At 36.4% G+C, this 144,179-nt stretch overlaps 9 protein-coding genes, 1 non-coding gene and 1 pseudogene across 10 annotated transcripts in view; 6 read left to right on the forward strand and 5 right to left on the reverse strand.

Moving 5' to 3' along the window:
* The first annotated feature begins 2,748 nt into the window (after positions 1 to 2,748).
* Positions 2,749 to 3,527, forward strand: LOC120346970 (zinc finger BED domain-containing protein 5-like; annotated as a pseudogene).
* A 120-nt stretch (positions 3,528 to 3,647) lies between these two features.
* On the forward strand, positions 3,648 to 4,334 carry LOC144420923 (zinc finger BED domain-containing protein 5-like). The gene has a single exon (XM_078110773.1). It carries the CDS (start codon positions 3,648 to 3,650, stop codon positions 4,332 to 4,334), a length of 687 nt encoding a protein of 228 aa, XP_077966899.1.
* Positions 4,335 to 16,023: 11,689 nt separating this feature from the next.
* LOC144420924 (uncharacterized) lies at positions 16,024 to 18,540 on the forward strand. Its single transcript, XM_078110774.1, has one exon. It carries the CDS (start codon positions 16,024 to 16,026, stop codon positions 18,538 to 18,540), a length of 2,517 nt encoding a protein of 838 aa, XP_077966900.1.
* Positions 18,541 to 18,614: 74 nt separating this feature from the next.
* On the forward strand, positions 18,615 to 19,577 carry LOC144420925 (uncharacterized). The gene has a single exon (XM_078110775.1). It carries the CDS (start codon positions 18,615 to 18,617, stop codon positions 19,575 to 19,577), a length of 963 nt encoding a protein of 320 aa, XP_077966901.1.
* Positions 19,578 to 39,050: 19,473 nt separating this feature from the next.
* LOC120341874 (ribonuclease inhibitor-like) lies at positions 39,051 to 42,022 on the reverse strand. The gene is made up of 4 exons (XM_039410432.2): positions 41,868 to 42,022; positions 40,298 to 40,462; positions 39,831 to 39,995; positions 39,051 to 39,406 (listed from the first exon to the last, which is right to left on the reverse strand). Exons 1-4 carry the CDS (start codon positions 41,997 to 41,999, stop codon positions 39,224 to 39,226), a joined length of 645 nt encoding a protein of 214 aa, XP_039266366.2. The 5' UTR covers positions 42,000 to 42,022; the 3' UTR covers positions 39,051 to 39,223.
* Positions 42,023 to 43,973: 1,951 nt separating this feature from the next.
* Positions 43,974 to 46,278, reverse strand: LOC144420926 (protein NLRC5-like). The gene is made up of 3 exons (XM_078110776.1): positions 45,219 to 46,278; positions 44,538 to 44,848; positions 43,974 to 44,135 (listed from the first exon to the last, which is right to left on the reverse strand). The coding sequence occupies exons 1-3, from the start codon at positions 46,138 to 46,140 to the stop codon at positions 43,974 to 43,976; spliced, it is 1,395 nt and encodes a 464-aa protein (XP_077966902.1). The 5' UTR covers positions 46,141 to 46,278.
* A 1-nt stretch (position 46,279) lies between these two features.
* LOC120342998 (uncharacterized) lies at positions 46,280 to 54,891 on the reverse strand. Its single transcript, XM_078110777.1, has 6 exons — positions 54,681 to 54,891; positions 53,576 to 53,785; positions 53,138 to 53,239; positions 52,566 to 52,715; positions 51,700 to 51,732; positions 46,280 to 46,598 (listed from the first exon to the last, which is right to left on the reverse strand). The coding sequence occupies exons 1-6, from the start codon at positions 54,889 to 54,891 to the stop codon at positions 46,420 to 46,422; spliced, it is 885 nt and encodes a 294-aa protein (XP_077966903.1). The 3' UTR covers positions 46,280 to 46,419.
* Positions 54,892 to 65,326: 10,435 nt separating this feature from the next.
* On the reverse strand, positions 65,327 to 77,360 carry LOC120342120 (uncharacterized). Its single transcript, XM_039410811.2, has 7 exons — positions 77,091 to 77,360; positions 74,760 to 75,656; positions 73,631 to 73,896; positions 72,447 to 72,889; positions 69,634 to 69,764; positions 68,727 to 68,859; positions 65,327 to 67,635 (listed from the first exon to the last, which is right to left on the reverse strand). The coding sequence occupies exons 1-7, from the start codon at positions 77,281 to 77,283 to the stop codon at positions 67,422 to 67,424; spliced, it is 2,277 nt and encodes a 758-aa protein (XP_039266745.2). The 5' UTR covers positions 77,284 to 77,360; the 3' UTR covers positions 65,327 to 67,421.
* Positions 77,361 to 89,648: 12,288 nt separating this feature from the next.
* On the forward strand, positions 89,649 to 89,720 carry Trnaa-ugc (transfer RNA alanine (anticodon UGC)). Its single transcript has one exon. It is a non-coding gene; the product is annotated as a tRNA-Ala (tRNA).
* A 32,201-nt stretch (positions 89,721 to 121,921) lies between these two features.
* LOC120342628 (centrosomal protein of 76 kDa-like) lies at positions 121,922 to 126,945 on the forward strand. The gene is made up of 2 exons (XM_039411539.2): positions 121,922 to 122,145; positions 124,040 to 126,945. The coding sequence occupies exons 1-2, from the start codon at positions 121,959 to 121,961 to the stop codon at positions 125,869 to 125,871; spliced, it is 2,019 nt and encodes a 672-aa protein (XP_039267473.2). The 5' UTR covers positions 121,922 to 121,958; the 3' UTR covers positions 125,872 to 126,945.
* An 859-nt stretch (positions 126,946 to 127,804) lies between these two features.
* The window catches only part of LOC120342199 (inositol polyphosphate 5-phosphatase K-like), a 17,596-nt gene continuing 1,221 nt past the window's right edge, over positions 127,805 to 144,179 (reverse strand). Inside the window, exons 2-11 of the mRNA XM_039410928.2 lie at positions 143,652 to 143,756; positions 143,172 to 143,280; positions 142,060 to 142,176; positions 139,614 to 139,783; positions 138,880 to 138,991; positions 136,407 to 136,484; positions 134,780 to 134,882; positions 133,502 to 133,602; positions 132,088 to 132,228; positions 127,805 to 131,809 (exon numbers count right to left, since the gene is read on the reverse strand). Of these exons, the coding sequence (XP_039266862.2) occupies positions 131,540 to 131,809; positions 132,088 to 132,228; positions 133,502 to 133,602; positions 134,780 to 134,882; positions 136,407 to 136,484; positions 138,880 to 138,991; positions 139,614 to 139,783; positions 142,060 to 142,176; positions 143,172 to 143,280; positions 143,652 to 143,756 (1,306 nt within the window). The 3' untranslated portion in view covers positions 127,805 to 131,539. The remainder of the gene's footprint in view (positions 131,810 to 132,087; positions 132,229 to 133,501; positions 133,603 to 134,779; positions 134,883 to 136,406; positions 136,485 to 138,879; positions 138,992 to 139,613; positions 139,784 to 142,059; positions 142,177 to 143,171; positions 143,281 to 143,651; positions 143,757 to 144,179) is intronic.

Consider the following 144,179-nt stretch of genomic DNA (forward strand, 5'->3'; position numbering starts at 1 on the left):
CAATGACATAAAACCAGACAGTGCCTTTGCGTTATTATATCATATCCTTGCTGGTTTTACCATATGGCACAGAGCTTATTACTTTAAGTATGGTTTTTTTCCTATGGATCATTATGTAGTCATACGTATCCATTAACGTCATAATTATATCTCCAAATCCCTCAAATCTGATTGGCAATCGACAAAAAGTTGATCAATTACTGTCGGTAAATTTAACGTCAATTGTTCAATGATTGTAAGTTGATATTCAGTTAAACCTAGCTAGTTACCTTTCTGCTTCTCGTTAGCCCTTGATTTGTGACGTGTTTAGCCCCTGATGTGTTTACTTTGCGATAATCTAGTGTGACTTCCAGCATGAAACAAAAAGAATTTTGATTTAACATTTCTAGCCTAACTGAATCAAATTAATTTTTATGCATGCCAGAAATATGGAAAATAGATTATTATTTTTCAGGCAATCTAAAGTTTGAAAATTTAAATTAAAAATATTTGTCTTTCATATTGGAGAATGTGATAAATGAATCGACGATTAAAACATCAGCGACGCACTATATTATGCTTTTTCCAAGGACCATAAGAAAGCAACGTAGAGTCACCAACTTGCGACGTTGTTAGGATGACCATGTCTAGAGCAAAATATGTATTGGCTATAAAATACTCTATAATATGAGTCGGACCGAGATACGTTGAATATACATATATAAATATTCTTTATAAAAAAATGTAATGTTGTAAGTTTAATTTAAACATTAAAATGCTTTCAAAATATTATTCAATTTTACATATTTTTGCTGATAGCACATCTTCTAGATTCTGGATCTTTCAAATGTCGAAATTCTGAAATATGGATAAAATGTATGAAAAAAATGTGAAATTTGATTGAAAAAAAAGAGAAAACATTTACTTACTTTAAAACACAATTTATCTCTTTGTTTCATCAACTTGTACCTCAGTGGAAAAATAGTATTTACATCAAAGAAATTTTTGCAGCAGCGCCCCATGAACAGTTTAGAAAAGAATGTTTTGAAAAAATACAGCAATTTAAAAATGTAAAAATCCATGTTAAAAAAGCAGGGAGTTGCACCAATATTATCAATGATAGTAGTTTTCAATGTTTTCTTGCAATTCTTTCGATTAATTGTTTCTAAAGAGATACATTTGAATGAAGATATATAGTTGCGTGCTTTTTAGTGGACATTAATCAAAGAGAGCGTGCATTGATATTATACGAAACAGAAATTCAATATATACCATATATTGTACTAACCATATTGATAAATTCTTGTTGTAGAGCCGCAGCATAATCTTTCCACGTCGTTGAACCCAACGCACGAAGGTGTGAGACGCTTTTCGTGATCTTTGGGCACAATATCCATCTGAAATAAAACAGTTTATCCAGATATATACATACTTTATTTAGCATATGTAACAAAATGTGTCTAAAACTATGGCCGCTATTACCAAGCTTAATAGTGTTCATATATATATTTGCTTAGAACTAAACATTAAATATATAATACCTCGAAATTATAGAATTTTAGAACTACATTCCACCAGAATGCACACACGCATACATCCATGCGTAACTCTCTCAAACTAGACGCTGTTAAACAGCTACTTTAAATTATCACATTAATTTATAACTTTACTCCATTTCCATCCCAATAAGCAGCCACGGATATATAAGATGTGCCAAATGAATTCCCAGGTCAATCATGGTTTAAAAATATTGAAGAATGAACGAGTTGATCTTGATCTCGATAATTTATTTGAATTTCACAGAGACAAACCATGACGTTTTTTAAATAACAAATTCTAAAATCATCGCTGTAAAATGACCAGTTCACATACAGCAAATAAATTCATGAAATTTTTCAAGTATAATATTTGAAGGCGGAATTGTTATATATATTTATATACAAATACTTTAATGAAATAATCTTACGGCAATAATTTCTATTCAAAAAAATAAGAACAGAAGTAGTCCAATAATCCGGATTTTTTAGAATCTATTTACAATGTATTAATCTATTGATTCAATATTGATTAAAAGTTACAGACTATTGGTATATGTTACAATTTCATCAGTTTACGTCAAAAGGTTTAGTCATTATGGCACAAAAATCTAATCAATCTTGAATATGATACAATGCTAATCATCTCCAGCAATACCGATTTGAATACAATCTAAAATTTTTAGTGCATTACATATTGACAAAATTAGCATAAAAAGAACATCAATATTGAAAAACTTTACACTACTTCATTTGAATATTTCATATTCATGTAGAACGGTAGTTCTCAACCTATGGTACGCGTACCACTAGTGGTACGCGGAAGCTTACCAAGTGGTACGCGAGCAGCTTTGAATAATTGCAACAATTAAATTTCGCGTTCGCTAAAATATGCCGTCAAAGCTTTCTATTTATCTTCCATACTGTATGTATTCACGGAATGGCGTTTATAGTGCTACCAGTACTTTTATTTAGAGATCGCCCTGCCCGCCTTAAACGAAACGAGACGGGAATGTTCTTGCACTTAAGTTCTGAAACGAAACGAGAAGGGAACGTTCTTGCACATTTCTCGTGTAGTGACACAATGCGTCTGCATCGAGAAAAATCGGACAAGGCGAGTCGAAAATCGAGATACGGATGTTACAAGTGCTACCTGCAGGACGTTTTGGTTGATCGACATACTCTTAAATTTTAAGGCTAATTCATCAGTATTTTCTTGATTACTTATTTAATCATGTCGAAGCGAAAGTATACCTCCGAATACATCAAATATGGATGGGTTCATTGCTATCGAGCATAATGGAGAAAGTTTACCGCAGTGCGTAATCTGCATGAAAACCCTTTCAAATTCAGTAATGAAACCGAGTTTGCTTAAACGACATCTAGAATCCAATCACGCATATAAGAAGAACCGCGATAAAAGTTATTTTGAGCGACTCGGGAACATGTGAAACGACAGCGCATGGACCAGAGACGTCAGTTTCACCAAACGAATGCCGGGATTGTGAAGGCATCTTATGAAGTATCGCTTCTCTTGGCTCAAAACAAGAAAGCTCATACCATCGCGGAATCGCTTGTTTTACCAGCGGCAAGAATATTAGTCAGAAACCTGATTGGCAAAGAGTCCCTGGCAAAGTTAGATCGTGTATCGCTTTCTAACGATACTTTGAAATGACGGATCAAAGAAATGTCCATTGAAATTGAAGATCAAGTGATTGCTGGAGTGAAGGGTCGATGTTTGGTTTTGCTATACAATATATACATTGCTATATATATGAATCGACTGATGTCACCAAGTGTTCTCAATTACTCGTTCATGTCCGCTTTATTCAGAATAATTCTGTGCGAACAGAATTATTTCTGAGCACGGATCTGTCAGCTACAACAAAGGGAATCGATGTCTTCAACGTTTTGGCCGAATTCTTCACCCAAAATTACCAGGATTGGGGAAAGTTGGTTGGATGCACAACAGATGGTGCTCCATCCATGCTTGGTCGAATTTCAGGGTTCTAATCGCATCTTAAAACCTTATCCCCACGCGCCACATTTGTTCACTGCTTCATCCACAGGTTTGCTCTTTGTGCCAAGGTGCTCCCTCCGGACCTACTGTCATGCTTGGATCGAATAATAAAAATGGTGAATTACGTCAAAACATCTGCTCTTAACACTCGACTGTTTGCAAGATTGTGTGAAGATTTGAATTCAGATCACATGTGTCTTCTTTACCACACAGAGGTGCGTTGGCTCTCTCGCGGAAATATCACTAAAAGAGTCTTTGAACTTCGACAAGAACTGCTCACATTTTTTCAGGATAAGAGACAAGATTTCAAAAAGAATTTGGAAAATGAGGCGTTTATATTACAGTTGGCTTACTTATCGGATATTTTTCAAGCTCTTAACGATGTGAATCGTTCGTTCCAAGGGCCAGACAGATCAATCCAAGACTTTGTCTCTAAGCTTGAAGCGTTCGTTCGGAAGCTGGACCTTTGGATGAAAAAGGTGGAGAGCAAACGTTACGGAATGTTCGAATTCCTCACCACCGTTTCGTGGGAACCAAATGAAAAATTGTCTCAGGAAATTGCGGAACATCTAAGATTGCTAAGAACGGAACTGATGCATTACTTTCCGGATACAATATGCCGCCCATATATGGTTAATTCGTTTTTTGTCGATCCCGCACTTCTACCTGTTAAAACTAGTGAACAAGAAGAGATAATTGATATCCAAGCTGATGAAACTGCAAACAATGAGCACAGAGAATGCTCTCCGTCAGCAATCAATTTCTTGCTAAAATTGTCTTCTAGTTACACTGGCCCGTAATGCTGTTTCTCAACTATAGCTTTTCCCCTCCACTTGGGAGTGCGAGCAAGGTTTCTCAGCCATGATGACAATTAAAACCAAGAGCCGAAATTGCCCAAATGAGCCTGGACATGATTTCCGATGTGCTGTGAATGGAGTCAAACCCCACATAGACCAGCTTGTATAAAAAAAATTGCAACCCTCGCATTAAACTATAACGCTTTTTATAAATTCGATTTTTTTTTTTTGCAATAATACATACATTTCAGCAAATTAATTCAGAGACTAGGTTCGGCAGTTCGTGATAGCGGCTAGCGCCGATCAATGTGTATTCGCCCGAGGTTTGCAATAATTTAGTAGCGGCGATATTCAAAGCTTTTCAGCTCTGACGGTAGACGACGTTAATCCTCTTGCGATTTTGCACGCAATCAATACGCTGTTGCGGCGTATAACTGATATGGAATCTTTGCATGAAGCTTTAAAAAAATCGATGTAGTGTAATGCCACATCATGAAATACTTCCATAGTGCGTTTCTTGTGCCATTTTCCCAGTCCGAAAAAGGTGACTTCGTCGGTGGTACGCGGCCGGACTAAAAAACACTGAAGTGTTATGCAGTCAGTAAAAGGTTGAGAACCACTGATGTAGAATATATATTCAAATATGAACTTGAATCTTAAACAAATTTGTTAACAGATGAATTTTAAGGTCCAATGTTTGGAAAAGCATGAAAACAGATGGTAATATTTAGCAAACGATGTAACCTTCTAAAATAGAAAAATTTTTAAGACGAGTTCAACAAATTATGGCATATTTTTTGCCTTTTTTTTGTTTCAAACATATATGTAAATCTTTGGGCAAAATAATCGACAGTATATGTGGAAGAGTAATCCAAACCTAATCCCGACTTCAGTTTATTTATTTTATCAGATTACAGATACATTCTTATTTTCTTTATACTGTTCAGTTGATAACAAATGATAAAAAGATATACACATGATGACATGACAAATTATGATATGATTCAAAATTCTAAAATATATGTTGCTGTTATTCAAAAGTTTTCTAAAAGTTGTTATGGAAGTTGTTATTGGATTTTACGCGATCGACTCCTTGAATGTAAATGCATGCAGGTTTTAATATATTCAAACAAGTTTTTAGGAAAATAAAATTTTCTATATATTAGTCTTATATATATATATAATAAAAATGCTATTATATTTACATAAAGTTTATATATATATACAATAGTTTTTATATACCATATACAGGGAGTCCTCGACTTACGACGTTGTTCCGTTCTCGAGACGCGGTGTAACCCAAATTTCAGTGTAAGTCGGAACATTATACTGTACAGTAGTACATGAATTACTCATGAATTATATACATATCGTACTGTATTGTATGGTACTGTCATAAAATGTACAAGTATTGCAAAAAAGTACTTTATTAAGTAAACAATTCCATATCACATGAATAAAAGCAAATACTGTACAGTACAGTATTTATCTTTTATATTTTTTATGGAGGGCGTTCGTAACGTCGAAACAGCGTTAAGGAGTGCGCGTTCGTAACCTCGAAACAGCGTAAGTCGCGACCGTCGTAACCCGAGGACTCCCTGTATATATTAACTATTAGAAATGCTTTTCACAATAAATACAAACTTTTATAATTAAAAATAGTCACATATCGTATGGATTTCCAAACAGTCGAGTACGTCACTGTTTTTTTAACATTTACTTTGCTTTCTGAGAATATCTTTCTTTGAATAGTGGGCTATCAGTAAATTTTTTGATCGCGTATATATATATTCCACAAGTTTGTACCTGGCTTTACTTTGAACTTCCCGCTTTTCGTCAGTTTTTATGAATACTTCTGCTTTTTAAAAAATAAATCAATGTTAGAATAAAATATGATATAATATGAATAAAAAGCTGAAAATGAAATAGATTCAACAAGTTTTTGATATTCCGGAACAAAGTTTTTAGAATAAAAAGTGCCATACTTGTAAGAACATGGAGAAACTAATATTTCTATATTTATTTATGTGTAACAAACTTGTTTATAACTATTGTGATATAGAATAGATTACCATACGCCCAAACATGCTGTTTTGAACACCAGTACTTCACCGATAAGCGTGAACAGTCAATATCCCACTTGCGTCAATATCAAAGCTGATGGAACACCACGCGGTTCCGGTAAAATATTAAACTAATAACACTATAGAGAAGATTATTTGGTTTCTGCGAGACTAACTACTTATCCTTCTTCTATGCTTTTGAATCACTTACTATAGAAAAGGATATTGTTTTTTGTTTCCGTGCGTTCTCCGCCTCCCTATTACTGTGTATTAGAATTTACCACTGATTGTATATGTGTTTAACAATTGCCTATTTATGTTATCCCGTTTATTTTGAGTGTTTCAAAAGCAAAGTAAAAGAACGTCATTATAAAGAAACAATAAACTTTTTTTTTTTTGCATATTCACAATTTTCGTGTAAGTTTATTTTCTATCCAACAAGAAATGATTTTTATGAATAAACTATAGGTAGTTAAGGTGTATCGCTTGTATGCAACTTGGGCGGCAATAATATTGCACAACAAATACTGAGTGAGAGTCTTTATGGAAGGAGAGAAAAAAATGAGCGTTTGCGGGAGAATAAATCACGACAAAAATGGCATTGTATAATCAATATACTATACTTATACATTATACTAGAATGTTTTGAAAATTCTTCATATTTTTGCAACCGATCAGGAGATTTTTCCCTCCGTCTCTAGTAGTAATGTAAATAGAGCTTAATTTAACTTATTAAAAGCTACTTGTATACTATGCTTTGACAAAAACCAGAAAAATTAAATATACACCTTAATACGCATAGTTTTTTAATTGTCAGCTGTGGTAGTCCATTTGACTTGATGCACACGAGTAACTATTTTTGTATTCCATGGTATGAAAGTCACCATATCTCTACCATATGCTTCTATGCCCAAAGATACCGGAGCCAAATCCCGTATAGTGAATTGCTCAATCTAAAATGGTATTGATACATTTTGAATATTAAGACCATAAGACGTTATGAATCTTTTTTTAATAATCTACAAAGGTACCATCGTAAATTTAAGGAAACTGGATCTGTAGTTGACGCACAAAAATCAAAAAGACCAAAGAGCGGACTCTCTGAGATAAATTATATATTTTTTTTTCTGTTACATTACCCTAAAAATGCTATTGAATAAATAAAGCAGTAATAATAACAGAAAGCAAAGCGCCCCCAAGTGGAAATTTGAATTTGGGCAAAAAAAATGGTAAAAAATTGTACTCGCAATCTGAAAAAGAAAGGGTTAATAATAGCTCCAATGTTTGTCTAGTTTTTTCGATTCTTCAGTGCTAAAAATGTGAAATCGATTAGTCAATCAGTGCAGAGCAATATTCTATAATTGTGTTTGTACAGGAACAACAATAATGTAGCAAAACTTTATGGCTCCTTTGTGTCCAATTACATAATTCATATGAAAAAATTTTACCTGACGGTTTTGCAAAATATTTCATCATACTTTTCGACACTTTAAAATTAACAAAAACAGAATTGAATATGTAATATTGTATAACGATTTTTCGTTTTGACATTGGACATTAAGACATGCGAATTGATATATTTCTTGTGTATGAATATTTAATGGTAAAATTCGATAACCTTAAACAGTACCCAAATATTATATATAATATAAAGATACAATAGACCCAAGTTATCTAAGTACTAGTATATTTAGGTGCAAGTAACAGAAATGAATAATAGGAGAAAACATAGCGTATTGTACAACCTTATGGATGAAATAAACAAGTTAATTACAAACGTAACATTACATACATTTACATTATTAGGTTAATAAAAGTTAATCGATTTTTATTTTTTTTGTTATATCATACATATTTGAGGCCCAGATATGACGAAGCATTTTGTACACGTAATCATCAGTCTATAGAATCAAGGTCATTAATTAATTGAATGGACATATTAGTATTTCCTTCCCAACATGCATGCCAATGTAATGATTATCGTGTGTCATGATTTTGTGGATATTTCGGAACGTTCAGTTAAATTAAAACTCTAAGATCGAACAAAAAAGGTTTTATTTAGATCATTACTCTTAATAATTGAATTTGAATAAATAAGAAGGTTTTCATTAGAATCTCTTTTTTATACATCAAACACCAATATCTGCTATACATAGAATGCTCAAGTAAAAAGTGTAAATATACCTGTATATAAATACCGGGTTTAATGCAACAGATACCGGCGATTTACTTTGATTTTGTTTGAGCAGTTTTTCTTACTGTTTTATATATTATTTTTGGACCTCCAGAAGTATGCGCACCAAGATGAGGCACAACCTGAATATAGTATGTGTGTACCGGTTAGGTTCAGGCTGTGCGACATGTTTGGTGCGCATACTTCTGGAGCACCTTATTTTTTAAATCTAAAATAATTTTTCAATCATAAATTTTAAATTAAAAAAAACTGTATATCTGAATTCAGGTTACTATTCAATCCACAGACAAAAATCCTAATACGCGCAATGATGAAATAAAGTACTCAATACAATAAATGTAAATACTAAACTGTCAATTCGAAATCAAAAAAATATGCAAAATAATTTTGATAAGGTATCGTATTGCCTAAAAACTGTCTGCAATGAAGTAAATATATATACTATACTATATTTTCATAAAATCTCCTACAATAAACTGTACATAAAATAAACTTGGGAAGAAAAATGAAAACTCACAAGCTTATCCAAGCCGTAAGCATTGGCAGCCGCGGTTGGTGCGTTCATTGATTCCAAAACTTGGAGACCTGCGATCTCAGTTGCGTCGTTGTTGTTCTCCGCTGTGCATCGTTAAAATATACAGGTACAGTAATAACGGCTTCCTCTATTTGTTGTCCAATAAAGGCTTCGGCAGTTTCTTGCATTGATTTGAGAACCATTGACCCAGTTTGCTCGGTGCAAACCTTTTTGTTTCGTTTTTCTATTGTACTTATAATAATATGATATATATAATGTACTGTTAAGAGCTTATCAGAACGCGGGAACGTATAAGGACGTTAAACATTTAAAAAGTCAAGGTAGTGAATCTGAAGTCTTTGTATATTGTTTCATTTTCCTTGAACGGTGTAATATGTTCGCTTGTCATAATGAAACCTAGACACACCAAATATGCCGCAGCAATGGAAAATTTATACCTTGAAATAGATATTATATAATTTGGCGTATAATACCTTAAAAAAAGGGTTTACGTTCTTTGTCAATTACTTGGAATGACAATTGCTTGATGTTTGACAAAACAGTATCATCGCAATATTTATGGCCCATCAGATGTTTGGCTTCTAAATATAACGCTACAGTAGTGTTCTTGAGTTGAAAGCATTCAATCGTAATTAGCAAAATCACTGCAGTTTGACTGAAAAGAATAAAAAAATATCTTGCAAAAAATAGTTTAAAACCTTTGCCCAAACCATTTTCATGCCCTTCATTCCCTAATAATACGTCTCTAAAATCTGAAATGGGCAAAAATCACTTGAGCATGACAGACTACGAAAAACGATTAAAACCGATTGCTGCCGGTACATCTAAGCCCAATTTTTTTTTTTTTTTAATTTATAATTTCTCGTTAACCAATAACGCCTGACATATCACTCAGGGCTCGTTGGAAGCTATGTTTTGTTTTCTACACGCTAGATGTCGCTCCTGGACCATTATTCGTACGACGTCACGCTTATGCTTGGGTAAGCATCAGCTTGTAAACAAACAATCAACCTTTTTCAATTCCTGCCGAAGGCGTCATTCTTTATCATAACAGCACTCTCGCATGTTTGGTATCGTTGATTTCCAAGTTGTTATAGCAACAGAATGAGACCGTAAGAGGTCTTATAGCTTACGCCGTCGCATAGTGAAGACGTGTTATGTTTGGGTAGGTCATGTCTTCGCGTCAGGTTGTGCGACATAAAAAATGTCCGATTCCACTGAATCATTTGCATCTGAATGGTTAGGAACAAATTTTTTGTTCTCTATTTGCCAGAGGACACTCTCTAACGAATAACTGCGACTGCTGACGATACGTAATGTGATAGTATATCTTCCTACTACTGCATAGCACATTTCGTAATGTGGTAGTATATATTCTTGGAGTATTTGGTTGTATTAAGGTAGATTTTCCTATTGTGACGCATGAATCGATATGACTCGCTCGAGTACAATCCCGTCATATTTATATAACTAGCCAATTCCCACGCGGAAATAATCCACGCAGATATAATACTATTTTTTTTTTTTTTAATTATGTTTTTTTCTCAAGATAATAAATAAACTAAAATAACTAATTATAATTACTAAATATATGCCATCCGGCTGTAATGGGATTTATATTAAATTTTTTAATGGTCTTGAACCCTGCTGGCCGGTTTACCGGCCCGCCCGAGTTTGCTCTCTCACCCTGCTGACCGGTTTACCGGCCAGTTTATCGCGAGAAAATCAATCAACTTTATTCTCTCATATCTCAAGAACCACAATAGGTATTTAGGTAAGTCTTCTACTGGATGAAAGCTGGCCCTTAGAACTATCTACAGTTCAGTACAGTTCAGTTCGTGGAAAAAAAGACTTTTTAAGTGAATAATGGCCTTTTCTGTCGTACAATATTCAATCCACAACAATGACGACAATTTAAAATGTCTTTCTATTTTAATTTAATTGTGTTCATGGTAACTCGCGGTTGCGGCGTCGAATTATGGACAGTTTGGCATATTTCAGCCCTTTGGATTACGTTATAGTCGCTTCATGACTGAAATAAGCTGAACTATTTTCTTGTTGTGAATAAGTGTATCATCTGAGTCGTTTTAAGGTGTTTTAACCAAGTTCTCGTGATCTAAAATGACTGTGTTTATCAAGCATGGTAAGGAGGGCATATGTGTATAGCACTAGTTTTTTATTTCGTTTGAAGTCTGATCTCTGTGTGACTTTAGTATTTGAGTCTTAGTATTTTTTAATATTTTGTGTGTACAGCATGACCAGGAGGTCATGACATTTTAAGGAAGGGACTGTGTGATAATAAAAATTCCGCGTGTTTTTGATGCTTTTGTTTTCTTGTTTTTGTAATTTGTTTTGATTATTGCTGTGTTACATAATGATGTTTATGATCATTTTAATCTGCAGTTGTGTTGACGAAATAGAAGCAATACTACTAAGAAAATATCATGACAATCCGTGGGCACAAAAATGGGTGGTAAAGTGCGCGATTATATTTTATTTCGATTCGTATTTTTGTGAATTAGACAAATCTGAGCTGTTCGTACAACACTTACGGCGCTCCAGTACTGTACGTACCAATGTGGAGACAGTAAAGCAAAGAATCCTGAGGGAAAATGCCCTGGTACGTAAACTACAGTAGCACCCGAAATTTTGCGATTTGAAATGTCAAATAAAGCATTTTTAATCTGTCGCGAACCATCATAAAACAAAACTTATGATGTTCTCCGTTTTATTTTCAACATTTTGTATTGCCGCTTTACGATTTGAAAAATTTGGAATTCCACCATTGACATCTACCAGAAAAAAAAATCGTTCGAAACACCACCTATCGAAGCGTGTGCAGACTCGTGTGTTTTCGTCTGAAATCCTTAAGTTTGATTGAGCGACGCACAAGTGACCTGTCGCGTCAATGTTACCAAATTTTCGAATAGTAAATTGCTATTCTAATGGTTGAATATTCGAATATATGGCCAGCCCTACTCAGTATCCAGTAATTAACGACTCGATTAATGTTACGGAATAAACTTGCTTTTTATTTGTTATGTAAATTCCAACGCAAATTTTAACTTGGCTGCTAGTTAAGTTAAGTTTAGTTAAAAACGTTTGCGGCCCGCTGCAGTGAATTTCTGGCTCGTTGCGGACTCATTTAAACGCTTCCATGATTTTAACAAACATCAATCCCTACATCGGGATTACGAAAAGGACTATTCCCGTTGAAATAGTTTAAAAATACCACTAACATTTTCTGCCAATAAATACGAATATCTGCCAATGGTGTAGTGTACGCTAAAATTGTCCCGCGGGCCGCAGTTTAGACCACCCTGATCTAATATAGATGGTCATGCTATCCGTGTCCCGCCCAAAAATTCCGACTGGCCTACGCGTATTTGTCGAAATTGATTATAGTAAATGACACAAATCTGAACCACTATTGACACCTTCCACAATAAGAATATTCATCGTTGTTCAAAGGCACGACGAACATCATTTAGATATATATCGAAAGGTTTTTAGGGTAAGGTATGTTCTTCAACATTTGTTCTTTTTTGTTTGTATTTTTCTATTGTGTCTGTGTTAAGTTTGCGTTAAATAAAACTTTCATGACGGACCTATAAATGTTACCGCCAATATCTTGAAGTAAAATCATTTCTCCCGCAAGTTGGCGCCATGGACCAGCTTATCGAATGCTTGGTTATTGCACCACAATGACTTTGTGGAAGTGACGTCAGGGGACCGCGCGCGCTGCAGGATTCTGGAAGTTTCTGGCTGATGGCTCTTTTGACGTCGGTCTGAGAGTGTTATTTTAGGGTTTATAATTGATTAATTAGTGAACGACTTAGGCTTGTAGTGTTAGTAAAATGTACGGTATTTATTTGTACTGCTAATAATAGTGTATTATTGCTAAGTAATTCAGTCAAGTTATCGTGATTTAATGTTCAAGTTACTGCTTGACGACCCTTGAGGACACAACGTCAAGTAAGTTTATACATATAGTTTTGTATTCTAAGTTTTCCTGTCAGGCCTTGAAAGTGCAGGCAGAGGTAATTTGTGTGTTTATTTATTATAACCGTTAGTGATGCCATAGTTGGTCATTAGGTGATTGTGTGACGTAACAAAGATATTTAGGGTTTGTTTACAATAGTATAGGCCTACTGATACGATACTACCCCGATCTTGTTATTATTTGTGTATTTATTATTTTTATGTTATTGCAGAAAACCGTACTTCTTTGTATTGTGCATCTGTTCGTACTGACGTACTGAAGTATTGTTGTTCGTACTTCTTTGTACTGCATCTGTTCGTATTGTTTTACACTGTTTGCAACACATCACAAGAAAATAAAACATCTTATGCTGATACAGTGATAGTACGCGTCTTTTTGGGAGTGCAACCTGGTCGTCGAGAGTATTGGTATTGGCCATCCGTACAACCTATGTGGGCAGAGTCCGCGCTCCACAATTAAGATTTAATCAAGGCTCTGCGCCAACATAAAGTTTTTTGACGCTCCTACAAAATAGTGACAATTGTAAAATTTAAAGGCCTTTACTAGTGGACATAAAATTATGGCTGAGTCAAATCCAGTTCAATACACTGAAGAAGCTGTACAAAGTTTTCAAAATGCACAAGAAATGGTGCTAGAACAAGAATCTGATGATTTAGAACCTTACCAAGTTCCAATAACACTGTCATCACAAATGAAAGAGCCTGCAGTTGACCCTGAAGTTGTCGCTGCTGAAAAAATATTATCTCCTGTCGGTTCCGGTAGTGGCTCGATTCATGACCTTTTCCGAAGATCGTCTGTCTGATGTGGATTCGGTTTCCCAAATAGAAAATGAAACAAATAAACAAGGGAAGTCCGTAGCATCTTTCATAGCCGAAGACAAGCAAATGAATGTTCACAAAATGACCACAAGAGCGAAATCAAAATATAGTGCTCAATCACGTGACAGTGTTTCACAAAAATCAAAAGTTTTCAGTGTTGGGGGTTCGTTACGATCTCGAAGTATCCGAACTGCGTCATCGGTAATGTCACGGGTATCCACTTACAGTGACTCTCAAATCCAAGTTATTTACAAAGCAAGAAAAATAAATTTACAAAAAAAGATTGAGCTGGAAAAGATTCAGCTACAAGACTCCATTTCTCCAGAAGAAGCAGATTGGAGCGAGAAAGTGAGAATGGAAAATGAAGAAATAAGACGAAAACGTCAAATTGAAGAAGAAAAGTTAATACGAGAAAACGAAGAAATCAAACGAAAACGTCAAATTCAGGAGGAAAAGATTCGAATGGAAGAAGAAGAGCTAAGGAGAAAGCGCCAAATCGAAAAGGAAAGTTTACAAAAACGCAAAGACAGAGAACTAAATGAACTAAAACGTAGAGATCAGCGCACCCAGTTAGAATTGGATGCTGACTTTACGGAAGCTATGGCAGAGAGGGGGTTATCTTTTGACCTTCCTGCTATTTCCGATACAAATGGAAGTGAACTGTTACTTGGCACCTGTACAAATGTGTCAAATAGTAACGAGATACAGAATGTATCTCCACTTGAAATAAGATCTCATTCTCCTGCTACAATTGGAAATAATATTCAATCTACTGTGCCATCTCAGACCATGTTAACAACTGCAAATCAGCCAAGTTACACGTTGAGGGATGTTTCGCTTTCCGTGCCTGCTATTGGTGTGGATCAAGGTATGTCGGTTTATTCATCCTCCCCAGGTTTTGAAATTTGTTGTCCACATACTACCAGTGTGCTTGGTGTGAATGAATGTATGGTTGTGACTAGTACTGCATCTCATAATGCTAATAATTCAATAACAATTCCTAAACAAATAAATTCTGCTGTGAATCCAGTAAATGTGCTTGCAAATCAAATTCAGCCTATTCGTATGAGTTCATATGCTGCATGTCCTACCTGTACTGCTAGCTCAAGTTATTTTGCTGCTTCTACTACCAGTGATAATGCGCCTACCAGTAATTGCATGACTTATTCTTGCACTGATTTTGCTAGCAATTTTAGTTCAAATACAGGTACAATTCCAATTTATAACTTGTCACAAGCAGCCAATGGTGACATCAATAGACTGACAATGCCAATTATTAATGAAGAAGCTACTCAAATTAATATACCCCAGCCAAGCCAGGTACCAAAACAATTAACACCACAAGTGATTTATGTGCCCCAGCAAGCAAATTTACCTCCAACAGAACCTCCAGTTTTTTCTGGTGATCCTGGTGAATACCACGACTTTATTGACATTTTTGATACCGTTATTGCTGCAAAGGTGCAGAATGCAAAGCAAAGATTTGTTTATCTGTTACAATACACAAGAGGCACTGCTCGTGCTCTAGTAAAAGGATGCCAACATAAAGGTTCGGCATGCTATGATGAAGCGTTGAAATTACTCGCAGAAACTTATGGCCATAAATTGCAAATTGAACAGACATGTTTGAATTCTATTATAGAGGGCCCGCAACTTAGAACCAATGACCTGGAAGCTTTAACAATGTTTGCTGCTGGATTAATTGCATGTGAAAATACATTAAAAGGTATTAAAAATAAAGGTCTGTCTTTGATGATCATTGATAAAATATCGTGGAGAATGCCATCAGTTTGGAGGCCAGGTTGGCGAACTTTGGTGGATGATACTCTTCATGTGAAAGAAAAGGACTTGACCTTAGCACATCTTGTGTCATATGTGCGTAAGAAAACGAGGGAATTGTCAAACCTTTCTAATCCTGAAACAAATAATGTCTAAAAACCCAGAGAAATTGCAAATAAACCAATGAAGCAACACAAGTCATATTTTACTACAACTGTCTCCGCTGCTGACAAACCAATTCCTAAATGTTTTAAATGCAGTGGCACTCATTTCCTGAATCAATGTCAAGAGTTTAGGAACATGAAACATGCGGACAGAGAAAGATTTGTGAGGGATTTGAAATTATGTTTTTTTTGTCTACAAAATGGGCACTGGTCAAGGCAGTGCAGACGCGAAAACCCATGCAAAGTTCCAAATTGTAAGCGAAAGCATACTACGCTTTTGCACCCCCCAGATAATATAAATGCGGATGATCAATCTGAACATCATAAGCCTGCTGATGATGCTTCTGTATCGAAAAATACTAATGAAAACAGAGAAGCAAATAAATTTAGTGCGTTTGTGAATTCTGCCAGTGAAGCAAGAGTGTTATTAAACGTAATTCCAGTCAAGGTACGTGTGAAGGGACAGAATGATGTTGTGTTAACAAATGCCTTTTTCGACACTGGCTCAACATGTTCTTTTATAAGTGAAGCGCTCATGCAAAGATTGAATGCCACTGGTCAGGAAACAAATTTAAATATTCGTACTATTTCAAATGTGACTGAACAAAAGAAAAGCTCTGTTATTAACGACATTGAGCTATCCCATTTTGATGAATCTGATTTTATTGCATTGGGTCAACTGTTTTCTAATAAATGTATCGATATTGATGTTTCAAATATTCCAACACAGAAGGATGTGGATCAGTTTCGGGAATTCAAGGATGTGGTAATTCCCAGGCTAAATCAAAAAGTTGGCTTGCTGATAGGAAAAGATAATTTTGCTCTACATAAGCCATTGGAAATTGTACACGGGCCAGATGAATATTTTGCTGTGAGATGCCCTGCTGGATGGATGATTAGCTGTCCTCCCAAAACTAAGAAAGTTGAAAGATCAAATTCTAATTTTTTTGTCAAATCTAGTGTGCACCCACTTTGTAAAATGTGCACTGAAGTGGTCAATTCGATACAAAATGAAAAACCAGAATTTTCCCCTAATCAAGAAATTTTCATGGAAAGAGTGAACAAGTCTATTCATTTGACAACGGATAGACATTATGAAATTGATCTTCCATTTAAAAATCCTAATGTGATTTTGCCAAAAAACAAAAGTCATGCAGAACAAAGATTAGAATATCTCAGAAGACGATTTTTAAAAGAACCGGATTTCTACAATGAATACAAAAGTTTTGTAAAAGATATGATTGATAATGGTTATGCAGAGAAGGTCAACAATTCAAGGGAATGTGATGGTAAAACTTGGTATCTTAGTCACCACGGAGTGCGACACCCAGAAAAGAAAAGACTTCGTGTTGTATTTGATTGTTCAGCTAAATTTTCTGGACTGTGTTTGAATGACGTTCTGTTACAGGGGCCAGACCTTGCAAATAATTTGGTTGGTGTTCTGGCTCGTTTTCGAAAACAATCCGTTGCAATTCAAGGAGACATCCGAGCAATGTTTCACCAAGTGAAAGTTTCCGAACCTCATAGAGATTTTTTGAGATTTCCTTGGTGGCGCAATGGTGATGTCTCACAACCTGTGGCCTGCTTTAGAATGACTTCATTTCTTTTTGGTACAATCTGCTCACCCAGTTGTGCCAATTTTGCCTTGAAAAGGACTGCTGAAGATAATAAAGAAGATTTTAGTGAAAGCACTGTGAATGCTGTTTATGATGCTTTATACGTTGATGATTTTTTGGATTCAAAACCCAATGCTGAGGAAGCTATAGATCATGTCAAGAATGTAAGAAATTTAGTATCCAAAGGTGGATTTGAAATAACAAAATGGGTCAGTAATGATCGAGCTGTTTTGCTGTCAATTCCGGAAGAGCATCGTGCGAAAGATGTCAAAGGATTGGATCTCTCAGTGGATGACCTGCCAGTGGAAAAGGCGCTTGGCATGATTTCGGATGTAGAACAAGATACTTTGTGCTTTCGTGTCAAACATAAGGATAAACCTGCTACAAAAAGAGGATTGTTGTCAACTATTAATTCTATTTTTGATCCTCTTGGTTTCGGTCAGCCAGTTCTTCAACCTATGAAAGTTTGGATTCAAGATGATTTATGTAGGAAGAAATTTGATTGGGACGATCCTATTCCACCAGAATTGAAGAAAGAATGGTCAAAATGGCTTTCTGATTTACCAAAATTAAAGAATTTCAATGTATCGAGATGCTATACACCAAAAGATTTTGGTAAAATAATCGATATACAACTTCATCATTTTTCAGATGCGTCTGAAAAGTCATATGGTGTTGTGTCTTACATTAGAATTACAAATACGTATGAACAAGTTCATTGTGCTATTATAAGTGGAAAAACCAGACTTGTCCCTTTAAATGGTTCAACAATACCGCGACTCGAACTTTGTGCAGCAACAATTTCTGCTAAAAATGATGCATTTCTAAAAAAGGAACTCAAACTTCCAATTTCGGCTTCATATTTTTGGACCGACAGTACAACTGTTCTTCGATACCTGGCAAATACAGATAAAGTATTTAAAACTTTTGTGGTCAATAGAGTAAACTTGATAAAAGAAACCTCTGAAATTGAACAATGGCGTTATGTGCCTTCACAACTGAACCCAGCAGATGTTGCCTCAAGGGGGCGTTTTTGAATTGCCAATACTGGAAATCTGGTCCTGATTTTTTGTGGCAAGCTGCTGAGGAATGGCCTTTACAGCCTGATTTTATGAACAATTGCTCTACGGATAATCTTGAGGTGAAAAAAGAATCGATACAATGTTTTTCAAACACAGCAAGTGAAAAATCGGTCCTAGATCGTATAATTTCAAAATATTCAGACTGGTTTCGTCTGAAGAAAGCTTTTGCCTGGATATTACGAGGTAAAAATATGTTGTTTTCAAAACTTAATGCAAATGAATTGCCTTCTAACCTGCCAAAAGAAAATCGTATTCAACCACTTTCTGTTACTGAACTACGAAATGCGGAATTTGAGATAATCAAATATGAACAATCAAAATATTTCTGCGAAGAAATACGTTTGCTGTCAAATAATCAAGAAATTCCAAAATCAAGCACTTTGATTTCGCTGCGTCCTTTCTTGAAAAATGATATTCTTCGTGTTGGAGGCAGAATCAAAGATGCTCCAATTAGTTATGATGCTAAGCATCCAATTGTTATACCAAAAGACAGTCTTATTGCATCCCTGATGGTTGATTATATTCATAGGACAACTGGACACAATGGAAGAGAATATGTTCTTGAAGAAATTAGGCAGAACTATTGGATTGTAAAGGGGACTTCATTAGTGAGGAAAATTATCAACAATTGTGTCTTGTGCAGAAGAAAGCAGCGTAAACCCGAATATCGAGAAATGTCGGATTTGCCTGTTGATGGAGTAACTCCTGATAAACCACCATTTTCATATGTGGCTTTGGACTGTTTTGGGCCTTTCTTCAGTCGTCAAGGAAGAAGTGATGTTAAGCGATATGGGGTTCTTTTCACATGTCTAACTACCCGTGCAGTACATGTGGAAATAGCTCAAAATTTGGACATGAACTCATTTATAATGGCTTTAAGAAGATTTGTTTTTCGTAGAGGTCAAGTGTTGGAAATTCGAAGTGACAATGGTTCAAATTTTGTGGCCGCTGAACATGAACTTCGTCAAGCAATACAATGTTGGAATCAGTAGCAAGTTCATGATTATCTGCTTCAGAAAAATATAAAATGGATATTTCAAACACCTTCCGCTTAACATCATGGTGGTGTTTTTGAAAGACAAATTCGGACTGTCAGAAAGGTATTTAATTCAATTTGTCGGGAACAAACTTTAAGCGATGAGGCTCTATCCACTTTAATGTGTGAATGTGAATCTATTATAAATGGACGTCCAATTACAACAGTTTCAAGTGATCCGAATGACTTGACACCACTGTCTCCAAATTTATTATTGTTATTAAAACAAGAACCTGTTCTTCCACCAGGTTTGTTTGAACAAAAGGATGTGTATTCGAGGAAACGCTGGAAACAGGTCCAGTATTTGGCAGATATTTTCTGGCAAAGATGGAGAAAGGAATATCTACCTCTTTTACAACAAAGATAAAAGTGGAACAAACCTCAACGTAATATGTGTGTGAACGATATCGTTCTCATTGTGGATCATAACTTGCCACGAAACACCTGGCTGTTGGGTAGAGTTATCAAGACTTTCCCCGGAAAGGAGGGCCTTGTTCGATCTGTTAGTGTCCAGACCCAATATTCTGTTCTTCAAAGACCTGTTACAAAGCTTATTTTATTGCATGCTTGTAATTAGAAAGTTAGCTTTTGCATGAAATTTCATTTGCATGACACAATTTCGTTATATTTTGTGTGTTTGGTATTTGTTTGAATGTGTGTGTGGAAATCTGTAAATTGGTGTATGTGGACACAAATTTTCAATTTCCAAGGGGCCAGGGTGTTACCGCCAATATTTTGAAGTAAAATCATTTCTCCCGCAAGTTGGCGCCATGGACCAGCTTATCGAATGCTTGGTTATTGCACCACAATGACTTTGTGGAAGTGACGTCAGGGGACCGCGCGCGCTGCAGGATTCTGGAAGTTTCTGGCTGATGGCTCTTTTGACGTCGGTCTGAGAGTGTTATTTTAGGGTTTATAATTGATTAATTAGTGAACGACTTAGGCTTGTAGTGTTAGTAAAATGTACGGTATTTATTTGTACTGCTAATAATAGTGTATTATTGATATTCCTCAGTTTTTATTGTAATATTGCTAAGTAATTCAGTCAAGTTATCGTGATTTAATGTTCAAGTTACTGCTTGACGACCCTTGAGGACACAACGTCAAGTAAGTTTATACATATAGTTTTGTATTCTAAGTTTTCCTGTCAGGCCTTGAAAGTGCAGGCAGAGGTAATTTGTGTGTTTATTTATTATAACCGTTAGTGATGCCATAGTTGGTCATTAGGTGATTGTGTGACGTAACAAAGATATTTAGGGTTTGTTTACAACAGTATAGGCCTACTGATACGATACTACCCCGATCTTGTTATTATTTGTGTATTTATTATTTTTATGTTATTTCAGAAAACCGTACTTCTTTGTATTGTGCATCTGTTCGTACTGACGTACTGAAGTATTGTTGTTCGTACTTCTTTGTACTGCATCTGTTCGTATTGTTTTACACTGTTTGCAACACATCACAAGAAAATAAAACATCTTATGCTGATACAGTGATAGTACGCGTCTTTTTGGGAGTGCAACCTGGTCGTCGAGAGAATTGGTATTGGCCATCCGTACACCCTATGTGGGCAGAGTCCGCGCTCCACAATTAAGATTTAATCAAGGCTCTGCGCCAACAATAAATTACATGTGTACAATTTCCCTTAATTGCGCTATAACTGTCGAGTCGAGTGAAATGTTGAATCGAAATCACATTGGATATATCGACTCTAAATTTTGCCGAGACTGTTGGCTTAGTGGGATTTTCCCTGAGATCTATTGCGTCATACGTCATATATCTTGGTATATGGTTCCATTACATTTGAACCCACGTACATTTGAACCCATGACAATTGTACCTGTATGCTATTGCACCTATGGAATTTTTTTTGTTTCACGGATAGTTAAACCCATACTAACCCTAACCCATGGGTTTTAGCACCCGCATATAGATTGAACCCGTGGATATACGCATGGGTTCAAATGTACATATGTTCAAATGTACGGTCACCTTGGTATATAAATAGATAGTAAAATGAAATGTTCACTTATCCAAATTATCCGTTAAATTATCTAAATCGGTTGGAATACTATACAAGCTTGGAAGATTTACATCACCAACAACACTACGGATGGTGTACTACTCCTCTATTCCAGAGCTATATCCAATACGGCATAATTGCTTGGGGTTCAGCCGATAAAACCCTATTGCATCGCATTGAAATTATGCAGAACCAAGCAATTCGTGCAATAGCTGCTGCTAGTTATTTTTCACGACTCAGTCCTATTTATTATACCCTTCCAATTATTAAATTGGCAGATATTTAAACATAGAAGTTTCGAAACTGATGCACCAACACCACTGCAAAAACTCCCTCCTGCATTCACAAACTATTTTTCAGGACAAAGCAATGTTCACTCATATGGAACGCGGTCCTTTATTAGCAGTTCTTATCATGTAATTCGTTTTAGCACCAAACTCACCCAAAACTCGGTTCCATTACATTTGAACCCACGTACATTTGAACCCATGACAATTGCACCTGTATGCTATTGCACCTATGGAATTTTTTTTGTTTCACGGATAGTTAAACCCATACTAACCCTAACCCATGGGTTTTAGCACCCGCATATAGATTGAACCCGTGGATATACGCATGGGTTCAAATGTACATGGGTTCAAATGTACGGTCACCCCAAAACTCAATCAAGTTTGTCGGTGTAAAATTGTGGAATAAGCTCCCCAATAGCATTCGAAACAGTACTTATAACTTGTATAAACATGCACTGAAAAGCCTATACCTAGATGCTTATAGGCCTAGTTGCAATTAGTCTTGAAATATTATATTTGTATATGTATATAACCTTGTGGTGCTGCTTTTCCCATCCATGTTCGTCAAATACGCAACAGGTAGCAGTCTGACAATAGTTATTTGCTTTTGTGTGCTCGCTGTGTTCTGTTCTTGTTTCAATATTTTCCGCCCAGGCTATATGCCACGAATACTGCAGAACTCATAATTATTCTGCATTACTTTAATCGTAAATACAGGGAGTCCTCGGGTTACGACGGTCGCGACTTACGGTGTTTCGAGGTTACAAACGCGCACTCCATAACGCTTTTTCGAGGTTGCGAACGCACTTTACGAACATATACATTTATAAAAGATAATACTGTACTGTAATATCTAAGCCTATAAACTGGATCATTGTGATCAAGATAATCAGTGCTCTGGGCTCATTGGTTTTCGTTATTTACATCGTAAATGACGTGACCAATTGAGAACTATTACGATTATGAACGAATAATCACTAAGCTTCAGTCACATGGTTGTTATGGACTCAAAGCATAAAAAAGATGTTAGATACTGTACAGTGTTTGCTTTTATTTCACGTGATGTGGAATTGTTTTCTGTTTTTCTAATAAAGTTTTTATTTGCATTATTTGTCCATTTTATCAGTGTACAGTACCATACTTTACAATACAGTACGATGTGTATAGAGAAATTCATGCACTGTACCACTGTACTGTATAATGTTCCGACTTACACTAAAATTTGGGTTAAACCGAGTCTCAGGAACGGAACTGCGTCGTAAGTCGAGGACTCCCTGTATATACTACTACTAGATGTCCAACTCCGCTCGCCGTATAATAAACAAACAAAGGCGTTGTTGCACCTCCAAGTGGCGGGCGTCACGGTTGGTTTTGTTCAGACTAGATGCTTAACGACGACGACGACGCTCCTGCATCACAGCTCGAAAACTAGCCCTGTTCATTGATGACTGATCGAAATATTTGCAGAAGGACGAAGAAATTCGATAACAATGAACAAATACTAACTTGCGCTGATTATTTGGTTTCTGCGAGACTAACTACTTATCCTTCTTCTATGCTTTTGTGCCGGTGGATCCGTATGCATATATTGCAAGGATGCTGTAGCAAGAGTAGAGATAACAATCCTAAGTGATTCAAGAGCAAATGATTGTGAAAATGAAGACACAGTCTGTCTTGCAAATGACCAGAATGACGTGACAACTTCCTTGTCGAAAGAGAGCACGGCATCAAAAATGCGATGCATTGCAAAAATGTCAGTCATATGTAGGTAAAGTGGTGACGAAAATAAATACTTTGCACTTTATATAAAAAAGCTTAGTAGCACAGCATTTTGATCTCACTCCATCTCAAGCTTTCACAGAAGTTTTTTCTCCACTTGACCTATAATCAGGGCTGCCACAACGTCCTTATTTTTAGAACTTGTCCTTATTGGACACGTAGTGGACATAACGATCGTTTCAAAATTTTGTTGTTATTGTTATTATTATTTGTCTCCATCATTTTTTTTAATCTTTTTTTCTGTTTGACTACTGGACCAATTGCTTTGAAATTTTCAGTGAGTAAAGATTGATTTTTTTGCCAGAAGGCTAATACTTTTATTTATTTCTAAATTTCGCATGAAATCTGATATTTCGTCTAAAATTTTGCTGTATCATTTTATCCATGGGAACACTGGCTGTCCGGTTTGATTCTGTAAATTATTTCTACGCGAAACTCGGAATTTTTTGTGGGTACCGGTGGCGTCAAAGGTAATAAAGGTAAAAAGCTCTGTTGTTTCGAAGGTCTTCGTTTTAGGAAATGTTTTTGTCCTTATTTTTAAGAAACATCTTTATTTTGACGTGTGTCCTTATTTTTAACCTTATAAATGAATATACCAGTAAATTAAACTTTGAATTTGGTTTAGATCTGGAACTTCATAAGAGATAAAATGAGTAAACGTAAAAAATTTGCTGTGATGATTATGAGAAAGAATTCAACGGCGTTGAACGAAACGAAGGGCCAGTGATTTGCGCACTGCAGCTTTTGTGAATGTGACAACAATCTGGAATGCATAGGTAGAGCAGCAATTTCTGTTAATAATGCAACCCAGAAACACAAGGCTCTGCTCAAGAAATTAATCAAACCAATCCATAAATAACTCATTTAGGAGTCAATGATTATACAAAGGCTATCTCAACACATGCAAGCAGCTGAAATTTATTTCCATCATCACATCATTCAACATCCGACACTTGATATAAAAGAAAAATATTTTCAAATCATTCATGAGCGAATACCTATTAAACAATGTAACTGAATGTCAAGATGTAACAACACTACTTGAGAATATATTCAAAAAATTTGAGCAAATATATACGCAAAGTACTGCAGCCAAAATAATAACAACAAGATGGACAATAGGACTCATGGAATACGAAATCAATTGAAAAAAACAAAGCAGCTAGAACGAAGATTAAGATGTATGTGATTACAGTCAAGTTTCCGTACTCCTGAAGTATGCGTACCAAGAAAGGAGGACACCGGAACGTAGTATGTGTACCACGTTAGGGTTAGGCCAAAATGTTCTTATTTTAGTTCTATTACGAGTTCAGGGACTAACCAAGTGAGTTTTGTAGTATTTGTTCCTAAAAGTATGGCCTAACCTGGTACACATAGTATGTTCCGTTGTCCGTCATCTTGGTACACGTATTTCTGGAGTACCCAAGTTTTTTTCTCAATAATCCATAGGAATACAAATTATTATTTTAATTACTAATGTGAATAAACACTGAATATCGAGTTATATTAATAGGGGTATTGATGGTTTTAAGGCTTTGGCAAGGGTTCTTAGCTGGAGTAAAAAGGCAATTTATGTTCTATCACGTGGGCATTGCTACATATTTATTTTTCTTTGCTGCTTTCCAATCAACTGGAGCACCGATGGATTCCCAGCCCCGCGACCTGCAAAATATGCATCTTTTAAACTAAAATCTTTTGGCGATTCATTCAATATTTAGGGTGAGGCCCTACGGGCATAGCTGAAGATTTTGAATGGGGCAAGTTAGACCAAAACACCTAGCAGGTCTGATCGCAAATGTTAGTTTATAATAGTCCCGATGGTCTAACTCTAAAAATTGTTTCAAGCCACAAAAAATTGATATGTATGATATAGTAGAACAATTTAGAAGACTTTTATCTCACACTTAAAGGGGGTCTGACAGATATTTGGTCTAATATGGTATATCACATGTTGAAGGTACCAGTATTGGGAGCCCTTCACACGCTGGAGAAACAATGAAATATTGTTGTTTTTTAAATATGACAGAATGTGTTGCATGTAGCTGTATAGCATTTATTTTGTAAAAAATCCTTGAGCTAATCACGTGTTGTAGACTTCCAGTGTGTAAAATAATTTATGAAATTTTAGCTGATCTACTGCAATCTTTTGTCTCCAGATGTTTCAGAGAGTAGTAGTAGATTTCCGTTTTTGAGGGAAGCCACGTCAGTAGTGCTGTTGCATATATCAAAAAAGGTATTTTGCAGTTTGCAAAACTTGGCGTTGCTTCAAATTCAGACATTTCCGAAATCCTAGCAACAGATGCAGGAAGAACCTACAAAGAAAATTTTTCCCGGTTCATCTGTTATTAATGACCTGAATTCTTAATACTGTTGGTAATTTTAAAAATAATAGTCATGATCCAAGTATTTAAATGCTCAATAGAAGATAGAACTAATAGGAAAATACAAATGAAGTTATACCCAAAACAATTCTTTGTGCTATACCTGTGCCTAATATTTAACAGACATTTTTATCAAGCTATTGAGTTAAACATGTTGGTCTGTTAGTTTACATGGCTGTTTCAAATGTTTTTTAGACATATCTTCATAAATTCCCTCTAGATGTGTTTCCATGCCAAAACCCCATCTGGTGACAGCAAATCATTCTTCAAAAGTGGGTTTGAGACGTCTGCAAAAATTTATATTTTAGTTACGATATCTTGAAATAAATTGCCCACAACGATTGAACCTTGTCTACCATCTAAGCATGTATGTGTTTATATATAAGTATAACAGCCACTTTGACAAAGTAATATTTGAAACAAAAATGTGAATACCCCACAGAACAAATTGGAATTAATAAAATGTAACGGTTCCAGGAGAAATATTAATGCATTCAATAAATGTGGTGGATTTTGCAGTAGCAAAAAAGTTATTGCTATTGATCACCACTCCATAATTTAAAAACACTCCACAAAATAATTCAAAACATTTTGGCACATCTAAAATTATAAATATATAGATATGTTGAAGCCGTGTTTAGATAATAGCAAGAATAGGTATCCAATTTATGTGAAAAAGGTTATTAGTACCAGCCTGAAATCAAGCAAAATGGATTATCATGGCAAACGTAAAACACCTCTTATGTTGTAATATGCAGCTGGTGACTTCGTGTACAATGACAGAATGAGTCTGGGAAAAAATAATCAAGATCTGTAAACTTCATCATAAAACACTAATTAATTGAAGTTAAAATATGCGTGTTTAATTTATGTTTATCATACAGACATCACAATTTCAATCACCCGTCAGTCAATTTATATTCTTGCTTACTGCTTTGATCACACAGCATAAATCCTCACACTGCAACTTTTTTATGATTTGAAAATACACATATCTCTTATCAAAATTTACATTCCTTGTGTGGCGTACCAAAATTGATATCACCACTCAGGTTCTTTCTGCCAGCTTCTTGGACGCTGTAATGGCTATAGATGTCGAACACAAAATAATCTTCTTGCGGTTTCAAATACAGCAGAGTAACTAAGTTAACTAACTAGATTAATTATACACCTGTAAGAACTTAATACAACCACATACTCCAATCAGAAATACAATAAACAAATAAAAACATGAAAAACACAGTACAAATACCGTAGGATACATATGTGACACAAGATAGGGAATTGGTCTATGACGTCACAGTCATGAACTATTTACTTATAATGGGATACAAAAACCGGGTAAAACATACCTAGATATACATAAGAATAACTAGCATGACACTAAAGATACAACACAAATCCTACCTTATCAACAAACACGTAATATACATGGAAATATATTATATTATTTATTATTATTAAATACGCATAGAAATATGGAAATCACACAGGAAATAAACTGCGAAAATAGACTAGTTACGGAAGTGTTTAATACAAGCTAACTAGTGAACAGAGCTATGCCAAACTGGAGAAATAGTAAACCTGTACTTCTAATATCATTTTACAACAAGAATTACATAGATTTACGGCATTAAAACACTATAATAATAACCTAATACACAGAGGAAATATCTACACTGCCGGCAGTCTGACAAACCAGCTAAAAGAAAAAGTTACACAGTTGCTCTCTGGTGACTCAAGTGGTAAGAATTAATATGGGCAAACAAAATAAAACAGGGTTACAGACGTGGTCGTCTCATTACTCCCCCCTTTTTAAGATGAGAAATTACAACGAAATTTTCCATCTTCAAAATTGAAAAACCATAAAAATGTGAAGAAAATGCAAAGAACTGTACACTCAAATGAAATGCATATCTAAAATCAAAACAATCAATTGTTAAAAGCACTATCACAGTCAAATCATCTGTAATATCTAGGCCTTCGCCTAGTACGTTGGCCATTATCAGAGTTCGCATCAACTGTAACTTCTTCTGGTACAGTGTCTGGCCTTGAAGAGAAAGGTAATTCTACAAAAATATCATGAGCAACCTGCTCATTATTTTCCATAATAGGTTCCACATCAGGTAAAATGTCAAATCCAGTTAATTCAATATCATTGTCTTCTTTATCTTCATGAAGGTAAGGTCTCAGTTTGTCAACATGCACAATTCGAGAACGTGTTCCCGAATTCTTCTGAATCCTATACAAGTGATTAAATAAACAATCCACAATTCGATAAGGTCCAATCCAAGAAATACTCAGCTTGCGATGCTTTGGTGGATAATAATACCACACCAATTCATCTCTCTGGAAAGTAAGTGGTTTAACACCCAGATCAAAATTTTGCTTTTGTCTGGTTGCAGCAGCATTTAGATGTTGCCTAGCATGAAGAAAAGCCTTTTCAGTTACACAGGAAAACCATTCGACAAACTCAGTGTAACAAGGATGAGTTGATGACTCTGGTTTGCCAAACATAACATCAACAGGCATCTCGATTTCTCGTCCAAGCATTAACTTGTTCGGTGAATATCCTGTACTATCATGTACAGTGGAGCGATATGCCATACAAAGATATGGGAGATGGTCGTCCCAATCATTTCGATTCTCATTTACAAAAGCTTTCAACATCTGCTGTATGGTCCTGTTAAAACGTTCAACTTGTCCATCTGAACGAGGATGATATGGAGTTGTTCGAGTCTTTTGAATCCCGTACAATTGACACATTTCTGAAAATAATTTTGATTCAAAGTCTCTTCCTTGATCTGAGTGGAGAATTCTTGGTACCCCAAATCTCGAAAAGAATTGAGTAACCAATGCATCAGCAGTGGTGTCAGCTCGCTGATTTAGTAAAGCAAAACATTCCACCCAATTAGAGAAATAGTCCGACAAAACCAAAATGTGTTCATTTCCATTTTCAGTTACAGGCAATGGTCCAAGAAAATCAATGGCAATCCTTTCCATAGGAGCTCCAGATATAAGTTGTTTCAAATCTCCCTGTCTTCTTCCGTAAAGCATCTTGGTCGAAGCACAAGACTTGCAAAATTTGCACCATTTGAGAATGTCCCTTTTGAAACCAGGCCAATAAAATCTGCGCCTGATACTCTTGAAAGTTCGATTGGCACCAAGATGACCTGCAGTGCGCAAAGAATGAAGCTTATGGAACAAGTCCTGCCTCAAATTTAATGGAACAATCAATTGGATATGCGATTCCTCAGATTTACAATCAGGAATCCATCGGCGATAGAGAAGTCCATTATCTACAAAAATCAAATCCCACTGCGACATTAAACGTTTGGTCACTGTTGATTCAGGCATGTATTCTTGAATATCAGGTTTCTGAGCAGTAAGTTGTTTCCATTTCAAAACAGCAGAAATATCTGGATCTTCACTTTGCCAAGATTCAATTTGCTCATCTGTGTAGGTATCTAGCCAATTACAATCGGAACCGTCTGACGATGATTGACCGGGCTGTTTTGATATTGCACTTACAATAACATTACTCACAGCCACATCACCATTGGTACCACAATCAGAACAATCTTCTCGCTTGCATTTGCGAATTTGACGTGACAATCCATCAGCATTGCCATGTTTCACGCCAGGTCTGTGTTCAATCTTAAAGTCATAAGCGCCAAGTGTTAATATCCATCTTGCTAACATTCCTTGAAGTTCACGAAAATTGATCAACCATTTCAGAGCAGCATGATCTGTGCGAATTCTGAACGGGCTCCCGAGAAGAAAATGACTAAAGTGACGAACAGCCCACACCACAGCTAATAGTTCTCGGTGTGTAGCACAGTATTTACGTTGAGACTTGGACATGGTCTTGCTGGCATAAGTAAGTACACGTTCATGGTCGTCCTGAACTTGAGATAACACTGCACCAATTCCAAAACCACTGGCATCAGTATCCATTACAAATTCGCCGACTGTTCTAGGAAAGCTAAGAATTGGAGCTGATGTCAGACAATGTTTCAACGTCTCAAAAGCCTTTTGACATTCATTACTCCATACAAATGGAATATTCTTCCTGGTCAATCGAATAAGAGGTCCAGCAATTGTTGAATAATCCTAAACAAACTTCCGGTAGTAGTTCGCTGTACCAAGAAAACTACGAATATCACTAACAGTGTTGGGAGTTTTCCATTCTTTGATAGCCGCAACATTTCCAGGGTCGCAACAGACACCTTCAGATGAAATAAGATAACCAAGATAGGAGGTGCTTCGACGAAAAAGTTGACATTTAGAGGGCTTCAATCGTAAACCGGCACGGCGAAGTCTTATAAAAACTTCACGAAGATTGGAGAGTGCCATTGAGAAATCACTACCATGAGCCATAACATCATCAAGAAAATTGAAACACCCATTCCGCAGGAGATCACCAAGGATATTGTCCATCATCCGTTCGAATGTCGCGGGAGCATTCGCTAACCCGAATGGCATCATTACAAAGTGAAAATGTCCACGTCCAGGAATGCTGAATGCTGTCTTTTCACGGTCTGCAGGATCAACCTCCACTTGCCAATATCCGCTTGCGAGATCAAGAGTTGAGAACCATTGTGCACCGTTTAAGGACTCAATGATATCCTCAATACGCGGCAAGGGATATGCGTCCTTGTATGTGACGTCATTGAGTAATCTAAAGTCCACACAAAATCTAGTAGAACCATCCTTTTTAGGAACTAGGACAATGGGAGAAGAATATGGGGAATCGCTGGGCTCTATGACACCCTGAGTCAGCATATTATCAACAGCTTCTTCGGCTATCTTCCTACGCGCCCACCCCATTCGACGAGGAGCCTGCCGAATCGGCTGTGGTGTGGTTGTGATGATCCTATGCTTTGCTGCTGAAGTACGGCCAAGTTCACCATTTGGCCCTACAAATACATCATGGAATTCGGAAATCAAATTGACCAACTGTTCACGTTGATTCGGGGTTAGATCCTCAGAGGAATTGACCATGTCATGTAGATGTTCTGGTAATTCAGAAGCTATAACCCTATCGGATTCGTCAACTTGAATTTGTGCTACAAGGTGAGGGTGTGCAATACCAAGCAGAGATCCAGCCCTGATCTTAAGTTGTCTGCCTTTCTGGTTGATCGCTAGAATCGGAACAGTAGACTTTCCAGGATCCACCACAGAAGAAATCAGCTGAACGCCATCAGCGAGGAAAGAAGAATTCAGCGGTCCAACAAGAGCTGCAACATCAGACACAATGCTTTTCGGCCAAGAGCGACTAAGTTCTGCAGGGATGACAACCTTAGAATATGGCGGTATAGTAACATCTTCCCGAACGGTTACACGACAACATGGTACAGACTTTTCAGTAAACAGTTTGATTTCATGACCCCCTATCATCATGTGTCCCGATGATAAGTAAAGAATACAGTCATGTTCTCGGAGATAATCCATGCCTAAAATACCATTAGTCATGCCTAAGTTGGCAACAATCACAGTGCGTCGTGATACAAACGAATCAATCGATAAATCAACCTCCAATGTACCCAGTGGTGACAAATCATGCCCTCCCACTGCAACAAGAGATTCTTCGAGCGGTGCCAATTTTGCTTCCTTCCCACCTATAGCCTCAAAGATGGAAATGTCAATAATAGTAGTCATAGCACCACTATCTACAAGAAAATTGAACTGTTGATTGTTTACAAGTACCTTCGCATGCCAACTATTGTCATATTGTAAGGAACAAATATTCAGGTCTATATTCTGGTTTGTTGGTCCGTCATCAAGTAATAATTCAGCGGGCACTGAGGACCTCAAGTCCGCTGTGTGTCGTTTAAATTTGCGGTCGAAGAAGAAGCAGATGTTGCAGGATCAACAGGATTCTGGAGATGTGGACAATCCCGTTTAAGTTTCTGCTTGCAATTAAAACATGCCTTGCAATCCCTACCCCAATGACCATGTTTACCACATCGAGGACACGGGTTGCGTGGTGTACCAGCAAAGTTACGATTGTTGTTAGAGCGCGGCGCCACATGTCCTAGTATCTCATCCAGTTTTGCTAAAATGCGCTCGCCAATACTGCCTTCGAAAGATACGTCGTTTTGCTGGTTATTGCATTACCAGGATTACTCTGTTTCACTGCCGCAATACGCGGTTTGGAAACGTCTTTCCTTTCAGAGTGGTTAGTATCCACAGAGTAATACAGTGTTGCAAGAGACAAAGCACTTTCAAAATTATCAGGCTGTTGCATGATAACATGTTTGATCATGCTTTCATCGGTTAAACCGGCGAGAAACTGCGATTTCAAAATATCATCCTGACCAGCAATATCAAGATTTGGGTAAGCCAGTATAACAAGCTCTTTCAACTTGTTACCATAATCCTTTGGCGCTTCATTTGGTTTAATCCTACGACAGTGAAATGTAGTACGGTATGAACTCTCATTTCCGGCAGGTTTAAAGAAATGATTAAAATGAGCCACAATATCACGATAGCTAGTACGTTTCATTTCGGGTAAATCTTTCAACACATTAAGAGCCAGCCCTGTCATGCAAGTAGCCAATTCTAACCCTGCAGTGTCATCATTCCACTGATTTTAACTAGAAACCAATTGAAAATGACATAAATAACTAGGCCACGCCATGACAGTTGACCCATCGAAATACATAGGCCTTTTGGCATTTCTCACCATCATCGTAGCATTGGCTGTGTTATTGAGAACACTATTGCTAACGTTGGCATTTGCGACACTGCTAGAACTCACTGGAGGAGCTGATTGTGTAGCCACTGTAACCATTTTCGGATTAGCCCTGGGTTGTTTTTTGACAGTATTAGAGCCCTCTTTACCATTAGTACTCAGAAAAGGGACCACAGGTACAAAATTACTCACGTGAGCTTCCTCCGAAAATTTTACTTCCATTGTCTGTGAGAATGCGTTCCGCTTTCCTCCTGGCTGTCCATCTTCAGATCCAAAATCTGAAATTTCATCATCCTTGAGAATAGGTAGTAATTTAGGAACAACCGCTGCTGGTGTTGAAGTGATCAGACTGACATCTGGTTCATGTGACATGGGCTGGGTTTCCTCGGGATCAGCAACTTTTCCTGTTTCTATCTTGCCAGAAATATCTTGCAGCATGCTGAAAATTTGCGAGCCCATTTTTGAATTCTGGAGTTCAACCGATTCCAACTGAGTTCCAATCTGTTCTATACGACTGTCCATCAGCTGCAAACGGCTGTCCATATCCTCTTGCATTTCCTCTGAATCTTTAAGTTTCGCTTTCAATACCTGTATTTGCAGATGCAAAAGTTCATTCTCCTTTGCTTCCCTTGGTGCCGGTACAATCTTTCTTCTCTTAACCATTTTTCCAAAATATCAGGCAAACGCAGTAGAAAAAAAAATATCGGCAATTATCTGTCCAATATTATCCAAATATTATCCGTCACAGACTAGCCTACCTAATCGGCTTAGTCTTAATAGTCCCTGTTTCGAATAATATATCCTGGCGTGTGCTCGCCAAAAATTCGTATATGTGGCGTACCAAAATTGATATCACCACTCAGGTTCTTTCTGCCAGCTTCTTGGACGTTGTAATTGCTATAGATGTCGAACACAAAATAATCTTCTTGCGGTTTCAAATACAGCAGAGTAACTAAGTTAACTAACTAGATTAATTATACACCTGTAAGAACTTAATACAACCAAATACTCCAATCAGAAATACAATAAACAAATAAAAACATGAAAAACACAGTACAAATACCGTAGGATACATATGTGACACAAGATAGGGAATTGGTCTATGACGTCACAGTCATGAACTATTTACTTATAATGGGATACAAAAACCGGGTAAAACATACCTAGATATACATAAGAATGACTAGTATGACACTAAAGATACAACACAAATCCTACCTTATCAACAAACACGTAATATACATGGAAATACGCATAGAAATATGGAAATCACACGGGAAATAAACTGCGAAAATAGACTAGTTACGGAAGTGTTAAATACAAGCTAACTAGTGAACAGAGCTATGCCAAACTGGAGAAATAGTAAACCTGTACTACTAATATCATTTTACAACAAGAATTACATAGATTTACGGCATTAAAACACTATAATAATAACCTAATACACAGAGGAAATATCTACACTGCCGGCAGTCTGACAAACCAGCTAAAAGAGGAAGTTACACAGTTGCTCACTAGTGACTCTAGTGGTAAGAATTATTATTGGCAAACAAAATAAAACAGGGTTATAGACGAGGTCGTCTCACTTGACAAATCATTACTGTATTGGGTACCTATAAGAACATTTACAGCTTACTCTTTTTTATGCTGAACAATCGTAGCACAAAGCGGCTCTTTACTAGACTACATCTACTCATGGGAGCTTCAGAGTGAATTTAAAACCTTACTGTCAATGTGCTTTCGAGTGCTGAACCGGTCCTATGACCTTCCCACTCAATTGATTGTTCCTCTATTTTGTTTTGTAATTTGCATTCTATAGTCAAGTATATCGTGTAATATTCCATGTGCACAACTAGAATATTTATAAGTCACTCACTTAATCTTGACGCGAGCGCCGTCAGTACACAGAAAACGCAGGAAGTCGCACGATGATTTTCGAAGCAATAATATTCTGTCAGCACCAAGTCAAGCGTGTCGGCGAATTCAACACGGGACTAAATTTCCGGAGTTATGCGGGGTTGATTATACACTAAAAAGGTCGGCTCTTTTAACGGACGCGTAATTGCAGCGAATTTCTGATTATGAAATTCGTTCAAAATCCGTTGTGTTTGGTTTTATTGCTTCGTCACACAGAGTACGGTTGCAATAAGCGCACATTGAGTCCGCAAAGGTTTTCGCCAGTGAGAAATTAGTCCGCGAACAAAAAAGGTTGGGAAACGCTGCTCTATACAAATTGCTCACTGCAGACAAATCCATTTATTGCTCAATTTTCACCTCACCACCTCCCTATCAAATAGACCTTAGTCATTTAAAACCCATCCTACGCGCTAAAATAAAAGTGATGTAAAAAAAAAATTTTAACATTAGCTCTTATGGGAAATGTGATCACCAGAGTAGAAATTTGCATTTTTGGGGATTTTCTAGATATGTTTCATCGTATACGTGTGTAGTTTTAAAGATAAAATATCTTTTACATTATTTTTGATATTTTTATCATGATAAACATGGTCAAGATATTTGATAATCGTTCATTAAAATTTTAATGATCGCGGTGTTTCCGATGACGTCATTCTCACTAGACCATGAGATTCTGCCAACGCGCCGTGCTCTGTGGAAACTGCTTGTGATAACAGAATACTGGTACCGGGACCACAACGGACGTTCAACGAAAGACCTATTTTGATTTTTATTGGATGTTATATATTTCACGAATTCCATGCAACTATGTACATTTCTGGTACACCTTTTAAAATCCAATGGCCTAACTCAGTTCATATGTTGAGTCTTGTTAACACTATGTACCTAACTCAAAATTGGTGATGTTCAGGGCTGGATTTAGACCATGAGAGGCCCCTTCATCTTTTTGGGCTCAGAATTTCTCTCTAAACAACACCACATGTCATTGCTTAAAATTTAAAAATATGAGTGCATTAAATTTTTCATTCTTCCCATTCATGGGTGTGAATTTTTAATTAAAGGAATAAAAATTTACTTGAGGCAGTTTTGCTTTCAATTTCTTTGATCAAACAACCGCTACAGCCATACTTTAACATAGAAACTTCCTGCAGAAGGCGCAGAATAATAATTTCCCTCATTATGATGATGTGGTTGAAACCAGTTGTGTACAGAATTTTCTACTCTGAAAAGCTTGATATATATATATATATACGTTTCGTAGGATTTAAACTTGTCAAGTTTTCAAAAGAATTACAAACTTCGAAACCGAATTTCGAGGCCCCAGGTTTCAGCCTGCCTAGCCTATTGGTAAATCCAGCCCTGGTGATGGTCCCTACAGCAAATTTCTGGCCCTAATCACTCAGCAGCTTGAAATAAATGGTTTTCAGCATTTATTAGCAAAGATAGATATTTTAATTAAACATATAGTTCAACTTAAAGCCTGTATAATGATATTATAAATATATGTCCCATTATTATTGCATTGTGAGAAAGCTTTCCACACTATCAAGTCTACAAGGTTTTAGCGTCTTCCAATGTCTCCGATGGAAACTTCAGTCTTTATTTCGCATATTCTTTTCATTAATGCCATTAGCATTTGAAGCTTGACTGATTCCAATGTACCTATTCCATTGTTGTTTAATATGATAGCCTAAACGTGACTTCAATTTTTTTTCTCACTTCAATCATCACATGTTTGAATACCCGAGCTGACTTTTACTGATTTGTTATTAATTTATATTTTTTTTTATAAATTAACTGTCGTACTTGCTAAGTGTCCACTAAGTGAAAATCTACTAGAAAAAGCAGTGGTTTAATAATGGTCTACATGTTTAACCGAATCCAAAAATATTCCGGTCGACTTGAGAGTAGAACTCAATGGTACTCCCGTGTGGGTACCAGGTTAGGGATAGGCCATAATTTTATTCCGATTTTCCCTATTTAGTTCTAGTTCGGCGGCTGTCTGTGTTAGCCAAGTGAATAAACCCCCTGCCCATAGGTTTCAGTTCCTTTACACAACTTGATGTAAAGTAGTCGAACAAACTAAGTTACCTCAATATTGGTACACACACTTCTGGAACGCCAACTTAATTTTCTCAAGTGGCAATATCATATAGTTACCTTCAGTTAAAAATTTAATTAGCCTGAAATTAATGAACTGAAGATGAAAAAAATATATTACTTTAACATGTTTATTTGTAAATAATATACTTTAAAGAAATCCATATTAACCGATGAACTGATAGCAATTTCAATGCGACCGTGTTTAATGCGTCAAATGAATCTAGATACATTACCATTGACACAAAAGTGAACAGTATCTGAATTTTACATCATTCATTTCAAATAGGTATCATATTCTGGCCAATAGACGTTAATTTGTGAAAAATATATTAACTGCTGTTCAGAAACGAAAAAGATAAAAAATCATATATGCTGTATGATGAATAAGTCAAACAAGTCATTGAAAGGTAATAGGTCAGTAATGCCTTGTAAATATTTGAGTTAAAAACAGCAGCTTATGTGCTCGTCTGGAGCCTTGTTTATATAAAAGATTAAAGCAGGAATCGGCAATGTTGTTTACTGCTACGCAAATAATTAACTAAAATAAAGTTTAAGATAAAGTTATATGAGAAGTAATAAAAGTTACGCCTGAGTAAGTAATATGATATATCGTTTTTTCCAGTTAACTAATAAATGCATCATCATAGGAACACAATTTTGCTCTATTTACTTCGCAACGAACTTTCTCATATTCGGCTTCAAGGATCAAAATCTTCAATGCAGTCCAACTGTTATATTAACATGTCTGTTTTTCATCCAACCAAAGGCGCAATTTATGATAAAATAAACCTACAAAAAAAGGTGAACTCAGTCGATATTAACCAGAAACAACACATTCGTAGTAAAGTAAGAATAGCTGTCACTAACTGATTCTTCGGGAGTTTCAAAATTTGAGAAGTCAGAGTTTTACTTATTTTTGGTTCCAGTATTTGGTTCCAAGTGGCAATCAAAATTCAAAATTGATAGACAAGAACTTAAAACCAACTTAAAAACAGGAACCTCAGTCCAAAATCAAACTTGGTTATGATAGTTCAATGGCTTTCCATAAATTTCATATTTTGGTTTACATTAATCATTACTTTCATGCCATTGTTTCATTTAACGCCTCACGGGTCACTAGTATAAATGATGTTCATTTAGCTCAGGCCTGCACAACTCAAATTACTACGGGGGCCGCAAACTTTGCCACATATATATTTCACAAGATGAACTACGAATCAAAATAATATTGTGAAATAGTTAAATTTAATGCAACACTTTCATTACTGGGGAGCTTAAACCTTTAAAACCCATCCTTCATTTTCAATATTTCTTTTTCATTAGAATTAGGTATTGCGTGTTGCAGTATAAACTGACTGCAGAAAAATATTTTACTCGGGTTCAGTGTAAAATCGTCCCAAATATATTTATGACAATTTATTTAGTCATATCCACCATTATTGGATATTTTCATTGTAAGCTAGACAAACAAGCCGTTTAGTAGCAATTGATCTTCCTTTGTTGTACTTTTTCGACTTACTTATTACATTTTTCTACAAATCTGCTCCAATTTATTTAAAATTTTACAGTAAATAGCAATATCTTTTGTGCGAGAATTTCTGTAACATTCATAAATGAAGGAATTGTTTCATAAGTTCTAAATTTGAAAAGAATCAAAAAAGAAACTTCAGCTGCATATACTGCTAGTAAAAAATAATGGGGTTATTAATAGGTTGCTAATATGCACTAATGGGTGTGAGAAACTAGTTCGATATTTATTGAAACTAGTGCAAAACATAAATCTCACGATTTCGGAGAAGCGGCGCGCTTGCAGAACAATGCCGGTTTTGATTGTTAGACCCGAGAAGTGGCGTGTTTCCAAATCACCCGCGGGCCGCACAGAAGTATCTAGCGGGCCGCATGCGGCCCGCGGGTCATATGTTGTGCAGGCCCGATTTAGCTGTAAGATATTCTGTCCTTGGTGATATGTTGAGCCCGCGTGTTCCTGTTATTCACTTCAATAATAAATTTTTGTTTGACTCATCAGTCTAGAATTGTCGCCAAAGTTATCATTTAGATCAGTTCTCAAACGGCTTGGTAAATCCCACTAGGGATGCGGTGGATAATTTCTTTAGGGGGGTGAAGCAAATTAAAACTAAAAATATTTCATAGATTTTATCTTACCCGCCTCGTTTTGGATATTTACATTTCCTTATTTACGTTCTAGTTAGCTAGTTATTTTCGAAAAGGGGCGCGAGACTTGGCTAATTATAAAAAAGGGGCGCGGCTCAAAAAGTTTGAAAACCACTGACTTATATGGTTAAATTGGAATTGAACTTTAAAATAACAAAATTTTAGAAATCATTGTTTAGTCATTGTTTCAAGGAGTATAATCAATTTGAGTTGGTGATGGTGAAATGCCCCATCGTCACGTCAGTGTATAAACTTGACCCCGGTATCAGCGATCAATGCTTTGAATCTTTTTAACTGATCATCGTTGAAGTCGCAACCCCGCATCACCACTGTTTCAACGTGACATTGAAGAACAATTTCACTGATTGTAGATAATCCTTCATCTCCGAGTGTCATGTTCCAACTCAGATGCAGCAACTTAATCTATAACAAATAAAATCCCCATTTCAAATGCAAGTTTAGAAGAAAAAATAATGAACCATATTGTAAATATATTAATCCTGCCGAATTAGTTTGGTAAAGAAATAGGAGTCCTTGGTTATTTGTAATGATTTATTTCTGATGACCGTACTTAAATATACGCCAATGGGATATATATAATACATTTCAAAGGCAGACCAGACTTTAGATTTTCTAGAGTTCTGATGTTCTGGATTTACCTAATTCAGATTTGAACCTTTCGAAGTTCGGAATTAAATCAGAATAACTAAAATATTGTGAAGACTTTCACAGTTGAAGCTCAGATTTTTTTTTATATTATAATTACTATCCTAAAAAATACGTAACGTTAATCTTGCTCTTTAAACTTTAACAAAATTTGATTCCTGAATAAAATAATATTTTCTACCTTTGCATCCCTAGCATTTTCCTTGAATGCTTTCATTGATTCCGCAGTCAAACTGCATCCACGCATAAAAACCTCTTCTACTTCACTTTGTGACACAATGTAACCCAGTACACCCACACCTTCTACACCAAGTTTGATATTGAAACTGACATTTAGTTTTTTCAGCTGAAAAAAATAATAACATTAAAGATTATATTGTGTATAAATTATTTGCTGCTCAACACTTAAACTAAAGTGTTTACTTCATCCACGAATTCATTAGGATTTATATGAATAACCTCAATAATAATTGTAATAATGTACTGAATGTATAAGATATTCAAACTAAACAGTTTAGGATCTTGTCAGAAAATCTGAATTACCCAATTTTGATTAACACTTTGAAATTAACGATGCAAAACTTTTACACATGGATTTTTAAAGGAGCCAGGGCCTAAAATATTCAATATTTCATAGTAAACTTGTACCTTTGCACCCCGAGTGTTTTCCTTGAATGCTTTCATTGCTTCTGCTGTCAGATTGCAATCTGATATCACAACATTCTCTATCTCACATAGCGACACCATAGAACCGAGTACACTAACACCTTCTACCCCAAGCTTTGGGTTTGTGCTTACATTGATCGACTTCAACTGAATGCATTATAACATTGACGATAATAAAATACAACATACATTTCTAACTTATTTTGGTTTAGTGGACGCAGTAACATCTGGTTAATGTTAAAAATAACAATAGAGCAATGCTCAAATATATGGACACAAAGGCCACAACTGGGCAATATCAAATCTTTCACAATACCGGCAATCTGACTGACAGATGACCGAGTTGTCGGACGATCACGGAACTACGGCACGCAGTTTTAATTTTGACGACGTCATCAAAAATACTCAATGAAACACGAATCTCATAGCGCCTACAGATATTTTGGGGATATTTAAAAGAAATCTAGAGATAACAGCAAGCTTTAACCACTGAAAAGCTATTGGTCTGATAGTTGAAGAGAAAGGCGTTTTTTTCATAACGATTCATAAGTTCACTCCCTGCCCAACCCGACATTGCAAGATAAATATATCGAGTACAACATTAGCGGTCTGGCTTGAGGCAGGAGAGAGAACATGCCCTAAAAATACGTCAGTTAAGTACGATAATACATTCGTGAGCGACATCTAAAATAAATCACAATGTGTTGATATTTTTGTCAAATATAGTCCAAGATATCTAACATGCATAGTCAACATAAATGTTTTTCATGGAGCTGGTTGGATAATTTTGGTCAAATAACAATAAATATGGGATTTGAAAACATGGGAAGAACGGAAACATGCTGCATACAGATTTTGAAGGCGACGATCTCATGTTTCAGTTAAATGAAAAAAGGTGTTAAACTGTGAGCACTATTCACACAATTTACTGAGCATGGTATAGGAAAACACAACAATAATGACAACTAATATGGATTGTTCGTAGAACATCACACGAAGACGAATCACGATAATGTGGCATAAAAAAAGAATAGATTTAATGCCACGTTTCCTGAAAGGAAGTTCTCCCCAGGGAGTTTTTTGCCGTTCTTGGTATTTGCTGTAGGATTACTAATGTGCTTTAGTTCTTTATTGTTACCATAATACTTATTTATGCATACGCTATAACCTATTATACCGAACAAAAGCGGGAGCACGACTTTCGCATAACAATATTAAAGGACCCATTGAAATTGAATAAATAAAATACTTGCTTAGTGAAGAGGAATAAAAAGTTCCAAAATACGCGAAGGGAGTAATTTACCGAAAAATGTTGGGAGCCGCTGATTTAATATAACTAACAGCGGGTTAGTCCAAAATTACAGGTTCCGGTAATTTCGCTCTTCAATGTTTAGAAACTTCATGCAAGCAAAATGGTGACTTTCATAACCTAATTGATATACTTGAGTATGAGAATACTTGTCTTGTTTTACATATGGGCGATTCATATTAACCATGCGTTATTTTACATTCTTGCTTTGTAGAAACTACTTATACCAAATTATTCACTTACTTTACCATTTCCAATATGTTTAAAAATATTTCGAAGATGAGTCGCTCTCAAGTCAGCATTGCATATCCGCAACTTTTCAACATTATACTTGAAACACACGATCCCAATCTTAATGCTAAGTTGTACTGACATCTTCAATGTCCAGAGGTAGATCAGGTTGATAGACATCTAAAATTGTAAAATTTAGGAAGAAAAACAGGAAATTTGAAATCAGACGTAGGGCTTGGTAATTAGATTTTTCAGTTTGACAAAGCATTTCAATGGAATGTGTTCAAAAAATTAAAACAAAGGTAAATAATTCTAAAGGATTTAAGAGTTCAGCTCACCATGTAAAGAAAATCATATAAGGCATCCTGTAAAGCAGGGGTCACCAAACTACGGCCCGCGGGCCGGATCCGGCCCGCGACGTCATTTTATCCGGCCCGCGGCGTCATTTTATTCTTCCGCAATAACACGCAAAAATGGCTAAATTTTTTTCCAAGGAAGATTTTCACGAGCATCGTCGTCCTTGTTTATTTCGTAACATTGGCCAATCGGCAAGATGCAGAAAAGTGACGTAATAACACTTTTGTCACCCTAACAGATTTTCAGTCGTGGTTGTAAACAAAACTTCGTTTTTGCGACTTTGAATGCTACCAGTACGTAACGTTTTCTGCGATACACTTGTACACTCGTGGCGCTTGCTTTCGACGAAACTGTTTGTTTTTCGTGCTAAAATAAACGTCGAATGTGCATCTTGTGCTAACAGTACTGTAATCCCTCGCGTACTGCTCCAATTTCAAAAGCCACACTAACTTTTGTACTGCTTTAATGCGGATATTCATGTAGGTATGTTACAAAAAAATTGAAGTTCATCCGATTTAAATAAAAACTAACGGAGATATCGGAATTTTAGTACCGCCCGACAGCCAATTTTTTCCATAATGATTGTATTCATTTTTTGATAAGAACTGTACTAAATATGGAAAAATAACACATATCAATCACTAATCTTTCGATGTGCGTCACATCTATGGTATATTGAGATAATTTCAGGATTTTATTCTGGCAACGGTCATTGACACCGCCGAAAGATCGTCGCAAATAAACGCTGGAGTTGTGCATGATAGTTTGACAGTGGTTCATTGTGGGTAATAATTAACGATGTTCTGATTGTACGAACTTCATAAAAATTGGTACGTATCAAGTTAGACAAGAAATACACACGTCCATATAAATTTTATTGGTGTCCATAGACAATATCAATAATTTGCACTACGTATAACTGGAGCGTAATTTTTAAAAGCGTCGAATGTTGGGAGATTTATGCGCATGAAATTCAAATACCAGAGAATAGTTGTTTATTTTATCTAAATTATGTCAAAATTTCATAGAATTCCAAGCTACAGCAGGCAGTCGTTTTTATGAGCGATATTTCAACACGGCGTAACGGTACTTAGCAGACGTGATGCGTACATTTTTTGTCGCGGATTTTGTAACATTTCTAATTCATGACAGCAACGTTTTGATAACAGCTAAACTCCTAGGATGTTCTCGATCTATATTCTGCGATATTCCCAACATTTGTGAATTTATTGTATTGCATTGACAAAAATATTCATCCGGCCCGTTTCAACACAATTTGAGTCATACCCGGCCCGCGGTCAAAAAAGTTTGGTGACCCCTGCTGTAAAGGTTAAGTGAATAAAATGCGTATTTTTTACAGTGATAGTCAGCTGTATGCTACGCTACGGTACTGCCAAAAGAGTAGGATTTGTAGTTTATGATTGAATAGTATTTTCCCTAATTATTGAAAATCTGAATCTATTGAAACTTGAATTCTCAGGTTCGAACCATTTTACTTCGGCGACCGTCACATTGTGGAAGTATGCAGGGAAGTATGATGGACATCTTTTTTGTGGTGGGGTGGTTGCGTAACCGCTTCATTTGCCATTTAGGTACATGCACCTGAAGAACTTAACTAGTAAAAACCTATTTCCTGTCCTATTTCCTACTCAACTTTTAATCGTTCTATCTTTTGTACTATACAAGAACAGATCGTTTTGCCAAACCAGTCGGATTCCTTTTAAAAAATAGAAAATTCTGTATTGTCAGTGTTAGGTAACTTCAACTCACTTTCTTTGATACAACGGTTCGACTGATGATGGATAATTCCTCCATTCCCCTGCAATTCTGCAGCATCATTTCCTCGACGTAAGCGTCAGTGAATTGGATGACAGCGGAAAATAATTCAGCATCAAATTTGTCGTCCAGAACAAACTTCTTGATCTATAAATATATAACGACATAATCAATCTACAGATAACGGCAATATCTACTGCAGTGCAGATTTCATTTGCTATTGGTGCGTTGAAAAATGGTGTAGTATAATTGAAATAACCAACAGGTAGTGTTGTTACCTAGCCTGAGAAAAAGTTCCATCAAAACCATTAAACCTACTTTCGTTTTAAATCTGAGATAAAAGATATCAAATTCGAATAAACACATATGAATACGGCATTTTCACTCCAAAGTCATTTTTCACGTTTATGTGAATCTTTGAACTTCAATAAGACTTTCGACTTCGTGTTACTGTAAGAAATACATTTTGCAACAATGAAGAGTTAATGAAGTCATAAATACTATCCTTAGATTGCAGTAAAGTTATTGTAAATATTTAAATAAACAAACCTTCAACTGGGAACCTTTCAAATTTGAAATCATGATGCCAAATAACTCTGCAGTGAGATAACATTTGGCAAAACGCAGAAGATTCAGATTTCCACTTCGACGCATAACTGATGATATTGCCAACATTCTACTGGAGTTGATTGTTGTATATTCAAAATTTATGTTGTCGACGTGAGATTGAATTAAACTAGCGTCATTAGACTCGTACAAAGCCCCGTACAATTCCAGCAAAGCTGTAGAATCGTTTGTTTCTTTCAGCTGTTCATTCATGCTACGTTCCAATATTTCTTCTTTCTCTTTCTTGTCTTTAACTGAAACACAAGCATTAAGAATATTGTGCACCACGCAGCTTACGTTAAATTAGCATGAGTTAAAATTGTCGTTTATCAAAAATAACTGAATAATTCGAATACAATTAAAACGAAAAATGCAAGGGAAGAAATGCAGCAAAAAATACAATATAATGATCCAATCAAATAATATACAAACAGCCCCATTTCCGACTTGCATTTCAATTTGTATAGTCAAAAGTACAGCAGAAAATCTCAGAACAATATGACAACAACTTTTACCGTAAAATTTATAAAAATCCCATTAACGAAAATAGAGATTCATATTTATATAAAATGAAATCTAGTTTTGTGAACACGTTTATTTTACGTATAAAAAATGCTTTCTTACTTCGAAGCATTTGTGGAGGCCAGTCTATTGCCAAATCTGGATTGAGAAGAATTCCGCACACGAATTTGCGAACAACCGACCAATGATTTTGATGAATGAATTCTTTCACGAATTCTTCAAAATCATGAAGTCCCATTTCTGACACGAACATGGCGGCAAGGTTTTCTTCAATTACTTGGTGTGAAAAATATATTTGTTGGGTTCCTTCAAGCAGGCAATGACTCGCCCTTGTGCGGCCTGGCACTTTGATTACCAGGTCTTGAATCAAATCTGGATCTATTCCAAACTTCAATAATTCTTCTTTTGTAAAAACGACTCGACTTTCGCTCATTGCTCGAAAAGCCATTTCTTTCAACTTGTGCAGAACCTGCTTATCTCTAACATGCTGAGATCGCATAAGAACATCAAGGATCTCCAGCATAACTCCTGTCATTGTATCTGGAGGATTTTCTGAGTTGAACTTCTGAACAATGGCGTTGTATATTAAAAATACTGGAACTGAAGACAGTGGAATAATTGCAGGAGAGGTTGAACACATTCGATCCCATTGCTGCTGGCCGATATCACCCAAGAGTGCAATGAATAATCTCTTGACGTCATCTGGTGTCAGACCTACTAAACCGTAGATTAGCTGGGGTCGAAGTTCGGCGGTGAGAGAAGCTATGCAATGCTCGCGAGAGGTGATGACAATCTGAACTCTGGGGAAAAGATGAGCAGTGACAATGTTGTACATTACCGTTGCTGTACTGGCCCTTTCGTGGTGGTTTATCTTGCGATGACGTCTAATCAGAAACCAAGTTGCCTGATCCAATCCGTCGAAAATAAAAACAACTTTCTCCTGATTTTCAATGATCCATTCATAGCCACATAATAGGCTTTCTTCACTCAAATCAGTGACGACTTTTCCAAACAGCAATTCCATAGCACTAATTGAATCCGAATTAAGAAGGTCGCGAATGTTAACAAAAAAAATGAGGCCATAACTTTTTTTTAACCAGTTTTTGAAACTTTTTCTTGAGTCTTCGCACAAAGCACGAACCAAGCGTTTCGTAAATGTTGTTTTTCCGCTTCCTGCCTGTCCGACAATTGAAATGAACCGGTATTTTTTAGAATGAAGACTTTGAATCAATTGCTTTATGCTAACAATTTTTCCTTCGTTGATGTTTTCGGCCGAAGCACTAAATTTGGCATCTTTACGATATTATTTCATCTTTGGCGCCATCTCACCTCCGAAAAAATGTGTCAATTCTTGCAAACGTGGATTTACTTCAAAAGTTGGTTCAATTAGCCTTTGATCTTTGTACAATTCCGTAATAGACTCCTTGGATTTCCAATATGCATCGCGATTGATCACTTCTTTGAATTCGGCCACATATATCCCTAAAAATAGTTTAAATCAATATATTGAGATATATGTGATATCTGACTGTAATAATGTTTGATTCATAGTCATAGTCAAGTTTAATATTTTTTCAACCAGTAAAAAATAACGAACAAAATTGAGAAAAACATGAATAAAATTCAACGCACATTTTTATTTGAGAAGGGAAGCCGCGGGGAACCAAAATTGATTATCGAGCAGCAATATCTAATTAAATTTGTAAGGTCGGAAATTTAAGTTTTTAGCATACTGTTATCTTTGGTGAGTATGGCTTTGGCATCTGAACCACTAAAAATAATTTGTGGAGTACTATTTGAATGAACAGATAAACAAAGTTCAGAAATCCTGAATTGTGTAAATTTGTGGAGATGGCCTAGTTGATAACACTATCTCACAATTAGATCCAGAGGGTTGGAGACTGGACATTGAGAGACATGAAAAAATAATATAAATACTGGTAATATAATTCTTAAAGAATTGAATAAAAACACCATATCTGTACGGCACTGAATCAGATAGTTACAGAAGTGTCGGCAACAGTACTGTGTCGTAAGATTTCAGTTGTCTATGTCAGTGGTTCTCGTTTTTTTTTCTCTTTCGCGAGAAACATTGCCAAGTTTTCACACTTTTCTAGTTCCGGTCCGTCGCAAAAGCGTTCTGTTAATTATTAAAAACATATTTTGAAATATCGTGCGCGGATCGCTTTTGATCAAGTTATCACACGTAAGACGTGTGTTATTGCAAATCTTCCAGGTTTTTCCCGTTTTCCGACGATTGGCCAAAGTCGCAGATGCCGTAATAATGACGCTGATAAGCAATTGGTGGTGTAATTATCATTCTTTGTTAATTACGAGACGCTTGGAATTCACTTATAGAATTAGCATCTGATCTAGGCCAAATCAGTGGTTCCTACATAAAGTTGCGTATTATACGAAATCACAGTAGATTTCCACGCCAGACCCTGTATCGATTAGGTTGGCAATATGGTATTTGTATCACAAATGTCGACCTCAAGTCGCTAAATCTCCAAGTGGCCAGTTAATAGCAATTAATGGACATTTTAATTGCAACATTGTATTGCTCTTCGTCGCGACCAGAAGAAGTTTTTATAAAACATTGGGCTTCATCTTCTATTGTCAGTGTCTCAAAATCGATACGAAGAGATTCTTGTGAATGAAAAAAGCCGCTGTATGCCTTACATATTACAAATGCTGTAATACAGTAGTTCCCAAACTTTTTTCCGCGACCCCAATTTCGTAAAATTAAAAATTGCAGATATTCACTACCTCACAATAAGAAAAGTTCAGCATTTTCTAATTTCAGTATATTATTTTTTAATTATCTAAGTGATAACATTGCGCCTAAATCTCGTCTGTACCTTTTTGGTGCCTTGGTGCAATGTTGCTTGGGTATGTCATCTTCAATATTCAATCTATTCTGTGTTTCGAGGATAGAGATAATGTTCACGTTTTCAATTTTTTTTCTTTCATTCTGACATTTACACCCGTTTTCATTACTGTGGGATTTTTACTGCAGCTTTCTACGATTGGATGTGTTTTCTGTATGTGTATTGCTACTTTATGTGTTTTACTATTTCAAGCAATATAAGAAGAATAGACAGTAGATTTATTCGCAATAGTAAATACTTTCATGGTCAATGCTTGCGCTGATTGAACTTTCAATTCACATTTCTGGAAATAAATTTTCAATGTACCTGAAAGGCCAACACCGACAAAAATAATATGCAAGATGAATTTTGCAAATTACGATCCGTTTCACATATTATTAATAAACCACAGTTAATTGCAAACTTCAGAAATAAATTATTCTTGTTAAATAAACTGTGCTATTGATTTGTTTTATTAAATTGTAACGTGTGGTTGTATCAACTTACAAACGCAGATTATTTTGCATCGTTCTAGGCCAGGGGTCGGCAACCCCTGGCACGCGTGCCAATTGTGGCACTCGAGAGGATTTCTCATGGCAGTGATTTGAAGAAGATTCAGATATTTTTTTTCGTAGTGCCACAAACATTCTACATTTAAACAAAAACTAACAATTCGACAAATTGATTGGAAAAACATGCAATATTTAACTGCAATCGACGAGAGGCCGAAATCTGTACACGAAATCAGTGTAGTGACTATAATCACTTTGATGTAGATAAGCATGCGCGGTGCAGCGTTGCCATATTTGGCTACTTTCGGAAACGCTTTGCTATTAAAACTACCCGTTTAACGACCTACTACTACTACTGTTGGGTTATGTAATGGTCATTGATTTGCGAAGTGTATTATTGGCACACGTACCCGTGGGTTTATGTCCGATAGGTGTTGCGAGAGAGTAGTCACCTTCTGACTTCGGGATAGTACCACGTGCTGTTCACTTGTGTTTTCGACGTACTGCGCGTTAGGCTAATTGCCCCGTCTGCCGTTCTTAGTTAGTTCCGGCTCTCCCAACATGGACTTGTATTTGTAATTGATTCGTGTTTCTGTAGGTGTAACAATTATGTATTCTTACTGTTTAGAAATCTATTGGTACTGCATTTGTTTATACCCGAGTGACACTATAATTAATTACCGACTTTTTCGTACCTCACCAACTGTTGGCGAGTGTTATTGTGTTCGACCTGATTTTGCAATCCTTGATCGTCTGTTACACGTTTTCCAAGTTATAATACATTTGAATGTATCCAGTCAAGTAGACTGGTGTTTATGGGGATTTGAAGAGCACAGGCTGTAATATTCGTTCGTGAAAGTGCTGTCCCGTCAGAGCATAATAAGAAAAAGACCGCGTCCGCAAGTTAATTTTTAGTATCAACATCTGTGGCACACTGTGATCCAAGTGGACACTGTGTTAGAGTTGGCAAAGCGTGACCACCACTACAGGTTACTTTTTGCCCTTTAAAAATTGTGAAATATTGAATATTATTTTATCAATTCATACTTTTGGGCAATTCGTACAGCTTTTTGCTAGAAATCGCCGATTGTTTTCGTCAGCGTGACGTGTTTTTTAGGCCGTGAACACTCTACAGTTGGTATCTATTCTCCCTGAATCATAAAAATTATTTCACGACAACGATAATAATTACTTTCTTTTTGTAATTGCCCAGAATTGTGAGTTCCCTGAGAGTTATTATACAATCATCGGCGGCGAGATGCTGAAGTCAAATGAAAGATTGAATCGGAGACGCAAATTTTTTGATTGAAAAGCGACAATATAAAATACTAAAATATAAAACCGTAACCAATTTGTTGTGGAAGTTCCGCGACAGAAAAAAGTTTTTCTAGACATTTTAAATTGCAAAATTTCGTGCGCCTAGGACTCCAGGGCACACATAAGTTTGGACGGCGTTGAGGATCATAACGTCACTAGAATCGAAACACAATCAATTGTGCGCGGATTTTACCTTTTTATCCATTACTTTAAATTGCCGTCGGAAATTTTCATGTTAATAATATATGATTCATATTATAAGGTTCGTGGTGATATATAAATACATTTTACTCCGTGAGACTTTATAGCAGACTTGGGGATTTTTCTAACTGTTTCATCTTGAAAATAATCTGAGTGACAGCATTGCTATAGAGCGGTGTCATTGTTTCAAGTACAACTCAGATTTGTCGAATTCGCAAAATAGCAAAAATACGGATCAAAATTAGATATAACCGGGAAGTTTACCACACATTTTTATATCCGTGGATTGTCGTGGTCTTTTAAGGAGGCATTTATTTTGGTGACGAAGCCGCAGGTTAAATCGAAGACAAGTAAATTATAACAAATCAAGACAATTTAAATATGGCCGTATCGGTCATGGATTGGTTCCTTTGCACAACAGAAAAATCGTTGTTATCCGTCGAAAAAGTCGTTCCGCGGAGATTTCGAGGCGATAAAGATGCAATTTCGATTTACTGATATACTCCATATGTATTTAATTGTACCACATTTATATGAGATTTTTATTACAGATTTTGAGATTTCTCTAACGGCGACAACGAATTCGTAAGATCACAAAAAAGTATCGACACTAAATACAATTAGACATGTTTATCTCAGATTTTTACGTCAACAGATTAAGTGGTATTTTAGACTAGTAATGTTTATATTTTGACGAAAGAAGACACAACCGCGCGTTACGTTGGACACAATCATATCAATATAGGAGAAAATTTTATAGATTCTCGTAGCTGTCATGAATTGAATATTTTACGCGACAGAAAAGTCAGTAGTATACGCTGAAAAAGTCAGCTCTCCTTACGAGCGCGTAATCAAGGCGACTGTTTCAGAAAGAAATGGAAATTTCCCATTTTGTCCCCCCCCCCTCCTCCCCTTTTTGAAAATCCTGGTTGTGCGCTTGGCTGACTGGGTACCTACCTCACGGAAGCCACGATTTTTATCATTTTAGCGAGAGAATGATAAAATAAATTTTATCTTCTTTAGTGTAGTAGCGTTCACATTGTTACTGGCCATATATCTAATTGTGAGTGGCCTTCATATCTATTACTCCGTTAAAAGACAAGTCGAAGGTAGAAATGCCGTATGCCGAAATATCGCGTTAAGGTATAAGTTATCTCGCGTAAGCTAATTTCCATACTCGTTATTCTATATAATAACTTTGTTTTTTATTATTTTACTGTTCAAATCAGGTAGTTAACTATGTAAATCAAACACATAAGAATGTTTGGCACGCGAAGGTGTTCATAATTCATATACTGGCACGCTGAGTTCAAAAGGTTGCCGATGCTTGTTCTAGGCGTTAGGAATACGCTTGCCATCGCATCTTTGATTCCACTGCGCAGGTTGGAATCCCATGAAGAATAATGGCGTGCGAGATAATTTCTGAACTCCCCACCGCAGTAGAGGGATACCACAACCGCAGCCGTTATTTACATATTCCTTCTTCATTAAACTCATGCATCTGGAAACAAATAACTAGCAAACTAATCCCACACCCAACATGAACTGGTTATCGGACGAAAAACCGTGGTTCGTCATATGATAAAGCCTTTTCGTCTAATATACTATCCTCTCCCCCGGGATAAATAAGTAAATCCTATGACATTACCGATACGAATGCAAAATTAAAAAAAACAGACTCACGTGTTTGAGATGACTTGAGGAGTTTTCTGGAACCTAAATGCAGAAAGGATTTTCTTTTACTCAATGTATATGAAGTATTTCAGCGTGCAACTAGCTATCTTATAAACGGTCAATTATATCAACCCCCAGTTCCCTCAAAAATAAAGATGCCAGACAACAAGCTGAATAAACGAATGAAAATTATGGATAAATAACGTTCAAAAATAAGACTTTGCCGTCGTTGCCAACGTACTTGATTAGATACAAAAGCGAGTGAATGTACTGATTGGGGCAAAACTGCCCGAATTATATTCATTGGTCTCGTATAGTTTATTGCACACCCCAGAATTTGAAATATATAACCTAAAAGTTTTTCCCAAAAATCTCCATTTTGTTAAATATCTGACCACCTGATGAGTGGTGTGTCGAGTCTTCACCAGTGATGACTCAAATTATTTCAAGTGGCGAGTTCATCACAATCTACCGATATCTTGATTGCAGCATTGTATTGCTCTTTATACGTTATCAATCGCTTGCAATCTTATCCGCACTTGTTCAATTTAATTGGAGATCAGAGTCCTTATCTTGAGAGCTTATGTTGTTTATTTGTTATTTGTCAATTGATAATGAAGCAATGACATAACGTTTGTGTACCAAGTTCGGGTTGAGCCATAATTCTATGCCGATTTTCCTTATTTTAGTTCTATTACAAGTTCAGGGACTGTCTGTGTTACTCAAGTGAATATACACCCTGCCCATAGGGTTCAGTCCCTTTACACAAATTGATGTAAAATTGGCGAACAAAATAAGTTACCCTCCATATCGGTACACATACTTCTGAAGCGCCACGTTTACTATGTCAGGTACTGTAATCAAGTTTGATTCACCTGAATTATTTATTTCCTTCGGTATCGTTGTTGCGTGTCCGGCAGTATCTGCGTCTGTCATTGACGCAACCAGGGACTGTTGTGGTTTACCATTCCAACCTGCTTGCAATGCCGACGGCGCCAATAAACCAGCTGATGTTCCAGTTTTTCCTACAAAATCATTGAAATTATTTTTCACAATATTAATAAAAAATGATTCCCTTATCTTTGCACACACGTGCATGCAAATGTGAATGGGTACAAACCTACAAGGGTATAAATGTCCGCGGGTGCAATTCATATGCGGGCGCTAAAATCTATTGGTGAAAATGTATGTGTGCAAATGTCGGTGGGTGTAAATATATGCAAGTAAAATGTCCGTGGACGCAAATATGCTATCACCAAAATGTATATATACATATCCTGAAAATTAAAAACACCGCTGATTTAAAATAAATATGCAAATACCCGATCAACATATATTTTGAGCGCAATTTACATTCAGCTATTTATTACCATTCTTAATATTAACATTAGCAATATCACGAAATTCCTCGAAATGAATGGATCAAGTGCAAAGTAAATCAACATACCGTAATTTCCGGGGATATTATATATCACAACATTTTCGGCGTGTATATTTTGAATGTTTTCTGCTTTTATCTCTTCAACAATAGCATCGGTTATGTTTGTTTCTGAACAAAAGTTTCAATTCAAATGTGTTGCTATATGAAATTAGTGGCTTGAGATATTCAACACATAATCCAGCGCACCAGAAGTGTGTGTACCAATATGGAGGTAACTAATTTTGTTCGCCTATTTTATATCAAGCGTAAAGGAACTGAAACCTATAGGCAGGGGGCATCTATTCACTTGGCTAAAACAGACAGTCCCCGAACTCGTTCTAGAACTAGAATAAGGACAATCGGAATAAAATTATGGTCTAACCCTAACCAGGTACACACACTACGGGAGTACCGAATAATGCAATGAAATATTAATAAAGCACATCTTGGAAATGCTGTATATACCGTTGATGTTGGTTTGTTGAAGAACATTTGCAGAGATAATTGCCCCCCCCCCTGCCGTAACGATCGCTTGCTCAGTTGAAACAGAAACCTCCTCAGCTTGCACGTTTGTTTCATTACCCGCTGCTATATTTGCTTGTTCAGTAAGCACAGAAACATTTTCAGCTGTTTCAATATCCAAATCTTGCACTGTAGAACCAGTTATGTTGGTTTCTGAATCAGAAAGAAATATTACTGTGAATTGCCTAGTTGTTTTGCAATGTTTTATTACTATTAAAATTATGCCATACCGCCGAGCATATATGTCAATCAAAGAAAAACATGATTAGATGTAACTTGTGAGGAATACAAAGTTGAAGTAAAATGTCGCCCCCTGTATGAATAGACATGATCAGATTTTTATATCTCAGTCAGGTCTGGAATATTTGAGAAAAATTTCATTAGTCTCCTATTTCCATCTATTCAAAATTATTGAAATAATATATACTTGGAAAAGTTGAATATAAAACTAGTTGACATAATTGCGATTCAACTACAGGTGTCCACCCAGAGATAACAAATTCTTGCAAAAAAAATACTGAATTTGGTCATTTTCAGTAATTCAAGAATGAAATTGCAATTTTGAATCCCAACTCCGTAAAGCTCTAAAAAGTTGACTCCAGTTCGTTGTCGAGGGACTTGATATTACAACTTAGGGGTCAAATACTGAAAAAGATTCTGCAACAAAACACTTACGCTAAATCCGAATCTACAGATCTGATTATTTTAATAATACTGCCAACGGATAAAAATACTTTCAAATGAAACAGTCTAAATAAATGAGAGTAAAACCGACTTGTCAATTATTTAAATATTACATAAGACAACTGGAGGGAATCAGCCTCAGTTTTATTTAGTAATTTTTATTTCTGAAATAATAAAAAGCTTCAGCCGTAGCATGATTTTATCGAAGATTATAAGCCGGATGGTAGTTTATATCAATCCCACAATTCCACATAGACGAAGTGTATTGGACAGAATATGTCAAACCAAAAAATTTTCCTATTTTCTAGACTAACTCGTTCGATCAAACTGATGATCGAACTGACTGATCGAAAACTTCTCTTACCGATGTTGCATTGTTCAGCATTAATGACAGCATCGACCGCTGTCATTGTCGCCTGTTTTGCTATCACAGATGCTTCTTCCACATGCGCGATTTCTGAACGTTCTGCTATCACGCAGACTTCATCAGCGTTTTTCACACTCAAATCTAGCACAGTAGAATCGGTTATAAATGTCTCTAACTCCGACACAGCTGGCTCTTTCTCCATTACCATTCTATAAAACATCAAATTCAGTGTTGCCACATATTTTGAAATTGAATAAATAACAAAAGAGCAATGCTCAAATATTTGGACACGAAAGCCAGAACGACATGTCCAGGATAATAATGATAGCTTATCCCAATTCTAATGAAGTAGTACGAAAAGCTGTTGGTTGAGAAATTCGAAAAAAAAAGTTAAGAACATATTTCATCACATCCCAGACCCAAACGAACTTCTTCGCCCCAGAGGAAGGCAGAATCGATTGTAGTATATTGGCTACTGGCTGTAATCAACAATAATGTCGTTAAAATTAAAATAACTCGTTCCCACCAACTCAAAACGTATAACACTTCATAGAGAGATGCTCACACCTGCGGTTCCCAACCGCGGGCCAGTTCCACCTCAAGGGGACCACAGAGAAGTTGAAGGGGTGCCACAATGCTAGGCGCAAAACTGATTCTACTTTATCCTTGACAAGAAAACTCCACGTTCTTCCTGGAGGGGTGTTTCACTTTGTTGTGCATGGAGTGTTTGAACATAATGAGATTTGGAATATATCAATCATAATACCACTCTAAATACCACTGGAATTGTAAACAGGGGGGCCATGGGTGCTAAAAGCCTCCGGAAGGAGGTGCTAAAAGATTGGGAATCATTGTTTTACACAATGGTGCTCAGTGAGTAAACAAGTTCTGAATGTAGAAAACTCACCATTTATTGCGATGAAGTGAAACTTCAATACTCATCCAATACCTATTTTTGTGAATTTAGTTTATGTTTGACATTTACGGTAAGTGATTGAACTGTGAATGGAAAAGTTGATTTTATTCGAGGATGAACAAAAAGTTTAACAATTTGTACTTATAAATTTTAGCAAGACAAAATGACATTGTATACGTTAGAAATTGATGACTTCACAATTTTATTGCAATCTTACACCTTGTCACGGCGACTTAAATCTATTCAGACTGAGCAATTCATTTCTCACATTCACTCCTAGGAGAGGAGTTCCATTTCTAAATTTTCCATTCTAAACCAACTTCTCTTTTACAGAGTTTTGTTCCACCTAGCTTCAACCGGACAAAACCGGTCTCAACCTGTATTTACTAGATCTCGGATATTGAACTCTAACGTAGATACTGGGTCGTTCGTGACATTACTACCAGTAGCCGCCTTTTTTGTTACAAACTCTAATTTTCTATTTTTCAAAAAAAAAACAGAATGGAAAAGTGACACAGTCATTTAAAAATAACATTATCAGTGAAATTATTCCTTGTGCATTCTAATAAAGAATCAGTAAAATTCAGATTGAGTTAAAGATCTTCTACTTTAGCAAGGAATCTTCACCTAAGATTGGGGACAATTGCGTTTGCAAAAAAATATATAAATATTTGTTAACTAAGATTAATTAATATATTACGGTATATTAGTGTATTGAACTTCAGGTCCTTTCTACTTGTCAAATATCTGCTTCGCATCCATATGTGTCCGTTGCCACAAGAATGCTTGAACAAGATAGTATTATTATAAAAACAAGAGAGCTATGCTCAATTATATGGACACGTAGCGCCACATAAATTTGATGACGTCATAGCAAAAAATAAAAGTAATAGCCCTCTGGAGAAAAATTCCATCTTTAACCACTAAAAATTACAAAGCAATTGGTCCAGTAATCAAAGGGAGAAGCGATTTCTTCAAAACGTGTCAAAGAACAAGAACAACATACTATTGAAACGATCGTTATGTCCACTACGTGTCCAATAAACAAGAGAGCGATGCACAAATATATAGACACGAAACCAAAACGAATTAGTACAGGTGTGCAATCTGTCACAGTAGACAACCGGTATCGTAGTATTCACGACTTCGCTTGACCGCCAAATGTCAAATTACGCGAAAGCGGAACCGCCACAATGTGCGGAATTTCAAATTCAAATGACATCATTCCCCCCAAAATAACCAATCCCATACAGGTCACAGAGTAATAGCCTTCTAGTAAAAAATACAATTTTCAACCACGCTTAGTACACTTAGTGGAAGACTCAGATAAAACAAGAAATATCCTATTCGAAAGGGAATTTAATGAAAGAAATTAAATCAAATTCATATCTTGTCTTGTCTGAGGAAGTTGGACTATGATCTAACAAAAGCTTAGAAAGAGAATATGCTATTCTTAATGCTAGCTGAGTTAATTAATTGATAGCGCAATTGAAATTTTAATAATTTCCTTTATTGGTATCCGGTTTCACAACTTTATAATAAACTAATTGTTTGACATTATCTAATCCAGACATTCAGAGTCTGAATTGCCGAGTTCATTCTTTAACATCTACCCTGAAACGTATTCTCAGAAACATTATCAAGAATTTGAGAAACGAAAAATGCTGAAGAATCCGCCATAGCTGATCAGCTACGGGAATATACATAGAAAAATATGAATTTATACGTACTTCATATCTATGTTACGCTAACCATTCAACCTAATTATTTCTGAATTGTTTTTATGGACGATCATCGTTATTTATAAGAAACCAAATGCTTTGTTGTTGACTTCGAAGCAGTGTCGTATCAAGGGCATGAAGAACTCGTGCCAATGACATACCTACAACATGGCTACAGATGAGTTTGGTAACAAAATTCTTGTCGCATTTATTTGTAAAATTGGAATTCCAGATTCTACGAATATTAAAACTTCTAAAATACATTAAAAATACATTATACTACACATTAATATCTCACGATCTATGCTGAAAATACCGCGTTAGATAAAATTGCTAACTTTTCGAATCCTGAATTTGAGAACTCTGAAAGCCAATATTTATAATCGAAACCACCAATTGACAAGAAATAAACCCAGAAAAAAATTCACACAAAAAACTCAAGGTTGCCTAATTGATACAACACACTCAACTCATTCGGATCATCCCGAGAGTATATGTAATGAGGCTTGGTGTGATGATATTCTGAGTTGCAAAAATTATCTTAATTAATATCACTGGACTGTCTCTATCTATCGACTGACGCTATCTAATTATATAAAGCAGAGCTGGCCAACACGTCGATCGCCACGCCATCCCATAATCATATTGAACGAAACATAAACAAATGCGTTTTTTGTGGGTGATTCCATTGGCAGCGGCGTGATTACATGTATGCGTGTGCAGTTATCTACATATTCAGTACTCATTCGTTTTTGTGTAAGACCTTATTACGGATTAGTCGATCGCGAGCTATCTTGAAGATTTTTTAGCAGGTCGCGCGCACTCACTTGGCAGCAAAAAGACACATTTCAGCTGGATCAGTGTTACCGCATACCATCGAAATGACAATAGCTACTAAAAGTAAATAAAATACAGTACACTCACTCAAAAGTGAAGAAGACATATTCTATGAAAGTTACGCACGTGAAACTACTAAGATTCATTGTACTGATGGTAGTGTTATACGTGCACTCAAAAGTAATAATCACCTATTTTTAGTCATAGTCCATATGATTATTGTAGGAAACGGTATAGTTCAAACTTATGCAACTCTGTCACAAGCTAAAAATTTCTGGCTAATGTCTTTAAAAATATATCATCCTGAATAGTAAAATGATGCATATCTTCTAACTTCCATTTCACAAATATCTTGATATCTACCAAATGTTCAGTGTCTGTATTATTGTGCGTTCAAAATACGGCGCTGTAGAAGTATGTGTACCAATATAAAGGTAACTAATTTCGTTCGTCTACTTTACATCAAGTTGTGTGAAGGGATAGAAGCCTATGGACAGGGGGTATATTCACTTGGCTAACACAGACAGTTTCCGAACTCGTAAACTAACTAATATAAGAAAAATCGGAATAAAATTATGACCTAACTCTAACCTGGTATACATACTACGGGAGTACCCAAAATACTACATCGTTATACAGAAATATAATGAACATTAATTGCACGACATTTCCTTGTGTGTCATCTTTATTCCAGATTTATTGTAGTGATAAAACCTACGTGTCAGGAAGTTGAGTCAATGTCTTATATTTCTTGTGCAATCAAAATATCAGAAAAAATGATCTCATACAATGGCGTTTTAGAGTCATTAGTTTATTCAAATTTTAATCGAATTTAATTTAAATTTGATTTAATTTAGGTACAAATACATTTTCAAAGTTTTTTTCCTTTAAATTTTCATTATTCAAACTATATTTGTAGGCGGACTAACATTTTGAAATCAAAATCCGAACCTATTTTTAATTCATTATAGAACATTGAATATCTTGATCATCAGTCATCTCGTGACTATTTTGTCTTCCTAATTATCTCTTATCATTCTCACCTCCAAACTGTTGGTATCGGGTGCACAGCGCCATACATACATTATATCTAGGCTTACGATATATAAATATGGCACAAAAAACCGTGACAGTGTGGATTAGACAAGCCTTGGTTCGATCTCGAGATTTGTAATATTCAACTCATATAAATATTATTGACATTCAAATCATTGGACGTAATTTGAATAATTTAATTGCAGTACCGTCAATGTTAGATGCTAAATTGACGTATTTACATATGATAATTATAAAATACCAATATAGTGCTCTCTCTCACGAATATGTCTCATTGCTCTCACTGAACTAGTGAAGTGAGTCGCAAGTGAGTGATAAATGGACTGTCTATATTAAACAATAATCCTCCAACAACAAACAAATGTGTTGCATTAAACTGAAAAAAAAATATATTTATAACTACCATACAGCATGACCGGGACATTTAAGTCTACTGGGCGAAACAGCTTGTCAAAATTGTGATTGTCCCGACTAAACTGGGACGTATGGTAAGCCTAAGTATACTATGTTGTCAAACCACCTTTGTGAACGTCAAATATCGTGCGACTGGTCGAATTTTGGATTGAATTTCAGCCCACTGAAAGTCAGTAGTCGATTCAAACATAATAAGACTAAAAATTATAAATATGGTGCACGCAAACAATTTCTCTAGAATGCTTATCACGGCGTTGGACTTCGATATATGATCGGGGATAAGTGGCCACTGAAACCATTACGCCTTTACAACATTGCATGTTATCAGCCCCTACGGAACAAATTAGCTACATTGCATAGTATATACATATTTAAAGTTGTTCCTATCAGTCGAATGAATGCATGAACAGAGCGACTAAGAAATAGAATAAAAGTGCCAGAATGATACTGAATTATCACAGATTCATAGTTAGACAACTTCGGGAGTGAACAGAGTCAATAGATTTTGTCGTTTTGCACGTCTTTTCGTACATGTACTCCTATATACAATAAACCTAAATTTTCATAAATTTAATAATTTTTATTAAATTGTATCCCAATAGGAATCCCGTCGGGTGGATGGGATGTGCCGTATCTAGGGTATGGCAGCCGCGGCTGACGCCCTAGGCGTAATTTGATTAGGGGCGGGAAAAGGACAAAAAGTTTCAATCGTAAAATGTTTCTTCAAATTGGAAATGATTGAAACTCGTATTATTACTCAACTAGTGACGTACAAGCATTTCAATTAAGCAGCAGTCATTTAAAATCGCCAGTCAGCACCAAGCGGGAGCATCATGCATTGTCCCATGGACAAGCCTGCAAATACATGTACAATGCCTATATATATATATATATATAATGCGTAAATACCAACCGGACTTCTCACTCCGATAAATAAACATGATAGGTTCAGATGTTGTTTTCAAGATGTCGGTCTGCCCAGCCTACAAGTCCGGTTGGAATTACGCAATTTATTATTATTATATAAAAGCATTGTATTATATAGGCTTCCCATGGCTTACTTAATAGAACTATTTATTAACTTGTAATAGAACTAGAATAAGGAAAATTGGAATAAAATTATGGCCTTACCTCTTGTGTGTCATAATTATTCAAATTTATAGAATTGGAAGAAGTGAACCTACCTGCCAGGAAGTTGAGTCAATGTAGTATTATGTTTCTTGTGCAATCAAAATATCAGAAACAAAATGATCTCATTCAATGATGTTTGAGAGTTATTAGTTCATTCAAATTTTAACCGAATTATATTCAAATTTGATTTAATTTAGGTTCAAATACATTTTCAAAGCTTTTTTTCTTCAAATTTTCTTTATCCAAACTATAGTTGTAGGTGGACTAACATTTTGAAAGTAAAATCCGAACCTATTTTTAATTCATTATGAAACATCCAAATGACTGTTTATTTGAATAACTTGATCCTCAATCACCCGGTGACTATTTTAACTCTTCTTACATATCTCTTATTATTATCACCATGCTCAAATTAATCTCACCTTCAGATTGCTGGCATCGGGTGCACAACGCCATCCCAGGGTTGCCATATTGACTTTTTTAACGCCAAATTTGCCATTTTTGGCTTTTTTCAAACGCGTTTGGCGTCAGAATTTCCGTTTGGCTTTTTGGCGTTTTTTTGGCTTTTTTCAAGTCTATTCTAGTGTCTATTATTAAAATCAACTGAAATACAATATTTAGTGTGTAACAACTGAACAATAGCCTGTACTTAGCTTCTTAACATTAGGATACCCTGTAGTTTCCTGGAGCATTGATTTCCTTGTTTGTTACATCAACTCTTAACCATACCCAATAAGAAATAAGTGCAGTTTCTGCAGCTGCTCAGACAAATGTTCAAGCAGGGTTGTAAACATTGCCTCGTTTTTATAGTTTTGCGTGTTATATGTCAGTTTACGTTCTGTTTCCAAAAAATAGTTGTATAACTCAATTTTCATTATGCCTGATATGGTTTATGTGAGCTTTCAGCGTTAGTTTAGTTCTGCAATTGCAATTGCAGTAACGATGTGATTAACTACACTAAAATTACTGAATTAGATATCAGTGGTCCACCTGTGAGCGGCAGGGGGTCAGATAATTTTTTAATAAAATTGATGGTTTATGAATTTTAAAAGTGAAGAAATTTTCAATAGTAAAGTACGATATAGGGAGAATTTTTTAAGATGTAGCACAAGTTTAAGTAGAAACATATTGTAGGTATATTACATACTGACAGACTGAAGCGGCACCCTGTATTGTATATATTGAATGGTAAAATAATGCTGTCCGCTTGATATTTATTTTACTTTCTATTTGTGTGCCTCACTGAATGATCTGATGGCTCTACATCATCATCAGTACGTTGCCAAGGGCTTAAAATCTGACAAATCATGGGGCTTTTGTAAAATTGTTGGCTTTTTCTGGCTTTTTTTATGTCTTGATTTGGCTTTTTTTGATCGCTGGGGTCTGGCAACCCTGCGCCATCCATACATTATACCTAGGCTTACGATATACTGCTGTATGTTAAACAAAAAAAAAACAGGACAGTGTGGACTGGACGACATTTGGTTCGATCCCGAGATTTGTAATATTCGTCTCATATGAATATTATTGACATTCAAATATTTGGACGTATTTTGAATAATTTAACTGCAGTACAGTCAATGTTAGATGCTAAATTGATATGTCTCATTGCCCTCACTGAACTAGTGAAGTGAGTACTGTGATTTTGTAACTTTACATTTTCTGATTTTACTACATAGGCATACATTTAAAACTATCCCGGCTGTATCCATTGACTATATTGTCATCGAGAGTTCATATATTCTCTGTCCAAATATAGGTTTCAGTTCGAAAAATAGAAAGAAATTGACGTGAACGATACCGGTACAAATAATTCGAATTTGGACTAATTATTGGTTTTACATGCAATACGTTTTCTAACAATGTTAGCGGGAAACAACGAAACAAACGCATTTACCTTCAGTTAGTAGGCTAGCGCTGCGTTACACAGAAACAACAGTAACGAGAACATGTTCGGGTATTCTGCTGGATGGCTGAACGCCAAAGCGGGACTTTTGGCTGACTTGTCGGGACGGCGGGACAAGACGCTGAAAAGCGGGATTGTCCCGCCTAAAGCGGGAAGTATGATAAGCCTATATAAAAACGATGCTTTTATATAATAATGAAAAATTGCGTAATTCCAACCGGACATATAGCTGGGCAGACCGACATCTTCAAAACAAAATCGTAATGTATCATCAAATCATTATGTAACTAACATTCAAATAAATAATGGTTCATTCAAATATCATGATTATTTTTCATCCTGTGACTATTTTGTCATCTTATTTATTATTATTCAACATACAACCATACTCCGTAGGTCAATTATTTCATGCTGAACCATATCCTATTTGAATTATCCACCATACCCAGACTGCTAGTATAGCGTGCCCCAACGCCATACATACTAAACTACCCACATGTACGTGAAATATAGCGCGCGATTAGTCGAACTTCGGTTGGAAATATTAGAATTCTGAAAGTAAGTAGCACCTTCAGTTCAAACGTAACAAAATTCAAACTCATAAATACACGCTTCTCTGGATTGCTGCTTGTCATAGCGCCTGCCCTCGGCATATATTCGAGGGTGCCGACTAAACTAAAATTTAGCAATTTATGGTCAAAGCATTTGTCCAAAAAACTATCTTGACTTAGCTGGCCTAGTTATTAAAATATTGCAACACCGCATTTAACACCTCTAATTTTGAGTTTTTTATTGCAATTTCGCGGCATTTGCAGTGAGACATGAATTCTTACGCCGTTTCCAACACTATTTTACTCTATTCTTGAACGATTCACTGACAACTAACTTACTTACTGGCTTGCTATCAATAAACCTTCCACCCAATGAACCAACCGAGATTAATGAGTCTTTAAGATATTGCTAGATATCAGTGACAGATTTTATCTAGACTTGTTTGTAGAAAAAGACACGAGTAAGCGTCGTATTACGTCATTACACAGAAAATAAATTGCCCCCCCCCCCCAAATGGCGTTTCAGAAGTATGTGCACCAAAATGACGCACAATCTCATAACCTTAACCTGGTACACATACTATGTTCAGGCTGTGCGCCATCTTGGTGCACATACTTCGGTACCCCCAAAAAAAATAAGAGATGGCTATCTCTTGACAGTGCTCCCGTAATGTGTGTACCAGGTCGGAGTTAGGCCAAAATTTTATTTCGATTTTCCTTATTTTAGTTCTATTACAAGTTCGGAGACTGTGTGTGTTAGCCAAGTGAATATACCCCCTGCCCGTAGGTTTCAGTCCCTTTACGCAACTTGATGTGAAATAGGCGAACAAAAATAGTTACCTCCATATTGGTACACACACTTCTGGAGCGCCCTTTAGACCCATTTTCACGAGCGTCTATATTTTACCTACGTATCCATTCAGTGCCTGCATTACTGTGCATTCAAAACAGTGCACTAGAATAGATGCATGCAAGAAATTTCCTTGTGTGTCATGTTTATTAAAATTTATAGAATTGAAAGATGCGAACCTACGTGTTGAGGAAGTTGAGAATGTATTATTATGTTTCTTGTGCAATCAAAATATCAGAAACAAAATGATCTCATACTGTGATGATTCAGAGTTATTGTTTGATACAAATAATCCAAAATTAATCAGGTCTATTGCAAACTCTTTTGAAACCATAAACAAAATTGCCGTATCCTTATATACCGAGTGTCCATAAAGTCTCTTTACAGTTTCAATTTTGTTATGAAGTCAGTTCTCAATATATCTTAACCAGGTTTGTTGCTTTTTAATCAGTAATTGTTAAGTATATTACTTCATTCAATACATCAGTGAGGTCCAACGCAATATATGGTATCGATGAATTTTCTCTGCAATTTTAAATTTTTTTAAGACTTCATGGACACCTTTTATATACGTTTCTCGGCAATTCCTATGTATGCAAATTTGCACTCACGCGTATTAATTGCATAGAATAGCCACCCAGAAATTGCTGATTTCGAGAATTATGGGATAATTGGATTATTATTAACAAAAAACACGAAACAGTAATTTTCACATTGATTGAATATCTATGACTAACAGTCTCCTTTTCCACAATAAAAATATAATTTTTGGGATTTTAACTTTCAAATACCGCTTCCAGATATTTTGAAATTTTTGAATGCGATCTTCTAATCTAAATGTTTGCTTAGTTCTGTATTCAAATATACTAGTGGCCTGGTTTCATTGTAGAATCTACTGGTCAAAAAGTTAGTACGACGGATTAAACGTTCGTTTATTGGGTGCCCCAGAAGTATGTGCACCAATATGGAGGTAACTAATTTGGTTCATACACTATTTTACATCAAGTCGTGTAGAGGGACGGAAGCCTATGGGCAGGGGTATATTCGGGGGACGAGTCCCCGAACTCGTCCCCCAACCTGATACACATACTACGGGAGTACAGTTTTTTTTTCAGCGTCCATTACAATCAAACTGAGTAGATCTTGAATCCGATCAATTTGGCCGTGCTCAGATCTTTGCCCAATTCAATCTGAATTTGTAATTTGCTGTCCAACGTAGTTTTTCCTTTCATATATTCAAACCAACAAAACAAACAAGACATTACACTTCGGGTAGTTTTTATTAATTTATCAGTCGATTTATAAGTGAATAGCAATATACAAAATCACGTCCCTCGCCAGTCTTAATGCAGCGATTCAAAGAGCATTCAGATTATACCGTGCACTAGTTCAGAACAAATCACCTAAAAAAATAGCCTTTCGTGCGGACTACGTAGTTTATGATAAATATCGATCTTTACGCTTAAAATAGCAAGTTGTCAATTAGTTGAATTCAAACAAACACACTAAATTTTAGTTCAAAGCAACGCGCATCTCTTGCAAGGTTAACTTCGGAGTGGGTCAGTTTTTTCACGTTTTAAGAACATACATCAGCTGGTCACGCTAAGGATTTTTGCGCAACCGACTATAACTCTACTTCCCGTCATATTCAAAGAATCGCGACCAAATACAGTAAACGTTGTTGTTTAAGATAATTTAGTGTTTCGGCCAATTCAAGACTATGGCTTCGAATTCAGGGCATGTCTTATTCTTAGTATATCCTGGCTGTGCGAGGGACAAATAATCAAACTTGATTTTTTGGATTAGCGGATTAGGAACACGGAAACACACGATCACACTAAAAAAAATAATCGAAACGAAATATATTGCATTGAATGCATTATGCTGCATTAAACGCGCAGAGTTAAGAAAAAAAATTGTCGGATAAGGCAATTCCGACTACATTTTAGATTTAATTGTTTAAGATACAGAAATTTTTGAATGAATACGCCAAAATCTAAGTGACGTCATATAAAAAATTCATGACGTCATCAACAGCAAATCAAACAAAATATACACAAACAATAGCGTATAATCGAATTGAAGAGAAAAATTACATAGCAAACGCAAAAAAATCGAGAAAAAAGGAGAGATTCACACAAATATCTACACAACTTCCCCCTCGTGACAAAAATCAGTCAACAAGAGGCCCATTTCAGCGATCATTAGATAGTGGTAACGATAGCCACTTAGAGCCCCTCTGATTAAAGAGCATTATCGACACCAGTTCGAGTGATGTTTTTGGTTTATTGGTTTGGCTCTCAAGGCCGAACACATTACCCCACAATAATCGCATCATACAATAGGCCTTACCAACTAAAATAGACCCAATTTCCTTCAAGTTTTAAAAAAGTTCAAGCTGTAAACCTTATTTGGGCAAACCCACGACATTGCACATTTCCATCATAAGAAAGAAACAACATTCTAGCACAAAAAGCCCAACAAACAATACTTTACCATTAAAGATTATGGGAAGTAGAAAATGCATGAAATGAAATCTCCCTCGGTATGTTATATAAAAAGTTGGAGGGATGGGGGGAGGGGGAAAACGTGCAGCAATACTGAAAATACGAAAATATTGAGTAATTTATTGAAAATGGCATTGATTCTTATAAATCAATGCGACATTTCGACATATATTATTTAGGAAAAATCAGTTGCGCAGGATCTCTTGCTATTCAAGTATGCGGGTGTGGGCAAGACATATCCACGACCATTCAGATAAAGAAAAGGAGTCGCCAAAACTCGTGACGTCAAATGACGTTGTCACGAAAAAGCTGTAACGTGTACATGAAACTTATATGCGGAACAAAAAAGAAAATTGGTATTAACAACAATACTTCATCGAATGTGCTGATTTACGTGCAGTGCGTCTCAATATTAGAATAATAAGTAGAAATAAAAAAAACTGTGTGCGTCTTGATGACAGAAAAGTCGATCAGTAAATAATGAGTGGATCATTACATATACTTTCACCACAAAAAATCGTCTTGCTATCGTTTATTGCTAAAAAAAAATAATTTACGTTGGTTTAATTTGATTCTGAGAGATTAAATTTTTATACAAATCGATATACAGACTCTTTATTAACTTATGGCACCTCAAGCATCTTACCAAGGATGCCATTGAAATGCCAGGATGAAAAAGTTATGCTATACGACTCTGAACATATTTCAATAATAAGGGTGAATTTTCATTCCACTCCGAAGAATATTTGTTTAAATGTGTCACTTTTTGTGCAGTTGTTTTTACGTATATAAGGCATAGCAATATATTTTGAGCATAGGTTACGAAAACAATATCAGAAAGTTGATTCTTTATCCCACGAGAGCTTTACAAGCCATCCACATGGTGGTAATCTGGAGCAAAAACGAGTAGGAGATTTTTCCGGATCCGGAGGTGGTGGTCTCTGTCGTCGTTGGGGTGGTGGCAGGAGTCGTTGTCGTGGTGACCTTTGTAACTTCGTTTTGATCTTCGATATATTTATGGTCGTTGCATAGATCGGCCTCGCATGATCCAAACTTGCAGGTGCTGAAAATAAAAAAATTGCTTGAATTAGACAACAGATATAGCAATGGCCAAAATACAGGATATTTTTATAGGTCAGGTACGTGCTTACTAAGTTCGTTTTCGATTATTTTTATTTCCTAGTCATAGCCAATTTTATTTTTTCCATCCAGTAAAAAAATGACATACGAAATTGAAAAATAAATAAGATTCAACACGCATTTTTACTTGGAAAGGGAGGCCGCGCGAAACCAAAACTGGTTATCGAGCAGCAAAACCGAAGGATCAATATCTAATTTAATTTAATCTATTATCATTGGTGTGAGTGGCAGCTGGCAGCTTTAAGTTCTAAGTTTTAATTTTTTTTTTTTGGGGGGGGGGGGTGATACATTTTAAGTTCTATTAGGTGTTAAGACCACTACTTTGAAGTGCAAGGACGACATTTTGAGCATCTACTTGTGTAAAAAAAACATATGCCTTTAAAAAAAATTGCAAACGTTATTCTTTGTAAAAATAAATAGCTGTCTGTCAAATTTACCGCGTATATGAACAAGAAGACTAAATGACTATCACTGTCGAAAAAATTTAGCGAATGAATATCTTCAAGTCAGAGTCTGAATGGAAATTCTTTTCAACTTTACGAATTCACAAGTCAAATTTCGAATTAAATGGAGTTGTAAGTGCGAAATCGTAACTTCAAACATTCGTGAATTGATTATTTCCAACTGAACAAGAATACGATTTGTAAAAATTTTAAGTTTTCGTAGTGAAAGCTTGCTATTTTAGAGCTGATGTCGGATATAAAATATTTTACGTCCCTGGTGACGTTTTTTCCATGTCTATTGACTATGTCTTACTAAAAAAAATTACGATCAAGATCAGTTTCCTTTCATTTCTTATAAATTTTATTCTAATAATGAATTTGAATTAAACTCTTTTAGGCTGTTTTGAATTTGAAATAAATGCTAAAACTTTTTTTGAGTTTTAATGTGCTTAATTACACAATTTACCAACAACTTACTAGAGCCCGATCGCCAATTGGCTACCAAACGGGCAGTGCCAGAACCTCCAATTACCCAACTCCCCTGGTTGATGCTACAAATTGATTTACTTACTCGGGAGAAAACATATGCCTGAGCTCCTTCGTCACGTTGACCATTTTAGCGGTTATTTTCTGGAACGTAGGTTTGGTGGCGGCAACGAAACCTTGGGAGGTGAGAGACGTAGTCCCGGCAGTGGCAAGCCAGCCTGTAATGAATTTAAAAAAATAGTTAGGAATCGGGATATTGCAGAAAGTTTTTTATTTATCCCGAGAAAAATGCAAGTCTACCTCATCGTTTGTCGAACCACATTGTTATATCACTTCAACATTTACCCTAAACTAACATAACAAGCCAAGTCCAGGCCTCTGCTTTTATTTTCTTTATATTCTATGTAAGATTATTTAGGTCATTATTCTTTTTCTTTTCGGGGCCCGGGATGATGAACCACCGAGTCAAAACTCAACCATCAAGTAGCTCAACGGCCTCTAAGCGCTTTATGTGCAAAGCTCATAACTACTAAACTAAGACATAAGACTTCGGATAATTACCACGTTGATGATAGACCGAGCGTTTCCCTGTGGCCCATGAACGCCCAAAGGGAACACAGAGCAATTGGCGGGGGGCACGACGCATGATAGATTTTACTTTTTCCGTTACGAGGATGTTCTCAGTTCTTCCTACAGTTCTTTCGATAAGATTATTTCACAGGGTGTTTAAACATAATGGTATTTGGAATCAACCAATCAAAATACTATAAATGCCACTGGAATGATAAACAGGGCGACATGAGTGCTAAACGTCTCCGGAAGGGGCCACGAGCCATAAATGGTTGGGAACCACCGAGGTAACATTGATTGAATCTAAGACCCACATCCCACTGTACAGTGCTAAAAACATACGAAATATGGCCCATTCGTTAAAAAATTTCAACATTTCTTCGCTTGGCCACCACGTTCAAAAATATAACACAATTTCTCACCAACAAAATCTTTGATCAATTGTTTGATATCTACTGGGTCGAGAGCTTCCATAAGTCTGATGTATGTTCCGTACTGTGGGAAAGCAGCGATGATTGCCTGGTTTATTTGGTCGCTTGCAGGGTTGGTGAGCCTAAAATTAAAGTATAAAATGAGTCAAATGGAGTCCCACCAGTACTACCTGTGGTGGGTTTCTTTCAAGGAGATTGTGTGATCCCGTGTCGAATATCATGATAATTAGCAAACGATAATTAGACCAGGGGATGTGCAACAGGCGGCCCTACGTCAAGCCATTCAGTGTGGCCCTTGTCTAAACTCACATTTTTCCCCATCGAGAATAAAATCCTAATCCACAGATTACGCTTAAAAAGGCGCCCGGTGCCCTTGTAACTGTAATTCATTGTGTGCATAGAAGAACTAATTTTTTTTTTGAGTGGTCAAGCTAGACGTCTGAATTGGTTATATGGCCCGCCGACTAAAAATGTTGCACACCCCTGCTTTTGACGTTGTAAAAACGCAGCAAATGAGCTACGTGCACCGTAGCTGACGATTAGTTTTTAAAATATTATGTATTAGATTGATGTGTAGCGTGTCATGTTAATGAGGCACCGTGACCGGCATATACTTTCTGAAATCCTTTGTTGTTATCGAGTTCAATACAGAAGCGAATCAGTTCTTGAAATTTTGAAACCCCCACAGCCAATACCCCAGACTACATCAGTAACCCACCAACAAAGCTGAGCACAGAACTCAAAATCAAAGTAATATAGGTGTGGTTGGAGTCGAATTCCCTTACATCTGGTAATACCTGTATCCGAAATTAAAATTAGAATTCTCATTTTATATTAATTAATATAGAATTTTCAAAGGGCAATCAAATATTCTTATTTTGTGCGATGTATTCAGTATTCATATCTTTTTGAAAAAGGCTCTGTACGGGCTCCCACTTATATTTGGATTAAATTGATTAAATTTTAAAGATATAAAGCCTTTCAACAGAATATTTTAAATTTTAATTGCGCATATCAGTAATCGGATTTTTTGGACCTCCAGAAGTATGCACACCAAGATGGCGCACAATCTGAACATAGTATGTGTGTACCGGTTAGGATTCAGGTTGTGCGACATCTTGGAGCGCATACTTCTGGAGCACCGAATTTTGAGCAACAAACTTCCAGTTTTGTGACATTTTAAGGTCCAATTTAGTTTCTTGCTGAAATACAGATCGATTAATCGATAGCCTGACCTCTTAAATAACGTAGGCTCCAATTTTGTTTTAAAAGGCGCAAAAGAGTATTTACAAATACTTCAATCATGTAAATGGCCTGCCGTTTTTGATTCAGAACACGGGGCGAACCCAAAGAACAGAACCAAGTGCATTTGAAAGATATACTGATATACTTTTATGCAAAGTGTTCCGGAATACTAAAACTGTTAGGTACAATCATACCCAGACAGAAGTTAAGTAATATTTGACGTTTTATTTTGATAGAAGTAATTTTCCGTTTGTTACTTATCGATTTTTTTTTTGAGGTATTTGTCTGTTTGTCTGTCTGTTAGATGCACGCGATATCTCACGAAAGCGAGATTGAATCTGATCCAGATTTTGCATGTACATTTATCATATGTCGGACCGGAAGCCTATTGATTTTGGATGAATTATGTCGTATAATTAGCGAGTTATTAATTATTTAGTGAAGGGACACAAGGTGTCACTATGGGGTAAGAGCGCTGTTTTGGGGATCCCCTAACTTTCGATCAATAAGCCTTCGGTCTCTGACCGATATTCTCGTTTATTCAGTTGTTTAAGTTCAAAACTTCCGAATCAATAAAGTTTTGTCAAAACTTGAAACTTAAAAAACTTTAACAGAGTAATGGGTCGGGCTGTGAAGCCGAAAGTCGGGAGTTGTTCAGCATGTTGGCCACTGGAGTTGGTGTTACCGCGAGTTTTGCCGAAATTCTGAATTCACATTGCTAAGCGTTTCGGATTTACATCTTAGTCAAAATTTTTATAATCTGAGGGTCGTGTGTCTATGAAGTTCTCCTGATTTCTCATATCCCTCGTATTGAAAACGCTTTGTTAAAAATATCTAAATTTTTATGTGGCACTTGTGACTAGGGCTGGGCATTTCTAACCGAATATTCGAATCGAATAGTAAATTATTCGAATCGATTCAGAGCGATATTTCGAATCGCCGCCATCTTGTTTTTTTCTTTCCGCCAATTGTCGAGTTAAATTTCTCAATTTTTTTTTTGAAGTCATACTTTTTCAACGCAATTCTGACATATGACTCTTTTTCTGTAGTGAGTTATTGACGAAAACATGTTTTTTATTGGGTGTAAACGCTCAGCAATCTGTCTGAGTTATGTATATTACGTTTCCAGTAATTTATGTGTCTGGGGGACCAAATACAGAAAGAAAGTTACATACAATTATATATCTCCCAAGTATTCGAGATTCGATTCGAAAAAAACATTCGATTCGATTCTGAAATCATCAGGTATTCGAAAATGCCCAGCCCTACTCGTGACTTGGTAAAATGCCTTCCTACTCAAAAATATGCCACTTATTCTCAGGCAACGCTTTATAATAACAAAAAATAGCCAATGATTGTGGCACCGTGACTGCGTATGACATCTTTCTTTGCAAAAATGCCACATATTTCACGATGTGGCGTAGGGGGGAACTATTTTCTCTATTTACACTTTGCCAATTTCAAAAGTGGAGTAAACAATAATATTTGGAAACCAACAAAATACTGGGAAGGTACCGATTTAAAAATAAATAGTCAAGTGGAATAATTGTGGCACTAACTTGAACATAGCAAACTGGAAGTCGATTTGCCAGTAAATCAAACCCATCAAATACTCATTCATCTTGAGCGTGTTTTCGGCACTCAGATCGTTTATCGCGGTTTGATTGTACGGCCATGGGCTGCTGTAAATCTTGTTTATTTCAGCATAGTAGTAATTGGACCAGACGATGTTATTCTTTATCAGCATGTAGTACTGCTTAATGAGATCTGGCATTGGGGAGCTGGGAAAAGCGGTCTTGTATGCATTGACAATTGCATCGAAAGAACTTATCAGAGCATTTACATCGAACGTGGGTTGTGTTGCAGCGGTAATTACGCCCTGTAAATGCTCTAATAAGGGTGCGACTTCAGCTGGTACTGTCCCGCCCATTTCTGTAATGAGTTTTCCAATGATTTCGCCGGCGTTGATTGTAGGGAAGTTAACGAATCCGTCAATGAAAACCTGAAAATAGAAAAGATATATATTACTAAAGCAGTAGAATGTAAAACATTTAAGGGCAGACATTTAATCTAAAAAACAATGCAGCGATGCTCAAATTCACGGGCACGAATGTTTAATGACTGATATGGGCAAGAGATAAAAAGATACATCGGTAAAATATTTTCACTCCCAAAAATGACTGTTTAATTAACCACAACGTCCAAAGAAGGTACTATTTTCGATAAAAAGACAGGCGACCCAACCTCGGGTCGCGACCTATATGTTGGAAGACACCGATATAGAGAAATGAGCCACATCGCCTTCTTAACAGAATGCTAGACACATTCACCACGAGAAAGTCTCCATACAAGCGACCAATTATGCAGAAGTATCAACTACTTTTGTGAGAATTGGAATCTCTCTCAGTTTGGCATGGCGTACTCAATTTATTAATTAAACTGTGATTTCTAACCCTTTTTCAAGCGACCCAAATTTAAAAAAAATAAATTTCGTGAAACCACGCGACCCAAGAATATGCTCAAATACTTAACGAGTGCCACTACAACAGAACATTTAAATTACTGATAAAAAAGAATTATTTTCCTACTGTGGCATTTTTATTCGTTTGTTAAAAAACGAGCACGAGAAAAAAAGCCCTTGGGTCGCGACCTATACGTTGAGGAACATCGACATATGAAGCAATGAACTACGCCGCCTTATTAGCAAGGTTAGATAATTTTTTTCAACTAATTCATAACTTACCTGGAAAAATTTGTCCAACTCTGTGGTATAATCGGATAACAGGTTGTAAAACATTTTAGAGAAGTTGACAACCAAAGCTTTTTCCATTACACCCGCATCTTTAGTAGTGATTTTCTTGATCATACTGAGAATAAAATCGCTTAGTTTGGTTGTAGCCGCAGTGTCGCTAAGGTCGGTGAAATTGAAAGAGTTGAACCCGGCCGCCATCTTGTTGTAAACGTCTTCAATCTTGGACTTTTCGGCGGGAAAGAATTTGTAGAACAGACCTAGAAATAATTTTAAGAACATTAATGCGAATATAATTGAGATAGTCAAACACAAAATATACTGATCAGTGTTCACTATCAACAGTGAGTGCCTCATAATATTCTTATCCTTAGAGTGAACACTGCTGGTGATATATATTGTTAATATTCACACTTCAAACTGTTTTACACACGTATGTTTGTTAAAATACTAAAAACAAACCAAAAAAATTCTTAAAAGAGCTCAGTTATGTGGAATCCTAGCTCATAGCTCTCTTCCTGATTGTATCAATTCAAAGTGCTTTGAATCTCGCGTCTATTAGAAATAGGAATTAATAAACGCTCCCAATCGATATTTGAATGTCCGCCTCACTGTAGAAGGCAATTGGGCTTCCATATAGACAACAGGATGATACAGTGACGCAGCCAGGTGTTTGGGGATGAATATACGTTCCCACTCATGGTCTCATTTGAAGAGGGCTATTCGGCTGACATGCGAGCGTAGCAGCCATGGGAGACCTGAGGGGCCAAATTACCAATAGCTACTTTTTACTGGATTTGTTCGAAGTAAAGAGCACGACTGAGCGTTATATTACTTCATTACGCTAAAAAAGATGACCGTACATTCGAACCCACGTACATTTGAACCCATGTGTATATCCGCGGGTTCAATCTATATGCGGGTGCCGAAACCCATGGGTTTAGGTTAGTATGGGTTAAAATATCCGTAAAACAAAAAAAAATTCCATAGGTGCAATAGTATGCCGGTGCAATTGTCGTGGGTTCAAATGTAATGAAACCAATAAAAAATTGCCTTCCTAACTCCCCAACATTTTGGGCTGGCTACGGATCTACGGTCTAGGAACAGTGATTGCGTGACCTACCTGGAACCCATTGGATCATCGTCTTATACTCAGTTTCAAGAGTGGTAACGTTCGCAATTTTCTCAACGAAGGTGATCAATGCAGTGGCGAAGGCTTCAGTTGCGGCATTGGTTTCGCTGTATTGCTTCAGAAGCTCAAGAGACCAAGTTCCAGCGTAGTTGACATTTCCTTGGGCGAGTTTATCGACAAGATCTGGTATAGCATTGAAGAGAGGATCGAGAACCAATTTGACTTCGTCCGGTATGGTATAGTGGGCTCTGATAGTAGCAATGGCATCGGTTGCGCTCTGTTTCGGGTTTGTAATGTCAATGTCGCCTAAGAGTTTAAAAACGATGTCGTACCAAAGTGTGGAATTCCAATTTGTCGGGAGCATGGACTGAAATAAGCCTGGCACTTTTTCGATCAGACTTTTGAACATCGGGTTTGCCTTGATTTGGGAATCGATCATGGTCTGGTTGAGAAAGTTACCGATGAATTTGTAGATGTCGGCTGTAAATTCGGTGTTTTCAGTGTCCAGATTTCCGAGCGCTGTGAAAAACTCCCCCACCGCAACTCCCATTGCTTGCGGGTCGGACATATTAAACGCGGCCAAAAACATTTTTCCTATCGATGGTTGTAACGGTTTGAATTTTTCCATGTTGAAGCCCATATTTTCGTAAAATGTGACAATTCCAGATATAAATTCATCTACATTTTTGCCATTCGAGAATAGTTCTTGAAGCTGGCCGGTTGAGTCTTTGACGAAATCTTGGATCGCCGCTTCTATGGTTGTTTGGATATCAGGGATCAGGTCGAGAAGGGCAGCTGGGTCCAAGGTGCTATCGGGGCCGAACAATTTGTTGCAGTCAAGTAGGTCAGCGTAGCTGGTTGAAATGCAGGCTCCATATCTCGCTTTTACTGCAAATAAATAAAATAAAAAAAGTAGAAATTTAATGTTGTTCACACAGACAGGCTTGGCACAGAAGTTATGGTCTCTGTAGAATTCTAAATGCGAAGGTAAACCGAAACAACTAGCAGGTCGGATGTCTAGAATGCGGTTCGAGCTACCAAAAATCGCTTTACTACAATTTTAAAAGGGGGGGTCCTACTCTCACCCTGAAAATAATGGTTAGATTAGGAATAAGATGGGATAAATTGATTGTAAATACTGGTGGCTGCTTTTATTGAGTGAATAGCACGACAGCTTCGAATAAAAATCGTCGTCAGTATTTTTTCGTAAAGGCCACCATGAATGAAACCATGAATTCGCGAAGTCGATCGACTTCTAGTCCCGTAAGAAAAGCAGGCTGATTGTACAGAGCCTCGTCCAAAGCCAAAAGAACCCGTAAAACATCGTTTCAACCCACAGTCCATAGATTGTGTTTAAAAAATATATAAAATATGTTTTAGTCCCTCTTTTCCTTCTTCCAGTGATAGAAATAGTTTTCATTACTGAATGATTTCTATGTCCTAACAGAAGGCTTACAGAAATCAAGAATTCGAGCTCACTTGCTTCGTCTTACAAAACCAAGTTGTTTAACAGAGCACGATACTTATGTATCGTAAACACTGATTTCACGAGCGAGAAACCCCCGCTGTTGTTATTTTATTTGCACGTTCAGAACAGACACTGCAGTCAGTTTCGTAATACCGGTTATAAGATCATCTTACAATTTCCTGGTGATGATATGACAGCAGATGACGCCATTTGCTTTTAACTTTCCTTAAACACAATTCCCGGTACAGCGCATGCCACACATTTTATATAGTCTTCTAAAACGCCTTTTACTGCGCATAAAAATATGTCCGAGAGAACACTGATATGTTCGAAGGAAGATATTTGGCGCTCCAGAAGTGTGTGTACCAATATGAGATAACTAATTTTGTTAGCCTACATTACATCAAGTTGCGTAAAGGAACTGAAACCTATAGGCATATTAACTTGGTATTTTATTATAAAAGCATGAGGCCACAAGTGTTAATAGCCTTTGGGAAGAGGCCACAGATTATGAGAGTTTGATAAACACTGCCCTAGGCCTGTGGTTGCCAACATTTTTTCAAGCGAGCCAAATATTTAAAAAAAATTATTTATAAAATCTCGAGACTCGACGATGTCAGCGAGTTTTTGAAATCGACGCGTGCTGTGCAATAAAATTTATCAGAAAGTAAAATCGGTAACTTTTAGGTTTTTCTGATATGAACAAGCGACCCAAGAAGATACCTAGGCGACTCACAGGTTGGGGAAACACCGCCCTCGGCCATCATTTTTGACGATCTCGTCTTTCGCGATTAAACTTTACTACTTTACTACTAACAACTTTACTACTTTTACTAACTTTAAATTCAACTTACCCATAATTCCAGCTAGTTTCGCTCCCAATTGTTGTCCAAAGCATTTGCTGTTTGCCCCGCATGTCCGTTCAGTCCAATGATAGAAGGGGATTCCCCCGAGGGAGACGTTGAATCCTTCATTACATTTGAGACCCTCGACTGTTGCCAGGGATACAACCAGCAGTATTGCTGATATAACGTAAGCGGGCGTCATTTTCGTGCTGTTTTTACAACTTTAGTTTGACAATGTGTACTAATTAAGTATAATCTTTAATCTGTAATTTTCGCATAGAAGATAAATTAATTAAATTAACAAATCAAATTTTGTAAGTAAATCAGCAGTGGCCGCTCGCTCGAAAACGGTTTCTGGTTATTGGACCAGGGCGTTTTTTCGGACCAGGGGCGGTTTTTGGACAAGGGGTTAAAATTTTTTCTCAACCAGACTGGCGAGCCGTGTGGCGTAATAATTTAGCTATCAATCTTCACGAATCACGGTAAAGAAAAAGCAGCAACAGATCATTAGAAACCACCGGGGAAACAGACTAAATTACATGGCAAAAATGCGTAATCCGCGAACAAAAAATTAAACTATGAACAAAAAAAAAGTCTTATGAGAGCGTTATGAGGACGTTAACAAAACCTCGTGGGTACTAAATTGAAACTTAATGGCCCGCGGGCGGTACTTAGTCCATGAAACTAACTAAAGACAAATTTAAAGTGAACCGTTCGCATAATTAGTGGAAACAAAAACAGGATATTAAAAAAACATAAGGATAAGATAAAGAGAAAACAGTTTCGTATATCCATTTGACGCATCGCAAACCACTGAAAAACAGGATGTTGGCTTTTCCTGATTGAGCGGTAATCAAAACAATCGAGTAATAATAAAATGCAAAATATTTCAAGCTTCGATATTGCTCACAAGTTTTCTTTATCTTCAACAAAAACAATCACTGGTTTCGAAGCTGTAAAAACATAGTTTATTTTTATAAATTTACCGCGATTTGCAAGTAATAGTTACTATTTTTATACACAAGCCTTCAGTTCCCAACGAGGCCACGTAGTGTGTGTACCAGGTTAGGTTCAGGCCTTAATTTCATTCCGATTATCCTTATTTCAGTTCTATTACAAGTTCGGGGACTGTCTGTAATAGCCAAGAGAACATCGTATTAGAACTAAAATAGGGTAAATCGGAATGAAATTATAGCCTAACCCTAACACACACTACGAGAGTACTCAAAACACAGCTCAAAGCTTCATTCATATAATCAAACAATTTCAAAACGAAGCGTCTGGTATCGCTCAGGTCGGACGGGTCTTATCAGAGGACCGGAATGATAAGACTTAATTAATAGCTATATCGCGGCCGCTGTTGGACGAATTTATTGAAAATTGAATTGACTGTTTCCAGTGTGATTAATTGATTTGACGATTCCAATTAACGATTGTTCCGAAAACATCAAGAAATAATATTTTCGAATATTGAATATATTCTAAATTAGGTATTGAAAAGAACAATGACACAAAAATAACCCCATATTCGCTAAATGTACGATATATGGTTTTAAGGCGCCCCAGAAGTGTGTGTAACAATATGGAGGTAACTAATTTTGTTCGCTTACTTTACATCAAGTTGTGTAAATGAACGGAAACTTATGGGCACGTATACACTTGGCTAACATAGACATACACATATTAGTTCTATAACTTGTAATAGAACTGAACAAGAAAAATCGGAATAAAATTATGGCCTAACCCTAACTTAGTACACATACTGCGGGAAAACCTGGTTCAATGCAGTGTTCCCTACCTACGGGTGGCCGTAAAATATTCTAGGTGCGCCCGTTTTTCCGTCTGCATCGGCCATTGAATTATGCGACCATAAAAGCACTACATAACGTTAGTATGCGAGTATATCCTTGCGTCGCGAGATTTTACAAAAACCTAATTTGAGTCACTCAAAGAGTCATCTAGTCAGCGACACATTGCAGCTGAAATCAAGCAGCAAATGTAGCAACAGGACAAGTTAATATTACACATTAGTTAATATTACACATTAACTTGATTGGACACAATCATACAAAAAAGGATATATAGGGATATAACGCTCCTTCAGATATAAAGATACACTCAAGTTCGTGTTATGTATTAAGTACTCCCGTAGTATGCGTACCAGGTTGGAGTTAGGTCATCATTTTATTCCTATTTTCCTTATTTTAGTTCTATCACGAGTGCTGGGACTGTTTGTGTTGGCCAAGTGAATATACCCCCTGTCCTTTTACACAACTTGGTGTCAAGTAGGCAAACAAAATTAGTGTCATCTATATTGGTACACATACTTCTGGAGCGCCATATATTAGCCGAGCTCGTCAGCATGTCTGCAAAGCCAGGAGCATTCATATTAATGCTTGCACAAAGACTTATACAGAGCGGACAGAAACAAAAAACAAATGATAAACAGTTCCTGTAGGGCACCATCAATATGGAAAGCTACTCCGCGATATTCAAAAGACTTTAGAATAATAATAAAAAATGCCAGCACACGGATTTTCAAATAGCAAACAGGGTTAGAACAAATGATAAACAATTTCTGCAAGGACAGCTAGTCAGCGAAATGCAATAGACTTAAGATTAGCCTATTCATTCCTCGAACGGACATGACGCTAAATAGAAACCTATTGTAAGATAATATAACAGGATGCGCCCCTTAGCCAGCAATGCGTCGGTAATATTGTTTCTGCCAATGGTCCTTCCTCCAATCCTCGAAGATTTAGATGATATAAACGCGAAGCTTTCAACGTGGTGATGTGATTCCCTCAAAAGACGATACAGAAGGGTTGAAAAAACTATCGGTGACGGTATCAGGCCAAATTAAATTACCCAACGGGCCGGATATAGCCCGCGGGCGTAGTCTGCCCATGCCCGGTATAAAAGCTTGGGTTTGAATGTAAGTTTTTATAATCCCTGGACTGTACCAGCGGAACCCTAGTTGAAAGCCTTGTTTAGGCCATAGCTATTCAATATTCGACGAACCAAGCAGTTCACTCACACAATCATCATGAACATAATACGAGCGGATTCCAGTTTAAAAAAAATTCAACAGAATCAACATTACGTTTCTATTACTTACTAAGTTACTTTTTCTTGTTTAAACCAGTTCATTCCGGTCCCGAATTCACAATTCTATTCAAATCAATAAGCCCACCACTTTACTCGCAACATTAGTTGAGTGTAATATGCTAGAATGAGCGGATCGAGGCTTAAATGTGGAATCCAACAGAATCAACACTGCGCAATAAAGTTACTTTTTCTCGTTCAAACCAGTTTATTCCAGTTCCGAATTCACAATTCCATTTGAATCCAATAATATTGAACGCGAACGTGTTGTCACGTATATTACGAGAACATGACAAATATCAAATAATATAGTTTATCTTCGCTCCTGTATTTAACATTTACAATTATTATTCGAACGCTTTGACTATAAAACTGCCGATATTACAAAGAAAAAATTATCAAACATACGGACACGAAAGACGCGCATCTCTAACAATGCGATTAATTAAGCGCCCGAGTTTGCCGAGAACATCGACAGACAAGTGTGACAGGACCGACCAAACTTCGACGGAATAAAAACACATATTCTCCTTTTAATTAAATAAAATTTGTTTAATAAACGGACTAGAATAGAATATGAATCCGGTGAAGTGAAATAAACAAGTTAAATTTAGCAGCTATTTTTTTTTTAATTTACAATTATTGGTACTCCCTAAGTATGCGTACCAAGATGGCAGACACAGGAACGTAGTATGTGTACCAGGTTGGGGTTAGGCCATAATTTCATTCCAATTTTTCTTATTTCAGTTCTATTATGATTTCAAGAACTAGCCAAGTGACTCCCGTAGTATTTGTACCTGAAATTATGGCCTAACCCTAACCTTTTACACATACTACGTTCCGGCGTCCGTCATCTTGGTTCACATACTACACGAGTACCAAAATAAATGCTTATTGAAAGCGCAAGTGTTCCCCCTTTTGAATAAAATAAATGTTTATCAAAAAATTAGATGAAATGACAAAAGGTAACGAGATTTTCCCGATTACAAATATTACAAGAATTTCCGTCTCGTCAAGGGCGTGTCCAAACATATTAAAATTTATTTCGTTTTATCAGAAGAATTTGGAAACCGCTTTGAAAGAGAAATGATTACTTTATTGCAAGTACCGGTGGTTTTTAAACTGTATACCTAGTAACGGAAGCTAGTAAAACCGGTACACCCATAGTATGTGTACCAAGTTAGGGTTAAGTCATAATTTTAGCCGTAGGTGACCGTACATTTGAACCCACGTACATTTGAACCCATACATTTGCACCTTTATATCCGCGGATTCAATCTATACAAGGGTGCTAAAATCCATGGGTTAGGGTAAAGTATGGGTTCAAATATTCGTAAAAAAAAGTTTGCATAGGTGCAATAGTATGCAGGTGCAATTGTCGTGTGTTCAAATGTAATGGAACCATAATTTTATTATGATTTTTCTTATTTTTGTTCTATTACGAGTTCGGGCGAATGTCTGTGTTAGCCAAGTGAATATACCCCTGCCCATAGATTTTAATCCCTTTACACAACTTCATGTAATAAAGTTGATGAACCAAATTAGTTACCTCCATATTGGTACACGTACTTCTGGAGCGCCGTAAAACCTGATAACATACCAACCCTGGATGGTGAACGACGTTTCGGATCTTTCGTACCGACCCCCGTCACTAATGCAAAAATGTGAAATTTTAGAAAAAATACCCCCCAATGTTTTAAAATAAATAATAAAAATATTAATTATCCAGTAACGATTAGAATAAGGGATGATTTAAATTTTTGAATTTCAAGCTCAATCTGCATAACCCAAAGCCTAACTGAAACCTCATCCTTATGGAATTGAGTTGTTTGACATTTCGTGTCAAGCGCCACGGATGTTGTTAAATGGTAAGCAAAGAAATTAAAAGTTAAATTTTACCATAATAACAATTTTTGTCAAATTTTAACGTGATAAAACTACGGAGAAATGTTCGTACCAGGGAGAACCTATTTTACGACAAAAAAATTTAATAAAAGTTTGACATTACCTTAATAATAACAATTATGCTAATTTTTCGGGGCGTTGTGAAACTAGTAAAAAATTGCGTCACCTGGGTGTATCAGTGTTTTATAACGAATTCCCATGAATTTCATATTAAATAACCACAAGTTCATGAATCACAAGATATAACTGTCATATTGTCAACGATAATTTCGAAGAAATTCGGAAAAATTCAATAATTATTTGCGTAATATTTATGTGAGGTTTCGCCATATTCAATCTGTTTTATACAACGTATTTATGGGCCTTCGCTCCAAACAGGGTTCTGTACAAGAAGCTACGAATCTTTTGTACAAACCTCGCGCCAAAAAACGTTACTCCCGAAGTATGTGAACCAAAATGGCGGACACCGGAACGTAGTATGTGTGCCAGGTTAAATTTAGGCCATAATTTCAGGGACAAATACTACGGGAGTCACTTGGCTAGTACCTGAACTCGTGATAGAACTAAAATAAGGAAAATGGAATAAAAATATGGCCTAAAACGCCAACGCTTAAAATAAAAAATAGTTGATATTCATTCACGGTTAGTGTTACGAATGCAGATTGCGCTAGAAATTGAAATTTTCAAATCGTTTCTACCCTCAACTGAATAATTACTAATTTGTTATTTAAAAACGAGGCGGAGATGTTTTTCTCAAATCTCACATTTTTCATTAGGGACGGGTCTTTGTACAAAAGATCCGCAGCCATTATCGTTATCCCAACTTTAACTAATCTAAATAAAAACCCCGAAAAATGGAAAAAAAATATCATAAAATCAAAGATGAAGCAATAATAAGACAGTAATGATTGTGCGTATAATCCTACTCAATCAGCATGAATAGCCTCTGTTATTCAGTCAACAAATCAGAAATGAGATGGTCAAATAACGGAAAATAACTACTTCACGAGTGTGCGTGCAATCCTTGTGTGGATGCTAAGCTAACGTTCTCTGCATCGTTTTAATTTTTTCATATCAACACCCAAAAGGAGAAAATAGCACTCTTTCTAAGGCTCAGCTCTATCATAGTGTGCTATGCACTGAAATATAACACGAGACAGAACTAAACTATCCAATTACCGTCGCTTTTGACAGTCAGGTTGACACAGTTAATCAAATGACCAGAAAATGGAGTAATAACAGGACGCTTAACGATTGTGCGCGTTAATATTTACGCATTGCAAGGACTGTGCTATCGTATTCGTATGGGTCTAATTTTCATATATACACCCGTAAAACAAAAGGCACCCTGTCAAATATAACTCTCTGCGTTAACTACAATGATATGGACGAAGCACGCAAAATAGCCTTCTCTACACCAATAGTCCTGACGATTGTGCGTGTCATCTTTGCGCAGCGGCTAATAGTTTATATATCTTTCTATTATTTTATCATTTCTACAAAATTACTCCACTCAAATCTTTTTAACTCTCTTCAGCTTTTGGCTCGTTAACTACAATGAAATGGACTGAATAACGCCAAATGGACTCGGACTGAATAACGCCAAATGGACTCGCCAATTACCGTCGTTCTACACAATTGTGCATCGTCATGCACGGGGATAATCTTCCGATTTTTCACCCACACCCAAAACCCGAAGATCACGCACGGTCGCCACAACCTTGTTGTATCGCGATGGACTAAGTCGGTAGAAATGACACAACACGCGAAATAGCCTCTCCAATTATTCCCGTTCTACACCATTAAATCAAGAAAAAGAACGTTAATCTTCCGTGCGGCTGATCATACAAACAACAACTCGCCGTCAACAAGGTAATTATTACAGGCGCGTGGGATGACGACTAACGCCTTCTTACGAAATTCTCCGGATGGAAATTTTTTTCGTCGTTAGTACCTGCATGAATTGCCTTGTGCACACGTTCGGTAATTTTGAAACTGTGAGCAAGTATAGTTTTATCTTATTATTGCTTCACCACTGTGATCTCTTTTCGGAACTTTTGTACAACGCATTTAAATAACAAATCCAGTCGGGTTGGGGTTATAAAAAATGATTTAAAAAATTTAAAATTCCAGCAATCTGCATTCCTACCCCTAACTACATAACTAATAATTTTATTATTTTAATCGTTGGCGGAGGTGTTTTTTTTTGGCGCGTCATTGTACAAACGATCCATGTTTCTTTTGATTCTGTTTATCATCAGTTGGGTTAAGTTATTTCCTCACCACTAATTATTTTTAATTCTGTTTCTTCTATGTTAGGATCAGTTAGAAGGGCAGTAACCAGTGGTGGGATTCAGTGATTCGCACTGGTTCTATTGATCCGTCTCGCGTAATTTTATGAGATCAGCGAACCGGCTAGCATTACTGGTTACGGTGAATGTTCTGTTGGTAACAGAACCGGCTGGAAAATAGGACTTTTATGATGGAACTGGCCGACAAAAAATTTGAATCCCACCACTGGCGGTAACCCAATTACTAACTTATCTTAACTTAGTCCAAGACAAACAGAACAATAGAAAACAATTCAGAAAATTAGGTCTAACAAGTAAACAAACACGTTACATTTAAACTGCGTCTAATGCTCGATTGTACACAAATGAAAAGGTTGCTAAACACAGAACAGAAACAGCTATTTTTAAATACAAAAATCATCAGAGCGCTCGTGTAATCAATTTCGCGAAATAAAAGACGCGTGTCGATGAACTACTATTAAAAAAGCAGCAATAGAAGGAACTTTGCAGAATCCTAAAGTTCTTTCGTTCTTTTCTATTACTGTAATATTACTTTATGCTCATAATATAACCTACTTAACACCAACTAACCCTAACCTGGTACACATACTACGGGAGTACCTATTCGGGTTCTTCCTTATACGTGATGTCACGACAGGGCTATTAAAAAGTAATTTATCATTAATTCATAGGTTTTCCTGCTTCATTTAATGCAATAAACTCATTAAAATTACTCGAAATTGGGAGTATTTTAATCATGTATATTGAGTTAAGTTCAATAACGTGCCGAGTTCGTGCAAATCTTTGAAATCCATGCACCGAAGCGTACATTATTATGCCACGATTAGCCTTTTGGTGAGTTTCTGTTACGTCAGCGGGTTCCATTACATTTGAACCCACGTACATTTGAACCCAGGACAATTGCACCTGCATACTATTGCACCTATGGAATTTTTTTTCGTTTTACGGATATTTGAACCCATACTCACCCTAACCCATGGGTTTTAGCACCCACATGTAGATTGAACCCGTGGATATACGCATGGGTTCAAATGTACGTGGGTTCAAATGTACGGTCACCACGTCAGCGTTATTCGAACTGTGTTTGCGGAACACTGGTGTTTAGTGGGTGCTCCAGAAGTATATGTAACAATATGGAGGTAACAAATTTTGTTCGCCTACTTTACATCAAGTTGTGTACACTGTACAGGAACTGAAACCTATGGGCAGGGGGCATATTCACTTGGCTGACACAGACAGTCCCCGAACTCGTAATAGAACGAAAATAAGGAAAATTGGAATAAAATTAGTGAGTTTCCTCGGAGCGTTCAATGGAATCGAAATTGCAACAAAATCGGTCGCCTTGACCGTTAGCGTTAGTAATAAACAAGCCCAGTCATTTTCCTAGGCCTGGATTACTTTACCATCCACCTTAGTATCCTCCGAAAAAGTAACGAAGCGTAACAGGTCAGAATCATCTCACTCTAATTTATATGCGTCGATGCTACAATTTCACGCCTCAGTAACTTTTGAGTAAGATAATGCCAAATAGTGATAAACGCAACGAGACTTTTTGGCACCAGCAGGCAATTGGTGGAATTCAGCATGACAGATCCAATTCCGCTGCTGCCAGGTCACGCATCATGGAATTCAAAATGATTCAGCACGTAACAAAAATTACTTCAAAACGGCAGGGATTCAAATCCTCTGATACAGAAAGTGCAATAATACGACAAATTTAATTGATCTCAAATGTACGATAGAAACTCGCGTACGTCATGAGATTCCAACAGCCCTTAGTACCATGCCTTCAGTACCTCACCAATAATATTTTTACACAATAGACAATATAACAAGAATTATAATTATTTTTGTATCCGCCACGTCGACAATGCTAAAAAAATCGTTGAATTTACGAAATATTACACGTAATTCTTAATCAAAAAATTGACTAGAACGTGTTCCTAACTATTGCTTCTTTCTTTCTGTCTTGGTGTCAGTCAGTCTTTCTACCAATTTATCATTTGAATTTATTCGTCTAATGTTTGCCAAACGCAACTTAGTTATCGCCGTTCCAAAAACAAGAGAGCTATGCTCCAATATATGAACACAAAAAAGTACAGTACCTCGCATAGCCTACTGTACGATAACGTCAAAAAACTGCTTTCGTGCAGCAAGAGAGAGGTCGCAGAACCGCTTCAAATAATTTCGAAGAGGTCATCACACAAAATTTCGAAGTGAAAAACGAATCACACTAAGCCCACAAAAAGGTTGGAAATCTCTAAAGGTAATAACCCTTTAGCGAAAAAAACAATCTTCAACCACTGAAAATTTCAAAGCAATCGGTCGCGTAGTGTTAATGTTAATGAGAAAGGCGATTCTTTTCATAACAAGTAAAAATTGTCAACAAAACTAACAACAACATGATAACAAAACGATCCACATGTACACCTTGTGGGATACTCATTAGGAGAGGGAATGCAGGGGTGCGCCTTACGCTATATAGTAACGCTTATGAAGTATATCTCACGTTATAGTTGCACCCAGTGGTGAGATTCGAATTTTTTGTCAGCCGGTTCCATCACGAAAGTCATATTTTTTGAGCCGATTCTGTTACAAAAAGTCATTGTCGATAAGCGGTAATGCTAACTGGTTCGCTGATCTCAAAAATTCCGCGAGACGGTTCTACAGAACAGGTGCGAACCGGCTGAATCCACCACTGGTTGCACTCCTTCTAAGGATTTGCGCTCGTTGATCACTATGCGTATGAATACAGATAGGTACTGAAACAAAAGTGCAGGTAGTTTTTTTAAGTGACTCATAGAGATTAGCTGATCTGTGTTTTTCCTAGGATGTCGACGACTTTGGTAGGGCGTCGATACATTCGCGATAGCGTGCAGCAACTCTTGAATCATTAAAAATTGAATAAAATAAGTTTCTAAATTTTATAGCGACTAATAGAGCTATTCCTTCATACGAGGGTCTTACTCGATCGACAAAAAATGGCTGGTTATTTATCGCGGATGCAAAAGCTTACAAATGCAGACCGCGGCCGAATTGGAAAGCAGGTTTTTACGCAGACCGTGCGATGTCAAGTTCATCCCGCAATATATAGAATAGGTCATTGGAAAACATTGTTCCAATAGTCATTTGAATGACCTACTCCGTAAGGGTTATTTGGCCGCCATATGGGCCGTAATTTAGGATGGATATACGGCCTCGATTGTCGTTTAATTCGCTTCTCCGTATAGCTGTATAGAGCTGCCAAACACACAGCCAATTGGAAATGAGGATGAATTTGGAGCCCTAATCATTTGAATGGCCTCTTATATCAAGAGATTCCATATAGTTAAAACAACAATATAGATTTCTATTTGAATCGCCTGGTTGGCGAAGCTATGAGACTCTCTTATAGATTGGCGCCAATTTTCATAGAATCCTGACTACAATGAAACTCTTTAGCTATCTGTCTAACTACCACTCTCTCTATTTCCGAAAAGAACTTTGCTCCACCCGCCAACCCTCTCCGATGAAGCGCACGTCGACAATAGGAACGGTCGTCTTTCGCATCTCACTAAATACACGCCCTTCTCACTGCGCGGTGAGTTATTTCCGCTACGTCGATGGGAAAAATAGAAAAAAGGCGCACCGATATAATTAAGACTATGGCGATACTTTTGTTCCGCTAGAGCGAATCGCTCGCCGTGCAGAAAAGAAAAAGATTATCCATACGGGACGAGGAGCATTAACTTTTGCCATTCCATATTACGTGAGGCGTTTCAATAAGACGAGTCGCCTTAGCTAAATCCTTTAATGCATAACATTCAAATTCAACATTTCAATTTAAATTCTGTAGGTTTTAAATCTTACTTACAGTTTTATGGTAATTTTGCTTCTGTAATGGTCCTTTTTCGTTTATTACTATCACATATTTTATTGTCTTTTCTTCTGATTATGGAGTCAAAATAAACTTCAACTTACCCCAACCTGGAACACATACTACGTTTCGGTGTCCGCCATCTTGGTTCACATACTTCGGGAGTGCCATTTGCTCTATGCAATTTTAAAAATAGGGTCGCAACAACCTCCTGGGAACCGTTAGCAATTCCGACTCTGACCGCAATGTGAAATATTGAATACTTATCTTTTACTTTTTTTGTGGCTGCAAGTGACCATTAGGACTACTTCTATATGTGGTGGTATTTTTTCCGCGTGTGTTCTTGATCCTTTTGTTTTCCTGTTTTTGTAATTTGTTTTGATTATTGCTGTGTTAAGTGATGATTACCGCCGAACATGAGGACAAGTAGCAGGCATTGTGTGCCCCGTTTTTGGCGATGACACGACAGTCAAGTTTTGTTTTTCGTTTGAGGTCTAGTTATCCACTTTAAGTTTCAATAGTGCTGTTTTGATTAAGAATAAAGCCGCAATCGAACCTCGGATCTTCTGATTTTACCGTAGTAGATGTTTTGAAAAGACAGGAAGAAAACCTGCGACATATATACCCCAGATGTTATTTCCTGCCAAAAATTCAAATCGTCTTTTTAACGCTCTTGCAGCACTGGTCGTAAAATGCAAAATCGATCATAATTTTGTATCCTTCGCCGCGGGTTGGGTTACTCAACGTTCCGGCCTTTTGAAATACCTTAATTGGAATTGGCATTTTCAGGCCCGGTTTACATTCGATTCATTTTATTTTTAATAATGCTTTATTGAGTGGCACGCCAGAAATAATTAATGAGCTAATTTTTGTGCCAAAGTAGCACTTTTCTTGGGTGTAGGTCATCGCGTAGGTCTTAAACAAATGCCCAAACCACAACAAAGCGATATAGAGCAATATAATGAATAAATGGCGCACTGTAAATTCTATTTTAACATAGGGGTAATTGAGCTTTCGATAATTTGATTTAGTGGTAACAATACTAAAAAGTTTGGGAACCACTGAAACAGAGTAAACGAAACTTTCTTAACAACGCGGTATTGGAGTGGCATGCCAGAAATAATTAATGAGGCAGTCTGTGCAACAATATAGCATAAATCATAACATATACCAAAGACTTATGCACACATATCCAACCGCAGCAAGACAATTTTGCGTGGATTAACAGACATGCGCATCCAAGGATGGTTTCGTGAGACTGAACAATTTTTTAACCGTGCGTTGGATAAATTAATTACCCCGAGTTGGTGAGTACCACACCTCACCATTCGAGAGAACTAAATCCATAGAGTGCTTTATATTCCTTAATCAGATAACTCCGGTCCCGACGGGGACGTAGCTCAGTGGTAGAGCGCGCGCTTTGCATGCGCGAGGTCCCGGGATCGTTCCCCGGCGTCTCCATACCTTTCGGCTTTTACAAATTGATGCTTTTTGTCTGATAGTGGCATTCAAATATAATATTGCTTAATTTCATTTGATCGCATAATTCAATACATGAATCCTAAATACAAAATTTAATAAATTATTCCTTTTTTTATTCCTGGATTCACATATCAGATTTATTTATACGTATTCCGGGATGAGAGGATCGACCATATTAAGGGTTACCTAGAATTTGACAAAACACGACACAACATTAGGAGTTTCAAGAAATGAAAATTTCAATGCATCAAACATCGCTAATGTAATTTTAATCGACGAATATATTTCATATTTTTCAATTATAAACATTTAATCGTAAAACAACGTTTCGAATGTCTTACTTTATCAAGTCAAAAAAATATAGAAATAAAGGTCACCTAAAACGGGGTCGAATCTTAAAAGACATTCCCATTTAAACAGTTCTTTTATGTATAGCATATAATAACCAAGACTTCTGTGAAAGTATAAAAATCTCTATGTAAATGCTAACAACACGAAATAAAATTAAAATCCCGAAGCCCGAAAATGAAATACCTCTAAAATAATATTTATAGTCCGAAATTACCAAGATAAACGACAAATTTTAGATTACCATTGCCTTTTTATAGCGACATGTTATGCTATTTGACGAAATAAAAAAAGCTATGTTTTAGCTTATGTCCGACAGTTCTAGCGTCATTTCCACAAAATATTTTTGCGGGGCGCTCACGAGAGGTTGCTACGCCACTGAGCCCAACAGTATGTAATACAAAAATAGAAAGTCCACTAATAAGTATTTGAGTCATAAGTGAAATTTACGTCAAACTTTTTAATCCATACTAAAGTTCATTTTTCCGGCGAGTTAAAAATTTCATACACATTTAAAAGACAAAAATGGAACGCACTTGGATGGGAAGAGGAGGAGACCAAAACTGGTTTTAAAGCTGCGACATTGTTCTAATATCTGAAAAAGGTTCCCAAGACTAACTAGTTGCTAATATTAAGATTTGTTGAAAGCAAAGTTGTAAACAACACATAAAATTGATGATATAACTATTCTAAGTGAATAAGCTATCGCGATAACTGTGACTAATAACTTTAGCATACTTCAGCCAAACGCTTGTGAAATCATAATGCTATTTTTTTTATAATAGGGCCACAGAAAATTGCATGTAAATAACCGAATTCATATTCAAAACATGGTTATCAATATGATAACTTCAAAACCGCAACTGGGAATCTATATCCAATCAAGGATATTCTAGATTTGGACGGTTGTATCCGGTTTAATTCACTGGTCACAAAACATTATGACTTAACAATTGCTCAATAATGCAAACAAGCTGATTTCTTTCTTTGAAGATGACTAGTTGTTGTGACAATGATGATTCAATAGTGAGACTAGAGTTTCACAAATATATATAATAGTTATTGGCTTGTGATTTCTAAACTATTATATATATTTCCCTTAAATTTCCTAATGTACACAATTGCGATATAGTTTATTAGCACGTTGAACCTGGTCATGTTAGCGTTACAGGATGCGGATCTGGAGTTAAACTTCAAACCAATCATCTCACTGGGTCAATGGCGAGGTTAAAATATTCTACTTTTCAAGAAAAACACAGTTCCCTACAGTGCGATTTATGCTTGTTCAACGCGTAATAAAATTGTGTGTAAAATGTAATGAAAAAATACAGGATCACAACAAATGCACTCCGTTAATATATGATTAATGCGGTGTAGCAACGAAAAACAGGGTGTCCAAAAAGTTTCGCCCAATTATAAAGTCTTTATAATCCAATGTTATTTTTTTTAATTTTAAAAAAGATTTATAGTCATCCTGTTTTCAATAGGATGTTATGGATGTTGAATGCTGTAGTCCCCATTTATCATACAACCAAATTTATTCAAATTTGCAATTGGTGATGCCATGAAATCGGACGGAAAACTTTTGGACACCCTGTATACAGAATAAGTAAGTGGTTCTACTTGTTTATGGGTAAACATTTTCTGCCAAGTAGATCTCATCACAAAGTTAGAGTATGCATATGTATGTTGTGGGTTAGAAAAGACATAAAACTTTAGGCAAATTGTTAGTGAAAGCATATGAAGTGAGATTCGTTGTATATCCTGGGTTAGGATGGATAAAATAGAGTATGCATAGGTATGTTCTGGGTTAGGATATAGACATGAAACGTTAGGCGAATTATTAGAGTGGGACCAATGGTATGTTTTGAGTTGAAATAGATACAAAACTTTAACCAAATGGTTACTTAAAATACCGTTTACGCAGTGGGATTTGCAAAACGTATAGCAATCGTATAAATGCACTTTCTGTCTTTGTTATTATGATGAAATAAATATATGAAACTGATGACTAAGATTTCGAAATTAAAATCTGTTATTTCTAACACAATCATTTCCGTTAAGGCTGAGCAAGCCACATATTTTGTGGGATTCATTCTTAGTTATTAATGAAATGCAAATCTGCACGTAGCAGATGACACATTTAAGAGCTTTTTATTTTAGCATTATTTCGCAACAACACAATATAAATATGACCAATTGTCATCACGAGATGAGGAAATGATTGCAACGCGCTCGCAAAAAAGGACGAAATATATACTGAGCTATCAGCATATTGGTCTAATACAGCTCATACATAATCAAAATGTGACCGGGGATGATCCGAAATTCTCTCGAGCTTGTTCGAGTTAAGTTGCGAATCAGCCTACGGAATTTTTGGTGACGTTTTTCTAACTCAAAATTTTTTTTCTGCAAACAAAATGAATGCTCATGTCATACTCAATGCGATTATCTAGCTAAAATTTTTTGTTGGAAAAAAGCACCTATGCTCTTCAATTTGAGCCTTCCTAGTTAATCTGCTCTGGACAAATTCCGGATCGGCAAACGGAATTTTCATTGACATTGTTCTAATTCATACATCTTTTTTGTTAAATGAATGTCATTGTCATACTGCATGCAGTTATCTAGCTAAAAAAATTTGTTGGAAAAAAGCACTTGGATTGTTCTGAAGCATGTCAAGTAAGCAGATTTGAATAAAAATTCATGGTACTTTATTTATCATCACGACCGAATAAACACAATCATCAGTATATTGGCCTAATATTGTTCATGTATAATTCAAATACACCCAAGGGTGGCATGATAACACATAGTCTATCTGGGCTATTCTGGTCTGTTCAAATTTGCGATTCCGCGAACAGAATTTTCAGTGACGTTTTTCTCATTCACCTTTTTGTAAAAAATTGAAATATATGCCCATGTCATACTGTATGCTCCTAAATTTGGGCCTTTCTAGTTAGTCTGCTTCGAACAATTTCTGATTCAGCAAACGGAATTTTTTGTTTTCCGACATTTCCCTAATTCATCATTTTTTTTTAATATATAGCCACACCTTACCGCATAAATCTAAAATAATAGTAGGAGTATCCTTTGCGCTATTTCAAAATTGAAGTATCTTAAAATAAAACAAGGCAAATCATAACCCGTGTGTGCATCGTGACCCTCATTTGAGCTGTAGTAAGACAGTTTTTATGTTTTGAGGGAATTTTTCTCAGTACTCTAAACTAAAGGAAACGTTTGCAAGTCAATTCTAGGCCGTGAACCAAACATCCACGAGAAATAATGCAAGTCTTTACAGTACGCGGATGAAAATTTTTGCAGATCGAATATCGGCCACGGTGCACATATGAGGAGTTTTGGTAATGTATTCAAAATACATCAATGTCTCAACGTTATGACGCATTCCTCCCTTGGTTTATTTTAAGGTTAGGTACATGATAAGAGTGACGGCAACACCATTACCTAAAATTTCTTTATTTACTCATGCTGATGGTTGACTTCAATTCATCACGACAAGATTATGACGTAACATAAAACTTATGTATTGAAGTAGGTACGTCATCGAAAAATCGGTATCGAGGTAAGTACGTCATCGAAAAATCAGTATTGAAGTAATACTGTAATAAAAGAGTTTATGTTCGAGGTGTTAGCGCTTAGTGTTATTCGAATATAACGCATTCGTGGAATTATTCGATTCAATACAAAATATTCGAACGTGCCTAGAAACTTTTATTCAGTGGATTCGTGAATTTAACGCGAGTGATTATCAATAAAAACCAATTCTTCAACTAATTATAACTCGTCGTCTCACTCAAAGACGTCGATCTCACTCACGGCAATGCGACCGTTCATTGAAAAAGGTACATCCCTTACATAGAGTATCAAATACCTTTTCGTCATGATATATAAATTTACTCTATATACATAGGCTTACCGTTACCATATATATGAAACGAAAAGGTCACTCAGGGTTCTAATATCTAATCTAATAGATTGAGAAATCTAGAGTTTCAAAATATCTGTTATTGATGTTTAGTACCATATGAATTATGCGAATTAGCCAACTAACGTCGATTATAAGATATAATAACAGATAATTTAACCTGCAATGCCAATATAGTTAGGCACAAATAAGGCCGCACCTATCTATGGAAAACACAACACTTTTCAATTTTCTATCTTTCTCTTACTTCAATATTTCTTAAGGCAGTGGTTCCTAAATCTTTTAAGTTGCGCCCCCTTTTTAAAATTTGTCTCTTTTTAGAAAGTCTCGCGCCTACCTCAACAATAACTATCTAACAATAAGCTACAAATACCAGATAGTGAGGCGAAAGTATGTTTTATTCATAAAATACTTGGATGGAACGTAAATATCCAAAATAAAGAAATGTAAAGATCCAACACAAGGCGAGTAAGATCAAATATAACAAATAATTTTATTTTCAATTAGCTTCAAGTACCCTTAAATGTAATGTCTACGACCCGCTTGTGTGGCCCGCCCTACCATTTGAGAATTACTGTCTTAAACACTTAAATCTGACATCTAATGCAACTCCATATCTGAAAGTTTCATCTCACTGTAAGTACTAATTTACCACACAAAAAACTTCGAGCACGCCTCACAAGATCCCTTGAACTTACTGGAGCGAGTCTATTTATACATTAATGTCCATCGGTAACTTTTTTCTGCTGTGACGCATTCAAAGAGATTTATGATCTCACACATTATGGAAAAACACTTGTCATATTTTAGCGTGAAAAAAAAATTCCCGCTGTTACGTCACACTAGAAATGGCGAGCAAAACAATTTTACAGGCAACAAGTCGTAAAATGTTTCACAGCTTATTTTTGGGCACTCCCGAAGTATGTAAACCAAGATGGCGGAAACCGAAACGCATGAATCTAATACAGGAGTGTGCAAAATGCGGCCCGCGGGCAAAATGCGTCCCGAAAAGAAAAATTGTGCGGCTCTCGGGTAAGTGGCAATTTTGATGTGCCCGCGAACGAGTTTTTAGTTTAGTTAATTTGATACTTGCGAGCAATTTTAATCTTTTTGCGTCGCGAAGCCTATAACAGTACCTGAGTGCCACTGTCATATTAGCATAACTAGCTAGCAAAATCAAAATCCTGTTGGAAAATACACAACGGCATAAAAGCGTGTTTCTTACTGGATTTGTTCAAAGTCGGTGCGGCCGCGATTTCACCCAGTTACTTGTATCTGGCCCTTCTGTATTAAAGGTTGCACACCGCTGATCTAATACATAACAAAAACTCGAGAAACTCATGTGTAATTGATAATCTTTACTATCATAAAATATGCAATTGAAAACATTTGAAAAAATCTATTCTAGCTATAAAAAATTTCCGATCCCTGTTAGAACAATACTGATCGTCTGTGTAACCTACGAGGTGGACGCAGGTGTAATAGACAACTTAGGTGATTATATCATTTCCTACTGGTTAGTTATTTCCGGGTTTATTTTTATTCACCTCCTGTTCATCCTACGACCTCGGTTAGCGTTTCACTTAAGTTTATAGATTTATTATAGATTATATTATAACGTTGCTTACTTGTCGGTCACTCTCTGGTAACCCCGTGACCTTTGGTCAAGTTCGTACAGAATCTTTCACAAACTCCCTGAAACGGTCCAACCTAAAAAATACCGATCACAACCGAATTTGAACCCGGAAATAGACTTTAAGTACGAGATATTCATGTTTGTGTGATAGTGGTTGCTCACAGAGCAATTTTTATGCTCAACTTTTGTAAATAAATATAAGACGATTACATCAATGTATAAGCATTTATGACACACCATCACCCTTGTGGCGTCACAAAATATAGAAAACAATATTGAATAAATATTTTTAATCGTAAAATATACCGCGCGAAAAATGTCTTCCTATGACAAATATATAAAATATTTTCAATTCATCGCCAAAGTGGTAAAAAAGTCGCCCGACTAAATAAATATACAGAGACGATATAAATGTTGATTGATTTTTTATTCACCAGAAGGCAAACTTACGCACACTGTTGAAAAATTTAAAAATGACATACATATAAGGGTAACATACTCAAAAATTGGCGAATTCTAAATGTTGGGGGCATGGTTTAAGTAATTCTTACTTGTGCTTATGTCATTTCCTGCATTAATTTAACGAACATTTCTCAGTATTTCGTCTCATTTTCCCAAGAATATATTGACCGCGCCAAAGACGGGGCGAAATTAAATGAGACTTAGTGTTTAAAATCGAATGTAATGAGAGAACATGATTGAGTCAAATTTGCATTTTATTCATTGTCGCACATCCTGTAAACAAATACAATGTTTTTGTTTGACTTATTTACACGGTTTCTCCCCGAACAAGGCTCTACACAAAGCCACTACGAAGTAAAAAGCTGATATGGCTTTGTTTCTGGAGTATATGATGGAACATTGCATATATAGTCGAACATTTTTATGAGTTCGGGTAATTTATTTGATGTAAATACTTTCTCAAAAATATCCACATGGACTTTACATACTGCGTCTCAAACTCTATGGACTAAGGATTTCAAAGCACCTCATAATAATTGGTTCCAATAATTTGTTTCAGAAATGACACGACACATTATCGGCAAGAAATAATAAATTACATAGTTTATACGCCCTTGACAAAATACAATAGCTATAGCTTGCCTTTTATATCATAGTTTGATTAATGCAAAGTCACGCGCGCTTACTCGAAACAAGAGCTTAGACAGCCAACAATTTTATTTTCTGACAACGGGGTAATTTTTTTATTTTGTATAATGACGTAACTACAGTGCTTACTCGTGCCTTTTGCTCCAAACAAAGCTAGATAAAAGTTGCCACTGATATCTATCAATATATTGGAGAATCTCTCCACAGGCGAACTACATTGTCGAATTTATCCGATGCGTAAAATCAAACATTTTTTATCCGTCTCGTTTCGTTCATTAGGTGAAAGAATTATTGTAGAAGCAAATGAGACTCATCTCTGGATCAAGTTACTCGCTAACCAAATACGTCATTCGTAAAATATGCGATACCAAAGTCCCAAAGTTTTAATATAAAAAACATTAAATCATCGTAAAAAACATCGAATTTGTCAAAATATTGATTGAATTTGTCTTTTGTCCTTGTTTATATGCGCACATGTTTCCAGCGATCGCAAATAAAAAATGTCGACGCATAATAAGCCCGTGAAGCCGTGAAATTTAATTGTTATTTGTTTTATAAAAGTCATCATTCAAAATTAAAGTCGACTATTATTTCCACCTAAATAATATTATGACATAACAATCGGATGATGACAAAATATTTTCAGTTGTGCACGTAGCACAAAGGGTGGAAACGTAATCGAAACGTTCTGTCGCGAAAACGACTTTGGTCTTCTCCCAAAAGCCTTCAAAGGGTGCTATCACCTATCCGCGTCAAAATTGTTACGTGGACCTGGCTTTTTGAGTATTTATAATGCTTGGCCGAATGGCTGTAAGATGGGTTTAAAGATATTTTCAGTCCTTCAGGTATGTAGAAAGAATAAAAACGTAATCGAACCGTCCCAGTCGAAAAAATAAATTTAATCGCATGTCGAAAGCCTTCACTGTGGACCATGACCTATCCTTGTCAAAAAGGTTGTGCGGACTGGGCTTCTCAAGTATGACTAATGCTTGGTCGAGCATGAGACGGGTTATTAAGATCTGTAATTTCGGGTTTGAGTTGGGTCCGTTTCCAAAACGCGATTATCTTAGACCTATTATAATGAACAATAACCCAGTAATAACTTTCGTCGCTCTATTCAGAAATTAATCGAAGTCACAAAAGCGAAGAGAAAACAAAATGTCTTGGGGTAAGACAAAAACAACAGATTTTATCGTGTTATTTTTAAAAAAATTCTCCCCTTTTTTCAAAAAATCCCAATTATTCAACATTATCGGACGTGGTTGGCCAAAAACAACACATTCCAGCGTGTTATTAGAAGTACAGCCATAATATTGATGACATTCCTGAATACCCACCCATTCGGGCGCTCTAGAAGTATGTGCACCTAGATGGCGCACCACCTTAACCCTAACCTAGCACACATACTATGTTCAGGATGTGCGCCATCTTTATGCACATACTTCTGGAGCTCCCAATGCGATTACCCCCGGGATTCGATTAAAAGATTTGAATAATTGATTCCATTCGAAATTTATAGGGTGTCCATGAAGTCTTAAAAAAAATTTCATAATTTATCGATATCATATATTGTTTTGGCCCTCACAGATGTATTAAATGAGGTAAAATACTTAAACAATTACTGAATAAAAAAACAACAAATCTGGTTAAAATATATTGAGAACTGACTTCATAACATAATTGAAATTGTAAAGGGAATGTACGGACACCCTGTATAGACAGACTATAGTATGTGTACCAGGTTAGGGTCAGGGCATATTTTATTCCAATTTTTGTCATTTTAGTTTCAGTCCCTTTACACAACTTGATGTGAAATAGACGAAAAATGACAGTATATTCGATTCGATCCTGAAAGTAAAATTTTTCTAATTCAAGATATCTCTAGTAACGACATTAGCCATCGCCAGCGTCAGTATGGAATAGGAGAAAGTGCTTTCCATAAAAAGGGGATTTCCCATTCGTTACTGTATGTTTGTCTCGCACACGGAACTCGTGTTTAACGGAAAATTTCACAAATTTCACATGGAAAATTCAACACCTTTGGTATTTCTCTATACTTTATATCAACTTTGTATATTTTAGGAAAAATTCCATAAACTCAAAAATTCGTAGCGTTTTATTTGTTCATTTTTGTAATTCTGGATAAGACAGTGACGTGGTTATCATGTGCGTAAACGTATCGTTTTAAATAAGTTTGCTCAAAGCACGCGCTTCCTAAACTAAAGATTTAAAAATACTGCTAAAAAAGTTCAAGCGTTCACTGTTTACTGTATAAATTTATCCTCAAAACAGAAAAATATAGTAAGTTAGGATAACCGGGATCATATTGTGATTTTTCAGGTATCCGGTTATTGCTCCAAATTTTTTATCGGTATCCTGTTTATCTTTGGTTGGGTTAGGATACGGATAGGATAGGGCAGTGGTCGGCAACCTTTTTCCAGTGACGGACCGGTAAAGCCTAACCAAAATTTTTCTTACGTTAAACCCACTTCGATCTTTCGTTTTTGTAATTGCCATTTATAAACCCAACCTCACATAAAGATAACGATGGCATTGTACGTTTTCATGTCACCTTTCTGCTGATCAGTAGTGACATTTCCGCGGATCGGCGAAGGGGCGCGGCCCGGTGGTTGCCGACCACTGGGTTAGGGAATAGGTCCTCAAATTGCTGAATAGCACTTGTGTACCTAGTTAAGGCAAGGCCATAATTTTATTCCAATTTTTCTTATTTTAGTTATATAACGAGATTGGGGACTAGCCAAGTAACTCCCGTAGTATTTGTACCTGAAATTATGGCCTAACCCTAACCTGGTACACATACTACGTTGCGGTGCCCGCCATCCTGGTTCATATACTTCACGAGTACCAAAAATTCTACCTTCATTTTGGACCATTACATGCCACCGATAGGTTGTGCGGAGCCTTGTTCAGAGTGATAGAACGTGGAATTAAAACAAAACAGTATTAACAAAAACATACAATGGAAAACACCATGCAACAATGTGCGTGGGTGTCGAGAGCACTTGTGCCGTATTAAACGTGATTATAGGGGTCATTAAAGCACTTGAATATATGCTCTCGAAATTATATCGATATTTCAAAACACAAGTTACACCGAAAGAATAAACAATAAGAGTTATATGAACAGCCAAGTATGGAGGATGCGTTGATATAAGAAACGGTCGTTTAGCCCTTGGTAGGGTAACTGAATTTTTTTATGACGAAGGAATTTCTCGAGTTGGGTATATTCAAAAACAAAACTCGTATTCAAAAACAACAGCAGCTATGTATGATCTATCCCACTTTTACAGAGCTTGCCATGATTTAGACTTTCAGCCCTGGGTCTAGTGATATAATTCGCATGAAATCGCAGCGCAAATTGAAAAGCGAGGTTACGAACGACCTGGCATGGTGCCACATTCACAGCGGAAAAAAATTGTCAACATGACACGACTGAGTGGTTCCTTTTATCGAGGTATTTCTCAATATTTGGGGTGATTTCCGGAACATGCCATGTGGCGATTCTTCATCGGTTCTCGTGCGAAAGTGCGCTCTACGTAAGATATAACACACAAACTGGAATAGCAAAAACAAACAATTTAATTCATCGTTTTACGTCATCAGTATTACATCATTAAAGCGACTGTAACCAATGGGGGTGGGCCCTTACTTCATGAGCCCCATGCTATCATACCGGTATACAGGGTGTCCATAAAGTCCTTTTACAATTTCAATTTTGTTATGAAGTCAGTTCTCAACATATCTTAACCAGGTTTGTTGTTTTTATTCAGTAATTGTTTATGTAAGTAAGTATTTTTACTTCATTGAATACATCTGTGAAGCTAAAACAATATATGGTATCAATAAATTTCCCTTGCAATTTTAAAAAATTTCAAGACTTAATGGGACACCTTATATATTACGGCCATTTATAATTTTGATAATATACTACATGACTTCTTTGCACGCAAAGCTCGTAAAGTAGGGTTACTTTAAATGTAGACGAATATTTGTCTTTGCAATCGATTTCGCGTGGACCTCAAAATAGCACGACCGGCCGTGTGATAACAAATGAAACAAGAGAGCTTAAGCAAATATGTGGACACGGAAAAGTACTAGCATTCTGGCGAAAAATACAATTTTTGACTACTGAAAATTCCGGTGCAATTGGTCTAGTAGGTAAAGAGAAAAGTAATTTTCTTACAACGATAAGGAGAAAAATACAAACAAGAACAACAATACTAATAACAAAACGATCCATACTTCCATTTCGTGTCCAATAAGTATACACGAGTGGGTGCTCCCGAAGTATGCGAACCAAGATGGCGGACATCGAAACGTAACATGGGTAACAGGTTAGAGTTAGGCGATAATTTTTTTCCAATTTTCCTTATTTTAGTCCTATTATCAGTTCGAAGACTAGCCAAGAGCCTCCCGTAGTATTCATACCTAAAATTATGGCCTAACCCTAACCTAGTACACATGTTACATTCCGGTGTCCGCCATCTTGGTTCGCATACTTCGGGAGCCCCCACGAGTGTATGAGTGAAATAAATATAACATTATTGACGGATAACAAAGTGAAAAACCAGTACATAGGTACTATGTATGGTATTATGTATTGAACTGCAGGCCCTTTCTTCCTGTTTACTTCCTACTTCGGATTTTATGTGTCAGTTGTCACGAGAATACTTGAACTAGATAGCATTATAAAGATAAATAAGAATAATATAATCTCTCTCCACGAAATAGCAAATATATTTGTGAGCTTTTGTTATATCATAGTCTAACTTCTTCAGACAAAACAAGATAAAATTCCACATTTCAGACTATAATTTAACGAAAGCCCACTAATATACCAGCCATTTCGTGGGAAAGAGAATATGTTATTCCTATTTATCTTGGCTTGTTCCAAATACTATATCATGAGTGAATATTTAAAATCTTATGAGGTTTATGACGTCACACCACACCAAAAAATGGCGTCATCATACCAATATGTACATTAGGATATATTTTAAATCTAATGTATTCGGCGTCATGCGAACAAAAAGTTTCAATTGCGCGATGGAAAATTATTTACTTTATAATGAACCTTTTACAATACAATTATTATGACATAAAAAGCATAACTTAGAAAGATATTGTGATGCAAAAAACAATTTATCTTCGAGTTGTTGCACCTAGACGGTTTTTTTTTTTCAAGTCTTTTAGCAGTAAAAATACTAAGTTTGAACAGGTTATGGTGCGATGCCTCTTTCAATTTACGTGGCAACGGAAAATTTGAATCACCAGTTGTGAAGATTATTGCTTCACAATGAATTATTTACAATACAAGTGTGAAGTCATAAAGCCCCCTGATTAGAAAGTTATTGTGACGCACCAAAGATATCGTCTTCTGTCTACCGCAAACATCTATCTTCACACGGTCGATTTCACCTTGAAATTTAAATTTGCGTATCGCAACCTGAAGTAAGACTTTTTGGAATTGGGGAAATGTACAAATTTACATATAAGTTTTTATAAAGTGAATCTTTGACAATAACGTAACGCAATAGTTTGATTCTCTCATTTTGTTTTTCAACTTATATTCTATATCCGGGGGTTGCAACCTTCAAAACAGTAGGGCCAGTTACCGTGGGAAAATATAGATATTGCCATAAGAGTCACGAATGCGTTGGCCAAACGATAGTCCAACGAGGTTTTATTTTTAAGTTATATTTCCGAATCGAACCGGAAATATTAAAAAAAGATTTTTTGGAGTCGAGAAATGTACGGATTTTCACATATAAGCTTTTAAAGTGATACTGAATAGTTTCAAACATTGACGAAACAATTGTAACACTGCAGCAATGGGGGAATATTAATTAACACTAATTAGAACAAGTCATGGTCAGGTGCCCGTCTCTAATTTATAAAGAAGACTTGGCAACATCGAAACCGAAAAATCCCCGAGTTAGAAAAATTACAATTTCCATACAAGTTTATGAGTGCGTTGGCCAAACCATAGTACATCAGGAAAGTAGAATCCACTGTGCATACTAGGAACCGCTTGTACTGGGTCCTTACCGAAAAAGCGATTTTATCAACATATATCTGATCTCGCAAGAAATCCACACGGCCGACTTCACTTTGAAAGTTCGATTTCCCATCGAAACCGGAAAAGTTTCCCAGCCTAGGAAAATATAGCTATTACCATACACATACAGGATCATGGGTGCATTGGCCAAACGTTAGTCCAACAAGGTTATATTTTAAATGTTATATTTCCGAATCAAACCCAAAAATGTCTAAAAAACATTTTTGTGTAGTCGAGAAAAGTACGAATTTCCATATACAAGCTCATAAAGTGATACTGAATAGTTTCAGACGCTCACGAAACAGATGTAACACTTGTCATCAATGGGGAAATATTAATTAACACTAATTAGCCCAGATACTGGTCAGAACGCCTCTTCCTAATTTATTTAGAAGACTTGGCAACTTAAAGATTTTAACATCGAAATCGAAAAATCAACGAGTTTAGAATTACAGCCATTACCATACAAACGCATGGATGCGTTGGCTTAACACTATTATAACAAAAAAGAACACTCACAAAACAGATGTAACACTCTTCAGCAATGAGAGAATATTAATTAACACTAATTAGAGCAAGTCATGGTCAGGTGCCCGTCTCTAATTTATAAAGAAGAATTGGGAACTTAGAGATTTCCCCACCGAAACCGAAAAATCCCAGAGAATTATAACAATTACCATACAAGCGCACGGGAACGTTGGCTTAACACTAGTATAACAGGAAAGAACACTCACAAAACAGATGTAACACTCTTCAGCAATGGGAGAATATTAATTAACACTAATTAGAGCAAGTCATGGTCAGGTGCCCGTCTCTAATTTATAAAGTAGACTTGGCAACTTAGAGATTTCAACATCGAAACCTAAAAATACCCGGGTCGGTAAAAATGACAATTTCCATACAAGTTTATGGGTGCGTATTGGCCAAACCCTAGTCCAACAGATAAGAAAAATCACTTTACATTCTAGAAACTGCTTGAATATAGCCCCCACAAGGATAAAGGCGTAAATACCATATCTATGATGCCGCAGGAATACCAAACGATCGAAACTTATATTTCTGCATCGAAACTTAGAAAGTTCCCCAGGATTAGTGAAAGGATTTTCATACGAGCACATAGATTATACTTGACATTTAACGCTTGCGAGGACAGACGCCAGATCCCTACCACCGGGATGTCGAAACTCGAAACCATATCCAGGTTGTATCATATCAGGCGTATTCATTTTGTATGCGTATACTATATATAATGATACATGTGTTGGCCAAACGCGATAGTCTGGTAATCCAAACATGTGTTTCTTCACTCATTTATTATAAGACTCACAGCTTAAAGTCTGATTAGATAGCATAGCGTAGTGTTTTTTTTTAACTTATTACTTATCGATTTTAATCGGTAAGTATATTGATAGGTATATGTCTGTTTATCTGTATGTTTGTCTGTCTGTCTGTTAGATGTACGCGATATCTCACGGAAGTGAGATTGAATCTGCTCCAGATTTTGCATGTGCATTCATCATATGTCGTACCAGAAGCCTATTGATTTTGGATGAATTATGTCGTATAATTAGCGAGTTATTAATTAATTAGTGATGGGACACAAGGTGTCACTATGGAGTAAGAGCGCTGTTTTGGGGGATCCCCTAACTTTTTGTCGATAAGTCTTCGGTCTCCGACCGATATTCTCGTATTCTATGTTACAAAGTTAGATTTCCATGTACTACTTATGTTTAAACCTCAAGTGTTGCTAAAATAATCAAATCCATAAAAACGAATCTAAAAATAATTGGTGGGGTAATATTATAATGATGACAATATAATTCCCAAATTTTTTCATAGACAGGTTTAGGATGCAGGAGCGAAGCCTGGAGAAGGGAAAGGGTCGAAACCCCATTTTGAAATGTAAAAAAAGCATTTTTCTGTAGATTATAATGCTAGCTGTTACGACCTAACTTGGCAAATAGAAAAGTTAGAACTATCACCCTCTTCCCCTTTGAACATTACCCATGTTACGTTCCGATGTCCGCCATCTTGGTTCGCATACTTCGGGAGCCCCTGACTACACCCATGTCGTGACGTTTTGCTCAACAACTCAAACCAACCTTCCTTTGTGTATCTAATCTAAACACTATAATTGATATTATGGGGCTTTCCAAATTTCAAAACATTTTTTTCAATAACATGTAATCCAATGACGCCATTGACAACATATTATATTCATAGAAATGAAAAAGAATGTTTGACAATATAATATTAAATTTTCAATATAATTTAAAATCTAGTTTATTAATTTTAATTTTAACAATAAATTTTAACGAAGCGTAAAAAAAATGTGTCAATGGCACGGAATATTACTGTTAAGAAAGTCAGCAAGTTTTCCTTCAATTTACTGTTATTACCTTCGATTTTAGAATTTTTTTCGTTGTAACTGTTACCTTGGCAGACAACTTGAAATATTGGCGCTCCAGAAGTGTGTGTACCAATATGGAGGTAACGAATTTTGTTCGCTTACTTTACATCAACTTGTGTAAAGGGACTGAAACCTATGGTATATTTACTTAGCTAACACAGACAGTTCCCAAACTCGTAATAGAACCAAAATAAGGAAAATCGGAATAAAATTATGACCTAACCCTAACCTGGTACACATACTACCTTTTATTCTTTATAACTGTTACCTTGGCAGATTTAACTTGAAATATTTATGTCAACCGCTCATCATCTACTGACATTTCTATCGAAGAAGCGAAGAGCCTAAATATAACTCTCATAGCGTCAATGGTCGCTTGCAAATCTTCTTCAAGTACCATTTCTACTATTAATGGAGGATTCGCGTCGTGACTAGAGTTAGTTAACTTATATAAAATTAATACGGTCGCGTTTATTTTAAACCAAATGCAAAGTAGAATAATGAAAATGCCAAATGGCTAAGATAAACAATTATTTTTTCTCTACAAAATTTGGTTGAAAGTTTGGGATCTCGGGTGAACATATATCCACACGAATCTTGATGGCTATCAATTTGAATACAACGATTACAAGTCTTTGCAAGTCTTTAACTTTCTTTCCACTAACTTTTTAGCACACCTGTGATCTGGTATTAAGGGTATTATGACGTCATTTTGTTGCTATGGCGGTTTATATTCAGCTCATGACTTCACTAGTGACATACCAAAACAAGCTATAATACTTTTTATTTTTGTTCCTATTGTTTTAGGGGTCAAGTGTTGTTTCTTCAGTTCATAACTCGGCTATGTTTTGACTGTACACAGTGACCCGGAAAAGCCGTGAATTTTTCTATTACTTTTACGAAAACGAAGAAAATGTATGTAGCACTTGTATTTCTGTTTGCGTGGGATTGCACCTAAAAGTTCTTGCTCTTCAAAACTTGTTTAAATAACCCAACTTTTTCTAAATTATTGTTAGTCTCTGGTACTGCATCGGCTCATACTCGTCCCCAGCAAGGTCGCGTTTAGGTAAGAGGTCAAAGAGTACTGGACGTATTACACGTCATTTTTGTTGCTATGGTGATGCATATTCAATTGCTGTAACTGAAAATACGTTGACGGCACTGAACCACACTAAAGTAAAGCAAAATCGATTAAAGTAAAATCGATCTATCATAGAGGTCAGACGAAGATACATATTCACGTAAAAAAACTACTTCCGTCCGTCACAAAAACTTTATCAGAAGATATTCTGTATCTTCAGCTTTTTCTCAAACATGTTTGCTCATAGATTTTTATATCTGAACTGTTTCTGAATAGGTCGTTTAGCATCCAATTGGTTCAGTTTTGTGTGAACGTTAAAACATCAGTGGCTACGAGTGGGGTCGCGTTACTTTTTTTAACACATTCGAAAATAGAAAATTTGTGTTTTCATCTCTTTCTGAATAATGTTTATCTTAGAGTTTTTCTATCTGAACTGTTTTGACTAGTTCGTTTAGCCTCCAATTATTTCGATTATGCGTAAACCCATTTCTATTGTAACTCTTAATATTATATCGGTTGCTTACAGCCTTGCTCATATACTGCTCTTGGAGAAAATGCGTAATTGTGGCAACTCTATATTGTTGAACAAGAACGCATTGCAAGGTATAGACCAGGGTGGTGCAAGGTTGTCGGCTCCGCGGGCCACAAATTTATTTTCATTGTTCGCGGGCCACAATAGTGCCGAGAATAGGTAAACAGTGCAATACAAACACTTTTATTGTGCAAACACATAGTTATCTGACATAGCCATTCCAGGCTAATAAAATCAGCATTCGATTTTTAGTTTTCTATGATGCCTACATTGTTAGCATATATTCCCGATCAAAATGATAGAAAGCCAGATATTAATTTAGACTGCCAAGCACATCATTCAACTTTGCCTCGGCTAGTCATAACAGTCAATTAAGTGACATTAGTGATGTAACAATATGTCAAGAGATTTCTGATTAATTTTATTACGAGACAACACGAAATGCGATTTGTTGATTACTCTCCGAATGTGACGCGGGCCACAGATAATGAAGCGGAGCTGGATTTGGACCACCCTGGTATAGACAATATATACCGATTTCCTCCATGCATTAATGAAAATATAGAACATTTTACAAATCAATTGTAATAAATTGCTGTGACACCCTTCATTATAAGGTGAGTTTCTTGCTGAATAATGTAACAACTTCAGATATGACGTGAGCCAACGCCAATAAATGGTTCAATTAAACAACTAAACAGTCTCTGCCAAGGCTTTTTTTTAGGGTTCATAGATAGCTTTCAAATGCCGACAAAAAGGAAAACCTTCGATGTGTATATCTTTGTCGAATTGATTCGAAACAAATTATCGAATCAATTTGAAATCATAATCATAACGTAACTTGTCTAATTTAGTACATTGAATATTAGGCAACATTTTCTCAGGCAGGCTAAGTTTAGTTGATATAATTACGACAGCCTTCCTCTTATCTAGGGTTACCACGGTTCAAATATTTTGGCAACGAATGACCTAATGTAAAAACTATTTCGTGGCACGTAGCCAATTTCTCAATGGGGCATTATGTAACGCTTGAACAATCAAGCATAACCCCGCCAAACGGTGGCCTGTAAGGTTGTGAGATTTCCCAGATGCCAAGCAAATAAAAGCCGTGTAGGGATGGACTTTTGTATTTATCATTCCACCATTTCTCGACTTTTATCCGTTTCTGCTTCGCATACGTTTGGGGTACAGCCAGGGGCGTGTCTAAAGGGGGGCAGCCGCCCTGGAAGCACGTTATAGTGATGTTGTTGCTCAGTTTGATGATTTAAATAAAAAGAGTACAAACATTCTACTCTTACTTGAACTTTAATTTATTTACTCTCATGTGTAACAACATCTATAATTTGTTTATCCCCCAAATTAGTCCTAAAGTTAGGTATAAAGGTCAGCATTACCAGAAACTCGGTCCGCCAGTAGAAAAGTTTGCCACGCCCTTGGGTATAGTGAACGGGGTTGATAACTTCAAACCGATAGATTCCAAGCCATATTTCCTGCTCTCATAGAGACATATTAGAAGCGAACAAAGGGCAAAGTACCCCTATCGTTGCCGTTCCGTCACCCAACTTATGGATTCTAATCATGAATACTTGCTTGTCTAAGGGTTTATTCATTGAAAACGGAAGAAGATACTATAAAACAATTCCCGTTTTTATCAAAATTGAATCATATAAACCTTCACAAACTGCGGCGCGCGCGTCAATTACGGACCTCGTAACGATTTAATATGGCCCGCTGTACTTAGGTGAAATAGTTATAAACTTCATGTTTTCAGTTTTTCGCTTTTTGTATACAGCCAATTGTTACGTCATTATCACAGTTAAGCACGTGTTTATTTGTAACAGTTCAGTTATACCGGTAGCATGAATATATGTACCGGTGTCGGCCTCTTATGGGCGCTCCCGTATTCCGGCTCGCGAATATCCTTCCGTTTCTAATTTTGGTCCCGGCTTTGAGAACTACTGATATAAAACGAACGTGTTCGTGGCACGTACTCGGGCAATTATTGGTACTTCTTGTTTATAGCTTTATTTGGAGTAAGCAATAGAACAAAATTTTAAAACAACCCCATTTTTTATCGAAATTACAACATATGGCACAAGCAAACACGTGGCGTACTTTATAATCAGGTACTTTTTTGGGGTGAATAGTTGAAATTCCTTTTATGCTGTACAAAAGTCAATAAAATGCATCGGTCATTGCGAAGGCATGCTAGAAATTTTACGGGGGCGAAACCCCGCGAAGTTGAGCAATAACTGAGCAGAACGACTTGATATTTAAACGATTTTCATTGCTAAAGCTAAAGGCGATTCAAAAAAGCAAGTAAAACTATCAATGGCTCTGACAAAACTCGCGGGATCGCGCTTCTTTCTTCCCGCATTTAGAAATAAACAAGAATCCCATAAGAGTGAAGTCACTAAAGATGACTAGAATGTGTCAAAACTCATGCGGTCACGAGGTTGCATGGTCTGAAACTCAAAATACACAATTTCGGGAAGTCTATAAAAGACATATCTTTTATTAGAGGTTTTCCCGTGACCAAGTGGAAGCAACACCATAGCGGCTTCGCTAAATTTGTTACAAATTGGGAAATTGAATATTCGTGATTTCAAAAATATTTGTGACAGCGTTTGTAACTCAGCCGCAATCGGTTTGACAACAAAAAACTCTAGTGAACGTCGCAATAAACCTGTACTGTATGCCAGTGGTTTCCAACCTTTTATCAAGCGGCCCAAACTTTGATTTGTTACAAATGGGAAAATTGAATATTCGGGATTTCAAAATATTTTTGATAGCGTATGGATCTAAACCGTCATCGTATTGACGACAAACAATACTCTAGCGCAGTGGTCCGCAAATACAGCGTCGCGACCCAAATTTGGGTCGCAAATCCTCCACACTGGGTCGCAAAACAATTTAAATTTGCAAACAATTCAAAGCATAGTGTCTGTACTACAACTTTATAAACGTCCAATTATATTTATGGTTGTTTCCCCGATCATCGACTTCCTTATATACTGCCGTAACATTGTCCAATCAACATAAATCTAAAATTTGACGAAACAATAAACGTTTTACCAGCCGCTCAGACACTTTTGTGTCACTCGGACAGATTATCATGGTTGTGAATAATACCTCGATTTTGCGTGCTCTTTGTTTTTAGTTGTGCTTTGGTGAATATTTCAGTGGTTATTTTGTCTTCGTAGGCAAGGGGTGGTTTTGCCGGTCGACTTCCTCCTTTTGAAATGTAAAAGAAAATGTTTGTATGATAGATAGCAAATGCTTTTTAGACCCGCAAGACTAATAAAAACACTCGTAATCGAGCGTTCGATCGGACCGCTAGCTGTTTCGATCTAACTTGGCAAAAAAAATTCAGAACCCCCCCAACCCTTCCCTCCATCGGTAACTATTTACATGCTTACCAAATGCTTGGGTTGCGAGAAATTAGAAAAAAAATTCGGTCGCGCAAAAATGAAGTTGCGGATGCCTGCTCTAGCGAACGCGGTCATAAACCTGTACTGTACGCCAGTGGTTCCCAACTTTTTTCCAAGCGGCCCAAACATTTTAAAAAATAAATTTGTGAAATCTCGCGACCAAAGGATATGCTCAACAATAACCACCAGGTCAACCAAGAACCAAGCCTACAAAAAACAGCGTTACTAGTGAACTGGGCTATCACTTACCTATGCGAAAGTTCAATATCTTGTTTAAATAGACTTATGTGTGACGCCACGCTGCAGACATATCCGCGTCTCCCCTTCAGTATTCACGTATGTTCGCTATGATGTATTACCGTATTTCTTTGGTTTACAGCGTCTTATTTATTTAAATGTAAACAAAGTATCCCGGCGACGAGTACAAAACGCATGGGGCTTTATTGAACTATTTTTTATCAGTATAATACCATCAAGGATCAGTGAAAGGATTTTCATACGAGCACATAGATTACACTTGACATTTAACGATTACGAGGACAGACGCCAGATCCCTACCACCGAGATGTCGAAACCATATCTAGGTTGTATCATATCAGGCGTAATCATTTTGCATGAGTAAAACTATTTATAATAGTACATGTGTTGGCCAAACGCGATAGTCACGTAAAAAAAGTTGCATTTTATGAACATAATTTAATTTACAGTGTTACAAAAGCATGAATAAGCCTCGTGCCAAAACAAATTTAATCGCAAATACCTTGAGCTATTTTTCAATAAAAACATCAAAACTTTGATTTAGTTTAGTTGTGGCAGCATCATGCGGGTCAGATTGAATTACCCAACCGGTCAGATTTGGCCAGCGAGCCGTATTTTGCCAATGTGAGGTATAGTGCATCACATTTTTTGAATTCAGCGTACTAGTCATCTAAAAATAAATGAAAAGGGCTTGGCGGGTAAAGGTAAAAAGTAATATTATTCGATTTCGCTTTGACTTGCCCTAATTTTTGAATGCCATGCAGTCAATAGCCTCAAAGGGACGATTAATTCTTGAATGTCGAAATGGGACAAAACCTCAAAACCTCTTTAAAACCTCAAATATTTGCTCTCCAATAATTTGATATACAAAAACTTAATTTTCAGTTTAAGTAAGTGAAGTCCATTTTAAAAGTAAATAAAAACCAAGCGGTTAAAGCAAACGTAAAAGTATAATTATTCGATTTCGCTTTGATTTGCCCGAATTTTTGAATGTCAATAGGTAACAATAACTGTTGAAAAACGATCAATTCCTGAATGTCGAAATGGGGAAAAATGTATAATTCTTTAAATATTTGTATTTTTACGACAATATACAGAAAATTAATTTCCAGTTCAAAGTAAGTGAAGTCCGTTTTAAAAGTAAGTAAGAAACCAAGCGGTTAAAGCAAACGTAAAAAGAATTATTATTCGACTTCGCTTGGACTTGCCCTCATTTTTGAATGCCAAACAATAACTGTTAAAAAACGATCAATTCTTGAATGTCGAAATGGGGCAAAATGTATAATTCTTTAAATATTTGTATTTTTACGACAATATACAGAAAATTAATTTCCAGTTTAAAGTAAGTGAAGTCCGTTTTAAAAGTAAATAAAAAACCAAGCGGTTAGAGCATAGGTAAAACAAATATTTTTCGACTTCGCTTTGACTTGCCCTCATTTTTGAATGCCAAACAATAACTGTTGGAAAACGATCAATTCTTGAATGTCGAAATGGGGAAAAAACCTTGAAAATCTTCAAATATTTGCTTTTTAACAGATAATATACAGAAACTTATTTCTTTGTCGCTTGACGTTTTAAATCCGGTTTTGTTGTTTGTTCTCATGATATGATCATTAAACGTTTCTCTACTTTAGTGACGAACTTGGGGTTTTTCTCGGAACTTTTTCATTTACACAATACATTCAGAAAAAGCATTTTTCTTATCGAACAAAGCAATTTTTCGTAACTTGAAACGCTTGTTAGACCCCTCTGGAAAACCGCTGGTTGTTACAAACTAAATTGGCACATGGAATTTCAGTAGAAAGATCTCCAGGCCAGCGTGACTGTTGCTAGATAACCAAAAGGGCGTTTTGATCGAATATTCGATCAAGTCCATGATTCCGAAAACAAGTAACTACCCGACATGAAATGGTAACCGGACGAGCGGTCGTGGTTTGCAACATGGTTGAGCCGTTTTATCGGCTTTACTTTACCCGGGATAAATATGTAAATCTTATCTTATCCTCTAATCGAATAGTAAAGTACTCGAATCGATTCAAACAATATTTTGAATCGCCGTCATCTTGTTTTTTTTGTCCGCTCACAGTTAGAGGTGGAGCCCTCATTATTTTATTCATATCAGATTTTAAAATGCAATTAGGACATATACAACTCTTTTCTTCCGAGCGAGTTATTGATGAAACATGTTTCTTACTATGTGTGAACTTAGCGAACTATCTGAGTGGTAGATTACGTGTTTTCACTCATTTAGGTGTCTGGATGACCATTACAATAAAACACTTAATACATATTTTCCAAGTATTCAAGATTCGATTCGAAAAAAATGTTCAGATATTTGAAATGCCCAACCATATTGCTAGAGCAGTGCATATTTTCCTCAAAGCCATTACGCGAACATACACCGCGGGACGAGAGTGTAATTACAATCTTCAACCGCAGTGGAAGGCCGGATTTCAAGTCGATGGAAAATTCGATGCTCCAGAAGTATGCGTACCAAGATGTCACACAACCAGAATCCTGATCGTTACACACATACTATGTTCAGGTTGTGCGCCATCTTGGTGCACATAATTCTGTAGGTCCGAAAATTCTTTATGATGTGTTATCACGACTTAAAGATGTATTGTATACAAATAGTCAATGTTATTTAGGGCGATATTATTTTTAAAGGAAGCGAATCTTTTCAGTTTTGCATTGCCGAAAGACTAAATAAAAGGATGTGCGTCATTTTTGTCCATGGTTAAGGTTTGCTTTGTCCAAAACCTAAATAAGGGTTGTGCGACATTTTTGTCGGTGGGCCATATAACTAACTTTAGACATCTAGCTAGGCCACACACAAAAATTTAGTTTTTCCATGAACACAGTGAATTGAAAAATAAGCGACAACCAGAGCGCCATGGGAAAGGCAAGGAGAGAATGCGTTTATCGCTTAGCCTTCCCGTATTAAAGGCACCGAACAAAACGGCATCGGATTTAACGAAGCGAGAGAAGCAAAAATCATTATGTATTTTTACCCATGTGAGCGCCTTTTCAAACATAAATTATCGAATTAGAATTTTACTCTTGATGGGGAAAATTTCAAACGCTAAATTTAACCCTTTAGCGTGTCATCTGTGTGTTTAACAGAATAATTTTCGGTCAGATATTTATTTTCATCGTACAAGAATCAATGTAAAACAATAAACACACATAAAAATAACAAAAAAACGAAAAACATTAAATTCATCGATTGGTCGCGAAAAGCTCCGTGAATCACCTTGTCACTGACACCTTGTCGCTAAGTTTAAGCAGCAAATGTGGCTAATAAACGGTACTCCTGTAGTGTGTGTACCAGGTTAGGGTTAGGCCATAATTTTATTCCGATTCACCTTATTTTAGTTCTATTACGAGTTCGGGGACTGTCTGTGTTAGCCTAGTGAATATACTCCCTGTCCATAGGATTAGTCCCTTTACACGACTTGATGCGAAGTTTGGAACTTCAGAGTTTGAGCATTTACAGAAGTAAACAAACTTGAGGTAACATTCCACCGAGGTTAGCAATCACGATTCCAACCAAACAAAAGAACTATTTTAGTCTAAATTTGTTGAATATTTCTTATGAATTTGAATAAGTAGACGCTGTTTACATCCTGTCCCCTACCGAGCTTTACGGGAGAGATTATTTCGAGAGTATATAGTTAGAAAGTTGTAGCAAATACATCGACTTTTAAAGGTAAATTCACTGTGGTATTTTTCAATTGGTTAGACTGTAGATAACATAAGAGTGCTAACATTGATCAAGTCATCAACTAGACTCGAGTTGAAGATACCATTTAGACCAGGGGTCCCCGAACTTGACTATTATTTATGGAACCCTACAATAAATTTATAAAAATTATCTGTGGAACTTGGAGCTAAAATCATATTTGAATTACCGCCTTGTTGCCACATTTGTCAAATTTTATTATTACTGTTGTAACTTATCGATCTTGATCGGTAAGTATGTTGATAGGTATTTGGCTGTCTGTATGTCTGTGTGTTAGATGCACGCGATATCTCACGAAAGCGAGGTTCAATCTGCTCCAAATTTTGCATGTGCATTTGCATTCATCTTAGCTCGGATCAGAAGCCTATTGATTTTGGATGGATTATGTCGTATAATTAGCGAGTTATTAATTAATTAGTGATGGGACACACGGTGCCACTATGAAGTAAGACCACTGTTTTGGGGGATTCCCTAACCTTCGATCGATAAGTTTTCGGTTTCCAACCAAGTTCTAGTTGTTTCTTTGGACAGTTACAAAATTATCTGTATTTTAATAAGAAAGCGAATAGCTAGCTCTAGGAGCCCCTGGGTTTCTTATACGCAGCCCTGGGGCTCTATATGGAGCACTTTAAGAATCTATGATTTAGTCAAACGCTCGAAGTGAATCGAATCATTTAAAACAAGTTTTTCGGACCCCTGTGAGTTCGTGCTGACTGCACGGGGTCCGCAACGATATGAAAAAAGTTTGAAACATATACAAATAGATCATAATGGGTGCTCCCGAAGTATGCGAACCAAGATGGCGGACATCGGAACGTAACATGGGTAACAGGTTAGGGTTAGGCGATAATCTTTTTCCAATTTTCCTTATTTTAGTCCTATTATCAGTTCGAAGACTAGCCAAGAGCCTCCCGTAGTATTTATACCTAAAATTATGGCCTAACCCTAACCTAGTACACATATTACATTCCGATGTCCGCCATCTTGGTTCGCATACTTCGGGAGCCCCTCATAATCTTATCGATTTGCCGTTAGCCTATAAGTATTTAACGTTAGTATGTGTTGATTCATGCAAGAGTTTCATTTTTTCAAAAGAAATATTATCCTTTCTCGTTGGTTAGGCACAGAAATTGATACAACATAGGATGGGGGTCCGTCCGATTCACAAACAGGGGTCCGCAACCCAAAAAGTTTGGGAACCCTTGATCTAAAGGGGTTGACCTGACCCTGCCCTATGTAGAGCAAAGGTCACAGTATTATTTGAATGGCCCCATCAGTAGAAGGAACATCGAGTAGAAGTAATCAGGTATACATGCTATTTCAATCATCCCTATAACTATAAAATACTAGATAAATTTACCATTGTTTTCAAAAGCAAACCCTGTCTGAGGTCATAATCCTTGCAACAATGTCCTCATTATTCCATAACTATTCGAATTCCCCCGTACGCCACTCAAGAGTCAAACCATTCTGATTGAAGAGTTGGCGATCATCAAGGGGATTAAAGAAAATTCCCACGCAGAATTATGTTTATTTCATTCGTCTTATCGATATTATTATGTTGGCTTTGTGTGGTATGTACTCTGATTAGAATTTTATTATTATCCCAAAGATAGGAAAGCCGATAAGACCACTTAACCAGAAATAAATTTAGGATGTGGCGAAAAACTCCCACATTTCATTGTTTAAGAGTTGTTTTGTCTCTCTCTGATCGAAATTAAACATTTATAAAGAAAAAACGAAATTACAAAGTAGAAAATTACAAAATTTTTAAGTATAACAAAATATGAAAACCGATATCCATTTACTTACTTAAATAACACATTTTTATTTAAAAAAAAACTGCTAGGTCTTGTTTTAAGAGGGTGGCTTATATTAACATCATTTTCTTATTTTTAGGCTCGGTCTTATTTTCAGGGTAACACGGTAGTCTTTAGAGATCGCTTCAAAGTTTGCACAAAAAAAAGTCTCTTGACCTTTGAGTTCAAGGTCTTGCTTTGAGCAAATTTTCTGAACGAAAACAGAGGTCATGTAATGATACTCGAACACGAATAATTCATTGTCAAAAGTACGTGAGACAAACCGGTGAGGAGAAATGTTTTCAACTATTCTAGCTTATTGTTCTCAACTCATTAAAAATTAATCATTCGCGCGCGAACATGGATTATTACGACATAAAACCATGTAACAAAACACCTTGTTTGTTAATAATAGATATATGGAATGTAAGGGTAACAATGGCACTGTCAAAAATATCAATAAATTTAAAGTAAAATGCCAGTATGTCAGGATGCCAGTTTTGCTCATTAAATATTAATCAATCGCGCGCGAACTTGGATTATTGCGACATAACAGAATGTAATACAACATCTTGTTCGTTAATAATAGATATGTGGAATGTAGGGGGAACAATGCCACTGTCAAAAAAGTCAGAAAATTTAAAGTAAAACTTCAGTAAGTCAGGATAACGGTTCTACACGGAACGAAACCTAATAACTACAAACAAATTATAAAATGAGATATCACACCGATCTCCTCAAAAAACTGCTAACAACGACTAGCTTGGGTCTTATCGCAACAAACACTGGGCAGTAAAAATGAAACACTTTGCTGCTTGGTAATCTGATTTATATGGAGTGCCCATAAATTCTTTTTTTTTTTTTTTTTTTGAATTTGCAAATGGAATTTATCGGAACTAAATATTGTTTCGACTCCCATAGATGTATTATACCAAGTAAAAATACTTAAATAATTACTGTATGAAAAAAACCTGGTTAAAATATATTGAGAATTGCTTTCATAACAAAATTGAAACTGTAAAGGGAATGTATGGACACCCATTACCGAATCTCTTACAGTTTTTTTAAGCAAATTTACTGTTTGTTTATAATATTGGACTAACACTCGTAATAACAAGAAATAGGCCAGAGAGGAAATCAAGACGATCTTAAATAAATATGAATATGCGTTGGATAGGGTTTCCTTATGAAACTGAAAAAATAACATGAGATATTTATAGCGCGATGTGTATTTATAGATTAAAAAGGAAGCAGTATTTTTGTGATGAACATTTGCTGCTTTTGCTCGAATCTTATTTTTTCTTTCTCAGTTGTAATGTGATGCATTTTTTGCTAAACCACTAAAGAAAAATTGTGACATCATAATATATGTCTCTCCGAACATCGACCCATTTTTTTACTTCCCTAGCGTTTCAGCTAGATGTCAATGGTGAAGTAAAAACTGAAGTTCGGCCAGTCAATTTTTTCACAGATATAAGGACTTTGGGGGGTGAACATTAGCTTGTTTATCTGACCATTAGGTGATTTAAGTAATACAAGTTGCATTTAAATATGATTTGAACTTTGCTAAATAAAATATATAAATTTGCGCAATGTTTCATACTAATTTTTCATTCTTAATTACAGTAGACATTATTAATTCGGTATTCCGTAAGTTACGTCAGACATTTCGAATGCGTTTGGGTTTCACGCATGCGTAACAATTCACGTGATTATTATCATGGGTTGTTTGTTACTTGAAGTATAAATTGCAGTAATTTTCCACTCAGCTAAGTCCTACGTTAATTAAGAGCGTCTGAATGCGTGACTCGCGCAGACTAATCACGTGATGATAATCATGCGTAACTTCACATGATTATTAACGTACGCTGGGCATTCCAACAAGAATAAAATCACTGGGTTTGTGTTAATTAGGAAGAACCCGACATCAGATTGTGTTTGCTACACAACGCCGAAAATGCCTGAATCCACGTGATTATTCCAGCACAATGACGCTAAAATGTCTGTAATTTTCCAAGCCTTGTCACGCAATAATAAGAACGTTGTTCAAGAATTATTGGCTTTCTAATTTTTCTAGGTCAGTGTTGTGAAATATTACGCTCTTCCATAATACACCTGATTTTGTTGTCATTTTGTGGATATAACCGAATTTGGACATTAAATTAGCAATTATCGGGTTCGGTTCAGTAATGAATCGAAAATTTAGATTTCCAGCGCAATTTGCATTCCCAGCTCTCGCCATAATCCTAGCGGGATAATTATTATTACTTATCGATCTTAATATCGGTAAGTATGCTGATAGGTATTTGTCTGTTTGTTTGTCTGTCTGTTAGATGCAAGCGATATCTCACGAAAGCGAAGTTAAATCTGCTCCAAATTTTGCATTGTATTCATCATAGCTCGGATCAGGAGCCTATTGATTTTGGATGAATTATGTCGTATAATTAGCGAGTTTATAATTAATTAGTGATGGGACACACGGTGTCACTATGGAGTAAGAGCGCTTTTTTGGGGGATCCCCTAACCTCCGATCGATAAGTCTTCGGTCTCCGACCGATATTCTCGTTTTATTATTTTAAGCGTTGGCGAGGGTGTTATTTAGGGGGATTCGTACAAAAGATCCATTTTACCCAACAGTGATACTGGTTTAAACCCGTGTGTATTTTACTAGAGTTTTATTTGTATAGCCTATTTGTACAGCATGTCTGTTGTCCCAATATAACGCAGCAGTCCTAAACTGCTGTTATAATTGTTAGTAGGGGTGCATGTCGCACATCTGTGTCTTAGGCCAGTAAGGTCTTGAACATGTTTCTCGTCTCTGTTTTACTGTTTATTTATTATGCAGATATTGTTACATTTTTCAGGCAAATAAACATACTTACATACATATCAAAGTAAATCTGTCTAGCATCCATTAGAAACTGCACTAAAACATTTTGCAGTATTTCCTACTCGTGCGTAAGACCACGTGATGCTTAATTTTTGGACGTAACTTCCCACGCATACTTAAGTGCACGTGACGTTTTGGCGTAGGAACAGGAAATTCTATACGTCCAATAGTGCATGTGACGTTTTGCTTGAGAACATGAAATTCGATACGGCAGTGCGCGTGATGTCTTACGTACACATTCCACAATTTCAGTCAAGCGGACAGTCATGAGTTTCTGGGCATTTTTACTTATTGACAAATGCTCTCTGCTAGGGCTTAACAAAAACGAGTCAAATTACGTCAGCATTAAGTGGAAATGCATCAAAACGTCTTGGCTCAAAAATTTACAACACACAAGAAAAAAGTTCAAACATGGACACAAATGTACTGAATGGAAAATCTCACCTTTCAGACATAGACAGATAGGATAATTTTTTCGAACTCCTATATGACACAAAACAATTCAATTATAACTTGAACACACAGATAAACATGAATAACACAATCTCTTTCCCCGAAATAGCAAGTATATTAGTTGGCTTCCTTTGGATCATAGTCTAACTTCTTTAGACAAAATAAGATATAACTGCAAATATCAAAGATCATAATCAATCAATTTTATTTGGTCACTCTGATACAAACAACAAACAAAACAACAACAAAGGGCAAACAAAATACAGAAAACCTGGAGGACGGGCAGAACTTAATAATAAAGATAAATACGTACAAGTACGTGCCCGTCCCCCCAAAACAGTCAAAACACAATAAAGCTAAAACACGATGTGACATCGGCAATATCTTATAAATTAAAATATGGGACGTGTATGTGCTTTTCCTACAGATATATGGATTAAAGAACACTCGCTGCCGAAAAATGGTGATGCTGTAGGCCTGATAATTGTCCATATATATTGGTTATTATATTAATTTCGAAAAGGGTAGAATTGTTTTTTTCTACTATGCTCTCCAAATATATTGATGTGCGAGGGTAAACACTCAGTACAGTAAACCGTTCCCAAATCGCAAGAAAGTCCTCCCTGCCACCGTGCTTAGTATGGGTGAGACAGAGTAAGCTGATTTTTCTTATAGCTGCAATTGTAATTTATAACTAACGCATACGGCACAACAATTTTAATAAATCATGATGGCAAGAAAACATGTTTTTTCCCGGGGAATAAACATACAAGAGAGTTCGATAGAAAGAGGTTTTAGTACCGGAAATACGTTGTAACCGCCCGCTTGGCTTTCACTGCTATGTTTTTTTATTATTTTAAACGAATTCGTCTCAACGTACAACGCAGTAGAAAGGGAAAATCTCGAAAAAGATTTCAAACACAAATAATCACACACAAAAAAATCAATATTAATGAAAATATAAAACGACCTACCCTTCAAGATTTCAATTTAAAAAACAAAACTCATTGCTCTCTAACGACATCTCGCGGTCATAATTTTTTGAATTGGATCAATAGAGTCACGCTTCAGTACCTGTAACGCGGTCAATGATCCTTAGCAAATCATTGACCCGTATCGTCAACTGAAAATTCCCGTATTTCAAAAACAAAACAAACCTAGTTCGCCGAGTTTTAACTCGGTTTGCAGCTGAACGGTTGGATTCTACTGTTCATGTTTTAACAGTTACAGAGTTATCGAAGCTTCTTTCTATATAGTCAATAGTGTGATTACATCAGTGGTTATTGCTGTTATCTACCCATAGGCTACGGTATCGTACCGGCACCGTATTACTGCTGTACCGGTACTGGCTTTCGTCTGAACGTACCGGTACGGTTCAAACTATTGCAGTCATTTATCGAAGAAAATTGAGATGTGTAATCTCATTATTATATCAGTGGGTATTTTTGTCACCGGTATATATCCAGACCAACAGACGAGGTTTAATCATTTACCACCGTATTACGGTGCAATAATCTTGTTTTTAAATTGTGTTAAAAGTATTCTGAATCCGGTAATTATACACTTCTTCAACTTTATTTCAAGTTATGCTCGCCTTCTTCAGTTCTAGGTAGACTATCTCTGCATTTTGTTTGCCTGTTTATGTCAGAGAACTGAAATAATATGATTTATTCATTGATAAGTGAACAAGTACGGTACAGACGTACCGTATCAGTATCTCTTTATTTTGGCAAAACATTTCACAATATATCTATATATTCCGTTCTGCCGTCCTGTACATGTTATATTTGTTCCCCTGATTTTATAAACAATTTTTATTCATTGTTATCAATTACTGTATTTTATAATAATAATAAGTTATTTAGATTCCATCCAGTAATCAGCATAACAGACATGAAATACCATACCGTAGTGCAGGGGTCGGCAACCTTTTGTTGCTCGCGGGCCAAAATTAAGGGTTGCAAGTCATTGGCGGGCCGCACATATTTTTAGAAAGTGGAAAATCGAACGATACATCTCTCGAATAGAATATAGCTTTATTTCCTCATTGCATTGCATCTCAAAAAATTCCATTTGAATATTATCGGTGCCATTGAACCCTTTACACTTAGCATCAACTTTTCTGCGTTTTGTTGCCATTTGTCTAAATTATAATTAAATTATAGGCTCATTAAACGAGTAATTGTGAATTATATACTTGTTAGGTAACAATATAATTTAGTCTACACTTGTCTCACAATAAATTCTGGTATGTAAGACTATAATCGTCGAAACAGCTGTTTTGTTACTATAATTCAGTGATGTGCCACAGGCCGGATTATATTAGTAGGTGTGCCAGATTCGGCCCGCGGGCCGTAGGTTGCCGACCCCTGCCGTAGTTGATAAAAACAAATAAATAAAAACTGATCATATCGTATGTTATGCTGGTAAGTAGTCGAAATAAACGTATACTTATATCGAAACAGTGTTTAATCATTTAACTGCGTCATTATATCAGTGAATATGGCGTCAGCTCTTCCACCAGAAAAGCTTGCGGAGTTGAAGCAGATTATCCATAACCAACTTGTACAAGCGAACATACAGACTCAGATTAAAGATGTTTTGGCCGGAAGTTTTAATCAACAACGAGCTGGACATGATCGGACGGAAATATCTGAAGGGGACATAATGGAAGACTTGAAAAGAAAAGGTGATATATTTAAATTTACCATATTTGCTCGTTTTGTAGCCTGGGCCGATATTTTTTTAATCAAACTCAATAACCGAGCTCTTATTCAAACCGGCCCTCATTCAAGCGCGGGCTCTTTGTCATTTTTTAAAGTAAAATTATACACAAAACTTACGGTATCTTTGAAGACAAATATTGGATGACATTAATCCATTGTGACAAAAGCGCTTCTTATTTCCTATTGTTCTCTACCACTGAAAAATCAGCTTTTACATCGGGCGGGTATTCAAGCACCAACCCTTATTTATGTTCTGTTCACACGGGCGGTATTCAAACGAGCATATACGGTAGTTGAAATATGGTTGCCTGGAAAAGTTTGATCAAGATCAAATCAATCAATCAATCAAGATCGGGCGGTAAAACGAGCATATACGGTAGTTGAAATATGGTTGCCTGGAAAAGTTTGACAAAAATACATTTGTTCGTATGTGTACTGCAACACTGGTAAGTGGTAAGTAAGCTACTTGAGGTCTGGGATTAGGATTTTCATATTTATTCTGTGGGTTCATTCTCACGGTGTGAAAAACGCTTTGGTTCTCAACCTTTTATGGCTAGTAGCCCTCTTCCAGAAGCTTTTAGCACTCATGGCCCCCTGTTTATTACTCCACTTTAAGGGCCACATCCACTGACATAGCGATTCATGGGTTACCGCTTACCAGTCTGTGTTGAGTATGGGAGCACTTAACCAGTTATTTGTTCCAGATATGTGGACTTGATTCTTCATCTAGATCCCAAATATAACTGCATCGACAAAAGTATCTGAATATAGTGATGATACTTTCTATATTATTCTACACCATATATGTATGTAACATATTTCCACCGTTGGTGGAAAAACAAATTGCTGATTACAACTAAATATTCCAATTGTATCAGTGCGCAAATATTTCTGATCGTATGATCAGTGTTATGGCCGCTTTGATATTCAATCAATAATCATGATTCACTTTGCAGTTTGCAGTATTGCTAGCATACTCCTCCAGTCATCTCATTGATGCTCGCAGATAGAAATTTTAATTTTCAATTACATATTCAATTTTTTATGATATGATAACAATGAAAGGGAATACATATTCAATTTTTTATGATATGATAACAATGAAAGGGAATGATGAATCTCACAAACAAATTACATTGTACCCGTTATCCATCCTATACATTTTATTTGGTGAACTATTCTAATTGAGATGAACGAGTCTTCAGATATTGTTTGCAACGCAATGCTGAAAATGCTTTACTGCACATGATTATTACAGCGCAATGACGCTTGAATTTTTGTAATTTTCCAAGCCGTGTTACACAGTAAGAAGAGCGTTGCTCAGCAATTATTAGGACTGGGCATTATCGAATATCTGATAATTTCAGAATTGAATCGAATCTTGAATACTTGGAAGATATGTAGTTGTATTGACTGTTTTATTGTAATGTGTCTTCCAGACACATAAATTGGTGAAAACACATAATCTATCACGCAGCTAGTTCGCTGAGTGTCCACACACAATACGGTGCGGCTAATCGTGCTAAGCGTTAGGAATTCGCTCGTCACCGCGCCTCTAATTACTCTGCGTGGGTTTGAATCCCATGCGGGACGTGGTTATGTGCGAGAGGATTGCAGGATTTCTCGTCGCTGTAGGGTGGTTTACGTAACCGCTGGTCGGTTACGGCTTCCGCCACCATCCACCACTAATCCCATACCCGACATGGAATGGCAAACGGACGAAAGGCCCTGGTCCGCCATATGTTTATGCCATGAATATGTAAATCCTATCCTAAGTAACAACATGTTTCATCAATGCCTAGTTAGTTCACCATTGTTGGGAGTTGAAGTTTTAAATTTCTTTTTTCACTTTCTCAGGTGTTGTGGAAGAAATTCTGCAGAGACTTCGTTACGAATCGCCGATCATTGCTGCTCGAACAAAACCATCCATCCATAAAAATCTTGATGAAGAATTAATTCAAGCGGAACTGAAAAACAAAGTCGCTGTTGATCCGACACGGCGTTACATTTTTATCCAAATACTCGGAGGAAAGGCTTTTATTGATCATCTAAATGCCCCGAAATATCCTGGCGTTTCTGGCGACTCGACAAGACCATGTGCAACTTTCACGCTTCATTTGCTATTCCGGGGTCAAAGGTTCAGGTCACGACCTGTGCAAGTTGCCTGCGAACCTGATTTGTCTGAAGGGTTTCTGCTCGAACTTCACACACATTTTGCTGGTGAGGGGGGTAGAATGGCCGACACAGAAACTATGTTATCAATCTGTGATCCGATTCATCTTATCTTAACCCGAACAGACCCTGACGGTACTATTTCTCTAGTTGGAACAGACTCCCTCGAGTGGCGGAAAGTTTTATCTACTCCACAGGGATCCCACAAGGTGTCGATAGAGTTAATGGGTGTTGGAGCGGAGTCTAAAATCCCAGCTGGTATTTTGGAAGCTAAATTAGAAGTTGTGCCACGAGAAAACCGTGTGAGTTTGACAAAAGAAGTCGTAGACGTACAATGTCAACTTGAAAGGCGGCGTTCTGCGGAAAAAGAACGACTTTTTCTAGTTTATGCAAAACAATGGTGGAGAGAATATCTTCAAATTCGAGAGGAACATCAAACACGTACTGTAAAAATTTTCGCACAGGATGAAACTGGTTTAAACCGCCCTGTTTGTAGTTTTGTGAAACCTCTTCGAGCTGGTAGATTGCTTCATACACCTCGACAAGCAGCGAGATTTGTTAGTACTTTAGGATACGAGCGAGCTCCAACTGTGGGTTCCGGAGGTAATGTGGAACAATGGCGATCTTCGCACGCATTTTTCGCTCTCGGAAAAGGCGACCACGAAGACCATTCTAATCTTCTATGCAGTTTATTGCTTGGATTCGGACTTGACGCTTACGTCTGCGTCGGGTCGAAAAACAGGGGTGGAGCATACACCTGGGTTGTGACTCGTTATTCAGAAGGTGCGACTGTAATTTTCTGGGACGCAGTTACAGGTCATCGATACATCCACCGCATGGTGGCGCCAGATGATCCACCAGCAGTAAAGCAACCTGTAACCAATCACCCATACAAGAGTATTGGTTGTATTTACAATCACGAAGCTTTTTACGCAAACTCACAACCGTCTGATATTGTTGAAACATGCAACTTTAATTTAGCGAATTCATCTCAATGGAAGCCAATGAGTTTTGAAGCTGTGAAATCCGTTTGTGCGCAGTCTTCATCTTTCCCACCGGTGGCGCCATTGCTCTCTCCGACCCTTGACCCTGCTCTTGTGAGCAGCCAAATGGAGACGGAACTCCGTATGCTCGTAGCAGAACATCGACTTGACTTGGAACTCTCAACGTGCTGGGACGACCATTTATGTTACATCCTCTCTCCTGCGTTAGCCGCATACGAAAGTGAGCGAGCCAGTGGGGGGGAGCCACCTGCATCTGGAAACGAAGAATTTCAAGAGGCCGTTCGCAGAGCGGTACCAGACGGCCACACATTCAAAGGTTTTCCGATCCAATTTCTTCACCGAAACGCAAGAAGAGCGTTTGCAACTTGTCTCAAAAACCAAGTCTGTTCTGAGATTCTTGGTTGTCGTGGTGATAGCGTGAGACTAGCGGTTCGTGTCCAAGTTTTTGTGTTTCCTGAAGACGCTGTCGCAACGTGGGTTATGTTTGCATGCAAATACAAGTCAGTGTTGTGATGTTCTGAACTTTGCCAAAGACATATTGAGTGAAAACCAGTAATATTGCAAATCATGGAAATTTTTGGAAGTGTTATTTCCAAAATTTGTTTGGATATTTTTAAAGAATACCAAGTGGTCGAATAAACTTTAAAAAGGTGAAAACGTGCTCCTGGCTACCCGTTCTTCTGTGGCATAAAAATGTTGAGTAATGCACCATCATATTTTTTTCAATATTGGTTTGCAACTTTGTTCATTTATAAGTTCCTTCACTGATGCATGTTCATATTCTCTTGGTTTATCACCAACACAACTTGGTTTAACAACATTCTTTCACAATTTCAGAAGTTGAGGTTCGAATTTCTGTCATCATTTGATATCAAATATAACAAATTTAAATATTCCTGAAATTAAGAATTCACCATGCATAAATATGATCAAATTGTTAGGCAGTCCTTGAGTCTCCCAAATTTTTTATGGATTTCGACTGTTGAATACGAGCAATTCAAAAACCATTGTATTTGGCAATTGTGCAAAGACTTTACCATAGTCATAACATGAGAATTATTCTTTTCGATTGCTCAGTTTGATGATTTATCCCTGTAATATGGCTCCGAAGTTCCGGTTTTATTTCTCGCTAGTTTTTATCTCCCGAATTTTGATTAGCCGCCATCTTTTTTTTGTCCCCCCCATAGGTCCTCATTTACAATTTTTGAAATGTAATTCTGACATAGGACTCTTTTCATCGAGGTCATTGATGAAACCTGTTGCAAACTGTCCGATTAATAGATTAATTACTTGTTTTCGTGAGTGGGCCCATTGCAATAAAACAGTCAATACAACTACATATCTTCTAAGTATTTGAGATTCGAATCGAAAAATTATTCAATTCTGAAATCATCATGTACGACCAGCCCTACTCTCCACCAGACATACGTTTTGTTAGAAATAAGTCAAACCACCTCAAGCTGGACCTTGATAATAGTCATCCTCCAGCAGTTCATATATTTATTACTCACTATATAAGAGGCTAGGTTCTCTTCGTATTATTCTATTGCTGATATACTGTATTTAATAAAGATTTTTATTACCTCACTTTTGTCGTGTTTGTGCTTGCTTCCTGAGTCAAGAAAGCATTGGATTTCAGAATAACAATCGTAGCAGTTTTCAATTGAAATATAGTACGAGTCTTGATTGTGGGATGGAATTCACATATTTATCACTCGGGAGAGAAAGGCCGATAAAGGCAGTTTAATCATATGGCGACCACGGCCTCCCGTCCGGTTACCAGTCTATGTCAGTATGGGATCAGTTAGCCAGTTATTTATTTTCGAAAACTTAATGGTGGAGGAAGTGAAGTGGTATGATGCGCCACACAGCAGTCTATAGAACAAGAAAGTGATGCTCATGTATGTGATGTAATGGACACTTACCGGTAATCCAAAACGCACCACAAACGTCAAGACCAACGCAAACGTAACTGCCACAAGTTCCAGTAGTTAATGAGAAAAACAACTTTTTCACAAGAAGAAAGGGAATGCTAATAACATAATGATCAACAACAACTTAATAACAAAACGATCCATAGGTCCAATTCACGTCCGATAAGACTCTCATAACATGGGGAGAGAAATATTATCATCAACAGAGTAGTGGAATCTGAGTTGAGTTTGTCAGCCTTCACTATGCTCTTAATAAGTTATGTACGAGATAGTAGTATATAATCTTGCTGTGTTCTTCTGAGATAGCTACTCTTTTTCAAAATGAGGTTTTTCGCTTTTTCAAAGAGTCAAATTTGAACGCCACTCTTTAAATTTCGAAACAAACCCCTGTTACAAAAACTGTCTTCGTTTTCAATGGTGCACTCAATAATCAGTCCCCAGGTGGAAAAGACATTTTGAACTATTCTATTCTTTAAGACACCCCATAATACCTTTTAAAACAAACCCAACAATTCATCATATTCTTCAATTAATAACCATTTGCACATAATAGAATCAACATTCAGCACTTCATAATAATTAGATTTACCAGATAAATTAATGGTGGCCATAGGTTTAAATAAAGGTTTGCAGTTTTTTTAATCATGACCACCTTACCATGATAAAAATCACTTTTTTTTTCTAAGATTCTTTGAAGTAAAATCAGAGTTGTAGATCTGAAATAATTTTCTTCGCCACAGTTTTACTATAATGATTGAACTAAAGGAATTGCACTGAGTGTTATGGCACAACTATTCAAGTGCTTAAATTAGGTTTGTATTCTTTTTGTAAGGCCATATATATACAGATGTTGGCACTCCAGAAGTGTGCGTACCAATATGGAGGTAACTAATTTTGTTCGCCTATTTTACATCAAGTTGTATAAAGGGACTGGCTTTTCACTCGGGTAACACAGACAGTCCCTGAAATCGTAATAGAACTAAAATAAAGTAAAGGAGAATAAAATTATGACCAAACCCTAACCTGGTACACACACTACAGGAGTACCCAAATGTTTAATCTGGGATAGGGTCATTAATCCAGGTAGTATCAAAGCAACGCTGTATTTCCTTTTGAATTAAAGTAAAGCATTTTAGAATTTTTATCTGGACTACACAATCTACACTCCCAGTGTTAGGATTAATTTTACAAGCCTCATTCTTTTTTTAAGAAAGTTTTCTCAAAGTAAGGTCACATGTACGATGTACTCACTCAAAAATTAGAAAGAAAGAAGATCGATCTTCGAGCAAAGATAAAGGCAACCTATCCCGTGTCAAGAACTACTAATACTACAAAGAAATATAGAGTATATCAAAGCATGGCTGATATTTCATTGGGAGCAGAAAAATGATTATTAGGAGTCATAATATGGCAGGCAATCTATAAGGAATTAAAATGTTGCCTTTTTTTCGATTTTTTTTTTCAGGTTTACACCCTAAAACAGCAACGCTTAGTATATGCTTGAAAAAAATACTGATATTCAAGTATAAATCATTTCAAACAAGTCGTATTATTTGATTTGAGCATTCTATTAAATCACTTTGATGAGTAACTGATGAAATTGAATCTAAATCTTTATAAATTTCAAATGATACAATTGAAGTTAAAATATACCTAAGTAAGCGATTAAAATGCCAATGAATACATGAAACATAAAAATGAGAGAAAAAAATGTTAATGCATCAGCTAAAATGATTGCCAATACTAGCTCAGATTATTAAATACATTGATAAACTAAAACTCTGATTAAGGATGTAATATTCTTTGAAACGTTAAGGCAGTGGTTCCCAGCCGGGAGGCGTGGCTGCCCGAGGGGGCCACAGAGCAGTTGGAGATGGGCCACTATGCTCGGTGCAAAAATCATTTACTTTTCACTTCACAAGGAAACTCCCTGTTATTCCTAGTTTCATTGCGTGATAAGGTTATTTCACTAGTTGAGTTGTTTTCACTTTATTGAGCATGAATTGTTAGAACATAATGGAATTTGGAATCAACCAATCAGAATAAGACTACAAATATCACTGGAATGATAAACGGGGATGGGGGCATGAGTGCCAAAAGTCTCTGGCCCATGAGCAATTTAAGGTTGGGAACCACTGTGCTAAGGAATCATACAGTGATATGCAAGCAACACTTCATAAACTTTGTAACGCTATATGCTCATCTGAAAAATCCAAAACGTTCGGGATTACAAGCCCATAAAAACAGTGATAAAAGGGGGTACTAATTATCCACCAATAATTTTATAAAGATTGTTTTGTCTACTGTGCAACCATGAAAGCAATTTTAAATATAGCGTTGTATCAAGATAGCATTGTATAAATGCAATGATATTCAATAAAAATTTTAAAAAATAATATGTTAAAATGCTCAGATTGCACCAAATCAGAAGCCGCCGAAGGATCATACGCATTGATGATTACAATTCATGGTACTCCCGAAGTATGTGAACCAAGATGGCACACACTGGAACACAGTATGTTTACCAGGTTAGGGCAAGGCCATAATTTTATTCCAATTTTCTTTATTTTAGTTCTATTACGAGTTCGGGGACTAACCAAGTGACTTCTGTAGTATTTGTACCTGAAATTATGGTCTAACCCTAACCTGGTACACGTACTACGTTCCGGTGTCCGGATTCTTGGTTCACATACTTCTGGAGTACCCAATTCATAGGAAGCTCACAAGAGAAGCTGTGAGTATGTAATCTGCTTCAAGGGCAAACCAACATTTCAATTTGAATAATGTTCAATTGTTCGACAGTGTTCTTTAATTATGCAATTATCTCTAAATTAATTAAAATGGCTTTCGCATAAATATTCAAATCTATATTCATAAAGCAAAATATATATAAAGCATTAAAATATAAAACTTTTAATTGCAACTGAGTATAGTAGTAACATAGGCTGCAGTTTCCATTTTTTATTGTTGTTTCACACTGGATTATGTATCAGCGTTAAATAGCATGATTAAATACAGGACTTTCCAAACTGAGGGCGCGGGCGCAATGTATTTTAGGGGTCGCAAAGTGACACCACTTTCACACAAAGTACTATATCTTTAGTACTTTTTTATACTTTCGATTCGAAACACAAATATTAAACCTAATACAAAACATAAATAGAAAGAATACATAGAATCCGAGAAGTGGTGCCATGTATAACAATGCCCACTTTGATTCGAAACCCAAAAAATGGCACGCTTGCATCGAACTGTTTAGCATTTCAAACATGAACAGGGGCCGTGGACAATTTAAATATATTCAATATATTGGAATGGGTCGCGAAATTGAAAGTTTGAGAAGCCCTGATTTAATATATTGAAAAGGAGTCGTTTTTCGAACTCATAAAAGTATGAAGAGAGTGGAGTTCATACTTAAAATGACAATATTTTCAAGAATGAAAGTCTTAAATTCGCAAAGTTTTTGTGGTTAAATATTAGTTTTCTCAAACAAAACCAGGTTCGATCATTTCATCGACCAGGAATCAAAATTTGGATTAAGATGTAAATTTCCGGACTCCCCGCAAAATTTCTTGAATCAAAAAACAATAAAGAGTCGATCTATGTCCTATTAGTGTAAATTTTCTCTCAAATTAAAAACAATTGCAACAATGTTGCACAACAAAAAATAGCTACTTTGCAAGAATTTAATACAAAATAAAAGCACAGGATAAACTATATATCCCTCATTATATATTTTCTACATAACTCAATAAAAAAAAATTAAACTTTCACGTGCTTATTCGTGAATTTTGCTTCAAAAAAGGCCTATAAAAACAGCGACTGGTATCTAACCATTAAGGGCTTCTATTTTTGGAGTTTCCATCCAATTATTTGTTCCAGATGCATGGACTTAATGATGGAGAAAGCTGGGACTATCCAGTAGTAACATGGAGAAACAGATAATCAAGTATTTATCAAATTATTTGTTTCAGATGCACAAACCTAAAGGTGTAGAAAGCTGTAACAGACCAGCGGCCATGTGAATTCCACATGACAGCGAGGAGTCCAGTCGTAACCGACTCCCATTTGAACTAGATAAGCGCCATCTTGTGAAATTATCGGGAAGGCATACAAGACTGAAATGAAAAACTTGAGAGAGCCTCTACTGCATAGAAATTAGCATTTATGAATCTTCTGAATGCGTTGAATAAAAAAATTTCTTCGGTTTATACCTGATCAAGCATGAAAAAGTAAAAATTCATGATTCACCGAACTTGGAACGGTTTCGTGACGGCAACCAAACATTGCATATTATAACTAAAGTACCCAAGAACGAACATTCCGCGCTCTGTGATTTGTGACTTTTTGAAGGTCAAATGTTTGACCCTGTCGTTTGTCTCAGTGCTGACATCTTGTGGTGACCTTTGAACCAGTTGCTCATCATCACTAGAACTGCTACTGCTGCTACTGTTTCGTTTCCGTAGATCAGGCAGATACATGTAGGTTTGATAGGATCGGAAATCTTGGAGAGGGTGCTGGAAAAAGAGAAAAGTTGTGAAGAAATTTTTAAATTCCGGTAAAAATGTGCATAACTATGGACTATGGAGAGTCATTCAATAAAACTTCGGCTCTGGCTCGATACTCCTGAATCCTTAAAAGTTTCTGGTGCTACGATAAAGTGTTAATGCCCATTAGCGCATTATCAATCAGGGACGTCCTACTCGAATTTGTTCAAAATTGGATGTTAAATGGTTTTAAAATACCGGTATTTTTATTTGAAAATTTGTTACAAAGACAAACAAAGCAAAATCACCTTATAAAGTCCGACATAGTCTTTGCTATTCCATCTCATTCCTCCATATAGTTCAACAGTGTATTCCCCGTTCCTGTCTGTCATCCAATCACCTTGCTGCTCTATACTGAGCAAGGGTTCAAGGAAAGGGATATCAACGATCTAGGAAGAAATATATTCGTGTCAGTGTGCAGCAGGACTCTTGAAATGCATATTATGGTATTTTATTCCTGCTACAGCATCCTTGTGTTACACACATAAGACAGGATAGTATTTACATATTTATCCCGGGGGAGAGGAAAGCCGATAAGACGGTTTAACCATATGGCGAACCACGGCCTCTCGTCAGGTTACCATTCTATGTCGGGTATGGGATTAGTTAATTATTTTTTTACTCAGAAGCATGGAATTGATGGTGGAGGAAGCCGTAACCGACCAGCAGTTACGTGAACGCGACGAGGAGTCCAGCAATCCTCTCGCACATAACCATCCCTGCATGGGATTCGAACCTCACACAGAGTAATCTGAGGTGCGGTGGCGAGCGTATTCCTAACAAATACGGATCCACGAAGGCATTGAAAAAAGATTGGGATTTAGTCTCGCGCACCTCTACTGATAGTGTAATCTAGAAAGAAATTGAAATTAGCACCTCTACTGATAGTGTAATCTAGAAAGAAATTGAAATTAGCGAATTTTATAAGCAATTGGAATGAATTGTTTTTATATGATATTTAACAAGAGTCTGGACGAGATTATCATAATGGAAAATAATCAAGTCAACTTTATATCAAAACTTATTTGAGTCTGAAATAAGAAAAAAAACAAATACAGTGCACCCCAAAAACATAACTCATAAATTCTTCAATTACTTAAACAAAAATGAATAAAATTTATATAAGAATATCGGTCAGAGACCGAAGACTTATTGATCGAAAGTTAGGGGATCCCCAAAACAGCGGTCTTACTCCATAGTGACACCTTGTGTCCAATCACTAATTAATCAATAACTCGCTAATTATACGACATAATTCATCCAAAATCAATAGGATTCTGGTCCGAGATATGATGAATGCACATGCAAAATCTGCAGCAGATCCAATCTCGCTTTCGTGAGATATCGCGTGCATCTAACAGACGGACAAACAGACAAATACCTATCAACATACTTGCCGATTAAAATCGATAAGTAGAAAGTGCAAAAAAACATTATGTATTTCTACCCATGTGAGAGTCTTTTTAAACATATATTGTCGAATTAGGATTTTATGCTTGATGAGGAAAAATCTGGGTGTTGACAAGGGCCACACTAAATGGCTCGGGGGCCGTGTTTTGGCCCTCGGGCCGCCTGTCGCATACCCCTGCTCTAAGATATGTTCTAAATGCCCCAATTTTTGTTTTGGGATCGTCCTTTAGCATATTTTATTTATCAACTGACCTTGAATTCAAATTCTCCAGTAACAGGTTTATGATCACTTTGTTGAAATGTTTTGTGATTCTTGAATGATTCATCGATCAAGGAAATCGTAAATGGTGGAGCTTAAAATGAACAAAAAATTGTTTGTAGGTTCGGGTTTAATCAGCAAGCTCTCCTCACCTCACTAAGAGTGTAACGAGAATATCGGTCAAAGACCGAAGAGTTATCAATCAAAAGTTATGGGATCCCCAAAACAGCGCTCTTACTCCATAGTGCCACCTTGTGTCCCATTACTAGTTAATTAATAACTCGCTAATTATAAGACACAATTCGCCCAAAATCAATAGGATTCTGGTACGAGATAAGATGAATGCACATGCGAAATCTGGAGCAGATTCGATCTCGCCTTCGTGAGATATCGCGTGCATCTAACAGACAGACAGACAAATACCTATCAACATACTTACCAATTAAAATCGATAGGTAATAACTAATAAATAAGGTGGGGATGCAAATCAGAAATATAGCGGTTTTCCAAAAATACAGTAGCGCAGTATCAGAAGGAAATGTATGAGGATTGGCACATAGAAACAGTTGATCATTAAGTTTCTAGGCACATTGCCTTTCCAGAGTCTTGTTTAGGACATATAAGTAAGACAAAGATCCGAAGCATATATCTCAATGTTGTCTAACACAGTGTTCTTCAACCTTTTTTATCGAGGTATGCCATTTAAAATTTTTCAAGAACTTTGTATACCTTACAAACACCAATGTTTATAAGTCTTGAAAAAACAATAAAATCCAAACACATATTGTACTGCAATATCATCATGCAATCTAATAGGCTAGTGTCCAAAAGTTATAAATTTGACTGACGGCCTTAGCGTCAAGGTGAGTAATGTTCAACACAAATTAAACGAAGCGCATGGCAACTGAAATCATCAACCCAGACACTTGGTCGTATTATCTATATAATTTGTGATGTAACAATGTGCTCACGTGGGTTCTTTGCGTAAAAGACTTTTTATTTTTTATTTCATGACTATTTTACAATTTATTATATTAGAGTTTAGAATCACTGACTTGGGCTGTATACCCTTTATCAGTTGTATACCCAACTGATGGTACGGTATACACTTGGGTATCCCGTATACCCGGTTGAAGAGCACTGGTCTAACTTCATGGCGTACAATCTGTGTTGTTCAGAGCAATTGAATGAAAACCAGAAATAAATCATTGTGTATTTTTGAGTGCAGTCAAAATCCGTGGCCAACCAGACAAATATTTTATTCAACCAACCTGAAGTCCTGATTTCAGGGTGTACCCTCCACAATATCCTGTCTGTCCAGGCCGGCTTTCTCTTCTTCTCACTGGTGTCATATGTATCGGTTCCTGGATCATACTGAAAGAGAAATTGTCATTTTGGTATTTTTCAATACAGAGTTCTCATTTGAATTGCTTTAATAAGATTTATTGTGAAACTGTGACTGATATTTGTTAACATGAGTGTAGCTCTCTGCAAATCGTTGGTGCTTGCGATTTTACTCATCCACTGTAGACTCTTGAGTTCTTGCAAAATTTAAACTTTATACCTTAGCAGCTCAGTGGTTACCAAACTTTTTAATAAAAAATTCCATGACGAACCCCTTGAAATTTTTTCAATGATTACCTGGCCTTGTGCAATAAAACAAAACATTAAAAGATCACAACACAAAAATGAACAAAAGTATATGACAGAGTGTATTGAGATGGGTTCACTTGTTTCGTTGTGAAACAGCATTTAAAAGCGAGATGACATAACTTCATAAACTTGCAAAAAGGCTTCAGCTACACATCTGCAGTAATTGAACTCTCTCTGTGATATCACAGGCCCACAGCACTGTGACATCACAATGGGGCAGTGTGATTGAAACAAGTGAAGAATCAGTGTCTTCAGCATGGTTGCGAAGCAGTAAAAGTGTATTTGCAAATTTAAACACTTAATTTTTGTATTATCAAGCAATGGGCCAAATAACAAATTTTTTTCACAGACCCAAAAGGGCCGCGGACCCCACTTTGGAAACCCCGGTCTCAGCTTGAAAGAACTTGATAACATTTTTGAAAAGTTTTGATGTTCCACTCCATATTGTGACTCATTGCCTATAAATTCCCATCATGGGTGTCTTAAACATGTTATTGGTTGCAAAAGTAATCTCAAAGGAACAAGTAATGAACAGCTGATCACAATCACAACAATTCCCAGACTCTAGTACACAACATAATAATATTATGCCTGTTGAAAGAGACTATTCGGCATTACCACACAAAAGCACAACAAGGAATTTCCGAATTGAATATTCTGATATTTTGATTTGGAAATTTAATTTTTAGCTATTGACAATGTGGAATAAGCTTTCAAACATTCTCCCGTATCCAAATTTGTCATTTTGAGAAATTGACATAATACCTAAGTTAAGGAATTTTGAATTAAATTTCATTTTCATATGCTGGCTATGCGGAAATACTCTTTCCAAACATTCTCACATATTAAAATTTGTCCTTTTAGGAAATTGACATAATAAGCTATCATTTGTAGCTTTCTCAGAGAGGTGTAAATCATTTGTAAAACTTTGAAACGCTGAAATAAATTCAGAAATAACAGAAAAAATGGCGCTCCAGAAGTGTGTGTACCAATGTGGAGGTGACTAATTTTGTTCGCCTACTTTACATTTAGTTTTGTAAAGGAACTGAAACCTATGGGCAGGGGTATATTCACTTGGCTAACATAGGCAGTACCCGAACTCGTAATAGAAGTTAAAATAAGCAAAATCTGAATAAAATTATGGCCTAACCCTACCCTGGTACACACACTACGAGAATACCAAAAAAATTGGCTTAAATATTAAATTTGCAAATTACTAAAGTTTGATTCTGGTATATAAATCACCTTATATGTAGGATCAAAGTCCAGTGTTCCCTCTTCAAATTCCGCTAATAAGTCGTGAACCTTCTTATGCTTTTTCAACTGAAAAATAAATATTTGATTTTATTGGAAAGTACATAATAAGAATAGGGGTCATGCAGCATTATTTTGATTCAGTAATGCTTCCACTTTAGGAAATGGCTTGGCACTTCTATTAGAGATGTGCCAATATACCTCTTTAGCCAATAACGATATCAATATGATATCAATGAAAAGGTGCCAATACTGATAAAAAATAATTTGGGGCTGGCTCTCTTATTAACCTTCTCAAAACATTGTCTTTCTGAAAGTCAAAGATAATGCTAGAGTCAAATACTAATAAATACTAGAGCTTTATTTAGAGCGGAAGATCCGACAACTCGAATCAAAAACAAAAGCAGATAGATACATTATACAAGAATCAACTTAAAAAAAGTTGAAAGTTAAAATATCCAACCCTGTATAACCTCAAATCCTTAACTCCATTATACACACTCTTAAGCCCAACCAAATAATGAATAAGGCTGGGCATTTTCGAATATCTTGTGATTTCAGAATCGGATTGAATCATTTTTTTTGAATCGAATCGAATTTCGAATACTTGGAAATATATAATTGTAAGCGACTTTTTTTATAGTAATTGGTCCTCTAACAAATAAATTACTGAAGACATAGGATACATCACTCAGATAGATTGTGAGCGTTCACACACAATAACAAACACGCTTTAACAATAACTCACTACAGAAAATAGTCATATGTTAGAATTGCGTTGACTGACATATGACATTCACCTCGATCATTGGCGGAAACAAAAAACAAGATGGCGGCGGTTCGAAATTTAGCTTTGAACCGATTCGAATAATTAACTATTCGATTCGAGTTGAATATTCGATTCGAAATGCCCAGCCCTAATAATGAATAACTCATTCTAGTCAATGCCAAGCGAATTTCAAAAGCAATAAAAAATATTAATCTAATTTTCTCTTGGTGAATCACCGTGAATGCAATTATTGCGAGGCTAAAAGTATTATGGGACCTAATCTTGCAATGATTGACTTGAATGGAAATTCACCTTATTTGAACCTTATCTGAGCAAGTCTCAAGACAAGCAGCTAATGACATGTAGCCTACTACCATTTTTTATGTCTCAATCTTCCTGGTGTTCCATTACCTTCAAAATTTATTAAATCCAGAGTGAGGCTTGATAAGTGTTCGAGGCAAATGTTAAACCAACGTAGTGTAAAATAACGTAAACCTGAGTTCTCAAGTGTAAATATAGCATGTGAACCTTATGTTTGGCGAAATTTTGGTCATACCTAATGAACAGGATCGTATGAAGATCCCCTATGCTATATCACATGAAGATCGTGGCGATTATGCTCTGAATTGTTTGGTTAATAATTAATATGAAAACTATATGCAAAAGATATTATGGAAACAATCATTCCAAAATGTATCTAAAATATCATTTATTCTGGTATAGTAAATTGTTCAGCTTTGTTCACAGTCGTACCAAATACCCGCATATAGTTTTCATATTAATTATTAACCAAACAATTCAAAGCATAATTGCCAAGCACAGACAATTTATTTGATTTACAATTTGAGTAAATATAAGTGAAACAACAAAAAAAGGAATAGTGAAAGTATTGTTTCAAGCAAGCATAGAATATAATAATACGAGTGAAAGTGGTTGAAACATCAAAAGGCCATAATATCTAATTCAGGCTTCATAAAAGCTATTTTTAAAATTTTGATAAATATATTGCTTTTATGATTCAATGTCTGGTTTATGTTTGATCGGTCAAGAATTTAGTCTAAATGAAAAAATACCAAGTACCAAGCTGATATAATATAACTGATATTGTTATTGGAATGTTGACAAAATTTTAGCCAACTGTTGAAAGAACATTATGAAATCTTATGTGGAGGCATATGTATGTAGCAAGTCCTTTTAATACAGTGCTTCTCAACCCTTCAGGCCACGCCCCCTTTTGAGAATTTGCGAAGTCTCACGCCCATCTCAAAAACAACCAGCTAACAATAAGCTTCGAAGCAAGGGGAAGTATGTTTTATACAAGAAAACACGTTGAAAATAAGTAATTAAGAAATGTAGCATCTAGGTACTCCGGAAGTATGTGAATCAAGATGGCAGACACCGGAACATAGTATATGTATCAGGATAGGGTTAGGCCATAAATTCAGATACAAATACTACGGGAGTCACTTGGCTAGTCCCCGAACTCGTAATAGAACCAAAATAAGGAAAATTGGAATAAAATAATAGTCCAACCCTAACCTGGTACACATACTACGTTCCTGTGTCCGCGATCTTGGTTCACATACTTCAGGAGTACAGAAATGTAAAAATAAAAAAATTGTTTACGCCCCCTTGTGGCCCGTGCCCCATCGTTCGAAAACCACTGTTTTGATCCCCCCCCAAATTACAGTTTACCTGATCTTTATCCCACAAGACAGGATAGTTCTTCTCAGCTACATGGTTCAAGATTTCCTCTCGGCTAAAATGATCGATCCGAAAATTCATGTCACCAAACATGAGAATCAGACTGTGAATTGAAAAAAAGAATAGTTTATGAAAACTTTTATGTTATCATTTAGATTTCGTCTAAGTGATTATCATCTTGGAATAACTGTGCTCTAATTCTATTTCACATTCTTCAACCGACCAATGACAGCACAACATGATGGTATGGCATTGTGGGTAAAACCACTGAAGCATGCTCAGGGGTATACAGACTGTCATGCTGGTCTCCAGAGGTATCAGTACGTTGATATAGCACACGAAACTGACTAGACCACTGCAGACTACTCCAAACACGGCCCTAGGCTAGCGAATGTAAAAACTAAGTTCCAAAGTTTTGCTTCAGCATTATAATTGTATTATAATTTAAACAGGACACTGAACTAAGCTCTAAGAAGTTGCCTAAGAATATGTATAGGTCGTTACAATATCACTTCAAACTAGGCCAGTGGTTCCCAACCATTTATGGCTCATTGACCCCTTTGCGGAGGTTTTTTGATTTTTTTGCGCCTGGCATTGTGGCCCCCGTCCAACCCCTGGTTGGGGACCGCTGAAATAGGTCTTAAACAAGCAATATTTTAACTGAATGCAAGGCCTTCGGGCAAAGTTAAAATAACATTGACTTCCTCATAGAACAAAATACTCACTCATGACTTTGCACAGTGGCATTTCCTCCGAATTCCATTTCCTTCATGATCTCATTGATGTCGTCAATCCTTGCGTCATCATTATTCAAATGAGCCGATAAATGAACGTTCAAAAAACAAACTTTCTGTCCGTAGATGTTACATGAAACTGCGACTCCCCCTTTGTTTCCCTGCAAAGTTTAAAAAAAGACAGCTAGAAAAGAATAATTCACTATTCAAATATGAGGCTACTTTTCCTTGCTCTATGCCTTTGTGGATGTGGATCCGTGCTGTGGCAAAAATAAAGATGACTTTAATATTTGATTCAACAGTCTTGCTGCGCACTAACACAAATGTATTTCTGTAACGTTACGTCCGACCGAGGTCAGACTTCTCCAGACAAGTAGTTTTTAACTATGATAAGAAATGCGATGGCATGCACATAAACAATGGTTAGCAATTATGCCTCTTCCACTCCAAAAAAATCTTTATACAATCAGTCACTAAAACTCAAGGAGCGGCTGTCTTATGAAGGACTGCAATTCTTAAAATTCTGCAATCCCTTTATTTCACACTGAACAAAGTGCGGCGTAGGAATTGAATGTAAGATCTTAACCATGCTATGTCAGTTGGTCCCACCAGGTAAAAGGGTCACCCACTTCTTGTACCAACAAGGTCAATTGTCCTATTAGCAGTTAATGGCAAAATCCATCAAAATCAACCTCCACCATAATTTTCAAAAATTTTGCAGTCCAATATACACCTAATAAGTATCTTTGGGTGCAAATGAAAGTTCATAAATAGTAGAATCTTCTAACTCATCAGACTATGGAAACGTGGGTTTCCAAGAGTCTTAGTCTTGTCCAAAAAAGCGTTTCAATCTACAAAAAATTGCTGTATATGATGCAGAAATAATCTTTTTTTTTAGATTGTAAAAGGGGGTTCTGACCTGCAAACATGCAAACGAATTGAATGTAAGATCTTCAACTCGCGAGGCTGCAATGTCAGTTAGGCCCAATACTTCTTGTACCGGGTCAATTGTACTTTATTTAAATGCCCCATATGAGGCATTTAATGACAAAATCCACCCCTCACTACACTCACTACAAACTAATTTGCAGACCAATAGATATATTAGAGCGTATTGGGTTATGCCATTTCTCCCATTTTGTCAGAAACATGTTTGTGTTATTTTCTATTCAACTCATTGAAGTATTTGGTTGTGTAATGTGTTAACAGACTTACATTAGGTTAAATGTGCTATGCTTCATTTGTAAACATTGGATTTATACAAAGTTGGTGATCTGTAAAGAAGCTGCGTAACAGACTACCCAACAGAGTGTAGAGGAAATTTTGTAAATAGTAGAATCTTCCAACTCGTTAGAGACTAGGTACTATATCATGGGTGCATCAGAAGTGGGTGCTCCCAAAGTATGTGCACCAAGATAGCGCACAACGTGAACATAGTTTGTGTATGAGGTTAGGGTTCCAATTGTGCGCCATTTTAGTGCACATACTTCCGAAGTACTCAAAAGTGTGTATACCAATATATTTAATTGGCTAACACACACAGCCCCCGAAAATGTAATAGAACTAAAATTATGTCCCGAATCTTGTAACTTGTCAGAAACTATAAAATAAACCCAACACTCTTTAAAATGAATATTAATGACCTTGCTTTGAGAGTTACTTAATGAAAAATTCATTTTAAAACTGGCAAAATTATTCTTCATCACCATTCTAATCTCTTGGCAATGAAGACATGCTTGCTTTTAACTGCATTATTAATGGTGCTTGAACTATTTGTCTGAGAGTTCCTCCTTCTAAAACAGAGCTTCCTAAAGTTGAGTGACTGGGCCACCAGAGGCCCAAATTAGAAACTAAAAGATATTTTGCGGGCTGGGAAAGAGGAGCGCCCACAAGGACGGATACTGGTACCTGTACGAATGATTAAGATAGCCGTATAATTGAATTGTGACGAATATACAAGTGCGTAAACTGTGATAATGACGAAACAATCAGACGTATATTGAATGCAAAGAAGTAAAAACATGATTGTTGATGTATTTCACTATTTGTGAGAATTTTATTTCAACAAAAGAATTAAAGAATATAGAACTTTTTTCCAATCTTCAAAATGTTAAAAGTACTGTAAAAGTATATAGAAAATGTAAAAAGATACATAGCCTATTATAAAAGTAAATGGACCTTTCCTGTTCAGCATCGCCCACCCAATTAATCATATTTTTGATTAAACACTTTTTGGACAAAGACTTGTTGAGACCTGGGATCTGTGATTACACTACTATAATTTAAATATGATATGCTACATGAGACACACTGCCCCAAGAGTGATCACCATGAAAAAGTGGCTGGTTGACACTGGTTTGAGTGGAAATGGTATATAAAAAAGAAACGCCCATGCCACACCCACATTCACACAAAACTGATATATATAAAGACTCACCCATGCACCAGCAACTCCTGTTCTTTCAATTTCTGTCTTAACAAATTGAACATACGGCAGATGCTTGATTGATGCGAAAACACTCAGTGAAATCCCTTGAACTCTCACACTTTCAATCTGTCAAAAAAAAGTGAAGCTTGTTTCACAAAACTTCAATATGATAACGAATAAAATGCATGCTTATTTATTTTTCGATATGTTTTCATTTATTTTAGGTTCTAAGTTGTTTTAACTTCTATTTTATTTTATTTTGACACCAACATCAAGGAAGAAGGCAGAAACAAGTTGACTTAAAAAAGAAAATGATATTTCTTTTCAAATGTGAAAATCCGCCTTGGGGACTGACAAAATGTTTGACTAATTTTCTGTATTTCTAGCGACTGCCCTGTATATTCTTGATTATGCAATAATGATTAATTTCATAATGAGTAATGTTCAACAACAAAATTTGTTTTATTAATCATTGCAACATCATTAAATCTAAATTTTATAATTGAGTAGTTAAGATAAATATTGTTTTGATTGATTTTTCATTTTACAAAGTCAGAAGTTAAGTCAATTCTTTTTTTTTGTCTGATGTTTATTGAGATACCGGTAGATGTTATTTTGACTTACAACTTTATTCAACACCGTTAGAAGTTGGCCTAACTTTTACTTTTCTCTGATGTCCGATATCAAATTGTCAAAATGATAAATTTCAAAATAAATTATTCTAATCTACCTTATATCTAAAATGAAATATTTACAATATCAAATATAACCACTATTGAATGCATTTAATTTTCTATCTGTCTTGGATATCCGTGGAGGAGAATGAGCTCGCCATCAATCTACTGATTACCATGCATGGGTTTGGCAATTGAATCAGGGACCATGGTTCCCCATAAATTAACCCTTCCTTTTCAGAGAGAGGAAGAGAGTTTATTTCATTTGCCAAACCATAAAACACACAATATATGCAAACATTTATAAATAATAAATAGACAGATGCTTTGGTGTGTGACTGAGTTGCAACGATATGACCTTTTGGGTTCATCAGAGTCTGAATTAGTTTGTTGTTCACTTTTAACAGCTCTTCTCTCCCTAGGGTAAATTTTAAAAATCTATATTACCAAATAGAAACTTTTCTTTGACAGAAATTCCATGACAGCTTGAGCCCAGTCATCGTATTTGATGAAACTTTTCGCAGTTTCTTTCGCCCCAGTTTTGATTTCTTGAAACCTGGAAAAAATATTGATATAATTTTAAATTTTTATTATTTCCCTAAAACATGTGAGATAATTTACCACAACCAAACTTTTGAACACCCTGGCGCTTTTTCCCTTCTGAAGTTAATATAGAAAAATCCTTTTTTCACATTTTAAATGCAGGGGTCACAACCTGCAGAAACCCCAACTGGGTACTCCCTACTCACCTTCATCACCTTACCGAGGGCTTGAACAGAAAGTTATTCAAAGCAAAAGTCGTAACAGCACATCACAACTAAAAAAAACTACTAGGACCTTATATTTTAGACAGGTATTGCTAGTAAAAAGGTTCCTGCAATAACATGAAAACCTTGTTATGAAACTAAAAACATAACAGCTATTCACCCGATGGCATAGAAATCAACTTCAACATTTGATTTCAATAATTTTTCAATATCTTTCTCATCCAATGGATCAGCTTCCCCTACGTTCCATGTGCTGACGAATATTCTGGAATATATTTAACAAGGTGAAAATAACTATCTTTATGATAGAGAATAGAGATAGCCTCCCTGTGCTGGGAATTAGATAATATGCAGGATTTATTTATTTCTCCCATGAAAGAAAGTACATAAGACATCTATCAGTTTACTGCAGATAGTAGACTATTATTTTTGTATTTTCATTATTATATTGGGAGAACGGGAAAGCTAATAAGACAGCTTAATGATATGGCATATCACAGCCACAATGGAAATAGATTAAAATAAAATTTTTCGGGATGCGTAAACCTGATGTTTAACAATTAATACAACAGTGCAATAATTCTGATAAGATCAGTTTTTAATATATCCGCATGTTCCCCTTACAAAATTATACAAGCCTGTGTCCGGCAGTGTTATAATCAATGCCATGTAAAGATATAGGCTAATA

The sequence above is a fragment of the Styela clava genome, chromosome 3 (assembly GCF_964204865.1).
Source record: "Styela clava chromosome 3, kaStyClav1.hap1.2, whole genome shotgun sequence".
Taxonomy (NCBI): domain Eukaryota; kingdom Metazoa; phylum Chordata; class Ascidiacea; order Stolidobranchia; family Styelidae; genus Styela; species Styela clava.

Coding starts and splice junctions, on each gene's coding strand:
- LOC144420923 (XM_078110773.1), top strand. CDS start 3,648: ATGGTGAATTACGTCAAAACATCTGCTCTTAACACTCGACTGTTTGCA.
- LOC144420924 (XM_078110774.1), top strand. CDS start 16,024: ATGAAACATGCGGACAGAGAAAGATTTGTGAGGGATTTGAAATTATGT.
- LOC144420925 (XM_078110775.1), top strand. CDS start 18,615: ATGAACAATTGCTCTACGGATAATCTTGAGGTGAAAAAAGAATCGATA.
- LOC120341874 (XM_039410432.2), bottom strand. CDS start 41,999: ATGTCAGTACAACTTAGCATTAAGATTGGGATCGTGTGTTTCAAGTAT. Junction 40,463..41,867: donor AACATATTGGAAATGGTAAA/GTAAGTGAATAA, acceptor TAATGCATTCAG/TTGAAGTCGATCAATGTAAG. Junction 39,996..40,297: donor AAAACACTCGGGGTGCAAAG/GTACAAGTTTAC, acceptor TATTTTTTTCAG/CTGAAAAAACTAAATGTCAG.
- LOC144420926 (XM_078110776.1), bottom strand. CDS start 46,140: ATGGAATTGCTGTTTGGAAAAGTCGTCACTGATTTGAGTGAAGAAAGC. Junction 44,849..45,218: donor GCCTCCACAAATGCTTCGAA/GTAAGAAAGCAT, acceptor CTTGTGTTTCAG/TTAAAGACAAGAAAGAGAAA. Junction 44,136..44,537: donor TGAAAGGTTCCCAGTTGAAG/GTTTGTTTATTT, acceptor ATATATTTATAG/ATCAAGAAGTTTGTTCTGGA.
- LOC120342998 (XM_078110777.1), bottom strand. CDS start 54,891: ATGGTAATGGAGAAAGAGCCAGCTGTGTCGGAGTTAGAGACATTTATA. Junction 51,733..52,565: donor GAAGGAAATAAATAATTCAG/GTGAATCAAACT, acceptor TTCTGCATTTAG/GTTCCAGAAAACTCCTCAAG. Junction 46,599..51,699: donor CCTCAAGTCATCTCAAACAC/GTGAGTCTGTTT, acceptor AACTATTTTTAG/GGATATATGTGGCCGAATTC.
- LOC120342120 (XM_039410811.2), bottom strand. CDS start 77,283: ATGACGCCCGCTTACGTTATATCAGCAATACTGCTGGTTGTATCCCTG. Junction 75,657..77,090: donor GAAACTAGCTGGAATTATGG/GTAAGTTGAATT, acceptor ATTTATTTGCAG/TAAAAGCGAGATATGGAGCC. Junction 68,860..69,633: donor ATTGATCAAAGATTTTGTTG/GTGAGAAATTGT, acceptor AATTCATTACAG/GCTGGCTTGCCACTGCCGGG.
- LOC120342628 (XM_039411539.2), top strand. CDS start 121,959: ATGGCGTCAGCTCTTCCACCAGAAAAGCTTGCGGAGTTGAAGCAGATT. Junction 122,146..124,039: donor GGAAGACTTGAAAAGAAAAG/GTGATATATTTA, acceptor TCACTTTCTCAG/GTGTTGTGGAAGAAATTCTG.